The sequence below is a fragment of the Myxocyprinus asiaticus genome, chromosome 25, assembly GCF_019703515.2.
Source record: "Myxocyprinus asiaticus isolate MX2 ecotype Aquarium Trade chromosome 25, UBuf_Myxa_2, whole genome shotgun sequence".
NCBI classification, from domain to species: domain Eukaryota; kingdom Metazoa; phylum Chordata; class Actinopteri; order Cypriniformes; family Catostomidae; genus Myxocyprinus; species Myxocyprinus asiaticus.
Window position 1 is genome coordinate 44074264 of NC_059368.1, and position 144179 is coordinate 44218442.

The 144179-nt window shown below is 39.4% G+C and overlaps 4 protein-coding genes across 4 annotated transcripts; 1 reads left to right on the top strand and 3 right to left on the bottom strand.

Moving 5' to 3' along the window:
• Nucleotides 1-2668: 2668 nt before the first annotated feature.
• On the bottom strand, nucleotides 2669-5224 carry smim8 (small integral membrane protein 8). The gene is made up of 2 exons (XM_051654897.1): nucleotides 4874-5224; nucleotides 2669-3759 (listed from the first exon to the last, which is right to left on the bottom strand). The coding sequence occupies exons 1-2, from the start codon at nucleotides 5021-5023 to the stop codon at nucleotides 3601-3603; spliced, it is 309 nt and encodes a 102-aa protein (XP_051510857.1). The 5' UTR covers nucleotides 5024-5224; the 3' UTR covers nucleotides 2669-3600.
• Nucleotides 5225-14935: 9711 nt separating this feature from the next.
• Nucleotides 14936-18753, top strand: gjb7 (gap junction protein beta 7). The gene is made up of 2 exons (XM_051654876.1): nucleotides 14936-15078; nucleotides 17371-18753. Exon 2 carries the CDS (start codon nucleotides 17392-17394, stop codon nucleotides 18184-18186), a length of 795 nt encoding a protein of 264 aa, XP_051510836.1. The 5' UTR covers nucleotides 14936-15078; nucleotides 17371-17391; the 3' UTR covers nucleotides 18187-18753.
• Nucleotides 18754-20636: 1883 nt separating this feature from the next.
• Nucleotides 20637-64306, bottom strand: znf292b (zinc finger protein 292b). Its single transcript, XM_051654658.1, has 8 exons — nucleotides 64145-64306; nucleotides 36594-36748; nucleotides 34954-35032; nucleotides 32161-32296; nucleotides 31788-31990; nucleotides 30913-31049; nucleotides 29097-29238; nucleotides 20637-28975 (listed from the first exon to the last, which is right to left on the bottom strand). Exons 1-8 carry the CDS (start codon nucleotides 64304-64306, stop codon nucleotides 21467-21469), a joined length of 8523 nt encoding a protein of 2840 aa, XP_051510618.1. The 3' UTR covers nucleotides 20637-21466.
• A 6670-nt stretch (nucleotides 64307-70976) lies between these two features.
• LOC127415852 (5-hydroxytryptamine receptor 1E-like) lies at nucleotides 70977-72107 on the bottom strand. The gene has a single exon (XM_051654850.1). It carries the CDS (start codon nucleotides 72105-72107, stop codon nucleotides 70977-70979), a length of 1131 nt encoding a protein of 376 aa, XP_051510810.1.
• Nucleotides 72108-144179: the final 72072 nt, after the last annotated feature.

Consider the following 144179-nt stretch of genomic DNA (forward strand, 5'->3'; position numbering starts at 1 on the left):
TTCCATACCACCTCAGCAGTGCCACAAACTGATCACCTCCATGCTACGCCGAATTGAGGCAGTAATTAAAGCAAAAGGAGCCCCTACCAAGTATTGAGTACATATACAGTAAATGAACAGCCATACTTTCCAGAAGGCCAACAATTCACTAAAAATGTTTTTTTTTATTGGTCTTATGATGTATTCTAATTTTTTGAGAGAGTGAATTGGTGGGTTTTTGTTAAATGTGAGCCAAAATCATCACAATTAAAAGAACCAAAGACTTAAACTACTTCAGTCTGTGTGCATTGAATTTATTTAATACACGAGTTTCACAATTTGAGTTGAATTGCTGAAATAAATGAACTTTTCCACTACATTCTAATTTATTGAGATGCACCTGTAAGGTCCCACAGTTAACAGTGCATGTCAGAGCACAAACCAAGCCATGAAGCCCAAGGAATTGTCTGTAGACCTCCAAGACAGGATTGTATCGAGGCACAGATCTGGGGAAGGGTACAGAAAAATTTCTGCAGTATTGTGCTCATTGGGACCTTCAGTGGCCTCCATCATCCATAAATGGAAGAAGTTTGGAACCACCAGGACTCATCTTAGAGCTGGCCGCCTGGCCAAACTGAGCGATCGGGGGAGAAGGGCCTCTCTGACAGAGCTCTAGCATTTCTCTGTGGAGAGAGGAGAACCTTCCAGAAGAACAACCATCTCTGCAGCACTCCACCAATCAGGCCTGTATGGTAGAGTGGCCAGACGGAAGCCACTCCTCCATAAAAGGCACATGACAGCCCGCCTGGAGTTTGCCAAAAGGCACCTGAAGGACTCTCAGACCATGAGAAACAAAGATTGAACTCTTTAGCCTGAATGGCAAGCGTCATGTCTGGAGGAAACCAGGCACCACTCATCACCTGGCCAATACCATCCCTACAGTGAAGGTTTGAGCTGGTGGTGGCAGCATCATGCTGTGGGGATGTTTTTCAGCGGCAGGAACTGGGAGACTAGTCAGGATCGAGGGAAAGATGAATGCAGCAATGTACAGCGACATCCTTGATGAAAACCTGCTCCAGAGCGCTCTGGACCTCAGATTGGGGCGAAGGGTCGTTGTCCTGTTGGAAGATGAACCCAAGCACACAGCCAAGATAACAAAGGAGTGGCTCCGGGACAACTCTGTGAATGTCCTTGAGTGGCCCAGCCAGAGCCCAGACTTGAACCCGATTGAACATCTCTGGAGAGATCTGAAAATAGCTGTGCACCGACGCTCCCCATCCAATCTGATGGAGCTTGAGAGGTCCTGCAAAGAAGAATGGGAGAAACTGCCCAAAAATAGGTGTGCCAAGCTTGTAGCATCATACTCAAAAAGACTTGAGGCTGTAATTGGTGCTAAAGGTGCTTCAACAAAGTATTGAGCAAAGGCTGTGAATACTTATGTACATGTGTTTTTTTTTTGTTTTTTTTTTATAAAGTTGCAAAGATTTCAAACAAACTTCTTTCATGTTGTCATTATGGGGTACTGTTTGTAAAATTTTGAGGAAAATAATGAATTTAATCCATTTTGGAATAAGGCTGTAACATAACAAAATGTGGTACAAGTGAAGCGCTGTGAATACTTTCCGGATGCACTGTACATATTCATACATCATTAATCATAAATAAAACAATCAATCTATATAAATAATCAATCCACAATCAATGTCTTTGTTGATCCATTGTTTAATTCAAAATATTTAATTATAATTTCATGCAAATAACCTGAAACCATTTTCTTAAAAATGTGCATGAACATTGTATCATTAAAAAATAAATTGTAACTGTAAAAACTGCTCAATTTTTGGTCAACTTCTCCACCTGAAAAACCACCAGTGTCGTCTACAAATTTAACAAAGAAATGAAAAAGGCAACATGGACATTAGATTAAACAATTAAATAAATAATCTTCTACTACTGTATGGTCCTTTAATATCATAAAGTGTTCAACCGAAAAAAGAATTCAGTACAACTAAATCTTCTTAAAAATATATAAATTACCATGAGAAGTAAACATGCATTACATTTTAAGACTTGTTTTGTGTCATAAATCTTATCAATGGAAGATAAAATAGCCTACACTTAATCCTCAGCAGTTTGGTCCTCAGATTAATGTATTTATTTTTAAGGATGTTTATATGCAACGTAAGTAACAAAATAAGTTAAACATCATCACACATGATATGGAGTGATGGATAAATTCATTTCCATCTATTCATTTTTTACCCACCATGTAAGGTCGTGGGGATACCTCGGGCCGGAAACACCGACAGGTGGATTTAATTAACATGTAAGATGTACTTTCTCCATTAATATGTAAGATTTGCTGAAAATGTTATTTTTTATTTAACATTGTACCATACTAAAAACTGAGCTTTGATTTTTGCATTTCTTCATCTACCTCAGCACAGGACATTATGCAGATATTAAAGTAAATTATTCCAAATAATCAATGATTTCAATATATTCGAGGGTTTTTGAAATCAGAAATGTATTGACAGATTAAAAATTGAATAAACATTAAAATAATCTTACAGGCTAATATTAGATTAATTTCTTACCTCTGATGTGTACAGTTTAGCGGAGACATCTGAGCTTCTCCTCATTAGTGGCCGATAAACAACAAAAAAACATTTCAATATGACTCAAATCGTTTTCAAATCAATACCATATTTATTTAATGTCACATCTAGCAGCAATTATTTATTGAGGAAATCTACAAATGAATGTCAGTATGTCAGTCAGTGAGTTCCTCCACAGAAATGACCGTTCATTTTTTAATTCAGCAGCGCCCAGGTGTATATAGAGCGAGGGCGATTTCAAATCGAAAGTGATCATCCCTATGCCCGATTCACTCAGCTCTTGATCTGGACACTCTGATGGGAGCATGGCATTACTGTATGAATGTCCTCTTCGATAGCAGTCTTGTGGAAAAAAATATTTTCTTACTTTGATTGGGGATGACCTTTCAAGTTGTATCCTTTTCTCGCAGTGCCCTTCAAGGGTGCAAAAAAGCTATGTGGAAGACGGCCGAATAAAGTACGTGTGGACCTAAGCGCGTGCATGGATTAGATGCAGAATATAACCTAAAATATATAGTATAGTATATAATCAATAAAAAACCTAAAAAATAAGCACTAGAGAATGTTCTGCATAAGTTATTTTTAGGTTATCCCACTAAAACAACCCTGCAACGTTCTCGAAACATTAGTTTATGGCTATAAAATAAAGAACCTAAAGAGAACGTTCTTAGAACGTTAGGAATTGGAACCAAACGGGAACTATAAGCTAAGGTTAGGGGAACATTGTGTGTTTGCTGGGATTCTTCTAAAAATCATAATTTGTGTTCTGCTGAAGAAAGAATGTCATACACATTTGGGATGGCATGAGGGTAAGTAAATGATGAGAGAATTTTCATTTTTGGGTGAACTGTCCTTTTAATTCAGAGTACAGGCAGCGTTTCCCAAAAGCATCGTAAGCTAAGCAGATCGTAGAACCCATTGGCGCCAATGGTCTCTACAATCAACTTAAGCTTGCGATGCTTTTGGGAAACGCAGCACAGGTTGAGATTTTTGGCTCCATCATTCAGTCCCATCTGGAGGTTTTCCTCCGCATGTATCTCTCTCCCTCGCTGTCTACAGCCTCGTACAGCTGCTGGTCGTTCTCTCTGATGGCGTGCAGATAGCCCAGGTACCCCACACACAGACTGATCGTCACTAGTCCAAAAACCATCACTGGCTTATTCTGCAGGGGAAATGACAGGGGAAATAAATATGACATTCGTATACACCGATCAGCCACAACATTAAAACCACCTGTCTAATATTGTGTAGGTCCCCCTCGCTTCGCCAAAACACAGCCAACCCGCATCTCAGAATAGCATTCAGAGATTATATTCTTCTCACCACAATTGTACAGAGTGGTTATCTGAGTTACCGTAGACTTTGTCAGTTCAAACCAGTCTGGCCATTCTCTGTTGACCTCTCTCATCAACAAGTCGTTTCCATCCACAGAACTGCCGCTCACTGTATGTTTTTTGTTTTTGGCACCATTCAGAGTAAATTCTAGAGACTGTTGTGTGTGAAAATTCCAGGAGATCAGCAGTTACAGAAATACTCAAACCAGCCCATCTGGCACTAACATTCATGCCACGGTCCAAATCACTGAGATCACATTTTTTACCCATTCTGATGGTTGATGTGAACATTAACTGAAGCTCCTGACCCGTATCTGCATGACTTTATGCACTGCAGCCACACGATTGGGTGATTAGATAATCGGATGATAACAATGGATGATTGTTGGTGCCAGATGGGCTGGTTTGAGTATTTCTGTAACTGCTGATCTCCTGGGATTTTCACACACAACAGTCTCTAGAATTTACTCAGAATGGTGCCAAAAACAAAAAACACCCAGTGAGCAGCAGTTCTGTGGATGGAAATGCCTTGTTGATGAGACAGGTCAACAGAGAATCACCAGACTCTACGGTAACTCAGATAACCGCTCTGTACAATTGTGGTGAGAAGAATATCATCTCTGAATGTTATTCTGAGATGTGGGTTGGTGCTGTTTTGGTGGCACGAGGAGACCTACACAATATTAGGCAGGTGGTTTTAATGTTGTGGCTGATCGGTGTATGTCTCATAATCTAGTGAGCTGCCTACCCACATACAATGACAGGGCATCAAAGCATTCCGAGCAAGTCGAGCTGAGTGTTCACTTGCGATGACGCTCAAAAGTGTTGTTTAGGTAGTCAGCACACAAGGTATTGATACACAAGGACATATAATAGGCCAGTTATATCTTACTAGGGAGTGCTAAGCATTTGACAACTTTGAAATATGAGAAAGTGACTTGCAGGTTTGATGAAGAGCTCCGGGTTGACAGCGCGGAACAGTGATGTGGTCCTGACTCCCCGGAGCCCGGGACTCCTGTAGCCCGACTCCCCTCGACCGCTGCCCGGCTGACGCGCGCTTGCTTTCCCGCTACCGTCCTCTGCGGAAGACATCCTCACTGCTGTCGTACAGAGCGCATTAAAACACACGCTGCTGTTCTGTAATATTGAGCACCCTAGACGGACACTTCGAACCAAAGACACGCTGAATTATTTAAGTTTAGCCTGTCACTCATGTGTTATTTTGATCCACAGGACGAGGTCATACTAGAAAGATAGACGATCGAGCAGAAAGAGAGCACAGACGGGTTTAAACTATTCAGAGAGATTGTACAGCGCCCTTTAGTGTTCAGGGTAGGGTTGCACAAGCTGTGCGTAAATTCTCACGTAAGTTAGGACGTAAAGTTCACACTAAGGGTTTAGTAACTACTTGTTAGTTTGTAACTAAGTCAGTGCTTCATTTGGTTGCACCGCCTGTTCTTAAGGCAAGACTTAAAGTAATGCATAGTCGCATACTATGACGTAATTACTTGTATTGATCCAATAAGCAGCCTTCAAATTTGTTCACAGAAGTGTTAAAAAACCGTACATTTCAGTTTGATCTTGATACGGTTGATGTTCAAACCTTGTTTGCTCAAGTTACTGTCAGCTGTAATAAATGATATCCCCATTAAAATACGATACGTAATAAAACAAGAGTTCATTAATGGTATATATTTAATAAATATCTAAAATGAATAAGGGACAATAAATAAATAAGTACATATACAACAGGCTGTAAAAATAGGCATTTATTCATTTTAAAATCTTATATATATTGTATATGTTGAAACTTTACACCGTACACAGGAAAGTGCACCGTTAGATCAGTTTCATGCTGAAGAAGTTTTTTTACATAATATTTTCTCTCGTAAATGTAAACGAGTATAGACGCCAACCTCATCATATACATGTGGAAAGGACTGAAGCCTGTCAACCAAAACATGAGCTCACTGATGTCATTAAATGAGTCTGCTTTTTTTATTCCATCATTATGCGACATACCTGGGTAAGTTTACGGATAAATTAACGGATAACCTCAGCTTTCAGTTCCAAAAACGGAGGTAACTTTCAGGGTATGTTAGTAGCCATAGCAGCTTACTCTCTGAACATAACCTGCTCCGGAGTAGGTTGTGTTCCACAGTTAGTTTATTTCAGGTAGATGTTAGTATGTTTCAGTGGCTGTCAGCGCATGCGCGCCCTGTTAATTGCGGCACAGTGGGCGAGAAAGTTCAGATTACCACAATATTATACTTTTAAAGCAATATTACGGTAAACTGCAATCTTTACCTCACAAATCTTCTTTGGCATTTCAAGTCTCACACAGCAGATTTGTATTCAAAAGTGAACAAACTGTGTACATTGTGCTTTAACTTTTAATGGGAAGGTTTTAATACTGTAATATTTTTTTGTTTTATCGCAGAACACATTAGAAAGTCCCCCACACTCTTCACTGAAAAGACAGGGCTTTATTTATTTATATTTAGCCCTTCCAATAAATAATTTCTATTCTATAAATTTCATAGAATAAAATTATTATAGCACCCACATTCTAGTTCCTTCAGTCAATGAATATTAATGTTATTTATAAAATGACATTCCATAGTATCAATATGCAGGTAATGTCTGCCAATTAAAAGCTTAAGCAATTAATCACTCATTATTCTTCTTCACTAAGTAGATAATATGCCATCATTTCACAGACCACAGATTAGAGATTTTATTTCTTATCACTCAATGCTGGAATTCATGTAGGCTACGGTACATATAAATGCACACATTTCCAGACTTGTACATTACTCTATTATCTGAAAATATAAATGAGACATGCTGTCATATAGAGTCACCCACAGTGCCCTCATTTAGCTGGTGGTCAGGTGATTCAGTGAAAAGATGTATCTTTCTGATGCTCAGCCTCCTCTACTCCATCAGAAGCTGTACATGGTCCATCTCTAAATTACATTTTTGTTCTGCATTTCAATAGGGACCTTTTACAGCTTCCTATTAACAAGGAAGAGGTGAGTTACTTTTCCCGAATGCTGAGATCATGAACATCTATAATGTATAGTCAGACACATGATCTTCGATTAAAACAACATAATTTCATTCCATACCAAGTTGGTGGAGGCAGATGGACCCTACTGTACATGACAACACAACATGACAAGTTTTAATGCCACATCAAATGAAAAAAGAACACAATGGACATGTAACTCCTATCACTGTCCACCTCTGTTACAGCAGATCTTCGTCTTATAATGCACATGAATAATCATGTGTGGCCTACTAAAAACATTACATTAAATCAATGGAAAATGATGACAACTGTGGGAGATCCTACAATTGAAAGAGGGTCTATTAATACAATGAGACCATCAGCAACTGTGGGAAATCAAAGGTGCAAAGATTCTACGTTTTTAGAAACCCCAACTGGGTACATCAAATGGTATTAAAAATAAAGGAAATACATTCAGTTCACATGACAGTAAAATAAAATTAGCATGCACAGATCATGGTAAATACCATTCAAATTCATCTTAAAATAAAAAAATATATAAAACCTATAGCCTATTATCATAATATTAATAGAATATGAATGTTAATACTTATAATGAAGTTCAGTGCAAACAAATAACTTAACGGTCGACCTATTAAACGTTAATGTAGGTAAGAGAAGTCTAATATTAATGTTGAATTAAGCTTTTATATGTACGGTAAAACTTTGTAGTTTTATTAATTTAAAAACGCAATGATTCAGTATAATTTCTGTCAAGCAAACTCTCAGTCCTAAACCAATGTAGCTCCTATCGCTATTACGAGTGAAAATGAAGTAATGCTCATTTGCAGTCATTAAAACTTCATGTTCTGCTTCACTGAAATATGGCGCTCCTTTCTTCTTAGCGTCTGTTTCCATGGTGACTCGTGGATTCGGTGATCTGCTGAGAATGCCTTTCTGAGGTCACCGTGAACGCGCGCAAACTCTGTGTTTCAAAGTCTTGGTTGAGTGAACTTGGTTGAGTGAACTAAGGTGTTCTGGATCCAACGTACCACTAGTAAGCAAGGAATGGGTTAATCAACCGAGAGTTCAGGTTATATGTGACGGTAAATTAACCCTGCTTTCTGGAATACACCCATGGTCGGAGGCTTCCGTAAATATTTAGTTAATATGTAGGGTTACGTCCTACCTAAGTCTAAAGGTGCAGTATGTAAGATTCAGAAACCCTTGTTATTAATGACACCTGTGGCCGTTAAGTGAACTGCAGACAGCTACCTGTTGCTCATGCTTGCGCTGGTGCACACACTCCATAGGGACATGAGCGGCAAGCACTGGCCAAAACAATGACGTAACGTACAAAGAGACTGAACGTGATTCACCTGCATCATGATAAAAGATGAGGCAGCATAATTAAAATTACACAGTTATGATTGTTTTACTACAAATTTTGAGACTGTATATTATATTTGACTCTCCAGTGCTGGAACAGGGCTAAAACAAAGTGTGGATATAGATCTGACTATGCGAGACTGTAGTTTGAAGTAATCACTTTTCTTTGAATGATACATTGACTGCATTTATACGATAGCCTATGTCGGCATTAGCTAGCTAGCCAGCTTTATCAATAGCTGTTAGCTAAATTCGGTGGATGATGACAGTAACTGTTTATAAAATAGACTGTACATTATAAATATGTTGACACAATTCAGTATTGATGTGATTCCATCACAACTGTCATTTTAATATATCGATGCGCTATTGTTGTATAATAATAGATTGTATATATTTTCTGTGTGACCAAGTTATGTTGCACTAATGAATGGGTCATTTTGCATTATCTTGAACAGTGTCTAGCATTCATTTCATGTGTTATTGTAGTTTACCTTGCTGAATAATTACAGATTAACATTGTTTATGACAGTTACTGTGCAGGCAAGATCAATTTAGCTAAAATGACACAGATCAATCCTTATGGCACTATATTTCACATGCTTTGCAGTTATGTAAGCTTACCTGTCCAATAAGAAGAACGCCAATTCTGGGTCGGTTTTGATCCCCAACACCGAACGAAGGTCCCTCCAGGAATCAAATGTCCTGCCGATGTTCACTCTAGTTTTCCCTTGACCACGATCACGTTCCCGCTTAGCCAGACAGAATTCAGTAGATAAATGTTTTTTTGTTTTTATTTTTTTGGCTTACTCTGAGTTTGTGTAGGAGTCGGTGTTGTGCTGGGAGCCGGACGTTTGCTGTATTCCATCTCTAAGATAACGTTACCTAGTGTTGCAGTTTGTTGTCACTGTTGAATAGCGGAAGAGAAGCTATTACTGTTTGAGGCAAGGCTCTCAGGAGCACGCATAAACATCACATCCTTTGGAATTTCCTGGCAAAAGCGACCCGCTCCCTTCGCATGAAAATTAGTCTACAGGCTTTAATAGGCAACCTAGAAAGTCTGGGAAGGGCTCATTTTTTAAGTTGCGTTACAAGCAGTTCACACATTGGCAAAAAAAAGGCGAATATTACATGAAAATTGTTACATATTGCACCTTTAATTGTGTAACGCTCAAATATTTAGTAGTGTGTAAATTGTGACATAGTGACCATTTACGCCACAACTAGGCTAAGTTGTAACGTACGGTATAGCTGGTGCAACCGGCCCCTGAACGCATCCTCCAGGCTAGAGAAGTATGGCATTCTATTTATGCCACAATTTTGTGCGCGCAAGATGATATTTTGAGTGCTGAAAAAGTTATTTTGTTATTTTGCACACACTTGAACTCAAACTAAAATCAAATTTGAGCTCGAATAAAGTTTGAATGTGTGCTGATTTGAGAACAGTGAATAACAAATTTAACATCCAGTGATTAACTTACTCAACAAAGTGGGTACACTTATCACCCGATGCCAATAAACTCAAAATGACCAAATTTCACCCTGGGCGATATATTGGTCTATCACTAGAAATAAATAAACATATAAAATGTTTTGTTGATGTATTACTTTTAATCACCTATGTAACTTAATGCCTCTAACAAACACATTCAATGCAGTCAAGTGGACAGTTTTCACTTTTTTTGCTGAGTCGCTCTGCTGGTAACACGATCAGTGCTGCCGAGCTCATCAGTAATTTATGCACATGTAAAACAGCCTGCATTTGTCATTAAAACTGCATGCACACCTGTGGTGTTACCCTCTCTGTGTAGAATAAAACAGCTTTTATAAGGTTACTGATATGACTGGAGTCTTCATTTTAATGTGAGTGCTCATGATTTCCTACATATACTGTACTGTGCAAAAATGTTAGGCACTTAAGATGTTTCACAAAAGCATTGGTCTTAAGATGGTTATTTATATCTTCAGCTTTCGTGTGTCAATAGGAAAAATAAATGTTAGACTCCCAAACATTATTTTGCAAATAGAAAAGATTAGAATAGAAGAACAGGGAGCCCTGCAACAGATGTCATGGCCCCCACAGAGTCCCCAACTGAACATCATGTCAGTCTGAGATTACATGAAGAGACAGAAGCAGTTGAGACAGTCTAAATAGATAGAAGAACTGTGGTGAATTCTCCAAGAAGATTGGAACATCCTATCTGCCAACAACCAAGAAAAACTGTGTCCAGGTGTACATAGGAGAATTGGTGCTGTTTTGAAGGCAAAGATGGCCACACCAAATATTGATTTAGCTTTTTTATGTTTACTGGACTTTGTATGACATTAAGTGATAAATGAAAACTATTTATGGCATTATTTTAGAAGACATCCTCACTATGCAACATTTTTCACATGTGCCTAAAACATTTTTGCACAGTACTGTATTGAAAAATTACAATTCATGTCTTAAGGAGTTCAACTTTTTTAATGAGGAAAAAGTTACTGAGTGCACCTTTAAGATACATGATGATGAAAGCCAAAATATTAAATGCCATGGATCAATATCTACTGTGTAATCCATTATTTTGCAGAGGGGGTCAAAATGACCATTTTGCCTATGATTTTGGAGCAAAACTACAGGTGAAAAAATAACCTTAGAAAGGTATGTGCATCATTATTTTATTTTTACACAGATAAAATTACTAAAGTAGCTCTATTACTAAAATCAGATGACTTCAGCACCCCTTGTTACATTACATGCCAGTGGTGCTAGTCTAAAAATGGGGAGACAAAAAAACAAACTTTTTTGTGCTGTTTTTCCAAAGTTGAAGTGTCTATAACTCTAGACGTATTAAAGATGTCATTGTCATGTCGTTTTAGATTCTGGTTCAGAACAAACTTTCCTTCTTGTATCTTCATTTTTAAAGCCATATACTTAATGATTAAATCCCAGAAATAGGGGCCTGTGTAGCTCAGCAAGTAAAGACGCTGACTACCACACCTGGAGTCGCAAGTTCGAATCCAGGGTGTGCTGAGTGACTCCAGCCAGGTCTCCTAAGCAACCAAATTGACCCGGTTGCTAGGGAGGGTAGAGTCACATGGGGTAACCTCTTCGTGATCGCTATAATGTGGTTCACTCTCAGTGGGGCGCGTGGTGAGTTGTGCATGGATGCCACAGAGAATATCGTGAAGCCTCCACATGCGCTATGTCTCTGTGGTAATGCACTCAACAAGCCACATGATGAGATGCACAAGTTGACAGTCTCAGACACAGAGGCAACTGAGATTCATCTTCCACCACCCAGTTTGAGGCGAGTCACTACATCACCACAAGGACTTAGAGCGCATTGGGAATTGGGCTTTCCAAATTGGGGAGAAAAAGGGAGAAAATCCACACAATAATAAAAGTGGCGGAGGTCGAGAAACGGATTGATTATCTGGAATCATCGGAGAGGGAATTAGCTGCTAAATCTAGATTTGGAACGTCTCTGCGTTTGGGGGAGAAGTTTGGGGTTTGATTGTTGCACTAATGTTGGAATGTGGTCTTTATAATTTTATTTTTGACACAATCTATTTTTTTCATGTCAAAATGTCAAATGTTAATGAGTGGATTGTCTCTCTCCACGTGGAATGTGAATGGGTTGAGGCACCCCATAAAAAGAAGAAAGGTTATTTCTCTTCTTAAATGTAAAAAATATGATATATTGTTTCTTCAAGAAATGCATCTTCCCCTGCAGTAAGCTGAAAAATTTGGGAAGATATGGGGTGGACATGTTTTCTTTTGAGTCTTATTTTGGCTAATATTTATGCACCTAACGTTGGAGATTAGGGCTTTTTTATAGATTTTGAAGGGATATTGCAAGTCGTGGGCACCCCTCATGATATAATATTGGGAGGAGACTTTAATCTTTTGATGGATTCAGTCTTTGATCATAGTGAAGTAAAAGTGTGTAAGCCACCTAGAGCAACTATGATGCTTCACAGGATGTGTAAAAATCTTGGTCTTACAGATATTTGGAGACTTTTGAACCATCTGGTAGGGACTCTAAATTTCTTTCATCAGCGCATAAGATTTATTCTAGAGTAGATTTTTTTTTAAATATCTAAGTCCCTCATTTCATGTGTTGTTGATTGCTCAATTGGAAACATCTTAGTCTCAGATCACACCCTGGTGAGTTTAGAGGTGTTGCCACATACAGTGCATCCGGAAAGTATTCTCAGCGCTTCACTTTTTCCACATTTTGTTATGTTACAGCCTTATTCCAAAATTGATTAAATTCATTATTTTCCTCAATTCTACAAACAATACCCCATAATGACAACGTGAAAGAAGTTTAAAATCTTTGCAAATGTATTAAAAATAAAAAATGAAAAAAATCACATGTACATAAGTATTCACAGCCTTTGCCATGACACTCAAAATTGAGCTCAGGTGGATCCTGTTTCCACTGATCATCCTTGAGATGTTTCTACAACTTGATTGGAGTCCACCTGTGGTAAATTCAGTTGATTGGACATGATTTGGAAAGGCACACACCTGTCTATATAAGGTCCCACAGTTAACAGTGCATGTCAGAGCACAAACCAAGCCATGAAGTCCAAGGAATTGTCTGTAGACCTCTGAGACAGGATTGTATCAAGGCACAGATCTGGGGAAGGGTACAGAAAAATGTCTGCAGCATTGAAGGTCCCAACGAGCACAGTATCCTCCATCATCTGTAAATGAAAGAAGTTTGGAACCACCAGGACTCCAGTTACTACTGGTAATGACTTTTCAGCCAAACAGGGCATTAATTATTTGGGTATATGATTTTATTTTTTTATTTGTCACACATACGTGTGCACATATACAGTGAAGTTCTTTTTTTCACATATCCCAGCTAAGCTGGGGTCAGAGTGCAGGGTCAGCCATGATGCAGTGCCCCTGGAGCAGTTAGGGTTAAGAGCCTTGCTCAAGGGCCCAACAGTGGCATCTTGGCGGTGCTGGGGCTTGAACCCCTGACCTTCTGATCAGTAACTCAGAGCCTTAACCGCTGAGCCACCACTGCCCATTAATAAACCCTTTAATAAAAAGGTTTGAGCGACGTGGACAGGTGGGCTTCATTACACTTATCGATAATCTTATTATTTAATTGTATTCCAAAATTCAACTACCTGCTACAGTCTCTCCCTATAGATGTCCCCCTCTCTTATTTCAAGCAATTTGATAGCATGGCAAAGTCCCTTATTTGGAATGGTAAACGTCCAAGATTACATTTCAGTGAGCTGCATAGCCAATTAGCAAAGGTGGGCTAGGCCTACCTAGTGGAGTGAGGTGTGTGTGTGGGTTTTTTTTTTTTTTAATTTTGTTTTGTCTATAATCATGTGTGACCACTGGGATGTTGTTGAGGGCCAGGGTGGGGTTGGGGATTGGGAGGGGTAATAGTGAGGGTTAAATACTGATTCTGTGTAAGTTTTGTTTTTCTTTTTTATTGATTCATATTAAAAACAAAAAATCACATGAACATACTGAAGTTTTTGGCTACTTTTTTTTAGAAGTTATAGTATTTTGAATTCATGCTTAAAATAATTATAATATTCTGTGTTGTAGTCAGTTTAGGATATTGCATTGCATAGTTAGCATTTATGGAAACGGTGTTCAAAATGCAAGTTACGGTGCACATTCTGACTAGCATGTAAATTAAGTTCATCTGCTACACTGTCTGCTCATGTAAGATTACATATGTTGTGAATATAGTAATAAATCTCATGTATATTAAAAAAAAGTTTGCATCTATTCTGACTACAAACTCATCGGATATTTAGTAAGTTTAGTTCATTGGTTTGTGTGCAGCCGTGTTCTGTTTCTATCGCTGTGGTGGACCTGTCTTTATATAAACAAAATGTGTTTTCTCTTTAACACCCCATGTCGCGAAGAGACTGTTGGTCTCGTGCAGTCTCATCATAAACGCGCAAAAGACCGTAACGGTTGGTCAACAGTTTCACTAAATAATACACTGTATGCTTTCATAACAATCATGAGTCTCATGGAATAATTTATTAGACTTCTGAATTATACTTTTGTGTCCTTTTGGAGCTTGAGGTGGTCACCATAAACTGCCACTGTATGACATCACCGAGCACTTTTTTTTTTTCACAATTTCTCCCTTTGTGTTAAGAAGTTATATGGGGTTATAACACAGGGGTGAGTAAACAATGACAATTTTTCATTTTGGGGTGAACTACCCCTTTAACATTGTGCAGAGCAGCAGGTGCTACAAACAGCCAGGAATAATATCTATCTACATCACTTATTACCTTTGAAGATTTCTAGCAAATGTAGAATGCCACTCTGCTTTAAAGCTCAAGTTAATGTTTAAGGCCATATGAAGTATTATCTGTGCCTTAGACTGTGGAGAGCCCTGCAGTGACCATGGAGACTCCTGCCTATTGCAACGACTCGAGGACACGTGTTGGAGCATCTGCCTCAACCCACAGGACCTATTTACACTAATAACACTGCAGCAGACATACCAGCTTTGCTATTTACCAAAAATAATGTACACAACAAAGCCTTGTGATTCATCAGTTATCACTTCCTTCATGGGCAGAGCATTTCTATTGACATAAGAGTTCCACCATGGTAACCAAACAGGTGGGGCACCTACGCCAGGTGTATTTGACTATCAAATAGCACATAGAAGCTGCTCTCAGCAAATTTAAAGATCCAGACTCCGAACAGCTAGAGAAGACACACAGAAAGAGGAAATAGACAAATTAAAAGGTAAATATCTTCTAATTAATCAATGCACACTAATCTGGTGTATTTCTCTTTAATAAACCTTAAAGTAACATCTGTTTTGTTTTAAAATGGTCTGATAATCTGAAAACATCTTGTCCTTTAAAAAAAAAAAAAGGATCGAGAATTAAGAGGTGTGTGTAATAAGTATGTGACTCTATGTGTCTAAAAAAAAAAAAAAAAACTTTAAACAAAACAAATGGATTATATTCAGGAGTATATTTGTTTAATATCTAAACACTCTTAAAACAAGATAAATGACCTGTTAGGCAGCACTGCTTAAGATATTTTGACTTGTTCTCAGAGAATTCTCAGATTTTACATTTCAAACATGTAGAAAAACATTGCCTATGCAACAAAATACAACAAACTTAGTCAATATATATTCAATAAAAAAACAAGCCTAAATATAGCATGTTGTGCTGCTTGTCAGGTAACTGTGTGTGATATATATACACAGACACACACAGTTGAAGTCAGAAGTTTACATGCACTTAGGCTGAAGTCATTAAAACTAATTTTTTTTTACCACATTTCATACTAGCAAACTATAGTTTTGGAAAGTCAGTTAGGACATTTACTTTGTGCATGACAAGTAATTTTTTCCAACAATTGTTTACAGACAGATTGTTTCACATTTAATTGACAATATCACAATTCCAGTAGGTCAGAAGTTTACATTAAGTTAACTGTGCCTTTAAGCAGCTTGGAAAATTCCAAAAAATGTCAAGCCTTTTAGGCAATTAGCTGCTAATTGGCTAACTGGAGGTGTACTTGTGGATGTATTTTAAGGGCTACCTTCAAACTCACTGCCTATTTGATTGACATCATGGGGAAATCAAAAGAAATCAGCCAAGACCTCTGAAACAAAAACTGTGTTCTCCATAAGTCTGGTTAATCCTTGGGAGCAATTTCCAAATGCCTGAAGATACCACATTCATCTGTACAAACATTAGTACGCAAGCATAAACACCATGGGACCACACAGCCATCATACCACTCAGGAAGAACTGAATGTAGTTTGGTGCAAAAAGTGCAAATCAATCCCAGAACAACAGCAAAGAACCTTGTGAAGATGCTGGAAGAAACAGGTAGACAAGTATCTATAGCCACAGTAAAACGAGTCCTATATCGACATAACCTGAAAGGCTGCTCAGCAAGGAAGAAGCCACTGCTCCAAAACCGCCATAAAAATCCAGACTACAGTTTGTTTGTGCACATGGGGACAATGATCTTACTTTTTGGAGAAATTTCTCTGGTCTGATGAAACAAAAATGTAATTTTTTGGCCATAATGACCATCGTTATGTTTGGAGGAAAAAAGGTGAGGCTTGCAAGCCAAAGAACACCATCCCAACCGTGAAGCATGGGGGTGGCAGCATCATGTTGTAGGGGTGCTTTGCTGCAGGAGGCACTGGTGCACTTCACAAAATAGATGGCATCATGAGGAAGGACAATTATGTGGATATATTGAAGCAACATCTCAAGACATCAGCCAGGAAGTTAAAGCTCAGTCGCAAATGGGTCTTCCAAATGGACAATGACCCCAAGCATACCTCCACAGTTGTGGCAAAATGGCTTAAGGACAACAAAGGTATTGGAGTGGCCATCACAAAGCTCTGACCTCAATCTGAAAAAGAACTGAAAAAGCATGTGCGCGCAAGGAGGCCTAAAAACCTGACTCAGTTACACCAGTTCTGTCTGGAGAATGGGCAAGAAATTCCAGCAACTTATTGTGAGAAGCTTGTGGAAGGCTACCCAAAACATTTGACCCAAGTTAAACAATTTAAAGGCAATGCTACTAAAGACTAACAAAATGTATGTAAACTTCTTACCCACTGGGAACGTGATGAAAGAAATAAAAATAATTCTCTCTACTATTATTCTGACATTTCACATTCTTAAAATAAAGTAGTGATCCTAATGGACCTAAGATGTTTTCTACAATTAAATGTCTGGACTTGTGCAAAACTCAATTTAAATGGATTTGGCTAAGGTGTATGTAAACTTCTGACTTCAACTGTGTGTGTGTGTATATATTTTTACTAAAAAAAAATCAAGTAAAAAACTCATTTAAGAACATGATTTTTGCAGTGTAACTGTATTATATACTGTATATGTTTACTGTATATTGTGAGAGTTGCTGCCACAAAGTGTAGACTACATGAAGTTAACAAGAAAATGAGAGCACATCTTGGAGTGATATGCATATTTTACATTAAATCTACTGTATGTTGATATTTTAAGACATTTAACCTGGACTTGTACTCTACAACAGCCTGATGAGATCCATTTGAACATGAACTGGGGATTTCTGGAGAACGTGTTAAGCGGAGTAAACAAGTATTCAACAGTCGTGGGCCGGGTTTGGCTCTCCATCCTTTTCGTTTTCCGGATCCTTGTGTTCGTTGCCGCTGCCGAACAGGTGTGGAAGGATGAGTTCAAAGACTTTGTGTGCAACACGCAGCAGCCGGGCTGCGAGCACGTATGCTTTGACCACTTCTTCCCGATCTCTCAAGTGCGATTATGGGCCATGCAGCTCATCATGGTGTCCACACCTTCACTGCTTGTAGCTCTGCATGTGGCCTACAGAGAGCACAGAGAGAGCAAACACAAAAGGAAGCTGTACCAGGACAAAGGCAGCATAGATGGAGGACTGCTGTTCACCTACATCATGAGTCTGATCCTCAAAACAGCCTTCGAGGTGGCCACTCTCCTCGCTTTCTATTACCTGTACAGTGGTTTCAACGTCCCTCGGTTACTGCAGTGTGATGAGAGCCCCTGCCCCAACACTGTGGACTGCTACATCTCCAAAGCCACGGAGAAAAAGATCTTTCTTTATATCATGGGATGTACGTCTATGCTGTGCATTGCACTGAACGTGGTGGAGATGGTGTATATTGTATCTAAACAGTGCTGGAAATGCTTCAGTAAGAGGTATGTTCCTGTGAATGAAAGAGGCATCTGCCACGGTCGACCTCCCTCTACGTTCACTCTCAGTTCACCCACGCCACCGTCGTTGGCCTCATCTAAGCAGGGTGGGCTTCATTCTGCTCCAGCTGGAAAGGATAGCCCCATACTTACCGCTGCATGAAATGCCGACAGATTGACTTTTTTCAACCCGCTGAGAAAAATAAACAAACCAACGAAGGATGTCATTACAATTTTTCAGAAGTTTAACCCCACACCCAAACCTAACAATGATTTTAATAGGAAAATCACTGTTGTGTAACAAGAAAGCAAAACATCAGGTTTTGGAATGAGATGAGGAAAGCATGTTACAGGTTATTGGAACTCATAAGTGAAACCAAATTTTTTCACATGAGTTTCCTTTCATAAATAGTGCTGGATAGGAGGTGAGCTAAAATTTGATGCCTGTATTCTGTTTGTTGATTGGTTGGTCTCAATGGGAATAAAAGACTTACTTTTCTTACTAGCCAAGTTGTATAATATCTTACGATTTTGCCATCTCAAACAAAGATTACAAGTTGTCTTGAGACTGTTGGATTTTTTTCTTTTTATTATTTAAAATCTGTTTATAAAAAGAAACACTTATAACTGTGTGCCCACAGTGTGTAGATGTGTTTGTATTTCCCCACAAAAAAGGAAAAATCAGATATAAATAAATTACCTTAGATAACCCATCTGAGTAGGTGTTATTTTGAAAAAAGTGAGTGCCTGGAGGAGAAAACTTTCAAAGCAATATTTACTAGTGACTTGTATTGGCCAGGCACAATTAATTAGACAATATTGGTTATATTTATATTATTGACATCAGCAGATGAAAGGTGCTTTCACTTGACTCGCATCAGCGTTGCCGAATACACTTAACTCTAGCCCAAAGTAGTCAAGTCATTTTTATTTGTATAGCGCCTTTCACAACACACATCGTTTTAAAGCAGCTTTACAGAAAATCATGCATTAACAGAAAATGAAACTATAATATCTAAACTGTCTTAGCGTCATCATTGTGTAGTTTGATGAAATACGATTGTGAATTGTGTTTAAAAATAAGTAATTACATAGTAATTGTATTTAGAAAGCCAGTATACTGTGGTTTGGGCAAATAACGAAAATTTCGTCATTACTGTCCACGTATGTATAGTCTGCGCATGCAACTGAAATTGTTTGTAATAATTAGTGGGTCCACAAAGTGGCAGCACTCACAGTTGGGCATTGCTGTCACAAAGTATTGCAATAAGACGACGTCAACACCGGTGAACAGGAGACAATGTTGGAATAACAACTGTGGATATGCACGTAAAGCACACAAATACTTGTATTTGTATAACTCCACTCTGAAAGACTATAAAGACAACAAAATTGATCTAAACTCCTGAAGAGGAATAGTCTAATATCACATAGCAGTCGTAGCGCCTATGTGTCAATAACTTGTGCATGTGCACCCATCAAATAGAGTAAGGTTTGAAAGGCCAGAGCATTCAACTCTATGTATATGCCAAAGGATACTTTAGGCTTAAGGAGTGAAGCATCAGCGTTACCTCTGGTACCATGTTGCAATTCCGTCAAGCGTTGTATCGCAGTGCTCAAAGTTCAAACATTCCAAATTTGACCCCGATGCCACTGACCTTCTGAAGCGTCAATTAATGGTTATCGGTCAATGTGCACATATGCAAAGTCTGTCTTTACAATGACAGGTACAACTTTATACCAAAGTGATTTTAACATGTTTTTGACATGAGTTGCTCCAAAGCAACAAGAAATATTTAAACATTTTAAAATGTATTTAAATATAAAAATGTATGAAGAGATATTGAATGTCTCAATTATTGCATTCATATTTACCTTTTTTTATTTTATTTATAAATATCTTTACATATTTTATGTATATTTATTGTCTCCGAGCACCCAGAGACCGCAGTTACAGAATTAATTTAAATTCACAAAGAACACCCCAAGACCATAATGTTAACAAGTCGTCTTATCATTTTCTGCAATATATCAAAGCAATTGCCAGGACATTTTTCTCTTACAAATCCAAATTGATGTTTTCAATGTTTACGGTGCTCCCCTCCCGCTTTCTTGCCTGGCAAACTCGTAAAATAGTGCCTCCATGATGCTATCTGCAATGCTTTTCATGTGTCATTCAAAGCGGTGCGTTTACACAGCCGTGTCTAGAAGGGAACCATCTGGTTGGGAAAGTCTCATGAGATTTGCATTTGCTGTTAGTAAGGTTAGGTGTAGGGTTTCTGTGAGACTCCCCAAAAAACGCTGTGAATTAATGTAACATGCGACTCACGCAAGACTCCAGCGAGACCGTTGTTTTCTAGACACAACCTGTTGACGCCCCTACACGGATCATGTGAAAGCCCCTTGGCTAATAAACAGATGCATTAGCTCATCCTTGTGCAAGTTCCAAAATCTACAGCCACTTCTATTTTCACATTCATTTAGTGTATTTTGAATAAGTACTGTTTAAAATAATGTTTCTCTCAGCAATTTTGTGTACATCTCATTTGCTGTCATCAAGTTGTAATTATATATATGTGTGTGTGTGTGTGTGTATATATATATATATATATATATATATATATATATATATATATACACACACACATACACATACATAAGCATTTTATCTGCCCATCGGCTACCCTGCACTCAAGATATCAGTTCTGCCATTGAAAAAAAAAAGATTTTTGTTGACCACTAATAACTATTGTGTTGGGGTGAAGGAAATGGAACTTGTAAAGATCATGGCTTGGGTGCTTGGTGACGGTATATTAAAGAATCAAACCAAAAAAAAAAAAGAAAAAAAAAAAAAAAGAGTAACAAAATGCAAGCTGTATTAAATTGGTTTCTATTGATTAACATACAGACTGCTGGTGGCAGTAGTTGATCAAAGAACCAGTTACAACAATTTTGACAAATTTCAGATTTACAAGGTAAACGGGACCAAAACAGTTACAAATTATACACAGCACTACATAACATCATAACTGATCATGAGTCACTTTCAGGTGGGATACAAAAAGTCCAATGGAATATTAAAAAGTATTACTATCAATACTCAAAAAGTTAACTTCAAAGGCAACAGAAATGTGCTGAACAGCTTTATAGAAGGACATACATGCTTTAGAGGTATATCATCTACTGCAACTATAAAGTGAGCTTAACATACACAGTCCTGTAACGTTATAAACATCGTACTGGGGACCTTTAAGGTAGTGGTGATTTAGTGTCTACCAAATCATAAAACATCCCTACAGCTTCTTGATCAAGCAACAACCATTCTGCATTCATGTCTCAATAGAGATAAATGTCCAGTTAAAATGTACTAGATTTGCAGCAATTTAGTTATCAACCTCATCCTGAGTTCTGACAACATGATATTGGGGAATAAGCTCAATAAATTACTCGTCTTTTTGCAGGATCACCGTGGGTCGCATTTCATGAAGCTGCTTGAGAAGAACTTCGTAGACATCAGAAAAAACTTTTTGCACCTCAAATGTGACATTGCTAAGCGTGGACAACTTTTGGGGATTTTTAAATTCAACAAGTTGCAGGACCTCTCTCGAATGCATTTTTACATCAGATCTTTTGCACACTACTGTCGCAGTCTTTAAGTGGAAAGCAGTTGTTCGTTTGCGTGAACTTCCACTCAACTGTACTTTTGCTTTTCTTTTCTGGGATGTCCTTGATTCCTGAAGAAACTGAAGAAAGGACACCTCAAATCCCATGGGCTTGAACGAATTCAATGGTGTATTTTGATCAGAGATATCCTCCTGGTTCATGGTAGTGCTAGAGGAAGTGGATTCTGAGTTTAAATCCATATAGTTGACTGTGCAGCTCCTTGCAGTCCTCACTCTTGTTGTTCTTTTATTTCCAAATGATTTGGCCCTTTTACCTTCACCCTTGCGTGGACGTCCTCTTTTCCGTTTAACCACTACCGATATCTCTGAACATGTGTCTGTTGAGGGTTTACAATCTGACAGATCTGGATCTTCTGTGCTTTCTTTCTCAGATGTGGGCTTCGAGAACTCTGATTCGCTCTGCCCGGGTTCAGCGAATTCCTCATTGTCAGATGTCTCCGAAATGGAACTTTCCTCCGATTTATCAGTGTCATCACTTCTGGAAGCAATACGTTTATATCTGGATCGGGGTATCTTTTTACAGTATATAAAATTACTTCTCTGTTCCTCCAGGTACTGTTTTGGGAGGCCATGTTGGAGATAATGTTTCATTATATTTCGTTCAGAACTGGTCACTGTTTCGCAACCTTTTATCATACAAGCATACTGCAGTTGTAATCGCTTGGTGCACATCGCAGATGCTTCTTCCTTGGTTTTCAAAATGGGCTTTCCATATTTTGTCCAGTTGTTTTTCTTTTCTCTTCTTTTTTTAAGACCTCCCTTCTGAACTAGTTTCTTGTTTGTCTCTCTATTTTCTTTCTCACTCTTTTGAACTGGTTTTTTGTTAGTTTCTCTGTTTTCTTTCTCACCCTTTTGAACCGTTTTTTTGTTAGTCTCTTCATTTTCTTTCTCACCCTTTTGAACCGTTTTCTTGTTAGTCTCTTCATTTTCTTTCTCACCCTTTTGAACCGTTTTCTTGTTAGTCTCTTTATTTTCTTTCTCACCCTTTTGAACCGTTTTCTTGTTAGTCTCTTTATTTTCTTTCTCACCCTTTTGAACTGGTTTCTTGTTAGTCTCTTTATTTTCTTTCTCACCCTTTTGAACTGGTTTCTTGTTAGTCTCTCTATTGTCTTTCTCTGTCTTTTGAACTGGTTTCTTGTTATTCTCTTGATTTTCTTTCTCTGTCTTTTGAACTGATTTCTTGCTGCTCTTTTCATTTTCAACAGGTTTCTTACTGCTCTTTTCATTTTCAACTGGTTTCTTGCTGCTCTTTTCATTTTCAACTGGTTTCTTGCTGCTCTTTTCATTTTCAACTGGTTTCTTGCTGCTCTTTTCATTTTCAACTGGTTTCTTGTTAGTCTCTCTGTTTTCTTTCTCAATGACGTCAAGATGACGCTTCTTGGGCCTACCAAGTTTAACCCCCCTCTTGCTTTCTCGTGGGTTCATGAGCATACGTTTGTAAATGTCTTGGTGTTTCTTCATGGTGTGCCGCAGTAAATTTGACCGTGTGCTGTAAGCACATTCGCATCCCTCCACCTGACATCTGAACATCCCCTCCACAGGCTCAACTTGAGAGATTGCTGTACCTGTATGCTCTTGATCAACATGGCTGATATACTTCCAGAAAGCTGTGAAAGTTTCAGAGCACTCTGGCTGGTCACACTGAAACCTGCCCAAGTTGATGCTGCACATCATTGAACCTGCTTTCTCAAGGGTTAATTTGTGTAGCTGAAGATAGTGCTGGAGCAAGTCTGGAACAGACTGGAAAATACAAGAGCAGTTTTTGACTTGACACCTGAACTCATCCACCTCCTTGACGTCACCCTCCAGCTTGTCTTCACTCTCCTCATTTCTATGCTGTTCCTCTGCTTCCTCTTCAATCTGTTCATCTTGATTGCCGTCCTCAAATTTAGGCAAAGCAGACTGATGCACAGCTTTGTAATGTAGGATCAAATTGTGTTGAATTGTGAAAGCTGCAACACAGCCCTGGTGAACACAACGATAAGGTCTGTAAGGACTAAAAGTATCATCTGTCTCTGCTTTTCTATCTTTAGTTTTTTTGGGAGACTCTCTTGGCCTTGCCACTCTGGGCTTGGCAGGTTTAGGATTTTTATCCAATGACTCATTTGCTACCTGTACTGGTGTTGATGGATTTGGGGTGAAAGGAGGCATGGGCAGAAGCTCTTTTAGTGGGAACCCATGGATCTGACTAGAAACAGAGGACTTTGTGGAAAACCATCCATTTGGCTGCTGATCCATTCTTGGAGATACTGAAGTATAGCCAGATACAATGACAGAAGACTGAACAGGTGTATGATTTTGCAAAGTTCCTGTCTGTATTCCCACTGCAAGACCTCTAACTTCAGGCATATTAGCAGATTGCTGGACAAATGCTGGAGTAATGCAATGTGATAGTTTTACTTTATCCTCTTTCATGGACACTGATACACCAGGCACATCTATCTGCTGTTGACGTACATCCGAAAACAATGCGTTTTTGACTGGACTGGGTAATTCTGGCATTGGACGAGTACTTCCTCTGTCACTCTCTAGGACCCTGTTATTGGAATGACGTTTAATTTTCATCATCTTTATTTCTTCCTTTGAAAAATTATGCACTGTTTGATAATGGGCTTTGAGGTTGGAGTTGCGAGTGAACGCCTTGGAACATTTGTGACAGCTGAAAGGGGCAACATTAAACTGATCTTTCAATTGAGTAAGCATGTCATCTGTGTAATTGTGCAGTTTGAAAAGGTGTTTAAAGATAGCATCTTTTGTCATTGCCCTGTAAGTACAACCATTTGCATCACATGCAAATGGTTTCACAAAGCTTGGTATCTCAACGGATGAATCACTGGACTCTGGCTTATTAGGTTGTCTATCGTTCCTTGCAGGATCATCTACAGTTCTGGTCTCTTCATTGATTTCTCTGTCTAGGTCAAGCTTCTCAAGAGCTTTTTGGATTTCCAACACTTCATCCAGTGTTATAATGGTCGCATTGCTCACGGTAGAAGACACAGATGATTGTGTGTGAAGTAAGCCCTCATTTGGACTGACGTTACCCAATTGCAAAACAATTTCTGTTGAAGTACCAGCAGTGTTCCCAACAGGTCCCTGCTCACTTGGAGGTGGACTCTGTATCACGTTTGAAGGATGCTGTGGATCAACAGTCACAGGACTTGCAACAGACATTTGTGAGCAGGAACTGTCAACACTCGATCCACGAGGCAAGTTGCTTTTTTTGTGAAGGTCTCCAGCCAATATCTGTTCACGCAATCTTTCTTTGACACTCTTTTCAGATACTAGATTTTGAGCAAGGCTTTCCATGGCTGCCAGAAGTCCATCATTCGATAATCCACTTGCATTGATGATGGCTGTCTTTTCCTTTATCTCTTTTATTTTATTTAAAGTCTCAGCTTGAAGAATTTGACTGACATGATCTAAGGAACAACTATACAGGGTGGATGTAGAGTGGTCTTCTGCCAACAACTGAGAGAGAAGAGGATCATTAAAAAGTGGGTTGGACATCTCAGAGTAACTTGCTTGTGGCGTTTTTTTGACATTACCAGTGTGCTGTATAACACTAGTTTCTGAAAGACGGCTTTGAGCATATGGACCTTGACAAGTGTTTGGAACAGTCTGCTGTTCTTGTCCAGAGCTCACGGACAGATTTGATGGGTTTGGCTTGAACACTCCCCCTGTCAGTTTATCATTGCTAGTGTAGGTGGAGCTATTGGCCTGGGGAAAAGTGACATTAGGGTACAGTTTTGGATCAAGAGGGCCTTTATTAGGCAGGTGCACTGAAGTTTCCAGGTCTACATATGAGGAAGGTGTTGGATGGGGCGAGTTAAGCAGATCAAGAAACGAGCTTGGGAGGTCTGCTGTAAGGTCAGCTTCATCAAATGGCTTGCAAGAAGCACGCTTTGACAAGTGTCCTCCAAGAGATTTGGAACTTGGGAATTCTCTGTAACACCTACAGCAAATAAACTTGCCATCTTTAATAATGGCAGGCCATTTTGTTCTTCTGCTTCTTTTAACCTTTTTCTTGTCCCCATCACTGGATGCATTTCCAGTGTTATTCTGAGAAGCTGGAGAACTCATGTTTGATGGGGAAGTACCACTGTTTGGAAGTGGTGGACCTACACTTGGATTTGGCTCCAACTTCACCACACACGGAGTATGGGTTATTGCAGAGAAAGAACTGTTGTTTGCTTGGTGAGGGTAAGATGATGCAGATGCATCTTTGGGAACTGAACTTTTTAAACTGCTTGTTTGTTGAGAGTAAGGAGATACAGAAGATTCTTTGGGATCTGAACTATCAGTGTATGAGGGCAACACAGACATTTGAGTAGATCCCAAATTTGGCTCTGCTACAGAGTTAACTGCTCCCATCATATTCGGACCTATGACTTGTTGGGGTGGGTTTAAGTTGGTAACTGAATGCAAACTGTCACTTGTGGAATCATTAAGTTTGCAAATACTGTCCACTTGGGCTGGTGCAGGGTGCCTGTTTGGATTATTCTGTGGTTGTAGAGTAGTATAGCTCATTCCATGCGGTGCACCTTCACTAGAAGCTATGTTTAGGTGAGTGTAATGACTGCTAGAAATGCCGTCAATATTTTGGGCACTTCCTGGAGAATTACATGTCTGTTGTTGGAGTACTGAATTGTTCCTGGGGTCCCACAAGTGGTCTACTCCCATTTGAGTTTGATTTGTGTTTCCAAGCTGAGAGAGCACAATGGGATCCAATATATTGGCCATTTCATTGGTATGGGCATGTCCTGTGGGAGCAGTTATGTGAGAGGGGACAGAGGGAAAGCTGGGGTTTGCACAACTTGTTGGGTAGGAAGAAGGCTGGCCAAGGGGATTCTGTGTTTGAACACCAGGGCCCAGTTGGTCTTGTGGATGTACAACTGATTTGAGGCTTCCGTTCATAGAAACAGATCTGAGTGTGGGTTGGACTGCCACCTTGTTCTTCTTTGCTAGCTTCCACAATGTGTAAAATTCAGGATGAACTGCCTTCATGTGCTTTGTAACACTTCTGTAAGAGCTATAGTCTCGAGTACATGATTCAAATTGACATTTGTGTCTCTCCTTCACCACTTGAACAGCGCTGTTCCCATCTACTGGTTGCACAGATTTATTATCCGATATTTGTCCATTAGTTGGCAAGGGAGTCATTTGTAATGGAAGGGTCTGGGAAATCGGTGGAAGCACCTGACCCAAAGACACAAGTGGTGTTGCACTGTGGGAAGCCTGTGTTGAAGGCGTCATGGTGTTACTACACAGGCTTGGATATTGTGTTTGACTCTGCCCTAAAGGATTAGGATTGTATTGCCCAAATAAGTCATTGTTATTGTTGAATGATGGAGTTTTACCTGAATCAGCGGTCTCTAGCTGACCATGCAAAACATCTGTTGTTGGGACAGGCAGAAAGTCCTCCAATACGCTCTGGTATGAAGATGTAGAGGGCATGGGATCTGAATCATTCATCAAGGCGTCTAGTAGAGATTCCTCTGGTCTAAGTTGATTTAAGTGAGACAGGTGAGGGCCCATGGCTGACTGAATCAGATGGTCATTTGTTTGAGGGATGTGCTGATGGATGGGACTTTGAGCTTGTTGATCAGGTTTACATGTTCCGGGATGCACACAACCTTGAGCAGACATTGCAAAAGCGCTATTTAGCATATTTTCAACAGAATGCTTTACTATCACCATCCCACGATCCATTTGAGACCCTGTGCTGTTGGTATTCATCTGGGTGACTGAGAGAGGGCCAGGCTGAACAGAACCCTGATGCACTTGATTGGTGTGATCTGGTTGAAGATCTGTTTGTTGAATACTTTGGCCGTCAGTGCTCTGACCTTCCACTTTTGCAACATGACCCTCTGCATGGAGATCTAACTCAGAATAAGAATGAAACACTTTACCACAGTCTGGTGCTTTGCAGGTAAATGTTTGGTAATGCTGTGCCTCATGGTCATACAGTTTATAGGCTTCATGAAAAATCTTACCACAACCAGGAAACATACACTTAGCCTTGAAGACTGGGTGGTCTTTCTTATGTACAATAAGTTCAGCATTGGAGTCAAAACTGGCTTTGCAGTTAAGCTGTATGCAAATATAAGGTTTGATGCCACAGTGTACCTGAAGGTGATCATTTAGGTGATCAACGCTGACAAACTGGCGACGACAATACTGGCACACTACTTTTGTGCTCTGCATTTCAAGGAAGCGTTTTGCTTCTTCGTTGTCCCCATGATCCTTCACATGGGCAATAAGATTACGGAAATATTTAAATCCTTTTCTGCAGCCATGAACTGGGCAAATATTCCCTTCATTACCATCGTTGACGTCAAGACACTCAGAGTCATTGGCATTTCCATTAAAAATGGAGCCCCTATTGCAGTTATTTTTTGTCTTGGTCTTACGCACTTGATTTTCACCGCTTTTAGCTTTCAGGGCAGCTATGACAGGAGCAGCAGTTTTTGGGTTGGCTAATTTCTTAGTTGTCTTCATTGCAGCGAGACGTTCTTTGCAAGACAGCTTCACATGTGATGCAACGTGTGGATCAAGAGTCTCTCTTGCATCAAAGGTCTCCACACATATTGGACACGTATAGTATCCATCTTTGAGGTGAGTCTGTGCATGACGCACTATCCGGTGACCAAGAAACTCTTTATCACATAAAACACAGTATTGCATGTAAGCCTGCCAATTTCTAAACCTAGCTGAAACGAACCCTTTTTCTCTCAACTTCTTTACCTCTCTGTTTTTCTGCTTCTGGTCTGCTATTTCATTTAGTTCATTAGTTGCATCCAGAAACCGTTGTGTGACATCCTTAAACTCCTCACAAAATAAGCCTTCCTCTGATCCCTCAGGGTCACCATCATTCAGTTCATCAATGGAACACACAATTGAAGCTTCCTCCCCCATAAGACCCAAACAGTGGCGCTTTAATGTCTTCCAGTCCCAGAACTCAGGATCAAAAGGCCACTGGGTTTTGAGGACTAAAAGCAGCTCACAGCGCAGGGAGTTCGGTACAGGTAGATCTTCCTCTTCTAGCTTCTGGTCCGGTTCATTGTAAAGAGTTTCCACCGCATAATACGAGTCTACCGTTGGTTCCAGAAGAAACTCTGTCAGCTGGCAAGCTCTTTTGACCTCCAAGTCAGTGGGTAAGAGGCAAGAGATGGTTTTGCAGACAGTGGCCTTAGTGCTTCCTTCACACGATTCCATTCTGAGAGCTCGGATACATAGGTCAATGCAAGCAGAAAGTCCAACTTTATCCATCTATAGATTGGGAAAAAGAATATTCGGTATTTACAAGACATTTCGTGATAGATATTTTGAAAATTAATTTTAAGCCAGAAAAGGACATAAGAGATATAAAAACAACTGTAGGAAGGCTCACCTCTGACTGGACGACTTTAACGAAAAAGAGTAGGTGGAACACGGTTTTAGACAGAAGCGACATCTGACGGCATCTGTCCAAAAATCCTTGCTCTGAAGATTCTAATCGCTTGAGCAGTTTACCCCAGAACAGAGTCAGTTCCCTGCCAAAGGACACAAGAAATCTCATTAGGGCTGAAACGATTAGTCGACGTTATCGACAATAAAAAAACCTGTTGACAACATTTTCATTGTCGAATAGTCGTTTGATCTCATTTAACGTAACATGAGATCACATTAAACTCTGATGACGTATGAGAGCAGCACTGCAGTTTGCACCTGACTGAGGGGGAGGGGAAGAATTACACAGCTCACAGTCCAGATGCACTCTTAACTTTCACAGTTTCAGGTGATGTAGATTGCAAAGTATGAGGGAATTATAATGCAAAAATACAAAATAAGTAAATACAGAAGCACTCTCGTTGTGGAGTAAGTGGAGCTGGAGCAAAACTTGCGTGTTGAGCATCTTTAAAGGAAACATCCCGGCATGACATCTTAAATGCAGTTATATTTAATGCGTTATAGCTTTATTAAAGTTCAAATAATACGGAATCAGATCATGTAAATAACTACAAACTCCGAAACTGGCATTTCTCTTTGAGGTCAGTGCCTCTTCTATGAGTTGCGCAAAGTGTCCTGATCTAAGGGGAAGTGATTGAAACTGCACCCAGCTGAGGCACACTCTCAGGGGATGCTCATTCCTCGAGCGCGCACACTTGCTGCAGCTAGATTATAACGTGATGGCTCATGACTTATTGAATCATAATACATGTCTGTGCATTTCTTATTGAAGAAAATTGGCAATTCACAGCTTTATTAATAAGAGAGGGTTTGTTTTTTTGTGAGTTAAAGATGGACTGAATTGAATAGAAAGGTGTGAGAGGTAGTCTTTGCCACATTATACACAGAATATGTTTTTGATTTTTGTTTTGTTTTCCAATACAAATATCTAAAACTCCTTTAAAACAAAGTACATTTTCTTTAGCAGCTATACTGCAGAAGAAAAAATTGTTATCTGAGAAGGTTGAATATATCAAAAATACAAATAATTTAAAATATCTAAAAATCCTTTAAAAAAAAAATAAAATAAAAATAAAAAATAAAAAAGATGCATTCACCTGAGCAGCAGCAGCATATAAGATATTTAGACTTGCTTTTAGAGAATAGATCTTGAATACAAGTATATTTTGTCTTTACTGCACTCGCAGAAGTGTAACCAAGTGAAAATACACTTATATACAAAATACACTTGTATTTAAGATACATTCTCTTAAAGCAAGTCTAAATATCTTATGTTGCTTCTCAAGAAAATATATCTTGTTTTAAGGATTCTAAGAAAATTTTAAATGGAAAACAAGACAAAAACACTTGATAACAGTAGGATTTTTTTGCAGTGAATTTCTTACTGAATTAAACTTAATTCAGTGAATGTCATTTAGAGGTATTTTTAAAAGATGATTTTGTCATCTTTATTGTTAGCAAGCATGTTTAATGCAACCTTTTAAGTCGGTACACAAGCTGAATAATCAGATAAGAGCTAATGATTAATCGGTACAATAATCACAGAATAGTCGAATAATTGTTCTAAATAATCATTAAATTAATTGATTATCACAATAATCGTTAGTTGCAGCCCTAAATCTCATTCAAATGACTTAGAAAAGAAAGATGACATTTTATTGTCTCTCCCATGAGGTCCTTCAAAGTTTTTACAAAGAGCTACCAATTTTGAGATTTGTATCTTACTTAAGGTAAAACTTTTAACGTCTGTGACTTACCAAGCACAGTAAGAATCCTCCTGCAGAATCTGACGGGTCAAAAAACCAGAGCACAACGTAAAGGCTGCTTTCTCATCACCGTCAGCCTCAAGGTTACAAATCATCTCTAAAGCATCTTGACAGTCCACTCTTGAAAGCTGAAAAGTATGAAAAAATGTTAATCAATGTAAAACAAGTTGTGGGATATCTTTTGAAATATGAAAATCTACCGACAAGGACTTTGTGATAATCATCAAATTAAAATTCACACTTTTTTAGTTGAATGTTTTATAGGAGGTCTGAATTGGCTGAGCCATTGTTTATGGAACTTTAATATTTTTATAACTACAAGACAAAATATTGAATATGAACTAAATACTGAGTGAGGAGATGAAAATCTGGGATTTAAAAAACAAAAATTAACCTGGAAATAAAGTTTTAAGATTTGTATATATTTAAAACAAAGAAAGGCCATGACATAAAATTATTCTGCAATATTTCTAAGACAATTATCAAAGCAAACATGCAACATTGGCCATGTTAACTCCTTTGTACACAAGGTTAGGTTTGCTTGCTTAAATTGAAACACACATGCTTTATGGAACATTCTCAATTATGTTGGATAAAATCATTGTCAGGTTTTGCATAAACTTGTAGAGTCCATGCCAGCTCGAGTGCATGCTGTCATTCAAGCAACAGGAGTATATGCAAAATACCAAGACATTCTGAACGTTTTTTTGAACGTTTGAATGTTTCATTAATTGTGATACTGTTTCGTTATTGTGATCTAATTTGTAATGAAACACAAAAAACAAAATAGAAGTAATTTAACATGTGGACTCAGACTTCTGAACAGCACAATAGATATTCTCAAACAGTTCACTGTCTTTACTTACCTCTTCCATTACAAGTTCCTGTGGAGCAACAGTGCACAAACACACCAGGTACATCTGCTTAAAGTGTCCCTGGTCTTCAAACTCAGAGAATTCAGCACAGGCCTTGGCAAGTAAAGCAGCCTGCTCAATACAACTCTCTTTGATCAGGTGTTTCACTCGCATCTTCAGTAGTGCTGGTCCTTCCAGAATGAGAAACTCATGAACTACACAGAGAAAACAACATTATTAGATAATTAGAGTAACATGGCTGACACAAGAGTTGGGGAAGCTCTTTAGAAACTGTATCTTAGCTTAAAGCTCCTCTTTATTGAAAAAGTAGTTAGCTCACTAAATGCTACTAATAAGAAGTTAAACAAACGAAAAAAGACTGCACCTTTCTCTTGGGGTGGCGTGTCATTCTTGAGGATGCACTGCAATGTTGAATTAGTCCACACGCCTTGCTCTTGTGCAATGGTGTTGAGTATTACCAGTTGGGAGATCCCCTTCTCCTGAACCAGAGAATGAGCAATCTACACAGACAGGACAGTCCACAAAATATACATTATTTACAGTACTGGAAACCAGTGAAAAATAAGTAGTGTAAAGAAGCCTATGATCTATGGCAGCGGTTCTCAACCTTTTTTGTCTCCGAGGCATCCCTATTGCCCAAGACACTATTCAGAGCCCCAGAAACTTGGACTGTCAAAAGAATAAAATTCTTAAGAGAATCATTTTGAGATTCCACACGTTTCAGGAACTGTCAGTTTATATGTTGTAGGCCTGCATCATGGCATACAACGTTATAACATTAAACAACCTATTACATTAAAAGTTATTATATTTTGGGGGCCTGGGTAGCTCAGCGAGTATTGACGCTGACTACCACCCCTGGAGTCGCTAGTTCGAATCCAGGGTGTGCTGAGTGACTCCAGCCAGGTCTCTTAAGGAACCAAATTGGCCCGGTTGCTAGGGAGGGTAGAATTGGGTAGAAAAACGGGATAAAAATATATATATATAAAAGTTATTATATTTTAATAATTAATTTTAAATAATTTTGTCAACTTGAGGTCCCCCTGAAAGTTTGCTGAGGCCCCCTTTTGTGTACCAGCCCCCTGGTTTAGAACCACTGATCAATGGCACCTTCTGACAAAACAAACAGCATCTGGTAGTTGACAAGTAATATGCCAACTGACTTTTTCAATCAACATCAAGCTTTTTGGTAAAAATATATTTGAATGTGAAAGGGAAAGTATCTTAGGTCCTGCATCACCAAATGGATTTTTAAAATTAAAATGTTTCCATGCAGTCTCTCAATTAATAATATCAGGTCAACAATTAAAGTATCCTAACAAAAATAAGCTACATGCATATTAACTATAAAAGAGTGATCTTTTATAACAGTATTAGGTGAAGTATAGGGCATTTCAACTACAGTGCATCCGGAAAGTATTCACAGCGCTTCACTTTTTCCACATTTTGTTATGTTACAGCCTTATTCCAAAATGGATTAAATTCATTATTTTCCTCAATTCTACAAACAATACCCCATGATGACAACGTGAAAGAAGTTTGTTTGAAATCTTTGCAAATTTATAAAAATAAAAAAAACGAAAAAAAAAAAAAAAAGAAACATCACATGTACATAAGTATTCACAGCCTTTGCCATGACACTCAAAATTGAGCTCAGGTGCATCCTGTTTCCACTGATCATCCTTGAGATGTTTCTACAACTTGATTGGAGTCCACCTGTGGTAAATTCAGTTGATTGGACATGATTTGGAAAGGCACACACCTGTCTATATAAGGTCCCACAGTTAACAGTGCATGTCAGAGCACAAACCAAGCCATGAAGTCCAAGGAATTGTCTGTAGACCTCCGAGACAGGACTGTATCGAGGCACAGATCTGGGGAAGGGTACAGAAAAATGTCTGCAGCATTGAAGGTCCCAATGAGCACAGTGGCCTCCATCATCCGTAAATGGAAGAAGTTTGGAACCACCAGGACTCTTCAGAGCTGGCCGCCCGGCCAAACTGAGCAATCGGGGGAGAAGGGCCTTAGTCAGGGAGGTGACCAAGAACCCGATGGTCACTCTGACAGAGCTCCAGCATTTCTCTGTGGAGAGAGGAGAACCTTCCAGAAGAACAACCATCTCTGCAGCACTCCACCAATCAGGCCTGTATGGTAGAGTGGCCAGACGGAAGCCACTCCTCAGTAAAAGGCACATGACAGCCCGCCTGGAGTTTGCCAAAAGGCACCTGAAGGACTCTCAGACCATGAGAAACAAAGATTGAACTCTTTGGCCTGAATGGCAAGCGTCATGTCTGGAGGAAACCAGACGATGTAGAGCTCATCACCTGGCCAATACCATCCCTACAGTGAAGCATGGTGGTGGCAGCATCATGCTGTGGGGATGTTTTTCAGCAGCAGGAACTGGGAGACTAGTCAGGATTGAGGGAAAGATGAATGCAGCAATGTACAGAGACATCCTTGATGAAAACCTGCTCCAGAGCGCTCTGGTCCTCAGACTGGGGCAAAGGTTCATCTTCCAACAGGACAACGACCCTAAGCACACAGCCAAGATAAAAAAGGAGTGGCTCCGGGACAACTCTGTGAATGGCTGGGCCACTCAAGGACAGAGCCCAGACTTGAACCCGATTGAACATCTCTGGAGAGATCTGAAAATGGCTGTGCACCGACGCTCCCCATCCAATCTGATGGAGCTTGAGAGGTCCTGCAAAGAAGAATGGGAGAAACTGCCCAAAAATAGGTGTGCCAAGCTTGTAGCATCATACTCAAAAAGACTTGAGGCTGTAATTGGTGCCAAAGGTGCTTCAAAGTATTGAGCAAAGGCTGTGAATACTTATGTACATGTGATTTTTTTCGTTTTTCATTTTTAATAAATTTGCAAAGATTTCAAACAAACTTTTTTCACGTTGTCATTATGGGGTATTGTTTGTAGAATTTTGAGGAAAATAATGAATTTAATCCATTTTGGAATAAGGCTGTAACATAACAAAATGTGGAAAAAGTGAAGCGCTGTGAATACTTTCCGGATGCACTGTATGTGCACTAAATATTTCAACTACACACATTTGTAGTTGACTGTCAAGTTGTTTACTTAGACCACATTTGATCACGATGAAGCTGACAAATACAATTAATGAGAACTTCAGCCTGTTAAATTTACCTGCACAGATGACTTAAACCTGTCCCACAATGCATCTGGGACATTCTGGGGCAGAGAAATCAGCAACTCTGCACAGCTCCTATAGAAGAAAGGTAACCGATACTAATATCACAGGGCATAAAAAAAAAATAATTAAAAGACTTAACAGAAAGAAATGTGATCAGCCCTATTTGGACAATAAATGTTTCTCAGTGTGACGTCTGTAAAGGAAAGTTTGCACTGCGACTCTGATCAAATTCATGCATTTGGATGACAAGTAATTCACGGGGGACGAGAGAATTATGACATCCTACAAATTGGGGAACTTGCTTCTCACGTGGTCAGACACATGTAATATTTGAATTAGGGGTTGCTCTGTCTAGTCAACTAGTTCTGCCACTACCTGATGCGTAAGGTCCATACCACAACTAGTGATCATTCAGTCATGAATGATTCCTCAGTCCACAAATTGCATCCTCTGTATTTGCGTGCAAATATATTCTTAAATATAGGCTGTGCAAATGTATTTGGAATTGCACTGAAGTGTAAATAGTGTGAACACAGAGTGCTTTGTCTTCAAAAAGGGAACATGTATGAGGGAACTGCACTGCAAAGCCAACATCTACAGTGTCTTTTTTGACCAATTGACCAAATAAAAACATGAAAATGCAGAAAACTGATTGGTTTATTTAAAATGATCAAAACAATTTGTTAAAACTTTTTGAACTCAAATGCACAATCCAGAAATAAGAATAGCCAAAAATGTACAAGGGTTGGCACTCCTTAAAACATGTAATATTTCATTTTTATTCTTTTTTGTTTTAACAATGAGGACAAAATGGTTACAGACGTGACAGTTGTAAAAGTTGCACTTACCAATACATGAGGGAAACCATCCAAAACGCTTTGACTTTGAGACATCGCTATAACATACATTAATGCTGGATGATTGATGAAGATTAAAATTGCAATATGGTCTTGCATGACTACTAAACCTTGATCTGAAAATCTGCATTTGTGCGTTTGCATTCAGCACTGTGAGCAAGTGGCACCCTCTACCGGTCTGGATGGCAATATTAAATATCCTTTACATGATAGAATTTAAAAGGGGGTTTTTCTTATTTGGTTAAAACTTTATTTTTCTATGATGTGGTTGACATTTCAGTGCAATTGCCCAACATGTGTCATTATGTTTTATCATATACATTAGAAACATGTAAAATGTGAGTTCTGTTGTTTTAAAATGCAAAAACAGAAGTGCAAAGATGTTTTAGAAGCAAAAATCTTTTTTTTTACTTATCAATTATCAAGCAATGATATTTAGTTACTTTTTAGTCTTTATATCTATTTATCTTCTATATATCTGTCATTAGAATCTGTTGAACACAAGTTTTGGTCTGTCATGTGTTCAACAGATTCAATCCATGTTCAATGGAAATTATAGTTAGAACAATAAAAAAGCTTTTGTACGTCTTTTTACATTTTTTTAAGCATAATTCCTGAGCAAAAAAGTGATCTGATGACAAAATATCAGTATTTAGTTTTTGGTTAAAATCGTTATCACTACTATCCCTACTGACAACCCCTTATACATGCTGCAGTTACCTCACATCCCCATGTAAAACAATTAACATCCGAATAAGGCTTCAGTGTATACTTACAGTGAGAGCCTTTCAAGCACAACTGGCACCTTTTCACACTGGGCAGAAAGGTACGGGCACGCCTGTGAAAAGCTCAGCAGGGCGATGATATAAACCTCCAGTACTGATAACGGCCCCTCCTCAATACTCCACAGATTGACATACTCCACCAAAGTCTGAAATCACAACAAACACACATGTGAATCCTTAACATCATTAAAGGGCTAAATGATTTTGTTCAATATTTACTCAACAGACAGTTCTGCTGTGTTACTGTGACAGATGGCAACACCACAGACATCTGCATACAAAAAATAACACTTTCTTCAAAAAGACAACACAGACATCATAACTCATTTGCTAGATAATGAGTAACGCCACAAACAACAAATGTGGCATATGTTTTTGAAGCTTCTTAGATTTAAGAAATTATGTGAGCACGCACACAGAGATCAAGAGAGAGTGAAGCTGCATAGGTTGGTTTACCATGTCAAGATGGTTTAAGCAGAGTTTCTTGCTAGTTTTTTTTTTTTTTTTTTAAATGTCAGACAGTATTTTGAATTATGATGGATGTCTTAAAAACATGACGTTTGCATGCAAGATTCTGAGAAAACCAGATGCAACGCAATGGTCAAAAATCTCCGACTGGTGCAGGCTTTCATAGAAAAACAATAAAGACCAGCACATACTGATGCAGAAATGCATCTTCAATAAAATTGTCAGGTAGTTCATGTGCACATCATTGAAAATAAATTGATATTAAATATTACTGCATTATATGACGCTTAACAGATCATATAGTTATGAATGTCATGAAAATATGATTTAATATATTTGAGTGTTGATGAACTACTCATCTGTTAACAATTACCAATATAATATTTTTGTAACTGTCAAATGGAATAGTGTCATCAATATACAGTATACTTAGTTTATTAGATGCTCATAAAGGTGACCAGCCAAGACAGATGTTGTTTGGTGCTGCTTGTAAGGTTAAGTAGAAAAAAAAAAAAAAAACTTGGAAAAAGGTTTAAAACTGTGTCTTTTGTTTCTGAATTCCATAGTGAATCTTTAACAGTTACATGCCAGAGTCTTTAAAAAAACTGATCTCTGACTGTGCCCCTAACAAAAAGGTTAGTGTAGACCCTGTACACCAGGGGTGTCAAACTCAGTTCCTGGAGGGCCACAGCCCTGCAGAGTTTAGTTCCAGCCCTGCTCCAAAATGCCTCCTTGTAATCTTCAAGCACTCCTGAAGACCTTGATTAGCTGCTTCAGGTGTGTTTAATTAGGGTTGGAGCTAAATTCTGCTGGACTGTGGCCCTTTGACACCCCTGCTGTACACTCTTCTATATCTCATTACAAACTGATTTGACATTTCAAGACAACAAAGGCTAAAATATACATCACTTTAGTACATTATTACAACCATGCTTGTCAGAGTTTCTATGTATAGAAACAACAATGGCACACTGAGTGAAACTGATACAATTTCTGCATACCTAAAAATGCATCCTAATAGCACAAATCAAATTAAAATAGTGCAATCACAGTGCACATGCTCAGAGTCATGTTCCTAACATTCAGCAGTAAAAGTCTGTCAACACAAGGGTCATTCTGAGTTTAAAGCACAGCTTCCTCCTGTGGCCATCTGACAACTAACCCTGCGTGACCTCAGATGAACTTCTAGTGAAAAATACAGCACACTAGATCAACGTTTCTCAAACTGGGGTCCTTTTCAAATAGCCAGGGGGCCGTGGGAAATTCCTGAATTGTGAACACTGTGTTGCAATGTTGTAAGCAAATGGGCCATAAAAAGCAATAAAAAAAACAAACTTTGATATAAAGCGATTGACTACTATAAAAATACGACATAAGATGTTTTGAACAATGTAATCAAACAGCCTATAGACTATGTGTTGTAGATTCTGGACCGCAATTTTATGTGTGGGGAAATCCGCCTATTTCCATGATGACAGCAACTTCTCTTATTGGTGAATGAATATCGCTTTACACGCATTATTTACAGAAGTTTCTGTGGATGACATTGGACAATATCCATCTGCCATTGAGAGACAGAGCTGTTGCTCCATCCAGTAAAAAGAAAGGGTTTAACAACATGTATTTTAAGTTATCGACCACAATGAGGGTGAATATTCTCAAGACATAGACCAGCACTGGGTTATTATTCTCCCTTCCTTTTATTTGCAGAAAAGCAAAAAGTGACAGTTAAGAATGACGTAATTTTAACCATTAAATAATGATAAAATTGTGTTATTGTATTATTACTGTTGTTTAATTATCAACAATAATATGATATTATGGTAACAAGCAAAAACAAATTAATCAATCCTCAACTGTTTATTTCTCTTCATAAGAATATGGTGCTTTACTCATGTTTAAATTCATGCTTTGACTATAGGGGGAAATGATAATAATTTATGCAAAAAATCAGTAGATGACTTTTTAAGCTTTGTAGTGTAACTTTGTAAAGTTAAAAGGACAGCAGTGCCTTGAACTCACGGAGATCATTTTTATACTTCTAGTAATATAATATAATATTTGTTGTGATGGTGGTCCGCAAAGTATTTGGAGTTATGAAAGGGGTACTTGGTTCAAAAAGGTTTGAGAAACCCTGCACTAGATAATCAGCCTGTAATCTGATGGTGAGACATCTTTCATGCAGGGATTAGTTACTACAAGATGCTATATAGTGTATATATTAATGCATAAAATCAGTACAATCTTTTAATTGTTGGTATGTTGCATCATGTCCTGCTGCATGAGCGTTGCATTTAAGACAGCAGTAGGTAAAAATAGTTCAACTATGTTTTGTGCTATTCAGTAGCTCACTATTTAACAGCCTTATTAATTGCAGAAAAGCATCCTGTGTGTACACTCTTTAATCCAATACATGGTGTTAAACATACAGTGCACACTAGACTGAAAAATCACAGAAATCAAGTTAATACAATTCATATGTTTTCATGATTGATCACTGCTGTGATTACCAGGTACTCATGCCAATCTTTACAAAACAGTGAGATCTTGAGTGCTTCATAGCATTCTTTAAAAGGGTCAAACAATCTAAAAAATATTTTTCATTAAACCATTATATTAAGCTAATTAACCTTCTGCTAGAACATATAGTCCCTGACATGTTAACAACAGTTAAAGGTTAGCTTTAACTAGTGATGCAGCATTATTTCAAACAACATCTACAGATACCAATAGTTTGGTGGTCGTTCTGACCTTGTTTCAACTTATTGATAATTACACAACTATGAAATAAACTTTTATCTTTATCTATTATTATCTCACTTTGGCCAATATTGATGATCAGCCGACATAACGGTGCAAACAGTCAACAGTGGTTAGTGCATGCGTGTGAATGGAAGTGCATGAAACGCAAAGTCTACACTGTGACCGCAGCTTCAGTTGACAGCTCAGCAAACCATCTTTTATCTGCATCTAGAGAACCTTTGGCAATAGCATGTTAACCTTCCAGATGCTCTTCATAGACAATCACTTCAAATGTTATCAGCATAAGTTGGTAAGAAAATGTTGGTTAATGTTAAACCATCTGCAGGTCAACTACATTTATCTAAAGTTCACCTTTTTGAATTTGACACCATACTAAAAACTCGTCAAAAATATTTGACAACAGGAATTACCCTGCTATGCTTTAATGCTGCTACTACAAAGAGCACATCCTAAAACACACATCACTGTCTCTCCCTTTTCTCTCTCTCTCACACAGGATCATGACCATGCAAACAACTGTGAATCTCAACATGAGAGTTATTACGGTGAATCTTTCCCCGAGTGCTTTTACTTCCAAAAATAGAACATCAAACTTGCCTGTTCTAACATGAAAGTTGTAACACTTTGATGATGCCATTTAAAAATGCAGTGAGGGTGTAAATTTTAGTTTGAACTGACTCAAGGCTAGGGTATACTTAATTTTTCCATGCACAGTTGGGCGCTCAGCCTTTCAAAAGTACAGCCTACACACGATGTGTCATGAACATTGGATTAGGACATGCCTTGGTCCCTTCCAACCTCTGTATACAGCCTCCAGAGGTAGCATTTTCCTGGTTTCAGATGCAGCCCGTGCCTCAATCAGCTCCCTAGCTCCCTATGTCATGAATCAGTATATCATGAACACGAATTCGGGCACTGGCAAGGGTGTTCATCCACTGAACTTTGGGCCACTTATGACTCAATCACCTGCAACAAGTTTCCTAGGTCGCGTTTTTAAATGCAGCTGGTATTAATCAGCAACACTGCATTATAAATGACACTACCGTGTGTTTTCGTTGTATATTTTAATATGTACAACACATAGCTCCAATACCATCATTAAGTTTGCTGATGACACGACGGTGGTAGGTCTGATCACTGACAATGATGAAACAGCCTACAGAGAGGAGGTGCACACTCTGACACACTGGTGTCAGGAGCACAACCTCTCCCTCAACGTCAGTAAGACAAAGGAGCTTGTGGTGGACTTCAGAAGAAAAGACAGAGAACACAGTCCCATCACCATCAATGGAGCACCAGTGGAGAGAGTCAGCAGCTTCAAGTTCCTGGGTGTCCACATCACTGAGGAACTCACATGGTCCATCCACACTGAAGTCGTTGTGAAGAAGGTTCATCAGCACCTCTTCTTCCTGAGATGGCTGAGGAAGTTTGGAATGAACCGCCACATCCTCACACGGTTCTACACCTGCACTGTGGAGAGCATCCTGACTGGCTGTATCTCCGCCTGGTACGGCAATAGCACCGCCCACAACCGCAAAGCACTACAAAGGGTGGTGCGAACTGCCAGACACATCATCGGAGGTGAGCTTCCCTCCCTCCAGGAAATATATACAAGGCAGTGTGTGAAAAAAGCTCGGAGGATCATCAGAGACTCCAGCCACCCGAGCCATGGGCTGTTCTCACTGCTACCATCAGGTAGGTGGTATAGCAGCATCAGGACCTGCACCAGCCGACTCCATGATAGCTTCTTCCCCCAAGCAATCAGACTTCTGAACTCTTGATCTCCCACGATCAAAATACATCAGCACTGCACTTTATTACCCTTACTCTTATATCTCACACCGGACTGTCATAAATTATATTATTATTATATTATATTCTCTCTTAACAACTGACTATCAACCGACAGCCTGAATGTCAATACAGTACAATACTGTACATTCTATATATATATATATATATACTTTTTTATTTTTATTGAATAAAGTGTATCTATATTGTGTGTATTGTATACTGTACAGTGTATGTTATTATTTGTATATTGTTGAGTGTAATTATGTGTATAACAGATGTTTAAATTGTGTTGTGTTAATTTGATGTTATTGTAAATTGGTATATGTCTCATCACTGTCACGACTGCTATGTTGATTGGAACTGCACCCGAGAATTTCACACACCATTGCACTTGTGTATATGGCTGTGTGACAATAAAGTGATTTGATTTGATATGTACAGCTTTATTATTAAAGATGAATGAAAAAAATAAACATACAAAGTGTATTTTTAACAACTCTAACATTTAAAAGATTGTTTTTCTTTTATAAACACTATGAATGAAAGATACAGTTGAAGTCAGAAGTTTACATATTAGCCAAATATATTTAAACTCAGTTTTTCACAATTCCTGACATTTAATCGTAGAAAACATTCCCTGTCTTAGGTCAGTTAGGATCACTACTTTATTTTAAGAATGTGAAATGTCAGAATAATAGTAGAGAGGATTATTTATTTCAGCTTTTATTTCTTTCATCACATTCCCAGTGGGTCAGAAGTTTACATACACTTTGATAGTATTTGGTAGCATTGCCATTAAATTATTTAACTTGGGTCAAATGTTTTGGGTAGCCTTCCACAAGCTTCTCACAATAAGTTGTAGGGGTGTTAATTGGACGTTTCACCATGATACGATCTTGAATCGATTATCTTGGCCTGCGATCTGATATTTGTCAATGCTTCAGTCTGCCGCGATACGATTCGTTTCAGGGGCCTGCGATCGATATTCTGATATTATGTGCCTATTTTACACAATCAATAAAAAAAAAATTTGCCCTCAAATGCAACCAAAATATTATTTGATTATTTTATTCAGCTCTCTGTTTACACATTGGGACATCCACAACAAAATAAGGTACTTCTGATGTTGAAAACAATTATACAGATAAATAATATAAAAAATAGTCACAGACAAGTGATCACTCGAATAATTTTCTCACAAATTCTGTCAGTTTTTTTCCCGATTAACACTTTTTATTGATTCCAACAAATGAAACAGAAAAGCAAAACATATGCACAGAATCAACTTAACCCCCATTATTCCCCTTTCAATCCCCAACCCCCGACAAACATCCCTGTGGTCAAAGCCAAACACACACACAAAATAAAATAATAATTTATATATATATATATATATATATATATATATATATATATATATATATATATATATATATATATAAATTTGGTTACAGTTAACTGGGATAAATGTAAGTAAGGGTGTTATAACTGATGCTGGACCTGAGCAGGTGTTTCTCTTACCCTCGTTAGTGCTGTTCAGAATGTTGGCATTGTCAAGATGTTTCACGTGGTTGAACTTCTCCATAGTACTTTAAAATAGCAAATTCTCATGTAAAATTCAAATGGGTCACATGCGCAAGGATATCGATGGAAGCCAGAATTAATCGTACATGTGAGCCGCTCTCCGTTTGTCACGAGAGCTCACATTTTAAGGAGTACCCTGTTGATGCGCTCCTGTCAATGGAGCTAGCATTTCGCGGGAAGCCTGGTTGACGTGTGCGCATGCCGCACGGAAAGCGGAGCACAATTTGGCTTCAAAGACCCCGCACACATTTGTGTCCCACATGAAAAGCATATTTAGTGCTCAAAGTCAAATGAATGCAATAAGGTTGCTTCATCGCTTGATGGAAATGCGTACGAACGTGGCTGACGAGTAGGGTTGCGCGGTTTACCGGTACTAACGAAGTATCGCGATACCAGAAAAATTTAAATGCTAAGATATCATTTTGTTGCTAATTTCAGTACCATATTACAGTATGCTGTCATTAGCCAAATGATACGAGATGTGACAGTTTTGAGATGAAATCAATGATGATTTGAAAATAAAATAAAAAACCTCTGGATATGGCCTGTAGTGACTAGCCACTAGAAGTGTGACTGTAACAAGGTAAAAGGGAAAGCAGGCGGCGAGAACCGGCTTAACAATATAAATAATATTTAATGGTTAACTTAAAAAGACAAACACAAACACATGCCGGGCAGCTGCCCGTAACACACTCTCTCTGGAATTGCCACCTCTGGTCACCTTTATCCCTCTCGAGGGCTTGATTAGCCTGATTAGGGGCTGGGTGTGCAGCATCACGACCCAGCCCCGCCCTCCTCCCTGCCACAGTGATCTTTAAACAGCAGAAGGATGTAATTTAATTAAATATTATACAGTCACATGCGCTGCACACTACTGAATGTACAAGAGGTGCTGCTCTGCTCCATCATCTGCTTCACACACACAAGCGCACGCATGCTCACACACTCACACAAACACAACACGCACTACTGGTGCTTAATTTATGCAGTTTGTTTAGAGTATAAACGGCTGTTAACACTTAAATGAACTCCTCTGGTGCAGCTCGGAGTTTTCAGCTCGAGTCACTACGGGATTATCCCAGCATTAATGGGAAGCTTGATATAACTAACCCATCACAAACAGAAAGAACTCAAAGGTCTGTCAAAATAAAAGTCTCTATTCAGCTGGATGCATGAAATTGAAGACAGAAAAATATAACTACTGTATAAAAATGTAACATTCAAAAAGTAGCAATAATACTCATAATAACAATTAGATAATTAAATGGTTGTTTATTATTATATTATTCATATTATTTGTAAGCAATATCACAAATGAAAGTTTTATCAGCGTGTTGTGATTTAGCCATAGCAGCCTTGTGCCACAGGTAATCAGATTTTTTTTCATTAATGTTTTCATTAATACTGTGCAGCTCTGTTGTGCATTTTATTTTACCAAAAATAAAATTTCACTTTTTCGTAAAAAAATAAAAATAAAATATTATATTTTTATTTGATTAAAGCTATGTGTCAGTTTGAACACCATTTGATCATAACATTTAATTACAACATTTAACATGGAATCCTGAAAAACTTACAGAAAACGCATAATTTGTATCTGTGAGACTTTATGCCATTCTTTTATTCAAGTTGTTTTCTGTGTAATTTCATCAAAAATCTAAGGCTTTTTATTTGTTGATTATAGTATCGATACCGAGGTACCAGGGCTGGTATCCTACCGAAGCCAAAATGTTGGTATCAGAGCAACCCTACATGAGTATTAAAACAATTGTACATCTTTAAAAAAAAAAAAAAAAGAAAAAAACTATATCGATATTTACATGTTGTATCGATAATATTGGATCGCTGGTCATCGGATTGATACATCGATGGATCGTTACATTCCTAATAAGTTGCTGGAATTTTGGCCCATTCCTCCAGTCAGAACTGGTGTAACTGAGACAGGTTTGTAGGCCTCCTTGCTCACATGCTTTTTCAGTTCTGCCCACAAATATTCTATCTGATTGAGGTCAGGGCTTTGTGATGGCCACTCCAATACCTTAACTTTGTTGTCCTTAAGCCATTTTGCCACAACTTTGGAGGTATGCTTGGGGTCACTGTCCATTTGGAAGACCCTTTTGCGACTGAGCTTTAACTTCCTGGCTGATGTCTTGAGATGTTACTTCAATATATCCACAATTTTCCTTCATGATGCCATCTATTTTGTGAAGTGCACCAGTCCCTCCTGCAGCAAAGCACCCCCACAACATGATGCTGCCACTCCCATGCTTCACGGTTGGGATGGTGTTCTTTGACTTGCAACAGTTCACAGTTCAACAGTTCAATTTTTGTTTCATTAGACCAGAGGACATTTCTCCACAAAGTAAGATCTTTGTCTCCATGTGCACTTGCAAACTGTAGTCTGGCTTTTTTATGGCGGTTTTGGAGCAGTGGCTTCTTCCTTGCTGAGCAGCCTTTCAGGTTATGTCAATATAGGACTCGTTTTACTGTGGATATAGATACTTCTCTACCTGTTTCCTCCAGCATCTTCACAAGGTCCTTTGCTGTTGTTCTGGGATTGATTTGCACGTTCATCTCTAGGAGACAGAATGCATCTCCTTCCTGAGCAATATGATGGCTGCGTGGTCCCATGGTGTTTATACTTGCGTACTACTATTTGTACAGATGAACGCGGTACCTTCAGTTGTTTGGAAATTGCTCCCAAAGATGAACCAGGGGTCTTGGCTGATTTATTTTGATCTTCCCATGATGTCAAGCAAAGAGGTACCAAGTTTGATGGTAAGCCTTAAAATACATCCACAGGTACACCTCTAGTTCAGTACATCTCCTATCAGAAGCTAATTGGCTAATTGTCTAAAGGCTTGACATAATTTTCTGGAATTTATCAAGCTGCTTAAAGGCACAGTTAACTTAATTTGTCTGTAAACAATTGTTAGAAAAATTACTCGTGTCACGCACAAAGTAGATGTCCTAAACAACTTGCCAAATCTATAGTTTGCTAATATTAAATCTGTGGAGAAGTTAAAAAATTTGTTTTAATGACTTCAACCTTAGTGTATGTAAACTTCTGACTTCAACTGTAATTTGCTTTTTAAAGAGAAAATAAGGCTTTGACATTTACACTTACGCTCATCCTCTAACAACTTGAGAAACTTCAGAAGACATGACAACATTTCCGGTAAATGAACACAGTGAGTAACGATGCTCCCTGGTTTTTACGGTGCATTCTGGGAATTTTTAGGGAGATTTTGCGATTGAGACCTAGAAATAGCCAACTCCCTGATCAGTGTCCTGACTACTAAACAAGGGAGACACACACTATTTACTAATAAGCTTAAGGGGCTGTCAAAGATTTTTTTGTTTTTTTTTTGTTTGCTAATTTCTTTTAGGAGAAAGAGGCTTGCTCCTCAGTACACCTTCTCATTGATAGATATAAAATGTATATGTATTATTCTTGTTGCACTCTAACCTCTGTCTTGGAAAGTATTTTTCTGATGCAATTGCAACTTTGTAATGCAGCACTTTTCATACTACTGTCTCCTTTAGATGATCACTTATGTTGTATTCTTCCTGTTTATGTAAGTCACTTTGGGGGAAAAAAGCATCTGCCAAATGAATAAAAGTAATTCTCCCCCTGCCCACTAGGTGGCGATATACACATTGCAAATGGCCAAAAAACATAAGAAGAATGTAAAAGTTGAGTTTTATAGGAAAAAAGACTTGAATATTGATCTGTTTCTCATAATATCACTGCAGAACACATGGATTAAACCACTGGAGTCGTATGAATTACTTTAATGCTGCCTTTGTGATTTTTGCTGATGGCGGTATTGCAAGGGCTGGAAGCGCGAAGTTACGGTGCTTGAAGCATGTGCCATGGCGGAGTTACAGTAAACAGGAGCGGATCTGCTCAGATCCGCAACAGCTAAGACTCCAATCAGGTTATTCGCAAAATAGCTTTCCGATTCGCACCTTGACATCTGGGATGGCATAAGGAGTAAATGATGAGAGAATTTTCATTTTTGGTGAACTATCACTTTAAGGCCTAATATACTTTGGATGTCTGCGTTTCTGATTGGAATGCACACAGTATGCGTAACGCATATTTTGTCATCAGTGCAATCTGCATAGACAGTCCCCGACTGAGTGCATTGTCAGTGCCTGCTGTTAACTGTACTAAAAGAGTATCACAAAACAGTCTTAGTGTGCATGTGCTGAACATGTTTGTATTCGTTCACGGTCAGAAAAATAAACTTTGAAAGGCAATGTGGTTGACTGGTTGCGATCTGATTCGCAACGTGGAAAAACAAAGTATATCCCAGCAGGGGTGGCTCTAGGGTCAGTGAATATTCGGGGCTTAGCCCAGACCTCTGTGGATACGTACGGGGCCGTCCTTTGATGAAATATCAACACACTTTACAACAAAATTTAAATGTTACATCTGTGAGGTGTCATTTATAGTAGATTTGTAAATATTATTGAAAGTAAAAGGTCCAACTAATTTTTGTCTCAGCCTCAGATATGCTTTTAATACTATGTACTTTAAACATGATTTAAAAAACACTGTTTTGTCCCTTTCGCCTTTCCATAGTTCAGGGGTTTTCAAAGTCTTGGGCAGTAAGCCCCCCCCAAGAAAATTTACAAGACCGCGCCCCCCTTAGACCCATTTCAATCATTTTATTTCAACATTATCATATAAAAACAGTATTTTTTGTTTACTCAGACTGGCTTTATGTTAGATTTTGTTTGAAAATTTAGTATGAGATATACACAAAAAAAGAAATCAGGATGGTGCAAATACTTCACAGCACTGTAAAAGACTTTCCACATCTACACCACCCTTACTAACATCCATCACAGTAAACTTTAAAAGATTTTTTCATTACAACTATGGTAGTGGTAGTTGTTTTAAAGGTGAGTTTTTTTTTTTTTTTTTTTATGTGTTTAGGCTTATATTTTTTCATAACAAATAGTGTATTCTTTTAAGAAAGACTACCAAACTAACGACTGAGGAGCAATCCATGCTCTTAATTATGGTAAACACAAGGGCAAGTAGGCTAAAATGTCAAATAGAAATTATGAAGTCATGATGTAACATATTTCCTGTTTCAATGATGTTTGATATTAGGAAACAAACTGGCCTGGTTTGGATTCCTAAATTATTAAGAGTCTGATAAAAGAAAAACAATCTGTTATGAAGTAGAAAACACACATATTTACTACAGAAGCACAGTCCCAAATCAGTAAAGTGGTTTACTCATGAATATTATAACTAGCCCTATAGAAATAAGGTGTTAAGTTAGTCTGATTTCCCAATGCACCTTGAAGTACAAAGTTTCTAAATGCTCAGATGATCAAAGATAAATAATATTCACTTGCTTTACATATTAATTGCAATTATGAAAAAAAAACTGCATCGCGATGAACGTTAAGACTGCTCGATTATGGCAAAAATCATAATCGCAATTATTTTGGTCAATATTGAGATCACAATTATTTAACAATTACTTGTTGACTTTGGAAACATCATGCATTTATTGACCTTTAAAAACAAAAACTTGTCTTTTTAAGTGGATTTCCTTGAACTTGAAATGTGAACTGCACTGGGTAGGGGAGAAGGATAATTATGACAATTGTTTTATGTTACGTATGGTAGTCAAATAAAGAAAAGCCTCCATCATCATCATTTACAGCAGGGATGCTAACACTTCTATGGAATGAGATCTACTTTTTCATGTTATTGCAGCAAGATCTACCATGTACAATAAAGGCTATACATCATCACAATACCACAATCTCAGTAGTCTGTAGTGAAATGTGACAATTCTCAATACCAACTTTAATTATTCAAGACTAGTAAACAGTCAGTAATAAAATAACAATAAAAAACAGCAATGAATAGAAATAATAGAACAAAAAATACAAATTAAGAAAATTCAGTGCTTTTTTAACAGCTTTAAAAGTTTTTAACAGCAGTAGGCCATCAAGTACTCAAGTAAACTTTCATTCTGAATTGCAACATAAAACTACTACTGGTCTTCACTGTATGATTATAATACATTAATACTTTTTAAAGCTACTAAAGTTACTCAGTCAAGTGTTCTCATTTTCTTGTTATGGTTGTTTGATTATTATAAATGACATACTAGACAGCAGCAGGTCTGTTAGCTTACATTTATATTTACAATTCTGACATTTTACTACAAGTCCACTTTTTTTCTCCGCTGTTTACGTTCACTTTAGACATCACTCTCTGTGTTTACATGAATACTTCAAGAAAGGCATTTTGGCGGAATTTTAAAACGTATTTGACCGTTCAGGTGCGCATTAGCTTGAGCATTTTTGGAACACAACCGCATGTTCAGCACACATACGCTGCCTGTCAATCAAACAGGGCACAGCTGTTACTAGATCGCTAGCGAATTATACAATTGCGGGCTCTGGATTACTTTCCACAGCAGAATAAGAATATGAACTTTCTAATAAAGTGACACAGGCCTAGGCTATCACAAATATAGATGGTTATTTTTCACTTATTGACATTTTAATCAGTCTGCTTGTCCAGTCGGGCAAATCAAATTCTCTTTCATTTGCCTCTTCAAAATTCCACTTGTCCCGGACAAGCGTTAATGTCAAGCCCTGACCCCCCCAAAATTCTCTGATAAAAAAAAAAAAAATTCCACAGTATAGCTCCTAAAGTAAATTTACGTTGTTTTAAAGGAGTTTTAGATATTATTTAGGAAAACAAGCCAAAAAAGACTAATCAAAAATGTATGTTCTGTACGTTTTGTTCCAGTGTATAATGGGCTAAGACTACACTCTCTCACCTTGATGTTCACTTCGATCTATCTTTAACTCACAAAAAACTAAGTTTCTCTTCTTAATAGAGCTGCGTATTGCCGATTTTCTTCATGATAAGATACACATAGTGAACGTGTCGCATATATTATGATTCACTACGTCGTGAGCCATCAAGTTATAATCTAGCTGCAGCAAACGTGTATGAGCAACGAGCGTCCCCGCTACAGAGTGTGCATCAGCCGGGAGAAGATTCAATCTCTTCTCTAGCCACTTCACGCAACTCATAGACACAGCGCTGACCGCACAGAGAAATGCTAGTTTGAGTTTATTTTCATAACCGGCTTCCTTATTATTTGAACTTTAATAAAGGATGCTTTAAATATATAACGCCGGGGTGTATCATTGCGAAACGGAATATGGAAAATAATAATTTTATCTCGATTACCTTGAAAATCGTATTTGAAAAAATAAATAATCAATTAATCACCCAGCCCTAATGAACGTGTAAGTTGGCCACCACCGAAGACCATTTCTGACCCAGGAAAACCCTGGTTTTTAAGCACTTTTTTTGACAAAATATAACTCTAATGTTGTATTTTGGATTGTGCTGTGAGGTTCAATCCAAATGCTGTGAGCACTTCATTTGATAAAAAAATACAATATGTTCAGGGCTTGACAATAAGGACTGCCCGATGGCCCGGGACCACTGTGAGAGAGATTCGGGCCAGTCCTGCATTTATAACCTTAGTGCAAACAGACAAGCAAGAGAGCACAAAAATTACATGAAGCAAACACAGTCTTCTACCTGAGGGCTGAGAGATGAGCTAGTGCTGATATATATTTAGCTTGCAAACATGCGTGAGAGCATAATAAACTGGGCATGACAAGGCACAGTCGCATGAGCATTCAAAAGCGTGCAGACACAGAGCAAGTTCTCCTAGAACTGTCCTCACTCTTTTCCAAGTGTCCTAGCAGCATCAATTACCAATGTGTAGAAAACTGCAGGAATTTCGAAGCGGGACAGCACGTCTTACACAACTTTTGAAGTATCCTACACATTTCATGTTTACAGGTTGGTGACAATTAGTTATACATACATTGGAACATAAATCCACAGTGTCTTTTTACTGAACTGCAATTTCATCTCATCTCTCTCTGTGCAGCTGAGATGCTGTTTAACGCGCACTAGTATGGAAAGAGCGCAAGTGTTGTTCCCACAGTAAAAAAAAAAAAAAAAAAAAAGCTAAATTTCTCTCATTAATTTGGCTGAGATGAGGCACTAAATGAAACCTAATAAACTTCAGACCCCAGTTATACATGTGGCGGGAAATCTAAGCTGCTCAGTATCCAAAATGCAAGTATACAGTTCAAGTCAGAAGTTTACATACACTTAGGCTGAAGTCATTAAAACTCATTTTTTTAACCACTCCACAAATTTCATATTAGCAAACTATAGTTTTGGCAAGTCGTTTAGGACATCTACTTTGTGTTCATACACTTTGTGTATGACAAGTAATTTTTCCAACAAGTGTTTACAGACAAACTGTTTCACTATTAATTAACTATATCACAATTCCAGTGGGTCAGAAGTTTACATACACTAAGTTAACTGTGCCTTTAAGCAGCTTGGGAAATTCCAGAAAATTATGTCAAGCCTTTAGGCAATTAGCTTCAGATAGGCTAATAGGTATCAACTGGAGGTGTACCTGTGGATGTATTTTAAGGCCTACCTTCAAACTCAGTGCCTCTTTGCTTGACATCATGGGAAAATCCAAAGAAATCAGCCAAGACCTCATAAAAAAAATTTGTGGATCTCCACAAGTCTGGTTCATCCTTGGGAGCAGTTTCCAAACGCCTGAAGATACAACGTTCATCTGAACAAACAATAGTACGCAAGTATAAACACCATGGGACCACACAGCCATCATACCGCTCAGGAATGAGACGCAGCCTGTCTCCTATAGATGAACGTAGTTTGGTGCAAAAAGTGCAAATCAATCCCACAAAAACAGTAAAGGACCTTGTGAAGATGCTGGAGGAAACAGGTAGACAAGCATCTATATCTACAGTAAACGAGTCCTATATTGACATAACCTGAAAGGCTGCACAGCAAGGAAGAAGCCACTGCTATACAACCACCATAAAAAAGCCAGACTACAGTTTGCAAGTCCACATAGGGACAAAGATCTTACTTTTTGGATAAATGCCCTCTGGTCTCATGAAACCAAAATTGAACTGTTTGGCCATAATGATCATCGTAACATTTGGGGGAAAAAGGGTAAGGCTTGCAAGCCGAAGAACACTATCCCAACCGTGAAGCATGGGGTGGCAGCATCATGTTGTGAGGGTGCTTTGCTGCAGGAGGGACTGGTGCACTTCACAAAATAGATGACACCGTGAGGAAGGAAAATTATGTGGATATATTGAAGCAACATCAAGACATCAGCCAGGAAGTTAAAGCTTGGTCGCAAATGGGTCTTCCAAATCAGAATCAGCTTTACTGCCAAGTATGCTTACACATACAAGGAATTTGTCTTGGTGACAGGAGCTTCCAGTGTACAACACTACAAAAACAGCAGCAAGACATAGATAATAATAAAAAATAATTATACACATACGAACAGACACACACATAGGTAGTGCAAATCTAATACAATCTGTTATGTACAGTGCATACAGTTATGTAAATTTTGTTTTTTCTTCCAGAGGAATGAAATGGCAGAAGAGGTTGGATGTGTTGGATAAATTTAAGAAAGACTAAACTGTGTATTGCACATAGTTATTGCTCAATGGGGCAATTTAACTGTTCATGAGATGGATAGCCTGAGGGAAAGAAACTATTCCTGTGCCTGACGGTTCTGGTGCTCAGAGCTCTGAAGCGTCGGCCAGAAGGCAACAGTTCAAAAAGGTAGTGGGCAGGGTGAGTGGGGCCAGAGTGTTTTTTCCAGCCTTTTTCCTCACTATGGAAGTGTATAGTTCTGGAAGGGGGGGCAGGGGGCAACCAATAATCCTCTCAGCAGTCCGAACTGTCCTTTGTAGTCTTCTGATGTCCGATTTCGTAGCTGAACCAAACCAGACAGTTATTGAAGTGCAGAGGACAGACTCAATGACTGCCGAGTAAAACTATATCAGCAGCACCTGTGGCAGGTTGAATTTCTTCAGCTGGCAAAGGAAGTACAACCTCTGTTGGGCCTTTCCACAATGGAGTCAATGTGGGTCTCCCACTTCAGGTCCTGTGAGATAGTAGTGTCCAGGAACCTGAATGACTTCACTGCTGCCACAGTGCTGTTTAGAATGGGGGGGGGGGGTGTTTCTCCTAAAGTCCACAATGATCTCCACCGTTTTGAGCGTGTTCAGCTCAAGGTTGTTTTGACTGCACCAGACAGCCAGCCGTTCAATCTCCCTTCTGTATGCAGACTCATCGTCATCTCGGATGAGGCCGATGACAGTGGTGTCATCTGCAAACTTTAGGAGCTTGACAGAGAGGTCCTTGGCAATGCAGTCATTGGTGTAGAGGCAGAAGAGTAGTGGGGAGAGCACACATCCCTGGAGGGCACCAGTGCTGATTGTACAGGTGCTAGAAGTGAGTTTCCCCTGTCTCACAAGCTGCTGCCTGTCCGTCAGAAAGCTGGTAATCCACAGAGATAGACATGGGAACAGAGAGTTGGTGTAAATTATTCTGGAGTACAGCTGGGATGATGGTGTTGAAAGCCGAACTGAAGTCCACAAAAAGGATCCCTGCATTTGTCCCTGGTCTGTCCAGATGTTGCAGGATACGATGCAATCCTATGTTGACTGCATCATCCACAGACCTGTTTGCTCAATAAGCAAACTGAAGGGGATCTAGAAAGGGTCCAGTGATGTGCTTCAGATGGGCCAAAACCAGTCTCTCAAATGATTTCATGACCACAGACATCAGGGCAACAGGTCATTAAGTCCTGTGATTTTTGGTTTCTTTAAGACAGGAATAATGATTGAGCGTTTGAAGCAGCATAGGACTTCACACTGATCCAGTGATCTATTGAAGATCTGTGTGAAGATGGGGGCCAGCTGGTTAGCACAGGATCGAAGAGACACTGGTGAGACGCCATCTGGGCCTGAAGCCTTCCTCGTCTTTTGTTCCAAAAGATGCGGCTCACATCATCTTCACAGATCTTAAGTGCAGGTTGAGTAGCAGGAGTGGGGTTGCAGGTGGTGTTGGTGTTTGTGTGGAGTGAAGGTCAGAGTGGGTGTGGGGTGTGAGATTGGGCCTTTCTAATCTGCAGTAGAACACATTCAGGTTGTCAGCCAGTTGTTGGCTCCCTACAGGGTTGGTGGTAGGAGTCCTGTAATTTGTGAGTTGTTTCATGCCACTCCACACTGATGCAGGGTCGTTAGCTGATAAAAACAATGACCCCAAGCATACCTCCAAAGCTGTGGCAAAATGGCTTAAGGACAACAAAGTCAAGGTACTGGAGTGGCCATCACAAAGTGCTGACCTCAATCAGATAGAAAATTTGTGGGCAGAACAGAAAAAGCGTGTGCGAGTAAGGAGGCCTACAAACCTGAATCAGTTACACCAGTTCTGTCTGGAGGAATGGGCCAAAATTCCAGCAACTTATTGTGAGAAGCTTGTGGAAGGCTACCCAAAACATTTGACCCAAGTTATACAATTTAAAGGCAATGTTATCAAATACTAACAAAGTGTATGTAAACTTCTGACCCACTCGGAATGTATTGAAAGAATTAAAGCTGAAATAAATAACAGTAGAGAGAATTATTTTTGATATTTCACATTCTTAAAATAGTGATCCTAACTGACCTAAGACAGGGAATGTTTTCTACGATTAAATGTCAGGAATTGTGAAAAACTGAGTTTAAATGTATTTGGCTAATATGTAAACTTCTGACTTCAACTGTACATTTAATTAGGTAATGTTTTTCAGAACGTAAACATTAATTCTACATGCTAATGGCGTTTGATATGAATAGAAGCAAAATCACTATGGCTAATATTAGGGATGCACTGATACCGATACTGGTATCGGAATTGGGTCCGATACTGCGCTCATGTACTTGTACTCGTAAAAATGCTCCGATACCATATGACGTCTGAATGTATTTACGTAAACAGCACACAGATTAAAATCAAGTCATGTCCTAGTGAGATTATTTAACAGCAAAAGCTGCAATTTATTGAGTTTTAAATGTGAGTGCTTGTGAATGTGTGGGGCCGGTGTTGTGCAGGCATAGAGACAAACTGCTCATAACTTTAGAGATCCTTGGCTCATACATGGAAAACACTTGAGCACTGCATGCTCTGTTTGTAGCAGATGACAGCAGGCAGAGCGCCAATTCACTTTTTAGCACGAGTCATATACTAGGGCTGCCCCCTGATTGTCGACCAAACATTAGTCGATGAGAAAAGTCTTGGTCGACCAAGTTTTGATTGGTCGGTTGGTCGCAGAAAAAACTCCACAGGAAACTGACGAACACCAGTTTTACCGCTGGTTGGACGCTAGGTGGTACTATGGGGTAATTTTCATTAAGGGTTAAGCTTACACAATACTCCTGTTTCCCACAGGATTTTGTGAGACTATAGGGGGTGTTGTGCTCTTATAAACAATTTTGTGCTCTTAAAGCTGCAGTAGGCAACTTTGAAATAAATTGGGGTGGGGTGGAATAATAGGGTTCAAAACAGTGTTACTATGAATGCAAACTTGAATACAGTGAGAAAGACACTATTAGCATAACAAATATAAATAAAAATGTTCAACATTCTTTTGAATATCCATGTACTAAAATAAAATATTTGATGCCATGAGAGTACCTTCATTTACTATTACTATTATTTTGAATGGCCATGGAAAATGAAGCAATGTGATAATTTTACCTGGTCGCAAAAAGTAGTCCATTAATTTACCTGATGAACTTTCACCTTTTGCTGACCCTTTATGCTTCACAGAGCTAATGTGTGCTTCTAAATCACTTGCAACTTTATTAGCAACTGACACATAAGTGCCAGCTTTACATGTCATACATTCTGCTTCCCACGGATCTCGACCTGGACGAAAGCATGGGAATTTTTTGTGCAAATCTTCTGTAAATTTGCACTTGCATTTGGGCACTGTTTCCACTCAGCTGTCATTTGCTCCTACTGTCAAGCAACTGTTTGGTGCCTAACACAACAGTGCTTCGCGCGTTCGCGGAGAGATTGACAGGCAGGAATTTGGCCAATAGTTGCTGCAAGTGTCTTATAACTGACCAATTGGTGTGCGAGAAGGCGGGACTTACAAAGAGGGGTTAAAGCAATGCAAATAAGCGCACACACACAATGAAGTATTAGACCAGATGCACATCATAATGCAACTAAAGCCGAATCCCGGACATTTTCGCAAATATAGAAATCCCGGCCGGATGCTTTTTTTAAGGTCTGAAAAAAAATACATGTCCGGGAAAAAGAGGACGTATGGTCACCCTAATCATGATTCTAACTTCGGCAGTAATATTATCTGTTTGCTCTTGTACACTGATGATGATAAATTGTGTGTGGAGTAGTGTATAAATGCAGTGGATACATTTAATGTTAGTTAATGTTACTTACCTCAAAGATTTGTCGTCCTCCTCAACCAAATAACATTAGACGGATCCAGGAATACTCCAGTGCATATATCTGCGAGAGTGTGTGAGCGTGTGAGTTTACAGCAGCGGGTGAGGAGCTGATTGAACTGACTGGATCTGATTGGCGCGTGAGAGAGAGCGCAAAACACAACCTTTTATTTTATGCTATTGAGACTGAGAAGTGAAAAAATATTTTAGATGAGAAGTGTAAAAATTTTGTCAGTTCATTATGAGACCGTGGCGGGCCGCCAGAGTCTAGTCAATTAATGGGAAACACTGAAGACAACTTGATTTCAAACTCTGAAGTTTATTTATTTATTTTAACTAAAATACAAATGAAACTGGAAAAAAATGAAGTGCAATTAAAATGTGTGTTGTTCAACTTTTTGAAAGATGGATTTACAGCATTTGTCAACATCTCTCTGGCAAAGAACCTGCTTCATCTGTGCATCCTCTACCGGATGGGTTTTCGTTGTCTGGGAAAATACATCATGTTTGTGAATAAATTTGTTTTGTTCCCTCCTTCACGATATCTATCTATATACATCTCGCAATATCCAATTACATCGGCAACCCCTGGGCTGAGGGATCAGTGAATATTCTTGCTTTAGTGATTTTGTATTCAATTAAATGCAAAACTTTAATCAAATACATTTCTAAATTCAAATTGCACTCCAAATGAAACGAAAAAGCAAATAAAAATAATGAAGTGATAAAAGAATAATATATTACACACACACCTTTCCATTTACCGTCAAGGCAAGTATCCGTCTAAACTAGAGCCCGACCAATATGGGAATTTTGAGACAGATACCGATTTTAGAGAGGGAAATCACCGATTTCCGATATGGTGGCCGATATAGTTAATGTTTGAGCTGGAATGAAAACAGACCTTTTCAATGAGGATTGTTCACCGATTTTGCACCGATATGACTATGCAAAGGTACTCAGAAGGCTGCTTTCTTAAATATTTTTTATCAAAGAATATTTGCCATTATTATTATACATTGTCAACAAATTCTAGAAACGAACACAACAAAAATAAAATAAATAGCTTAATAAACAGTATTAATGTTTAGTATCAGTCAAATGCTGACTATATTAATACTGCCGAGACAAGATAAACAGCGGCAGCCGTATTACCGTATTCTGCTATACAAGTTCAGGGGAAACTTTCAACAGTGGAAAACCAGACTTTTAAATATTACATTTTATAAATGCAATGACTGGAATTGTTCGGTTGAAGGGGGTACCAAACTGTGAATCCTAAACAAAACAGTTTGGTGAATACATGTTTACACATTAGCTTCCACTCAGCTGACAAAAATGAATGTAGCTCCACGATTAGCTAGTTAGCTATGAGCTCGTTGTCATGGAGAGTAAAAGACGGATGTTGTTTATTTTACTTTCCAGCAATACGTCTCACCATCTAGGTAACATAGCATAAAATCAACACTCATCAGACACAATCCTCCGCCGCACTGTTGTCTGCTGTGCTGCAAAAAGACGCTCTGATGTTTACCTTTCAATCTGCTACATTACTTACTGCACTGACAAACTATAGCTGGCTAACAGCAAACAGACATGAGTGGCATGGTTGTCAGGGACAAGGTTAATGTTATATTGAAAAGGGAAAATGATGGGGTCATTGTTTAAGTTTCCAGTATATATTTCACATTCTAGCTAACTTACCGAGACACCGCTGAACTCCGCCCTGTCTGCAGAGCCACTGTCAGTTCAGCTCTGTAAACAATGGAGTCAGAGTGCACTCTCCTGGACAAACTACACTATGACACCAATTCTAAAGAATTGTTTTCTGCATTATATGTTCTGAAAAAAAGTTTTCATATCGGTAAAATATACGCCAATACCGATATATCGGTGAAAGGCTAATATCAGCCGACCGATATACGGTCGGGCACTAGTCTAAACATGCAGGTGGAAAATTACTTACACAAATGAAGACAAAAACAATTATAAATGTAAAAATAATAATTATAATGATGATAATAATCACTGAAATATAAATCCTGATTGTTTTATGTTTTAATCACAGATGTATAGGCTGCAGAGTTGGTCACAATGAACTGCTCTGTGGAAAGTGAACTGAACTCAAAGCACCTCCTGAGCCGAGATGTCTTAGGTCATTAGGTCAGCAGCACTCATATACGATACTGTTCTTGCAAAAAATACAAAAATTCAGAAGACAGAAACAAAGAAAGTGTGAGAACATTTTAGATGCGCGTGTTCCACGAGACTGCACGCCTCCGTACAAACATACATAAGTATAGATGGCTTTTCTGTCATCTGTTTTTAATAATATAATAAAGTGTGTTTCTTCATGCACGTGTCTGTGTGTCTATGGGCAAATTCTTTGTAATATTAATTTGATAATAATAATAGCCTAATAATAATAATAATAATAATAATAATTTAATATAAGGGAAAATGAGCCAAATATCGTCTCGACATGGTCAAAGGCATAAGCTATTGGTGATCAGCCAAGACCTCAGAAAAAAACCTCCACAAGTCTGGTTCATCCTTGGGAGCAATTTCCAAATGCCTGAAGGTTCCACGTTCATCTGAACAAACAATGGTACACAAGTATAAACACCATGGGACCATGCAGCCATCATACCACTCAGGAAGGAAACGCAGTCTGTCTCCTAGAGATGAACGTAGTTTGGTGCGAAAAGTGCAAATCAATCCCAGAAAAACAGTAAAGGACCTTGTGAAGATGGAGGAAACAGGTAGACAAGTATCTATATCCACAGTAAAAACGAGTCCTATCTCAACATAACCTGAAAGGCTGCACAGCAAGGAAGAAGCCACTGCTCCAAAACCACCATAAAAAAGCCAAACTACAGTTTGCAAGTGCACATGGGGACAAAGATCTTACTTTTTGGAGAAATGTCCTCTGGTCTCATGAAACCAAAATTGAACTGTTTAGCCATAATGACACCATTGTTATGTTTGGAGGAAAAAGGGTAAGGCTTGCAAGCCGAAGAACACCATCCCAACCGTGAAGCATGGGGGTGGCAGCATCATGTTGTGGGGGTGCTTTGCTGCAGGAGGGACTGGTGCACTTCACAAAATAGATGGCATCATGAGGAAGGAAAATCATGTGTAAAATAAATGCCTATAGTCGACTAGGAAAATCTTTGGTCGGGGGCAGCCCGACCAAAGATTCATATACATATACAGACTACATATTTATTTATATAGTAGCCTTTTGCGGTTTAATAATTACTGTGATTCATGTAGCGACCTGCTTCTCCGGATTACGTCAGAGTTCCTTGGTCTAACAACACAAACACTTCAAAATAAAAGCTCCGCCACAATAAAAGCTTAATTTAAATGAAAAACGTATGACAGAAATAGATGTAAATGTAATATTCACTGTTATACTACTACTACTACTACTAATAAATCAATAGTAACTATTATATTTAAGCAATATCTCACATCTGTGATGTTCTATTATGTAGCACTTTATTTGACAAAAATAATGTTGTATTTTGGATTGTGTTGTGAGGTTCTGTATATAAGCACTTCCATTTGATAAAAAAAAAAAAATACAATATTATGTTGAAAATTAATTGTTATACTTTAGTTTTAATTAATTTAAACAATTTTGATGATAAAATTGAAATCAACTGCTGATATTGAGTTAAAAAAAAAACAAACAAAAAAAAAAAACAGGTATCTGACTCGGTATCGGCGAGTACCAAAAAAAAAAAAAAGAAAAAAAATAAATAAAAAAAGTATAGGTACTCGTACTCATTCTCAAAAAAACGGTATCGTAACATTCCTAGCTATTATTATTATCAGAGCTGTTCAGCTGCAGGGTGAAGATGACTATATAAAACAGTCTACTTCATATCATCCATAACACACCCGTTACATTTCTCATTTCTGGACTGTACAGGTATTTTCTTTCTGTGCTTTGTGTATCAGTCAGTGTTGGTCTTGTTTGGGTTGTCTAATTTCATGTTTATATCCACACTCTTAATTCACAGATTTGGCCAAATATCTACTTACTGTATATTACACGTCACAACCGATTTAGTAGCAGGGTCTCCTCTCTCAGGGATTCATGTTTATTAAATTTACGTAGCCAATAATCAAATCTTTATCTCAGTGACTACTGACTAAATCAGGGGTACCCAGTTAAAGTTCCAAGAGGTCCTGTCGCTACATTTCCTTTCTAGCAAAAGTCCAGATAATAATATGTAGCTTAAATGGTGCCAGTAATTGTATTGCTAGGAAATTATGTATCTTTTTTTAATAGTTTTTATAACTTGCTACATTGGCAGCAATAGAACTCTGTTATATATATATATATATAAAAAATCCTAAACAGTAAAAATAGTCTCTTCAAAATATTTCATCAAGACTTCATCAGTCGAGGGCACTTGGATATGAATATTAAAAGATCAACAGTTTTTTTTTTAAGCTGAATGACAGCAGTCCAGTTTTTGTTTAGATATTTTTACATTCAGAATCTATACCCATGTATGGGTATGTTTTTAACCATGGTATATGTTTTTATATTTTCCTTAAAGTTTGAATCTATTAACAACAAACAATTTACATACCAACAGTGAAGCATTAAAATACTGTTTGCTTCAAGTATAAATAGGCTTTCCTTGCCATGATGACATCACTCATTAATTTTCACAAAATTAGAACAAAAATCAGCTTGTTTATTATGAACATATCATGCTGATTAATAAAGCTAATTTAGACAGAAAAACATTATAGTCTAAAGGGGCCACGTTAACTTGTCCTGACACAAACCTAGTTTAACTGAACCATCTGAATCACACATCAGACAGATGAAGATAGTTTCACTTTGCTTCATTTTTGTTTTCTGTAGTGTGTTTAAACGAAAGATGCCAGTATCTGTAGCGGTGTCTCCGCTACTATTGTTAAAAAATAACCGCACCTGCAACTCGTACGTACAGTAAATCAGACTTTATGCTGTGCCTCATGTCTATAATGGGGAGAGAGGCAACGTGCGCAGAGCAGGAATAAAGTGCATTCAATGCAAGTGAATAAAGCGTGTAGCGCATATACACGTATGCTTACACGATCACTTAGCCAGGTGTCAGATAACTAGCACAAAGATTCAGAGTCCGGATTGAATTGTCCTTCGGTCTGGATCCGGATGAATTTATATCTGTAAAACGCTTGTATGGGGTTACATAAGGCATAAATCATATCTTGCAAATTATAAATGTGATACAATTTTGGGGAAAATTGTCTTAAATGTAATATATATAAAAAATATTTTGCTTCGAACACTTTAAAGCTATTTTTCATTTTTGTGATGGGGCAAGTAAAAATCTGAACCACTGGCCCAACCTGGCCAGTAGAAAACCCTTAGCGTTGATTAAAGTTGTAATTAATTAATTTACTTAAACACCATTTTGATGATAAAATTGAAATAAACTGTTAAATAAACTAGGGTATCGGACTCTGTATCGACGAGTACCAAAAATGATATATCGGTACTTGTACTCGTTCTTTAAAAAAGAGAAAAAAGAATTATCGGGACATGCCTAATTTTTATTAAAAATACGGTTTGTCCTCACGACAATGGGATTACTTAACTGTTTTATCCTATATCTGTGATAAACTCGCATCACATTAGCCAATCTCCATCCAAATACGAAACTGCACTTGTCTCAAACACATGGAGACACGTCGACCCGATATCATGCTGAACTCGTTATAATGGACACGTCGTGATTTTGCTTCAGATTTTCTGCATCCTAGATGCTTACATCGTCCACTTATATTGCCAGCGAGCATCAGAATAGCCCATCAGTCTTACAATATGAATTTAACTGTGTATTATGTTGCGTTTCCCACAAAAAAATGTTACCTCAAATGGTGAGTTGATTACTCAAACTCCGGTTTCTTTTCTCCCTTGATATACACGTCTACAAAGGCAGAATACTTGTATGAAAGAACAAAGACAGAGCTGTGTGGCTTTAAAATAGATTTGTGAGTGCATATGACACGTTTTGAGCTCGCACTGTCGCACACGCACTCTCTGAGCGAGAGCAGGTAGATTTCATAGAGCAGTGTATATTTGAGAGCGCACGTCCAGTTTTTAGTGAGCCAAGGACGTCGGCATGCGAGTTGAGAGATTTGCGCTGGCACAACAGGTAAATTAATGCACTCTCGCATGATATGCATGTGTTCACGATATTAACAGTGTCTCAATGCCCAAAACTGTCTGGATCACTACAGAAGGCATTGATTTAACCACTCCAGTTGTATGGATTAATTTTATGATGCCTTTATGTGCTTTTTGGAGCTTCAAAGTTCTGGTCACCATTCACTTGCATTGTATGGACCTACAGAGCTGAAATATTCTTCTAAAAATCTTCATTTGTGTTCTGCAGAAGAAAGAAAGTCATACACATCTGGGATATCATGAGTGAGTAAATGATTTTTATTAAACAATTTCATTTTTGAGTGAACTATTCTTTTAAAATAAAAATAAAAAACACTTATTTTACTTGTCAAGGTTTTATCACAAAGGGTTTTACTTAAAGGTATAGTTCTGGTGACAGAGGCGAACATATTTTTCTTTTGTGCTCAATGTAAGAAAGAAAGTCATAGGGGTTTGGATTGGAACAACATGAGGGAGAGTAAATGAGGGCATTTTATTTATTCTGTGAATTTCTCAATTGTTTATAATTTAGCAAATGCTCTTCAAGAAAAACATTTATCTATTATCCAGAAATAAAGGTACATGAAAAGATTAAGCATTAGTGTCTTGTTATACTGATGGGAGGACTTATTCATAAGGAGGAAAAAATACAACCATAAATATAGGTCAGTATACCATCACGCCAAAAACATGACCACTGCAGAGGCTGAGACACAACACAGTAACCCTCCCCCAAAAAATCTAAACAACATACATAGCAAATATGCTTAAATCACAGACACAGTCAATGAAAATAACACAATGATCATAATGCGTCATTTCTGGCAATATAATTCAGCTATTCAGTTACTACTACTGACTGTACACATTTTCACGTTATTTTGTGAAAACAAAAGCCTGGATTAAGCAGTATTATGTCCAGACGGGTGTGTTTGTTTCAGGATTAAGACAATTTATGCACATTTTACATATGTTGATAGATGATGTGCAGTGATTATAGTATAATGATGATGATATCCATTGTGATGATGATGATGATGATGATGATGTGCGGTTTTCTCTGTGGCGTGGCTTTGATTCTGCAGTTGTGCGTGCTTGTTTACAGTTGTGCGCGTGATGCACACAGTAACCAATAAAGCCCACATAAGACGCAAAATAACTGACAGAACCGCTGGACACGTGTTTAGAAATAAAACATTGGTTGCATATTACAGTTCAGCCGTTCCTATAAGCGAGATTGTTGCATTACAGTCGGTGTGTGTGTGTGTGTGTGTGTGTGTGTGTGTGTGTGCGCCGCTGAACCGTGTTGTGTCACAGGCAGCGTTAGCAGACAATCTGCGCTCACCTGGCAGAACTCAAAGCAGTATTGTGACGCACTCTCGTCAGGAGACTCCTGGCTGTTTTTCAGAGCCGCTAAGGTGTCCTCCAGTCGCGTCGAGAGCGCGTTTAAAGCGCTGGAAGTGTCGCTCCGCTCGCCGCGGTCCTGCTCGGCCTCCTCGTCCGCCATCTTCACTTACAATTCCGCCGCGTACGCACCGCGCGTTACGTGACGCCAAATCACTGTGCGTCGTGACGCAATGGCGAGTCACGTGTCCTCCCCACCGCATTGAATCAATGAGCTTATGCTAACGCTGTACGTCTATGTGATTCTACTTTTTGTAATGTCTTTGAATTTATATGCAATGACCGCCTAAAAGTCTTTGGACACTTAAGTCACATTTCAAAATGCGTTAATGCCTTTACATTAGACGGCAAAATATCAAAACAAGCGGCGTTTATTTCAAAGAAAGAGCACACCATTGCACAAACTGTGATATGATGAAAATACTTTTTTGGTTGACAGACGTTAGTGGATTTAAAACACACACACACAAAACCATCAATATAAGATAAAACACCTACACATAAAATGTATATACTAAATAAATCGCTGTCAGCCCTAGACTTGTAAACAGTTTCGCGCAGTAGTGCTTTTCTTAATATCTTTTTTTTTTTTTTTTTTTTTTTACAGTATGAAAATAACCTACTTATTAAAAGGCCTACTATGTCAGCAAATTTGAACACAAGCAGAGATGCTAAAAAGCATAATCTTTCGCAGGTACAGCTCTCATCCTGGAACAGCTAAATAACGTTTGACATAACTATTAACTAATTGTTAAAAGATTAATTGTGCTCTATAATTATTGTTAATAAATGGAAAACAAAAACAGGAGTCTGATAATTTGCAGTTTTGGGCCTGTTCAATGTTATAGTGGATTGTAAATGTTTTCACTTGTTCACTATGATAAGGAATGTTTCTTTGATACATCCATTAAATTACAAAACAAGCATGTTGATTTTTCACGTTATAGAGTTCAAAAGGTACTGCAGAGCAGGACTGACTCAGATGTACTAATAAGTTTAAAGTAAGTTCCTCTAAGGAAGTAGTTCTATAAAAGGGGGTATCTCTAGACTCTCAGAGATATGCCTGTAAGGCTGTGTCTCGTTTGGAAGGCTGCGTGCTAGGTAGAACGCGTCCTTTGAAGGCTGCAGTATACCGAGCGTTCTCCTTTAAACAAGCCTCATTTAAACGAGACGGCCTTCTTAGGACAAACGGAAACGGAACGGAACATGGTTGCTATGACAGCACGCCACTCTTTAACAAGCGGGAGCGCTTTGAGTGAGAAGGGAACAAAGTCCCTTTAGAAGGGAATGTATGAGGTACATTTTAGGAGAGTTATAATGATGTAAAGAGAAAAGAAAATAGATTTTACAGGTGTACTTTTAGTCTAATACTTTATTTTAATTATATATTCATATAATTATACATATTATATACTCTGCACCCATCTACTGCGGTACTTCAACTTGGGAATTAACATTCCTTGCGTCTGAACATCATATTTACGGGCAAATTGGTGTCATTTTTTTTTTTAGACATTTCCGTTGAAGCAAAGAATTGTGGGTTGTGAGTGCCCACGAAGGATACACCTCATGCATCCTCTGAATTCACGTGAAAGAAGGTTGCATTCGAAGGCTGCATTCGAAGTGTCCTACTCGCTTTTCTGAAACGAGACAGCTTTGATGATGTATGCGCCGACAAATGCGACCTCCGGAGGACGCATCCTTCCAAATGAGACACAGCCTAAATGTTCATAAAGGCCTAGCGTATCATATTTGATACATGATTTTCTAAAGCGTCTACACCATCAACATAATCAATACTTTGCTGAAAAACCTGTTGTATACAATAAACTGCATGTCTAGGATAGTTCACCCAAAAATGAAAATTCTCTCATCATTTACTCACCCTCATGCCATCCCAGATGTGTATGACTTACTTTCTTCTGCAGAACACAAATTAAGATTATTAGAAGAATATTTCAGCTCTGTAGGTCCATACAATGTGAATGAAGCTCCAAAATACACATAAAGGCAGCATTAAAGTAATCCAGATGACTCCAGTGGTTAAATCCATATCTCCAGACATGATATGGTAGGTATGGGTGAGAAACAGATCACATTTTTTTTTTTTGGAATGCCCAATTCCCAATGCGCTCTAAGTCCTCATGGTGGCGTAGGACAAATCTCAGTTGCCTCTGCATCTGAGACCGTCAATCTGCGCATCTTAACACGTGGCTTGTAGAGCGTGTTATCGCAGAGACGTTGTGCATGTGGTGGTCCACGCTATTCTTCTCGGCACCCACGCACAACTCACCACAAGCTCCACCAAGAGCAAGAACCACATTATAGCGACCACAAGGAGGTTAACCCAATGTGACTCTACCCACCCTAGCAACCGGGCCAACTGGTTGCTTAGGAAGCCTGACTGGAGTCACTCAGCATGCCCTGAACTCACACTTGCTGAGCTACTCAGGCCCCCCACAGTTACATTTTCAAGTAATTTTTTTGTCATAAATTCTTCTCCCTACCCAGGAGGGGGTGATATGCAAGAAGGATGTGAATCACCAAAAACAGAAAAAGGAGAAAGTGAAGGAAAAATGACTTAAATATTGATCTGTTTCTCACCCACACCCATCATGTTGCTTCAGATGACATGATAAGATGCGCGGATCGACTGTCTCAGAAGCAGAGGCAACTGAGACTTGTCCTCTGCCACCTAGATTGAGGTGAGTAACCGCACCACCACGAGGACCTACTAAGTAGTGGGAATTGCGCATTCCAAATTGGGAGAAAAGGGGATAAAATAATAATAATAATAAAATAAATAAATAAATAAATAAAACAGGATGGAATGTTTTTGAGTGAAATAAACCAATTAAAACCACACCGCTGACAAAACTTACTGACGTTTGTGCTGTTGTTTTCCCACCAAAAATAATGTCACTTCCTGGAGGATGTTGGAAGAGAAATTACAAAACTATCAAGACTGACATGATGGAAAGTGATATTGAGGACAGAAGAAAAAAACTATAAATTGATTGACAATTAAAACAACATTCCGAAGAAAACCTGTTTTGCTGAAACATTTCAATATGAGGAATGAGAAAAGGAAAAAACACCTGAAATGTTTCTTAATAAATTGCCAGTTTTTATTTTAGATTAATTTTGGCAGTAAAATGTTTCAACGTAATTACTTAATTGTGATATTGTGGTAAAAAAAAAAAAAAAAAAAAAAAAAAAAAAAAATAATATCAGTTTTATAACTGATGCAGTATTTGATGGGGACATGAAAATGTAGACCTACTGTACAACATTGCAAAACAACCTTATAAAATTTGCTTTTCAAATAGTATGTACTGGTTTAGATTTTATTGACTAAATAATGTCTTGGAGGAAACTTGGTCAATGTTTACATTTTATACTTTTGTACAGCCTTAAAGATGTCAGTGTAACATAATTTACCAACATTATTAATTTATTTACAGGCCTATAAATATATTAGTTTGTAATTAGCTAAAAATGCAAAATGCTTTCACTGGCTCCTAAAAATGCTACATTTATTGGGTTGCAAAAAAGAAGACAGTACATTTTAATTACTTTTTATTTAAACATAAAGACATTAAATGAATGTAACTGCTTTTTCCAAATGGTAATGCTTCATTTGAGTATTCCATATATGCCGCCCCAACAAACACCAAATGGCCACGCTTTTTGGAACAGTGTGTTAACCCTGGTGTTTGTTAGGAGTAAAAAACTGAAACTTGTCACCACTTGATGCTTTAACGATGTGACTCATCTGCACAAACACACACACACACACACACACACACACACACACACAAAACCATCCCCAGATCGTAGCGAATTCACAACCCGTGCAATTCACCAATGCACTACAAGTGTGAGCATTACTGAGACAGACTGAAACTAGTTGCAGATGCTGCAACAGATTTTAAACTGGTTATCAGGTGTGCGCACTGTCCTGACTAGCAAGAGAGCAGCTAACCCAATCTCATGACAAGTCATAAGAACCAGATAGCGAAATAATAAGAAATCGTACAAGTTGGCTAGTGCACAGATGTATGACTTCTACTTTTGAGTACCACAGAAGAAAGAGAAACAGAGTTTTGAAGTAGTGAGCTGATGATTTGTCGTAAGTTCAACCCCAAACCCAAACCCCAAACCCATAAACATAACCATAACCATAAAGTGTAATACTATGCTCAAACCCTAATCAAATCAAATCAAATAACAGTTGTGTTGTCACTTTTGTACACAGGAAAGAAAACACGGTGGCTTGGAAGGACACAAGGGAGGTGTATTAGGTTATTCACACACATAAGCCTTTTTTTAATTGCACAATGACTAACAAAATTTGTTCACAGGCATTTCCTTAGGAGGTTAGCAAAAATGTTATGCGTGTATTGTATCAAGCATACAATTACCCATGTGTACGAATTATCACAAATTGTCATGAGATGTGTTGGAGCAGCAATGACCAACTGTCAATGTTTGTGATGAGTTGTCAAGAATCAACTCTTGCGTTGCTAAATGCATTAGTTTGTGTGAGAACAGAATTTCGGGATCGTACTACATTTGGGGAGGAGAATGACCTTGTAATTGATGCAGCTAATCTGCCATTTGTTGTGTCAACGTTGCACCAAATCGAGTGGGAACAAGAGACTGTAAGTCTTTTAATATGTGCAGGGTGATGAGCTTCAGTCTTGTAATGTGCAACACTCTAAATCCAATAGAGCGCAACAGTCTGGTTCTGTAAAAATCCCATTCATTTTCTTCATAGGCAAATACATTTTTTATGATAACTTTTATAGACAGACCTGCCGTGAGCTCTTGAGGTTGTTAATCGATGGTAAATGCTTCTGTTGAAGCCATCAGTCCGTATTATTTTTAACGAAATATTTTTAGAAATCATGTTTATAGGGGCCTGGGTAGCTTAGCGAGTAAAGATGCTGAATATCACCCCTGGAGTCGTGAGTTCGAATCCAGAGCATACTGAGCGACTCCAGCCAGGTCTCCTCAGCAACCAAATTGGCCCGGTTGCTAGGGAGGGTAGAGTCACATGGGGTAACCTCCTCCTGGTCGCTATAATGTGGTTCTCGCTCTTGGGGGGGCGGCGCGTGGTGAGTTGTGCATGGATGCCGTGGAGAATAGCGTGAAGCCTCCACATGCGCTTTTTCTCCGCGGTAACGCGCTCAACATGCCACGTGATAAGATGCACAGATTGATGGTCGTAGGCGCGGAGGCAACTGAGATTCATCCTCCGCCACCTGGATTGCGAGTCACAATGCCACCACGAGGACTTAGAGCGCATTGGGAATTAGGCATTACAAATTGGGGAGAAAAGGGGGTAAAATCAAAAGAAAATAAAAGAAATCATGTTTAATAGAAGAATGCCTACTGAAGAACTAAACTACCCATGATCCTGAAGGTAAATTATCCACAAATTATCCATAGCCTTTTTTATCTAAAGTTCTAGAGAAGGTTGTCTTCTATCAAATTTCTTCTTTTTTAAATGAATATTTTAAATCTTCCTTTCAAATAAAATAACAATTCCGCCATACAATCTCTGTTTGACTGCCTTAAGGACATTAAAGTTGGATGGCTGAATGAATCTAAGACAGAAGTATTTAGTCCTTTTAGAAATATCCATGATAACCTGGGTTCGTTATCCTCTAATATACACACACAAGCAAGCAATTTTGGAGTTATTTTTGATTCAGGACTAAAATTTGATAAATTAATTCTGCTTTCAAAAGTGGCTTCTTCCAGCTCAGGGTCATTGACAAATTGAAGCCAGTTCTGTCATTCAAGGATCTGGAAACTGTTGTACACACTTTTATTTCTCCCAGACTTGATTACTGCAATGCACTATATAGGAATCCCTCAGTCTTCTTTGTCTCGCCTTCAGTTGGTACAAAATGCTGATGCTAGGCTCTTGACTGGAACCAGAAAAAGAGACTATATTTCTCCTGTGTTGGTCTCTATTCACTGGCTTTCAATTAAGTATAGAATCCAGTTTAAAGCATTATTATTTGTTTACAAGGAACTACATGGTTTTGCTCCTCATTATATCTCTGATCTCCTCTCTCTGCATCAAGACTCCAGGCCTTTAAGGTCATCACACAATCATCCAAATTATGTTGTCTTTTGTGTATCTTGTTATGCTTGTAATGCTTTATTTTAATTTTTGACTTATTATACAGTGCTTTGGTCAACAATTGTTGTTTTTAAATGTGCTTTACAAATAAATGACTGACTGACTGACTATATACTGTATATATATATAAATGACTTTAAATCAATAGTTTTATATTTTTCCATCTCATTACGTCTTTCGCAATACTTCATGGGATTGTAGTTCATTCCCTCATTAAAGTAAACATTCTTGTACCTTTGTCCTTTTGTCTGGTTTTCTAATACTTTTTTGCTACAAATCAAAGTTTGTAATGGTGAGATTCACTTCGGAGCTGGTTTAGTTCATGGCTTACAACTCTTATTTAAAGGATTTTATGAAATACCTATGGAAAAAATGAATAGGAAAAATACTTCCAGAACCAAGACGGCTAAAAAAGAGGGTGGACACTTTTACAATCTATAGGCAACTTTAGAATGTTTGAAAATTCGCCTTTTGTTGCTGTTTGTTGTAGCAGTGTGAGCCAGCATTAAGACCAACAAAATCCAGAATATCTTGAATATTCTGCTGATAATGAAAGAATTCCACATTAATTGATTCTGATGCAATAGTCTCATTAAGGTACTTGTCTCTAGTCCATCTATGTGTGCGCTTTGCGCCTGATCAGTCTCTTAAAAGCCAGTTTAAAGTCCTCGTTGAAGCTGGTGTACAGTAGCGGGTTAATGAGGGAGTTTACGTAGCCCAGCCAGGTGAGGATGTCCGACACATGAGGGGAAGGGTTTACCATCTTTAGCCCCACCAGCAGCTCTTTGAGAAAGAAAGGCAGCCAGCACAGGATGAAGGCGCCCAGGATAAGCCCCAAAATGCGTGCCGCCTTCCTCTCCCGAGATGTGCAGATTTGACTCCTCTCATCGTTCTCTGGCAATTCCATATCGAATGGTGGGATGCGAATGGAGGCATTGTTTCGGTCGAATTCCATGGTAGGGTCAGAGGTGGAAACATCTGACACACAGAAAGCATGCGTGACCCGACAGTGGTTGAGCGAGTTTTGGCTGTCGGTGCTGCGGCTGCTGAGGTGGCGGGACGATCCGCGCTTCTGGTACAGCGTCTTGGCAGCACTATAGATGCGGTAGTAGAGGATAAGAATCAAGGTCATGGGGATGTAGAAAGCGCCAAACGTGGAAAATATAGTGTAGCCCATGTGATCGTGTTCTATGATGCACTGTGGTGGACCGCCACTATCCTCACGATGCCTCCAGAAAAGAGGTGGCATGGAGATAAAAATGGAAATCACCCACACAGTTGCCACCATGATGGCTGCATGGCGAGCGGTCCTCTTGCGTGCATATTCAATGGCTTTTGTGATGGCCCAGTAGCGATCCAGCGCTATCACACACAGGTGCAGTATAGAACAGGTACAGCAGGTCACGTCGACGCTCAGCCATGCCTCACACACTATCTGCCCTAGTGACCACGTCTCCATGGTGATGTAGATGATGCTAATGGGCATTACTAGCACTGCCACCAGGAAGTCGGTGACAGCCAATGAGCAGATGAGGTAATTTGCTGGAAGGTGGAGCTTCTTGGTGGTACAGATGGCAGCAATAACAGCAGCATTCATGATAGCCGTCAGTAGTGTTAGCAACGCCAGTAGAGCCATGACGGCTAATCGTTCTGTCACCACCTTAACATGCAATGCCGCTCCTGGTGTCGCAGTGGCATTGGTGGTGTTGGTCGGAGCACCAGCGCATTCACCCAGGTAACGCTCCATCTTTATCCCACGGCTGGATCTTCAGCCTCAGTGCCACCGTTCCAAGACTAAAGCCCCAAAGACTTCTCCACAGGATGACTGAAACCCTGAAGAAGACACAGTTAAGCAGAGTCAAATTATTTACATCATTTTACTTGAAATTAGTTACTTAAAATTAGGGCTGCCGATTTAACATGTCAATTTAGTGCGATTAATTATGTTAAATAATGCATTAAAAAATGTATGCAATTAATCATACCCACTGATGCATACTTAAATTCCGTAATAACAGTACAAATTTTCCTATCATATGAGCAATTCAAACTTGAAGTACACGTGTTTTTACGAGCCATGTCAATAGATGTCTGCACACCTCAACAAACCTCAGAAGTAGAGAAGCCACAGAATGAGAACCACTCACTGAGGAGGAAGCGCATCAGATTATAGGAATCTTGAGATGCGATTTTCAAAGTTTCCACTTCTTTTTACTTGAAACATCATCCTAAAATGTGGCGTTTATGATACTGAATACCAGTGAGATGCTCCAAAAGTGTCTGTCTGAGGCACCGATTATACATAGTGCGACAATTAAAAAATAGCGCAGACGGAACACAAAAACGTATCCTGTGAGAACCGGACACATTGACGAACTCAGTGCAAAACAGATTGCTGTCAACTGCAGGCTTGTTCAATGATATGAGAATAAAACAAACAATATACTGAGTTCTTAATAGAACAGTTCATCCAAAAATGAAAATTTGCTGATAATTTACTCACCCACGACTGTTCATTCACCTCTGCTGGATCTGATTGCGCATTTCAGCAGCTTCTCCCTCCTCTGCACTGGTGCACTGCAGAGAATGCCCCTGGGCACTTTGGCAGAAATAAGAGTACATTTCACTAAAAGAGTATATTTCTCTAAAAGAGCGGCACACACGGAACGTCTTTTTAAAGACGCATCTTTTTAAAGATGCCTTTCCGATTGTGTGTTATTCCTGGTTGCGCTCGTTATCTCACGCCTTCTGACAGTCACGATCACTGTCTTTCGTGTCTGGGCACTGCTCACGTGGCGACAGCGTTCGTGGATGGTCATGTTCTCATTGCGAGGACATGTCCATGGCAACGATGCGGTCGCAGCTCGCCTTCGTAAGAAAGCAAGCCACCCCAGAGGCTCCCCGCCTCGGTCCTTCTACCCACAGGTATGAGGCCAGCGCGGCTAGCACTGGGGGCGATTTGGGGACCCCAATGGGACCGCCTCCGCCGGGTATCCCCCCGCGGACCTCCCATTCCCCAGCACGCTCGTCTGCCCCAATCGGGCTTCCGGATGAGTCCGCCAGCTTGTCTCACGAAGAGTTCGACCTCTTATTCGGAGCCTGCAAAAGCGATGAGCTCTCGAGCGCAGCATCGGAGAGCAGGCTCGTCCAGTCGGATGCGGAAGCCTCAGCTGGGCTCCTCCCTTCGGGGACAATTGCCCAGTCACAGGCTGATGTGGAGATGATGACATGCTTTCCTGGGCAGCCGCGAGCATCAGCTAGAGTGGAACCCTCTGCTCTTCCCTGAACCCTAGCGGCTCGATGATTGGTTCCAAAGCCACGCCCCGCCCCCGTTCCTTTTTTCCCGGAAGTGCATGAAGAGCTGACAAGGTCATGGGAGGCACTTTTTACTGCCCGGTCCCGATCTTTTCAGCTTCCCCACCCTCACTACCCTCGATGGTGGGGCGGCCAAGGGCTATTCGGCAATCCCCCGGTGGATAAAGGCGCTTGCGGTGCACCTATGCCCGCAGAGCACCGCCACCTGGCGTGGGTGCCCAAAGCCCCCGTCCAAGGCCTGTAGGTTTACGTCGTCTCTGACAGCCAAGGCCTACGGTGCTGCTGGACAAGCCGCCTCCACCCTGCACGCCATGGCTCTCCTGCAAGTCCGCCAAGGCGCTAAAGGAAATGCACGAGGGAAGTTCCACCCTGGGATTGATGCAGGAACTGCGGTCGGTGACCGACCTCGCTCTCCGAGCGACGGAGGTCACGGCGCAGTCTCTTGGGCGGACGATGGATGTCCACATTAGTGGTCCAGGAGCGTCACGTTTGGCTCAACCTGGTCGAGATGGGTGAGGCCGACAGGACACGATTCCTTGCTGCCCCCATCTCCCAGGCTGGCCTATTCGATGACACCATCAAGGACTTTGCCCAGCAGTTCTCGATGGTGGAGCAGTAGATGGAGGCTATCTGGCATATCCTGCGGTGGTAGACACGATCACTCAGGCTAGGGCCCCCTCTACGAGGCACCTGTATGCCTTTAAGTGCTGTCTGTTCGCTAAGTGGTGTTCTTCCTGACGGGAAGACCACCAGAGATGTGCAGTCGGATCAGTGCTTTCCTTCCTGCAGGAGAGGTTGGAAGGGAGGCTGTCCCCTTCCACCTTGAAGGTGTACATTGCTGCATAGCAGCACACCACGATGCAGTCGACGGTAAGTCCTTAGGGAAGCACGACCTGATCATCAGGTTCCTAAGAGGCACCAGGAGACCACGCCTCGTTCCCTCATCGGACCTCTCTGTAGTTCTTCAGGGTCTACAGAGAGCCCCCTTTAAGCCCTTGCAGTCAGCCGAGCTTAAGGCACTCTCCTTGAAGACTGCCCTCCTGACTGTGCTCACTTCCATCAAGAGAGTAGGAGACCTGCAAGCGTTCTCTGTCAGCGAAACGTGCCTGGAGTTCGGTCTGGGCTACTCTCACGTGATCCTGAGACCCCGACCGGGCTATGTGCCCAAGGTTCCCACGACCCCTTTTAGGGACCAGGTGGTGAACCTGCAAGTGCTGCCCCAGGAGGAGGCAGACCCAGCCCTGTTGTTGCTGTGTTGCAGCTCTTTGTCTGCTTTGGTGCACAGCGGAAAGGAAGCGCTGTCTCCTAGCAGAGGATTGCCCACTGGCTCACTGACGCCATAACTATGGCATATCATGCCCAGGACATGCCGCCCCTGGTAGTGCTACGAGCCCATTCTACCAGGGGTGTAGCGGCCTCCTGGGCCCTGGCCAGGGGTGCCTCTCTAACAGACATTTGCAGAGCAGCAAGCTGGGCAACACCCAACACATTTGTAAGGTTCTACAACCGGGTGGAACCGGTTTCGTCTCAGGTAATGGCATGCAATACAAGCTGATAAGCCCGGGATATCCGGCTGGGTGTATCGCTTGCACATAGCGCCTTCCACCTCCTTTTGAGCTGAATTAGCACACATTCGTTGGTGTGCTGCTATGAGGCACAGTAGTCTGCCCACCACACACTGCCAGTTCACGTAACACAGTTCAGCCAATTGTGGCGTTTCATATATGGACACCTAGTGTCACTACATCGACACAACGTCGAGTGAGTGACAGATAGGGAACATCATGGTTACTTGTGTAACCTCCATTCCCTGATGGAGGGAACGAGACATTGTTTCCCTCCTGCCACAACGTTGAACTACCCGCTGAAATGGCTGGACCTTATTTCAGCATAAAACCTGAATGAGTGGTTGCATACCAGCTCCTTTTATACTCGTATGTCTGGGGGAGTGGCATGCAAATACCACTCGTCAATTTTCATTGGCCTTTTATCAAAGACCAGAGGTATCTCAGACTCCCAAGCGTGACCCCTAGTGTCACTACATCGACACAACGTCTCGTTCCCTCCATCAGGGAACGGAGTTTACACAAGTAACCGTGACGTTATTCTTCTGCCACAATAATGCAATTTATTTCAAACTGAATTTCAGGAGGAGTCACGTGACACTATGCGAGCGATGGCTGTTTAGTGGCAAGCTCTGCTTCACTTTGCTACAATTATCATTTTAATCAATATTAACCAGTAAGAACTGAAATAGTTTTGATTGTTAAACTGTGCTGGGAGTGTAGGATGTTGATAAATTTTAAATCGTCGGCCTGTGGGGACATTAAAAGGCACTTATGTTTGCAGACACCTAACGCCTAGCAGGAACAAGATGGCAGGCGTCTAGTTGATAATGACACGAGCTTCACGATGTAGGTGAAGATATTGTGAACATTTATGCAGCACTAACGAAAATTTCAACCAAAATGGAGGGCCTTGCAGAAATACGCAGAGCGACCACATCTGTGGAGGTGAAACTTTCCACCTTGATCACAAGAATAGACAAATTTGAAAAGCAAGTCGAGTTTCTGGAGTCGGCCAAGAAAGAGCTACAGGCTAACCCACCTGCCACCAAAGCTGATTTGAACCAGGTGTGGAAAAAAATAGGAAGGTCAAGATATGGTCAAGTTTTTGGAGGGACTCATTCCGAATTTGATCGACACAGCAGGCCGCTGGCTTGAGATAGAGGGTGTGCACAGAGCTCTCGTCAGCTTCCCAAAACAGGTGACAGACCCCGATCCATCCTGGCAAGATTCTTGCAGTCGGCAGACAGAGACTTTGTTCTATGAGCGGCGAGGAATAAAGGCAAGTTGTGCTGGGAGGACTACAACATTATGGTTTTTCGAGACTTGCCAGACCTACACAAGCAAAACGGAATGTATTTAAAGAGTGTAAGAAATTTCTGCATGAACAGAAGGTGAGCTTCACATTGCTTTACTCTGCTAAGCTGAGAATTGACACCAAGGATGGACGCAAGACATTTACATGCCCACGACAAGCTATGGCCTTCATTAAATCAATGAAGTGAGTGGGTAAATTTGCCTGCACTTAATCAACAATATAGACTACAAATTGTGCATTTTGCTTATGCAGTCACGATCACTCAAAACATGTATAATTTTGCCTTAGGTACACAATTTGTCTTTGCATGTCAATATGTCACACTTTAATATAGGTCTCCATGTGGAATGTTAATGGGCTGGGGCACCCTTTAAAAAGAAGGAAGGTTGTATCTTTCCTTAAGGTTAAAAAAGATGATATAGTGATCCATCAAGAAATGCACCTTTCTTCACAGGAAGCTGAAAAACTTGGTAGAGCATAGGATGGTTATGTGTTTTGCAGTGCTGGTTCAAGTAAGAACAGGGGAGTCATCACATTGATAAGTAAGCATTACAATTTAAATATCTCAAACAGATTTAAGATAATTTAGGAATAGTCATTATTGTTTTGGCTGAAATACAGGGGCAAAATCTTATATTGGCTAATATTTATGCACTCAACGCTGATGATCAGAACTTTTTTATAGATCTTGAGGGAAAGTTACAAGCAGCTAGGATCTAAGTCACTTATTCCATTTGCCACTGATTGCACAATTGGGAACATTTTAATTTCAGATCATGCTTTGGTGTGTTTTAGAGATGTTGCAGCATGTAGAGAAAATAAAATCATATAGATGGCACTTTAATACATCCCTTCTACAAGACCCAAAATTTCAACAAATCTTTAAGGTGTTATATGTAAGATTGACAACAAGCATTTGAAATGGGTACTGCAGCCCAAATTCAAAATATTGGAGAGTTGTCTGCCCCGCCCCAGACTCGAATCTCATGTGGGTTGCCAGAATGTTGACACGCAAATTAGCCAACTCGGCATCCGTTTTAAAGGATTTCTGGGCTTTAAACTGTCTCCATCTTCCAAAGGTATCTCCAATATTTATCCTTGTTTTTACTACGTCTCTGGTCATGGTGGTTTTTAGACAGATGGCGAGGCTTTTTAGGTCAGGTGGAATCTGTTATCTCTGATCCAGTTCATTTGCTGGCTTCCATGGCTGCAGCACACAGTGTTGTTTGCCTGCAAACTTGTTCAAATCTGGCAACCCGGCGGTGTCAAATATTATTGGTGAGTGGGCAGTGGGCAATGGGCAGGATCACACAGGCCAAAACATAAACAGAAATTCTGGCCTGGAATGGAAACTTCAAAGTAGAATATACTGGCTGTAGCATTGTTATCGGAGAAGCCAGTATTTCAATTTAGCATGTTTCCTAATTCTCTAATGACATATTATGGTCATTTTATGATTTAGTACAGTAAAAATATTACATATAGCACCTTTAAAGACAGAAGTTAATGTGTATGAAGAAACCAATTGGTCTTCAGTGTTCTCTGTGGGCATGGTATGGGAAGCGCTGAAGGCAGCTCTTCTTGAGCAAAAAGACTCTCTTGACTCAGATATTACTTTGGAGGAACCTCTTGAGGTAATTAAAGCCTTGCCAACAGGTAAGGAACTGGGGCCAGATGGTTTTGCCGCAAATCTTTTTTCGATCTTATATCACAGATTTGGCTCCATTTATGTTAGAAGTTTACAGAGTAAACTAGTTAGAGTCTTTTAAGAAAGGTGAACTACCGCCAACCATGATGCAAGCCCTGATCAGTCTCATTCTTAAAAAAGATAAAGACACAAATGAATGTAAAAGTTATCATCCAATTTCACTGATCCAGTTAGATGTAAAAATATTGTCTAAAATTCTAGCTAATCGATTAAACAGAGTAATTACATCGCTTATACATAAAGATCAAGTGGGGTTTATTTGTGGCCGTAGCTCTTCTGATAATATTAGACATTTTATAAATATTATGTGGTCAGTAGCGAATGATGTGGTCAGTCATATCATGACCGCGATCGCCATCTCACTTGATGACGAGAAGGTGTTTGATAGGGTGGAATGGGGCTATCTTTTTAAGATTTTGGAAATTTATGGGTTTGGGTACACTTTTATTGGGTGGATTAAGTTACTTTACAAACAACCGCTAGCGGCAGTGCAAACTAATGCATTAATTTCAGATAATAGAAATTATCTTGGTAGGGGAACCCGGCAAGACTGTCCTCTCTCCCATTTGCTGTTCTGTCTTCCCTGGAACCATTAGCAGCCACAATAAAAAAAGATGATGATTTTCCTAGTATTGTAGTGTGAGGTGTGGTGCATAAACTTTTACTCTACACAGATGATATATTATTATTTGTCTCCGACCCTAAAAGATCTATGCCTAGCCTCCATAGAATTATTAATTCTTTCTCCAAAGTTTCAGGATACAGGGTGAATTAGTCTAAATCGGAAGCTCTTGCTCTGACAGCATATTGCCCTACCACAGCTTTCCAACCTGGAAACTTTCAATGGCCCAAGCAAGGCATTAGGTATTTAGGCATTTCATTTCCAGCAAATTTGAGAGATTTAGTTAGAGCTAATATTGACCCTTTAATGAAAAAGTTCTTGTGGGATGTTGATAGGTAGGCTTCACTACATGTGTCTATGGCTGGGAAGGTCAATGTTATAAAAATTAATTGTATCCCCAAATTCAATTATTTACTGCAGTCTCTCCCTCTAGAAGTTCCTCTTTCTTATTTTAAATAATTTGATAGAATATCTAAGTTTTTTATTTGGAATGATAAATGACCTCGGTTACATTTTAGTAAGTTGCATAGACCAATTGACAAAATTTAGTTTTATTACTATGGTTTTAATCTTAGACACCTGGCCCATTGGTCTCTTCCACCAGAGCCCCTCCCTGGTACAACATTGAACAAGTGGTCCTTGCCCCAGTTTCACCATTGTAAAGTCTTTCTATTAAACTGCCTAGAGAAGTAAAAACGCATCCCATTTGTGGAGGTGAGGGCACGGTCGAGCGCCCATCTGGGGAGAGAGAAAGTGGTAAGGACATCCACCTGAGATGAATTGTGACTAATTAGCATCTCTATGTTCACAGTGAGAGTCGGGGGAGATAAAAAGACGGCCAGTTCACAGAGAGAGTCAGACAGACCACAGTCTTCGTGTCTGTCCCCTGAGAGAGAGAAAAAGAGAGAGAGAGAGAGAGAGAGAGAGAGAGAGACTTGTGTTATATGAAGCTGAAAAGCGGACTGTTTATTTGAGTGACACTGAAAAGCCGTCTTGTGTTTTGAGTGAAGCTGTACAGCGATTGCTGGTTATTTGTGAATAAAACGGACTCAAGTGAACTGTGGAAACCGCTTCCTCCTTTATCTGCCCAACCCGAACCTTTGTTACACCATTATTTCACACTTACATTTAGTACGGTTTCCCGTTTGTTCAATTTTGATACTTACCTAAATGTTTCCTCAAGTATATGGCTGAACCCCAAATTATGTATCAACAACATTTGGTGACCTTTATGAAAACGGAGCTTTGAGGTCATCTGAATATATAACACAGCAATTTGGGATTTCTAGGTCTCAATTTTTCAGGTATTTACAGTTGTGGCATTTATTTTGTACTATTTTTGGTGGTAGTACATAGCCACCTAAAGCTGCAGACACTCTTTGAATGGTGCTCACAGCCTTTGGAAAAGGGCATGAAGCGTCAGTGTATTATTTCTCATTAATTCAGAGTCTTGGTGATGGGGCCTTAACAGCTCTTAAGAAGTTATGGGAAAGAGATTTGAACTTGGTATTGGAGGATGCAGAGTGGGAAAGAATATATATATATATTTTTAAACTATGTCTAGGGATGCAAGGGTATGCCTTAATCAGTTTAAGATTTTGCATAGTTTCTACTGGTTCCCTCTAGATTGTTTAGGCTTGGTTTAAAAGACCCACCTACCTGCTAGCGATGTCAGTTTGTAGATGGAGACATAGCACATGCTCTGTGGTTCTATGTTAAGATTCAAGAATTCTGAGTATGTCATGGTCTTCTGTCAGTCTGGGTTTTTGTGTGACTAGGCCGTGACATTATCGTCCTATGCCTGTCTTGTGTTTCGTTTTCTGTCTCTGTGTGAGCGAATGGTTTCGGTTGTTATTTCCCTGTCGCTCCTCTGTTGGTCTCGTGTTTCATGTTCGGAGCATGGTGTCTGGATCCTGACTTCCCTGTCTGGTTCGATTTCTGTTGGTGTCGGTGTTCGGACACTCATGCTCCTTGTTCTGTCTGTTTGTCTGGATCCTGACATCCCTGTCTGGTTCAGTTTCCGTTTGTGTCAGGATCCGGACACTCATGCGCCACGTTCTATCTGTTATTGACGTGAGTGCATTGCGCTTATGTCATCTTGGTGGCGTGCGCTCACGTCGATAGTTTATGTCTGACTCTCGTGAACACAGGTGTTCCTCACGTTGCGCTGCAGGCCTGGGTCGCGAGCTGTCATCACGTTGTGCTGAGGTTCAGTCACTTCGGTCTAAGGTGTTTGGTTTGTGGGTGGCCGAACTCTCGCACAGGTGTCCTGTCTTGTTTTGTCACCTGCTGCGTGCAACATGTGGCATTTTCCCCACGATGCACTCTCAGGCTTTGTCTAGTGTGGGAATGTGTGGCATTGCTTTGTTTTGGCATTGCTACGCATTCTCTCGTCTTGTCTGTCTGTTGGCATGAGCGTATAGTGTCTTGGCGTGTGTGCTTATGCCATTCGGGTGTTTTGTGTCTTATGAGAGCATGTGGCTTTGTTTTGTTTCTGTATTGCCACGTGTCTCTAAATCTTGCGTCATACCCCGCCTCCTTGTTTGCCTGTTATTAGTTTATAAGTCACTCCTGCCCTGTCTGTTAACCTGTTTGATTTCTCTCCCTATTTTAGTCTCCTCGTGTGTGCTGTCCAGTGCCAGTTCGTCTTGTTTTGCATCTCATGTTGGTCCTGTTTCCCATTATATTATCTAGTCTGTCGCTTCCAGTCGGTCCTGGTCCCTATTCGTCCACCCCAGACCTACTCCATTCTGCTCTACGTTGGACTTTGTGTTTTCCCCCTACGGGGTAGTTTATGTTGGTTTTTGTTATTTTTATATTAATAAATCCCCTTATTTTTCACTCTGCGTTTGGGTCCTGAGCCTCTATTGATTCTCTGTTGAATTATATCTGTGAGGTTTTAGATACTTAAATTTCATTCTGCCTTAGACTGAGGCAGTTATTAAAGTAGGTGACAATATACAAAAAGCTGGCTCCAAACTAGTGAAATGATTGGCAGATAGATAATTCTTAGAGGATGGAAGTCAATTGGTGGCGCTACCTCATTTCAAGAATGGTTCACCAAATTGGGCAGGGTGGCAGCATTTTAAAAGATGTCATATAAACAGTTTGGCAGATTAGATGCATATGGTAAGAAATGGGACAAATACATGACATTTCTGGAAGGCTCTTAGGAAGGACCATGTGGAGAGAAACTTCTTTTTTTTTCTTCTTGTTTATATGTGTATACTCAGGCTTGGAACACAGGGATGTTTGTTGGGGGTTGGGGACTGTGAGGGGGATAGGGAACTAATGGGGGTTAAAGGGGTATAATGGTTGACCCTGTTTATTTATACTTTGCTTTATTCTGTACTGTGTTGGAGTATCAACCAATAAAAATTAGGGGGACAAAAGGCATACGGAGGAAGTCAAGTCAAACCTCTCATACAGTAGGCAACCCCGACATGCCAAACAGCACTGAGGAGGAAAAGAGCAACACTGTGCTATGTGCTAAAAAAATGTTTTTCATTACACATTATCACCTTTACAAAATTGTTACACGATTTTACATAAGTAAAAGTAACTGTTATATTTTAACAAGATTTTATAATTTCATATGAAATAATCTATAGATAGAATCTATTTGACCTAATTTTTATATCATTAGTGGCAGTTGTAAAGTTTCAAAATGTGTTTCGGCTAGTATTTTTTTTTTTACAAATACTATAATTTATTAGCATTATATTATATTATTATATATTATTATAGACTAGCTACATTGATCTGACCATGGTAATGAGGAGCCTTTCCTCCAGTGTAATATGTATTTTCTGTTTGAATGATGTTTAAAGTTAAGAAACAAACAGAATATTTATGGGCTTATATAAATAAATATGCTCTTCAATTTTTAAAAGGAGGGAGAGAAAACGTCATGTAGCTTTTGTTGTTGACATCAACCTAGTGAATTTTTTGTAAAAAGAGTTTTAAATATTGATCTATTTCTTACACACACCCAGCGTTTCACTTCAGAAGACATTAATTAATCCACTGCAGTCGAACAGATTATTTTTATGATGGCTATATGTGCATTTTGAAGCTTCAAAAATTTGGCACCCATTAATTTGCATTGTATGGAACTACAGAGCTGTTCTGCAGAAGAAAGATAGTCATACACATCTGGGATGGCATGAGGGTGAAAAATCATCTTGAGTTAATTCACAACACTAAATAAATGTGACATTCATTGTACTAATAGGTTTTTGTGGTGTTAGTTTTAAACTTCTTCAGGACTCGTACCCCGCTCCTTTACATCTATCCTCTATCATTTGAGCTACAGCACAGTTTGATCACACTTGAACAAGATGGTAAATGTAGTTGATTATGTAATGCAAACGTTGCGCTTTAGTAAAAGTGTTTAGATGTCATAAGATAGCATTGTGTGAGGAACAGAGCGAAAAATAAGTGTTTATGAACTGATAATCTGATGTTTGACCTGTGATTTGTGAGAAAGTGAATACAATGCACAATTGTTGTAGTGCCTCTAGTGTTCATTTCAACAGGAAATAAAAACATGTAGGTATAGTAAAGTAATTCTATGAGACCAGGTTGGTATTGTTATATTGGTGCATATAAATTAAAACGATTAAATATCATTTAGTAACAAGTTGTGGAAAACCAGTACTTTATTATTTTTTTACTGTATTTTACTTCTTGTATGAGACATTTAGAATCTTCTTGACAACAATGGCTGTTTGGTCAAAATGACTCTCTGATTAAAAAAAAGAAAAAAATCTGCCTTTTAAACAGTTTCATGGCAAATACATAAATATTGAGCTTTATATCGAATATTGAATATAAAATCTGAAAAATATTTAGATATAATTTTTGTACCAATACAGGCCAGCCTTAATATTTATTTATATAGCACAAAGTGCTTCACAAAATATAAAATCAAAAACATACTCAGTAAAACACAAGGTAAAAACAAAAATGTACAAAGCACTAAAAGTGGAGCCAATTCTGTAGCATAAGATCTAAAAAATTCAGTGGCAAAACCATCTGACCCCGGAGCCTGGCCTGTAGGTAAGGCATTAATTACCTCTTCAAGTTCCTCCAAGGTTATCTCAGAATCAAGGTAATGTTTTTGCTAAGTCGTCAGTTTAGGAAGTTCTAATGGTTCCACAAATTTTCTAATATCTTCATCAGTAGACGTAGACGAAGACGTGGAACTGTAGAGAACTATAAAGATCAAGATAGAATTCTTTAAAGGCATTATTAATATTAATGGCTGAGGTAAAAATTTCACCAACAGCAGATTTCACTGAGGAAATGGTAGAAAAAGACTCTCTCTGTTTTATATATGTTGCCCTGAATAACCAAAACTCCACTTTCCGCGACAAAATAGCATTATATCTGTATTTCAATCAAGTCAATTCTCTGAGGCCATCAGATGACATTCTGTGCTTCAGCTCTGCCTCTGCACTTTTAATATTCCCTTCCAACTCCACGTTGTTCTCAGGCTTTGGATTTTTTGATGAGTGAAGCTGTATGATCCGACCCCTAAGAACTGCCTTAAGTGCCTCCAAAGCCACGCCCACAGAGGATACTGAGGACCAGTTGGTCTCCATATAAACATTGATTTCGGTCTTTAACATTTGTTGGAAATCAGGATTTTGCAAAAGGGATACATTAAAGCACCAACTACTTCCTTACAAGATAAATGAACTCATAGCACTCCTCACACCTAACATGTACATCCACTAACTCACATTAAAAACCACAGACTCAATGTGCACATTTGCCTTTGCCCACAGAAGGACCTGTTTCAAAACTTGCTGTTTACTGACAACTGAAATGGATCATAAGTGGCTGATTTGGAACATAAGTAGTAACCAGCCTGAGCTGGGTTTCCCAATAATGTTGCAACTTAGCTTTTATGATCACCTTAACAAACGTTGCTCATTGCTCGATTGAGTAACGCTTGTTTCCCAAACCAGCACGTAGATCGTTCTTTATAAAGTAGAATTTGAGTGCTTTGTTATAGGAGCTGCCACTCCAAAGGAGCTGAAACTTTGGGCAATATACAGGTGCATCTCAATAAATTAGAATGTCGTGGAAAAGTTCATTTATTTCAGTAATTCAACTCAAATTGTGAAACTCGTGTATTAAATAAATTCAATGCACACAGACTGAAGTAGTTTAAGTCTTTGGTTCTTTTAATTGTGATGATTTTGGCTCACATTTAACAAAAACCCACCAATTCACTATCTCAAAAAATTAGAATATGGTGACATGCCAATCAGCTAATCAACTCAAAACACCTGCAAAGGTTTCCTGAGCCTTCAAAATGGTCTCTCAGTTTGGTTTACTAGGCTACACAATCATGGGGAAGACTGCTGATCTGACAGTTGTCCAGAAGACAATCATTGACACCCTTCACAAGGAGGGTAAGCCACAAACATTCATTGCCAAAGAAGCTGGCTGTTCACAGAGTGCTGTATCCAAACATGTTAACAGAAAGTTGAGTGGAAGGAAAAAGTGTGGAAGAAAAAGATGCACAACCAACCGAGAGAACTGCAGCCTTATGAGGATTGTCAAGCAAAATCGATTCAAGAATTTGGGTGAACTTCACAAGGAATGGACTGAGGCTGGGGTCAAGGCATCAAGAGCCACCACACAGAGACGTGTCAAGGAATTTGGCTACAGTTGTCGTATTCCTCTTGTTAAGCCACTCCTGAACCACAGACAACGTCAGAGGCGTCTTACCTGGGCTAAGGAGAAGAACTGGACGGTTGCCCAGTGGTCCAAAGTCCTCTTTTCAGATGAGAGCAAGTTTTGTATTTCATTTGGAAACCAAGGTCCTAGAGTCTGGAGGAAGGGTGGAGAAGCTCATAGCCCAAGTTGCTTGAAGTCCAGTGTTAAGTTTCCACAGTCTGTGATGATTTGGGGTGCAATATCATCTGCTGGTGTTGGTCCATTGTGGTTTTTGAAAACCAAAGTCACTGCACCCGTTTACCAAGACATTTTGGAGCACTTCATGCTTCCTTCTGCTGACCAGCTTTTTAAAGATGCTGATTTCATTTTCCAGCAGGATTTGGCACCTGCCCACACTGCCAAAAGCACCAAAAGTTGGTTAAATGACCATGGTGTTGGTGTGCTTGACTGGCCAGCAAACTCACCAGACCTGAACCCCATAGAGAATCTATGGGGTATTGTCAAGAGGAAAATGAGAAACAAGAGACCAAAAAATGCAGATGAGCTGAAGGCCACTGTCAAAGAAACCTGGGCTTCCATACCACCTCAGCAGTGCCACAAACTGATCACCTCCATGCCACGCCAAATTGAGGCAGTAATTAAACAAAAGGAGCCCCTACCAAGTATTGAGTACATATACAGTAAATGAACATACTTTCCAGAAGGCCAACAATTCACTAAAAATGTTTTTTTTATTGGTCTTATGATGTATTCTAATTTTTTGAGATAGTGAATTGGTGGGTTTTTGTTAAATGTGAGCCAAAATCATCACAATTAAAAGAACCAAAGACTTGAACTACTTCAGTCTGTGTGCATTGAATTTATTTAATACACGAGTTTCACAATTTGAGTTGAATTACTGAAATAAATGAACTTTTCCTAGACATTCTAATTTATTGAGATGCACCTGTATGTCCAGCAGTTTGTCTTCTCAAATTGAAAATATTGTTGAAAATTGAGGCTTCGAAAGTTATTAAATATTACTGAATTTATTTAAAGAAATAACGATGGCTTTTGGAAGACAGGGTTTCAGATGTATCGACTTCATAGAGATTAATGAATGTGATGCAAGAAATGCATGTAATGTGAATGAATGCGATGTGAATTGTAAGGGGCTCTTGCATAGCCTAAAGTTTTTCTTCTTTGGCTGGAAACTGAACAGATGCACACAAAACATGATTAAAATGACGGGCATCAGTATTAAACTACTCATAAACCTATCCTAGTTAGAGTTCTAGGCACAGTGTACTTGTAGCCTTACTGCCATTATCCAACATGTAGTTTGTGACTGTCATGTAAACAGACTACAGGATTATTTGAACCAGCCATTGGAGGGAGGGAGAAGAGGAAGAGGATGAAGAGAGAGAGAGAGAGAGAGACTGTCATTACACACTCTAATCTCCTTTGTTAACCATATTTTAACTATTTATTTAGGTTTATTTATTTAAGGTTTAAACTGAAGCATCACTTTACTGCCATTTGTCTTGTTAAGAAATCTGTTTAATAAGAACATATCATCTTTCTATTGCTGGTGTATTTATGCTTATAAAAGATATAATATATAACATTATACTGTATTATGTGTCATGTAAATTTCGACCTATCATTCACATCGTATGCACAGACTGAGGAGACTGTCAACTGATTTCGATGCGATTATTTCCAGTTTTTTATCCTCTGAAATAGTGTACAATGGCTTTCCAGTGATCAAAATACATTAATACAATTTATTAAATGTTCCTCTGTCTCTGATAAACTGAAGGAAGCGTGAAAGATACATTAAAGTTGCACTTAATGGACTTAAGAGCGGTTCAAAGTTCTTGTGATTTTATAGATGCTTTTATGTACTAGGCTACTTGGACAATGTAAAGATTACTTAGCCTACTAGCCCCAGTGTCACAGAATCATGTTACTATACCTACATTTTTGCTAAATGATAGATTATTAAATACATTTTTCTGTGGCTCGTTGTATGTATCGCGTCAGTTTCCTGGTGAAATGAACACTAGAGGCGCTACAACAACAATCACTTTTATTCACTTTCACACAAATCACAAGTAAAACGGCAGATTATCAGTTCATAAACACTTACTTTTTGTCCTGTTCCTCACACAATGATATCTTATGACATCTTAACACTTTTACTCCAGCACATGACTCATTTTAACATTTGCATTACATACTCAACTACATTTTCAAGCTTGTTCAAGTGTGATCGAATTGTGCGATAACTCAACTGATAGAGCATTGCACTTGTGATGTAAAGGAGTGGGGTACGAGTCCTGAAGAGCACGCGAGTCCACACGTGAACCCAAAGTGTCATAGAAGCACCACAAAATGACGTGGTTGTGTTTTTCATCTCACATTTGCTTTTTCTGACACTAATAGTTAGGTTTAGGTTTAAGATTTAGGGTCGGGAGGTTGGTTTTGTTGATTTAAAATTCAATAGAGCATTAATCTTAAAAACCTCATCTGTTTGGGAGAACATTTAAAGGGATAGTTCACCCAAAAATTGAAATTCAGTCATTGTTTACTTACCCTTGTGTTGTTATAACACTGTATGACTTTCTTTCTTTTTCTTAACATAAAGGGAGAAATTGTGAAAAAATGTTGTGCTCAGTGATGTCACACAATGGCAGTTTATGGTGACCACCTCTTCAAGCTTCAAAAGGACACAAAAGTATAATTCATAAACTATTCCATGAGACTCATGATTGTTATGAAAACATACGATAAGGTTTGGTGAGAAACAAACCAAAATCAAATGTTTTATTTAGTGAAACCGTTGACGGACCATTGATCTCCTGTGCACATTCACTAGACTGTCCGAGAGCTGCAGTTCACGCAGCCCCGCTGGCAAAATGGGGTGTTCAAGCAAAAATTCATTTTGTTTATCTAATAACAGGTCCACCACAGCAGTAGAAACAACAGTACACATCACAGCTGCACACTGCTCCACACTGAATCCAGGAAGTAATCGCATTTGCCTAATCATTGATGAGCGTGATTTGGAAGTTGCCCTTTTCCCCCTAATATTTCATTTTTACTCCACTAATGGTTAGGTTTAGGTTTGGGTTGGGTGGTAAAGTCTATAAAATTTGCATTTCTCTTCACTGTGTTACATCCTGTACAGCATGAAAGAACTCGCTTCGGCTGCTTCAGTTTTCACAACTAGCTTTTGGCGACCTCTCCTGGCGAGCTCACACGTGCCTATATGCCCTACAACACTTAACACTTTGGCCACTGGGGCAGTTTTTTAAATTTCAGTCAGCATATATAGATTTTTTCTAAAGAAAAGTCGACCTTCTCTTTCTGATTTCACTGTGAGATCAGGCTGCTGAGATTCCCTCTGATAATCATGACATTGTGGTGGCGTTCATGTGTGCTTGTCTTGTAAATATGATCAGTCCAACATAACTCAAAGGTGCGCTGGAGCAAAGTTCTGCTGTTGGACATCACCTTCTAATAATCATAATTCAAAGACAAAGGTCCTTCAAAGATTCATTTTAGTAGCATGATTAAATTAGCACAAAGACGACAGTCGCGGACAGGCAAAATGACCTGATATTTACACATCTATTGTGGCTGCATTTAATATTCAAAGCTCTGCTTAGGTGAAAATGATCAAAGCATTAACTCTGATCAGCACACAGCCAACAGAACTCCAGAAATCATAAATTAGGGCCAAGTGCTCCAAGCCCGAGAGAAGCATGAATTATGCAGCAAGCTGCTATATTGGATTACACACGGCAGCATATATGCTGGACGCAGTACTTTATAATGCCAAGCAAACCCCGGTCATCTTCACGGATGGCCAAGCACTAAATCTCCTGTCACTGAGGAACCTGGCCTGATGGATGTACAGTAGTCTGTTGGAGGGCTGCTTCAGGCCCAGTGTTGAATTAAAGCTCTCAGATTAATAAGGAGAAAAATGTTCCTGTACCATGAGAATCTGGAGAGGTATTAGAAATCAGTAGTACCTTTTCTTTGGTCACCTATATATATATTTAAAATTCATGTGTGATATTTTATTATAGAGCTGAATTGATGAATTGAGAATCACAATTTTTTTTTTTGCTTAGAATAAAGATCACGATTGTTTTACGATTTTGAAGAATTTTTTATTTTTTTTATTTCAGTGATTTACAAAACCTGAACATTAGGCTACTAAACAAAGTAACGTAATTTAATTTTCTGAAATTAAAGAATTTAAGATTCTGAAAAAATTTTCTTTGCTTCAGTCTATTTGAAAAAAGCAATAAACAAAAAGTAGGAAGTGTAAGTTGTAAATCAAATATATATATATATATATAAAAGTCCTAAATCCACAAGAGTGCGCAACTAATACATTATAAACCAAACAGCAGTGTTATTATAAAAAATGTAAAAAACAAATCCTGCTAAAAAAGTGCAAAATGTGTTAAAGTGCATAGAAAAAAGGATTTAGCTTGTTCATATTTTAACTTGCTAAAGTGAAGTAAATAGCAAAATGAGAGGAACAAAAGCTTCATAAACAGTTCTATGTTAACTTGGTGTTGCACTGTTAAGTAAATAAGCAAATATGCTTTTAAAAAACACTCATTAAATTAAAACAATGGAGCCTTTAATGTTTCTTTTGTAAACATTGCTTCAAGCTCCCCACTCGCGGTCGGTGTCTCAGACCCCGGCGCGTTTCAGCGGCTGGTAGGGGTCTCCTCCACCCCGCTCCAGGTGGTCGGTCAGGAGCCCCTCCTCCCTTGCGGTTGGCGGCCGTTCCTCCGCTCTCAGGTGGCCAGGCTCCTCCGTCCCCTGGTGGATGGCTGCGGCTGCTTCGTTGGGGTGGATGGTAGTGGCGAGGACTGTACTACAGTGCATCCCACTTCCTTCCGGCACCAGTGTAACACATTCAATGGAAAGGAGGAGGCGAGAACTGGCTTGATAATATAAATAATAGTTTAATAATAAACTTAAACCAAAAGACACAAACAAACACAGGTGTCGGACAGCTGTCTGTAACTCTCTCTCTCGCACTGCCGTCTCCGGTTGGCCTTATCCCTCTCAGGCTTAATCAGCCTAATTAGGGGCCGGGTGTGCAGAATCACAACCCGGCCCTGCCCTCCGCCCTGCCACACATAGCAAATTTGGAATCTTTATCTCAAACTCAGTCTTTATCTTCAACAGTCCAAAGTTTCACTCATGTTTATGCTAATAACTTTTGAATCGTAAGTCCTAGAAACAAAATGTGCCCCCTGATTCCTGAGCTCATGCTGAGTCAAAAGCAAACCATGGTTTCAATTTCCACCTGACTAGATTTTCTGAAAAACCTACTTTTTCGAACTCGTCCTAGGCTGTATGTCCAATTTGCACAAAAATTGACGTGCGTCATCTGGAGACACTCAGGACAAAAGGTTTTTAAAATAATTTTGATAGACCAAACCATTTTTGAATGGCGCTTCAACAAATTCAACGAAGAACACGCAAAATTTAATTTGAGGCTGTATCTCCACAACACTTTGATGGATTGTGACGAAACTTGGTATGTCATAGCCAAAATGCCCTGAGGTGACCTGCAGTGTTCTGGCGCAGTGCCCCCTACGGGTCAGGAGATATAAAAAACGGCTCTTTTTGCTTATACATTCTGAACGGTATGTCCTAAAATCAGGAAAATAGACTCTTTAGATTCTGTGGGGCATACCGTGTCGAATGATACCAATTTTTGCCTATGTCGGCCATTTTGGGCACCGGCCATTTTGAGTTTTGTTGTAAAATACTGTATTTTACAAACGCATTGCCATATTGTTACGAAACCCTGAAGGTGCTCAACAAGTTTCAGGACAGCACCATCTTGTGGTCCAAAAAAATAATGAAATATATATAAATGCTAATAACCTTTGATAATTTTAGCCTATTGTTATCACACTGGTCTTGTTCGATTCTTTGGGACAAGCCGAGTTCAGTGATACCACATTTGACATGGTCGGCCAATCTTCCTGTCGTCCATTATTAATTTAATTGAAAACCTACTTTTTCGAACTCTACCTAGACGGTTGGTCCGATTTTCACCTAATTTGGCTCAGATCATCTTTAGACCATGCCAACAAGAAGTTGTTCAAAGCTTTTTGACAGACCACACCGTTCTCAAATAACTCGCGAGCACTCCAAATCAATTGTTAGCCTATATCTCCACAACGCTTTAGTGTATTCAGACCAAACTTGGTGTGTGTTATGACAACCATGACCTGAGGGTACCGGAGCAGATTTGGTACAGCGCCACCTACTGCTTGCAAGATACAAAAAAAAAATGACTATTTTTACTTATAACTTCTGAACGGTTTGTCCTAAAATCACGAATCTGGATTCTTTAGATTCTGTGGGGCATACCGTGTCGAATGATACCAATTTTGCCTATGTCGGCCATTTTGGGTGTTGGCCAATTGGAATTTTGTTGTAAAATGCTGTATTTTACAAACGCATTGGCGTATTGTTACGAAACTCTGTATGTGTCATCGGCACAATGCCCTGAAGGTGCTCAACAAGTTTCAGGACAGCGCAAGCTTGAGGTCAAAAAATATAATGAAACATATAAAAATTCTAATAACTTTTGATAATTTTAGCCTATTGTTATGACCCGAATTCAACAATACCACATTTGTCATGGTCAGCCAAACTTCCTGTCTGCCATTATTAATTTAATTTAAAAACCTACTTTTTTTTAAACTCCCACAGCGATAATTGAATTTTCGCCAAATTTTGCTCAGATCATCTTCAGACCATGCTAATCAAAAGTCTTTGTGATCTTGCAGTCTAAACTGAATGTAACAACATCAACAAAAACAAAAATACATGTACCACCAAATAATACCAAAAAAAAAAAAAAACAAACAAACAAAAAAAAAAACACTTCTTTCTTGTCATTTTCACTCATTCCACTAAATTTACTCAAATTAAAAAAATGACTCTATAGAATCGCCATAATTCACTCTTACTCACAAACATGCATGTTGATTCAGTCTGATAAATCGTTCATCTGAATGAATGGAATCACTCAGGGCTGTGTTAACCAAAAGCACTGTTAGCCAATCATTGGTGCCTATGGTACCTACGATCAATTTACAGTTGATACAGAACAGTTAATAAATGAACAACTGACTCACTGCACTGCATTTCTTCACTCTCAGTCATCTCTGACTTCAAAATAACAAATGTTTGGTATAGTATCACCTTAACTGGCACTGCCTTTTTTTAGCATTTACCAGAAAATTGCATTTTCAACTTTACTATTAAATGCTTGGGACTAGAGACCTAATTTTGGTAAAGTAAAATTACTTATAAAACACCAAATTTCTAGACGCAATTATTTTAGACGCAGTACCAAATGTGGCCACAAGATGACATCAAAGCTCCAGTGTGACATACTCAGATTTCAATGCCTGGGTCTACAGACCTATTTATGGACTCTTTTTAAAGAAGACACTTGGGAGATTATTGTGCAAGTGAAATCAGTTATTTAAGTTAATTAAAAAAGTTATAGAAGTTTAAGTTTATTGAAATGAAAATGCAATGCACTTTAACTTTTATTTGATTAAAGTGGCCACAGGATGAAATCAGAACTCCATTGGTGCAAGAGTGAAAAGTAATTTCAGATTTTTTGGAATAAAATAATTTCAGAAACACCACTCAAACCACATATGAGGACACACTATTATATTGCAAAACATTATATAAAATTCATTACAGATTGTAATTATATTTATAATGCATGGTTACAGTGTAAGTATTGTTAGCAGTGGTAGCCAGTAATTATTCACATTTCTAACAAACATATCATATTTTTCTGTCATAGATTATATAATAGTGTGTTTACACCACTACATAAAATAATAAATGATCCAAAGAGCCCATTCATTCACACTGATAAGTGCCTGTGCATTTAGCTTTAGCCCTATAGCTGCTAGGGATGGACATTGTTGGTCATTTTGTCTACTCGAGTACTCGAGGGGCAATGACATGTACATAACTGTATATATAATAACATGTCTGACAAATGTCTTTGGCTGCTGAATTGCGTCTTGGTGTTCCAGTGTATCGTCTATTCATTTTTATAGGCTGTTATAAAATAATATGTTACAAAATGTACAAAAGATTGCATAATCAAAATATAATGCATCATATTTTGTCATTATGTGAAGGTTCGCTGCCCAACTCTATGAAAGAATATGCACAACGTGCCTCTGTCTGTGCTTCCTTCAGGTTACCATAGTAATCTTAGTAAGAGCACACCAGTTTTTTTAGTGACTGTCTGAACCATCTATTTTCAAATCGCTTTCAGTTTTGAAGATGCTGCATTCTGTTCCATTTAGCTTGCTCTGTCTAGCTGTTTGAAACACTCGCCTGCTTTATATGCATTGAGTCCACTGCCACCATTGTTGAGAGGGTTACTTTTGTATTCCACTACAGATTACAGAATACATGCTGTAAAATGTCATTTGTAACGTATTCCATTAGATTCAAGGTCAGTAATGTATTCTAAATACTTTGGATTACTTCTTCAGCACTGATAGATTTTTTTCACTTGTTTTGACTATAAAAACTCTGCCAGTACAGTAAGACAAAATACACGTTAAAAATACATTCTCTGAAAAACCGAAATATCTTATGCAGTGTTGTTTCTAAAACAAGATATATCTAATTGATCTTGTTTTAAGGATTTTTAGATATTTTTACAGGAAAACAATACAAAAATTATTATCAAGAATAAGATTTTTGCCCTAATATCAAAGGTCTTACTTGAAAAAAAGAAATTATGATCTAACGTGAATTTTCTTGATAAATAAATATGATTGTGCCTGGTAACATGTGCATGTAATATGGCTAGAAATAGCATTTTATCTTAGCGTAAAGCTGACAATTTACACAAGGTTTATTTCTATTTCTTCTGCTCCAAACTTACTTCAAACGTTCTTCTCTGTCTGCTCGTATGAATGTAACACATCATAAGAAAGTGTTTCACCGCTGTTCAAATACACTTTGGATCACATCATTTATATGTATAAATGTTTTCCATCTGAAAGGACTAAATATTAAATTAAACAAATGACAATAAAATGCAAAGTAATCTCTTCAGTAATCAAAATACTTTTTGAATGTAACTGTACTCTAATTACCAATGTATTGTATGTGTTACAAATTGTAACTGTAGTGGAATACAGTTACTAATATTTTGTATTTTAAATACGTAATCCCATTACATGTATTCCGTTACTCCCCAACCCTGACTGCCACACACACCTGGTGTGTGTGTTTGTGTACGCTTCTGTGGGAAAGCCGCATTGATCCGTATTGTTGTTGCTCTAATGATTCATGAAGCGTTGCATTCAACTCGGAGAGTCTGAATTTCCACCTTTCAACTGGGGAAAGTGCAACGGAATGACACTTTATGTCGGACTTCTGACTTGGAAACTGATAAGGAAATCTTCAACTCCCATTTTGTCCAGATGCAGATGCATGTTACTTCACGCAGGGCAGGGAGGTTTAAAGTCAGTGACAAACATTTACTTTTATTGAATAATATCCATTAACGAGTCAAAGTTCTTACTTTAAATGATGATAAAATGTGTTTAGCAAATGTTTTGTAGAGACAGGTGTTCAAAACACAGTTAATTACACTCTCTTTGTTTTGATTATCGTAATGATAGCATTGCAGCATCGTATATCAGTTTGGTTGCTTTGAGACATCTCTGACAATCAATGTACTCCTCAAAACCACAACGTAATCAATCTTAAAATTAAAAATAAGCTCCCTCTTTGACACATTTGTGTTTAGTTGTCAGGTAATTGTCATTGAATTTCGAATTCAGTGAAAAGTCACATCATGTGTGATTATCATCGATCATCATTTTCATGATCAATCATTGCTGCCACATACGAGTACCCGAGTACTCATGCCCATCCCAAATTGCTGCTATGAGTCCAAACACAGAATATGCACTCCTGCCGGTTTGGCATTTATTACTCCTCAAGACTTTGTGGAACTTATTCCAAAGTACTCAAATCTAGCTATATTGTTCTGTTTTTGCATAGATCCATTGAAGGAAACAGCTAAAATGTTAGATTTTGTCTCCGATCGGTCATCAGAAATGGAAGAAAGCTCAGAGAGTAATGGTCAGAGGTGGGTAGTAACGCTCTACATTTATTCCGTTACATTCACTTGAGTAACTTTTTGGGGGAAAAAATGTACTTTTAGAGTAGGTTTAACAGTGGGTACTTTTTACTCTCACTCAAGTAAATTTCAAATGAAATTTCTGTACTTTTACTTCGTTACAATGGGCAGCGTTCTTGCTGTTACATTACTGGGTTTAATTTTAATTAATGTGTAATTTATTGAGAGATTATTGAATGGGACTTTTACAACAGCTGAAGTTCATACAGCTGCATGCGCTGTCACAGATTGTCACTCAAGCTGAGTCCATCACTGCTGCAGCATCATGCTCTTCTATCTAAGTGAAACACTTTCTTCGCTCTGCACAGTAAAAAAAAAAAAAAGAATAGTTTCGTCATGCAATGCCTTCATTTAACACCAATTCAAGTGGAAATTTCAAGATTAAAATTGCAGCTCCAAATTAAGGCAGCACGTTGAGGTAAATTTTGGCTCTAATGATAACGCAGGCTTTTCTGTGACATGGTGATGGTCATTTTCAGGGTGATTCTGTGAATATGGGCTCTTGTGACATCAGTTTTTAAGTGTACATTTTTAAATCTGCGGCAATATATCAGTGGGCTTTGTCCTGCATCCCAAAATATCATAAGCAGTATTTACACATTTACCCCCCGACCTCGCGGGGATACTGGAAACTATTACAGCTACTTCGGTCGGATTAACTGTATAAATCCATGTAAAACTCTACGTTAAGTGTAAATGCCTTTTGCTCTGCCGATCGCGCTATTGACAGCATTTCACAGGCTTTCAAAAAAAGTTTAGGTAGCAGCAGTACTGCTGTACAGAACTAATGATCTAAATTCTTTCAACACTGAAAACTGTAACTACACTGAACTAACAACTATAAGCTATGAAATAGCGAAATTAGGCATTAATAAAACATGATCTTGCTTTGGTTTATGCAAACCCTGTGGGACATTGTTCACATTTCACTGTAATAATTACTAGAAAGGTTTCCAAACCTCTCTTCTTATTGACAAATTCATCCAGATCTGACAAGAGCCCTTAATAAAGGGATAGTTCACCCAAAAATTAAAATTCTCTCATTATTTACGCACACTTATGCCATCACAGATGTGTATGGCTTCCTTTCTTCTGCAGAACACTGTCACGGATTCCCCGTGTTTGCATTGACTTTTATGTTGAAGTTCTTGTTTAGTTCCCATGTTCCTGTTTTCTGTTAATTTTTGTAGTCCTTTGTAGTTTCATTTTATGATTGGTTTTCCCCTGATTGTTTCCACAGGTGTTCCTTGTTCCCTTGTTTGCCCCTGTGTATTAAGCCCTTGTTTTTCCTTGTTTCCTCTGTCAGTCTTTGCATGTATTATGCCTTACTCTGTACTTTTGTTTCTTTATGTTCTGAGTTATCTGGTTTTCTTTTGTTTATTAAAGACACTGCATTTAGATCCTCCATTCTCTTCTGACTCGTTACAAACACAAATGAAGGTTTTTAGAAGAATTTCTCAGCTCTTTTAGTCCATAAAGTGTAAGTGAATGGGTGCCAACATTTTAAAGCTAAAAAACAAGTCAACATAAAAGTAATCCATAAAACTCCAGTGGTTAAATCCATATCTTCAGAAGCTATGAGGTATGAGAATGTATGGATGAGAAACAGATCGCTTTCACATTCTTCTTCTTGTGTTTTTGGTGATTCACATTCTTCTCTGCATATCGTCCCCTGCTGGGCTGGGAGAAGAACTTCTAGCAAAAAATACCTTTACATATTGATCTGTTTCTCACCCACACCTATCATATCACTTCTGAAGATATGGATTTAACCACTGGAGTCATATGGATTACTTTTATAGTGCCTGAATTTACTTTTGGAGCATAAAAATGTTGGCACCCATTCACTTGCATTGTACTGACCTACAGAGCTGGAATAGTGGAGACCTCAAGACATCGGTGCTGATTGATGAAATAAGTTTTATAATAAATATTTTATTGATAATAGACATTTTAATTTACGTGATGACGCAAGCAAAGGATGATCAGTCGTTTTTTCCCTACATTTTCGCTGTTTTGTATAAAATGGTCAAGTCTACTTTCAGTCGTGGACATTTACCATGGATTGGAAGCTTGAATTTGCTGCCATCATCCGATCGAATCAAAATCAGAAGATATAAAAGATAAGTAATACCGCTCACGTTGCATGTTTTAAAATCCATTCTTTCAGTATTTTAACGCATTTATCGATGTCATTCAGATCGCAAAACAGTGGGCATATTTCGAAGCTAGAGACTTGTAGCTTTCAAACAATATAAGGTTTTTCATGATTAAAGTCAGATATGAAGGTAATATAGTCAAATAAACATACAGTTGAAGTCAAAAGTTTACATACACCTTAGCCAAATACATTTAAACAGAGTTTTTCACAATTCCTGACATTTAATCGTAGAAAACATTCCCTGTCTTAGGTCAGTTAGGATCACTATTTTAAGAATGTGAAATGTCAGAATAATAGTAGAGAGAATGATTTATTTCAGCTTTTATTTCTTTCATCACATTCCCAGTGGGTCAGAAGTTTACATACACTTTGTTAGTATTTGGTAGCATTGCCTTTAAATTGTTTAACTTCAGTCAAACATTTTGGGTAGCCTTCCACAAGCTTCTCACAATAAGTTGCTGGAATTTTGGCCCATTCCTCCAGACAGAACTGGTGTAACTGGTGTTCTTCGGCTTGCAAGCCTCACCCTTTTTCTTCCAAACATAACGATTGTCATTATGACCAAACAGTTAAATTTTTGTTTCATCAGACCAGAGGACATTTCTCCAAAAAAATAAGATCTTTGTCCCCATGTGCACTTGCAAACTGTAGTCTGGCTTTTTTTGTGGCGGTTTTGGAGCAGTGGCTTCTTCCTTGCTGAGTAGCCTTTTAGGTTATCTTGATATACGACTCGTTTTACTGTGGATATAGATACTTGTCTACCTGTTTCCTCCAGTATCTTCACAAGGTCCTTTGCTGTTGTTCTGGGATTGATTTGCACTTTTCGCACCAAACTACGTTCATCTCTAGGAGACAGAATGTGTCTCCTTCCTGAGCAGTATGATGGCTGCGTGGTCCCATTGTGTTTATACTTGGGTACTATTGTTTGTACAGATGAATGTGGTACCTTCAGGTGTTTGGAACTTTTTCCCAAGGATGAACCAGGCTTGTGGGGGTCCACAATTATTTTCTGAGGTCTTGGTTGATTTCTTTCAATTTTCCCATGATGTCAAGCAAAGAGGCACTAAGTTCGAAGGTAGGTCTTAAAATACATCCACAGGTATACTTCCAATTGACTCCAATTAGCCTATCAGAAGCTAATTGGCTAATTGACTGAAGGCTTGACATCATTTTCTGGAATTTTCCAAGCTGCTTAAAGGCACAGTTAACTTAGTGTATTTAAACTTCTGACCCACTGTCTGTAAATAATTGTTGGAAAAATGACTCATGTCATGCACAAAGTAGATGTCCTTAACGACTTGCCAAAACTATAGTTTGCCAATATGAAATCTGTGGAGTGGTTAAAAAATTAGTTTTAATAATTTCAGCCTAAACGTATGTAAACTCTGACTTCAACTCTAAAAAACGCCAAAAAAGCATATATGGGACGATGCCAGTTAACGGGCTAAACTAGCTCTTCAGTATACTTACTGTCTGATTGTTCATATGACAACTAAAGAAGAAAACGTTTGCAACATTTTGTAAGGAATTGATTTAATTTTAATTTATTGTATTTAAATGTTTTATCAATTTTATTATGAAATGAAATTTTTTTTTCACATCTATCTGATTGTGTATTTTGATTAAATAATTGAAATATAATAAGATGTATCATGCTGTATCAAGGCTTATTTTGTAATCAAATCATAATGATGTTTCTAAAAATGCTAATAACTTTTGATAATTTTAATCTATTGTCATTGATAGACTCTTTGGCTGATGCCAAGAACAATGTATATTACATTACAAGTGATTCTATTCATTGCTTTTCGAGCAGTTTGCCTAAAATCTTCACAAAAATGCAATTTTCACAAATTTTGCCATTCCTGTGCTTGGCCCCGATAATTGCTGCTTGCAGCTATATTTTGTAATGTATTTGGTTTGTTTACTCAAAGCAGTGTGATGGAATTACTTTGGATTATATATTTAACATTGTTTTTAAATTGAATTACTGCAGAAACTCTCCTCAGATTGCAATTCATATTGCTATTGTTTAGTTTTTAATTCTATTTCTAATTCATAGTAAACTCTTTAATTATTAGCATTTTTTATAACCAACGATTTATATTGGATTATAGCCTAACTGTAACAGTACAGTTCCTATTCATATTTCATATTTGAATTTAAGGCCTATTCTGTTACTCCCCAACCCTGCTAATTTTTGTCAGGTATCAAGGTTACGTTCACTGATTTAACTATTCGTTTTTATTAATTAATTATTAGTATTTTTTTTATATCTTTCCAAATGTAGTCATGTCAGTTCATGCCTTACAACACAAAATATGTGAATGTCTTGCACACGATTTATACTTAGTCAGGAGCAGGTACAAATACTGCCCAGACTAAACACAGCATTTTTTTTCCACATGAGATGCCTTTATCTGTCTACCAACAAAATGCATGTCAAAAACCTGCATACTTTGTTCCTATCAAATATTTATTATGCTTGCATCAGTTCTAACACATTAGCTGGAACTCCTCTCTTTCTTTTCCTAACCCTGATACAAGGCATCGTGTGAAATGAGCACATGCGCTTACAATCATACTTTTAAACTTAGTCTTAACTAAAAAAATTATTTAAAGACATCTGTCTGCCATTACTCATCTATCTATCTATCTATCTATCTATCTATATCTTCTTCACAATTATTTATTCAAAATTATATATAAAATTATATTTCACATGTAATATTAAATTTATTAGAATCCACATTGGCTGAGACGACTATGTCGGCAGCACACTTTCTGGGCAATCTTCGGTTTGCAAAAATAATGCTGCACTTGTATCCAATTATAGAGAGTGCACAGCAGCATCTGCCCAATGGTGTGTGACACACACACACACACACACACACACACACACACACACACACCTAGTGAGCTCACTAAACATTCACTCAAGACAAATGGGAAATGTTACAGACATGTTAACATGGTAATGTTTATTAGATTTTTATGTCCACACAACTTGTTGCTCTTACAGTAGGCTAATACCCAAACATTATTTAGTTTACACTTTTATCCAAAGTGACTGAACTATCTTCATTGCATTTATCTATGTGACATGGAATCACAGGTAGGGCCTACTACAAAATCATACAATGGCTGTGTCTCGTTTGGAAGGCTGCATCCTCCGGAGGACGCATTTGTCGGCCGCATACGTCATCGAGGCTGTCTCATTTCAGAAAAGCATGTAGGACACTTCAAATACAACTTTCTTTCACAGGAATTCGGAGGATGCAAGAGATGTATCCTTCGTGGGCACTCACAACCCACAATTCTTTGCTTCAACGGAAATGTCTAAAAAACAAATGACACCAATTTGCCTGTAAATATGATGTTCAAACGCAAGGAATGTTAATTCCCAAGTTGAAGTACCTCAGTAGATGGGTGCAGAGTATATAATATGTATAATTATATGAATATATAATTAAAATAAAGTATTAGACTAAAAGTACACCTGTAAAATCTATTTTCTTTTCTCTTTACATCATTATAACTCTCCTAAAATGTACCTCATACATTCCCTTCTAAAGGGACTTTGTTCCCTTCTCACTCAAAGCGCTCCCGCTTGTTAAAGAGTGGCGTGCTGTCATTGCAACCATGTTCCGTTCCGTTTCCGTTTGTCCTAAGAAGGCCGTCTCGTTTAAATGAGGCTTGTTTAAAGGAGGACGCTCGGTATACTGCAGCCTTCAAAGGACGCGTCCTACCTAGCACACAGCCTTTGAAACGAGACACAGCTAAAGTTATTAATACAAAAATGATAAATAATGCCAAACTCCGTGTCAGCATATAGTCTGGGCTTGCGATCTCTCATGCATCATACATTAGAGGCAATGCTTCGCAAGTCGCAACAGCACTTATTATGTGCCCAGTGACACATTTCGGCTTCAAATGGCATGCGTAGTTAACAGTGAGTGGTGGTTCGCGACATTAATTTATTAAAGCTGTACCGACTCTTATTCTGCCTGACAGAATTAAGGCCATAAAGAAGATGGGGCGGTTTGAACAATCAGATGAAAGGGGCGTTTCAGTGCCTCCCACATGTGCGAATGAAATATTCAAGCCATAAACCAATTTTTAAACAATAAACAAAAAAGGAGAAATCGAGCCGAATTCTCATTTTCCGTTTGTTAAACTAAACAAAAAAACGAGATGTCATTTCCTTTCTCGTTATTCCTTTCCAAACAGGAAATGAAATGGACAAAACATACATGGACCCATTTGGCTGTTCATGCACACCACTGCATTCATCACAGGACACAAGCGCACAGGCAGACATAAGCATGTGAGTGTTTGAAAGTAGCCAGCTGAAATCAAACAGCGTGTGGCTACCGAACTGAGTCAGAGCTTGATACTGCTGGTATTTTTTAGCATCGGCAGCTATTAAAATATTGAACTGAGCAGAGATTTCGTGGCACCCTTTGCTAGACATTGCTGCACCCACGTCTTTGGCCATTGCGTTTCCTAGTTTATTCAGCATCTCGTGCAGGAGCGCTGTTTTTTAGATGTATTATCAAGATAAGAAGAACTTCACCCTTTAAAAACGTGTCTCGAAACGTGACTGCCTTACAAAGGCATGTCACAGGAACGCTAACATACATAGCTGAATTGATATAATTTAGGAATAAGATTGAGTGGGTGTCCGAATCGATATCGAGATCTTTTAATGATTAATCGTGCAGCTCTATTTTATTCTAAATAGGACTGTTTATTTAATATGTTAATTCAGTATGACTGATGATATAAAAATTACCACAATTAATCATGCCCCTGGACTTAAATAAGGAATGTTCACTTTGATGTTTTAGTGAGTCTCAGTCAGCAGGGGACAGTAAGCGCGACTCCAGCTGTACAGCCAACAAACACACTTACTGACAGCAGACACACAAGATGAGGACGTGTTCTTGCATTCAAACACAGCTGGACGGAGTGCAACTCCCAATACAGGTGTCTCGACACGTGTTTTTATAAGATTTATATTAATATTTAACTTTTTAAATAAAGGAGTGTGTTCAATAGCATAACAGCAGATTATAAATTTTTACTATGGTTTACATTTCAAATATCAAGAATTGTGAAATTTCACTGGTACTGGTACCAACTAAAATTTATATATATATATATATATATATTAAAATTTTAATATATATATATATATATATATATATATATATATATATATATATATATATATATATATATGTTTATTTGTATGTATTCTGCTCAGGTGGTTGAAGGTTCTGCCAAATATAAATAGGATTTGCTCAGCAAGAACAAAAGTTAGAGGGAACATTGCTTAAGGTGCGGTCACATTTACCTTCGCATGGCAAAATTCCACGGACGAAATACAGTCATCTCAATTGGAATCTGCTCGAGTGTGAATTTCATGCGATGGACTTCCAGTGGCAAGAATTTCGAGTTTTGTGAACTTTGAGAAGCAAATTTGCTTTTTGACCGTGGCAGGCATGGGCGCTGACCGCAGCAGGATGCTGGCATTGACAGGGGAACGACCTCCATGGGCGTGAGAAATGGCAGGGAAGGGGGAACGGCCTCTGTGGCCGTGGGTGCTGGCAGCAGCAGGGGAATGACCTCCGTGGCCATTAGCGCTGACATGAACTGGGGAATGGCCTCCGTGGATGCTGGCAGGAGAATGGCCTCCATGGCCATGGACACTGGCAGCAGCAGGGGAACGGCCTCCATGGCCTTCTGCAATAAGCTCGGCTGATGGGCTGGGCTTCTTTCTCCTCCTTCTCCTCTTTAGATTCCACTTCCGTGTGGGGGGGGTGCCCTCGTCCTCGGGTTGGGATGAGAAATGGAAGTCCTCCGAGGCACAGGCTGAGATGAACTGATCCAACTTAGTGGCTAGCCTGATGGCCTCGAGAAGACTCCCACCCTCATTGCTGTCTAGGACAAAAGATTTAATAGGTTCGGTCAGACCTGCCTTAAAGAGCCCAATAAGGCAGGCCTGATTGTGTCCAAGGCCCGAGGATAAGGCCAAAAACTCAGAGGCATACCCCCACACAGACTTGTCCTCCTGCCATAGCACGTAAAGCCGCTTTACACACTCAGCACGCTGGCAAGCAGGAGAACCAAAAAAAATAAATCTCTGCTGGGTCCATCCTGGTCAGTTTGTAATGTCAGGGTTTTGCAGAGAATCCGAAACTGAACCAGACAGGGAAGTCAAGATCCAGACACCATGCTCTGGACATGAAACAAGACAGACCAAAGACAAAGACAGACAATGAAACACAAGACAGACATAGGACGATGATGTCACAGTCCTGTTACACAAAAACCCAGACTGACAGAGTGACAGGACCGTGACACTTGGCTTTGTTCAAACATAGCGTGTCACAATTGAAATCTGATTTGTCAGCATTTTGACAACACATCCTGTTCACTCATGCTCTCTAAACAGAAAAAAATGTAATTCAATTTTACAGAAAAGGCTGAATGTGTTAAAGTGCCTAGTGACTGTGGATTTGTTCACGCTGAGCATAAATCAGAATTGTTTTTCAAATCTGATTTTTGGGACTGACTGTTCAATATCCAGTGTATCTACATCTGTTGCTATAGTAATGATGCAAGTGTTAAGGCTTATTTCAAAGTCTCAGAGAATGAACGTTACTGTAACTATATTTTTGCAAACTGACATTTACGTGCTGCATTCTATGTTTCGTCACAGTTTCCTGGTGAAATTAACACTAAAGACGCTATAATAATTGTGCGTTTTATTCACTTTCACACAAATCACGAGTACAACAGCTGATTATGTCTTCGTAAACACGTATTTTTCACTCTATTACTCACACACTGCTATGTTATGATATTGAAACACTTTTACTCTAACGCATCATTTGAGAAAGACACAGTTTAATGCTTGTATAACAGTCTCACATTTTGACACTTATTTTAATGTGATTAGCTTGCGCTGTAGCTCACCTGATAGACCGTTAGACTTTGGATGCTGAATACCACGGTTCAAGCCCAGCCAAATGCACAAGTTAACACATGAGATGAGAGTGCCACAGAAGTGACTTGAGGTGACTTTGTTGCTTCAGAAAATTTGCTTTTCATGTCACATTTGCATTTTACAACACTATCGATTAGGTCCAACCCATCGCCAAAATCACATGCTAGATCTAATTTTGTCATATGGTATTGATGTTGATAATATAGAGATTCTGCCGCAGAGTGATGATATCTCAGATCATTACCTTGTCTCTTGTATGCTGTGCTTAGCAAAGGTCAGTCAATCTACGCAATGTTATCGTTCAGGCAGAACTATTCTTTCAACTACTAAAGACAGCTTCACTAAATAGTCAGTATGGCAAAAAGTTCAGAAGAACTTGATGTTGTCACAGAAAATAAGGATACAGTCTTCTCTAGCACTCTAGATAGTGTCGCCCCCCTTCAATCAAAGAAAGTAAAAGAGGGGGAGTCACGTGGCACCATGCAAGGTTCGGACATGTGAACGGCGAGCTCTGCGCACTTTGCTAGTTTTAACACTATTAATGACATAAATCTGTGATATTCGATACACTCTGTTCCATAACTGTTCTAGGAGGACAATATGTCAAAGAATTCAAAAACCTCGGGCTCTAGAGACATTAAAAGACACTTACGTGCTCAAGCTGATACCTCTGAGAAGGCCCTGAGCCTGGGAGTCAATTTGGTCGGAGAAATGAAGGAAATTCGGCGAGAAATGTTGAACATGTCGGCAATGCTGAGGAAGGTCATTGCTGACTTGGAAGATCTTGCTGTAATACGTCAATCGGTCACTGCCATGGAGATGAATTTCTCTTAGGTGATTACAAGAGTGGGGGATGTCGAGAAAAGGATCGATTATCTGGAGTCACCAGAGAGGGAATTAGCTGCTAAACTGCTAGCGACCAAGGTGGATTTGGAGTGTGTCTGGGAGAAATTGGAGGACATGGAGAACTGTAGCTGGCGGAATAATGTCCGAATCCTTGGAATTCCTGAAGCCGAAGAGGGTCAGGATATGGCAAAATTCCTGGACAGACTCTTTCCGAATCTGCTTGACATAACAGGCCATAAGCTGGAAATCGAGCAAGCTCACAGGGTTCCGGCTTGGCGATCTGCTGAGGGAGACAGACCCTGATCAATTCTGGCCAAATTTTCTGAGATCATCCGATAAAGATCTTGTGTTATGCGAGGCGAGGAGTAAAAGAAGGCTTTTTTTGGAAGAACCACAGCATTTTCTTGTTATCAGACTTTGCAAATTCGACAAGAGAGAAACGTGATCAATTCAAGGAATGCAAGAAACTCCTACATCAACGGAAGTTCGCTTTTGCACTGATGTTCCCGGTCAAATTGAGAATAGATGCTAAGGATGGCCGTAAAACATTTACATGTCCCCAGCAAGCAATGTCCTTCATAAAATCAATGGAGTAAGTTATTTTGTGGTACTCACGTTGTAGCTGAATGGACCGACTCACTGAACATTCACTTGACTGTTCGAGGAAACTGAGCCCCTTTTTTGTTTCTTTTTGTGCTGGTTCTGCCTAGCGGCTGGAGTTTGTTTTGTGGAGTAACACTCCTTCAGGACTGTTTTGTGGACGAATCTGCACGTTCTTTGTGCGTATGCCTCCTATTGGCTGGAGTTTGTTTTGTGGAGTATTTCTTGCAAGACATTGGAGTGAGTAGGTCATTTGTTGCACTCATGTAGCGGCCGAATGGGCCGGCTCACTGAACATTCACTTGACTGTCCAAGGACCCTGAGTGCTTTTTTTTTTCTTTTTGTGCTGGTTCCGCCTAGCGGCTGGAGTTTGTTTTGTGGAATAACACACCTTCGGGACAGTTATATGGATGAATCTACACGTTGTTTGTGTTTATTCCGCCTATTGGCTGGAGTTTGTTTTATAGATTATCTTGTGTTGTGTAACTCTGTCTCACAAAATGTGTATAGAAACACCAGACTTAAGCAATCCGATGGCAAAGTTGTCGTGGGGTCTCTCGTAGGCGTGCATGGACTGTTTGAGTTTAGAGGGATGGACGCCAGTTGGCATTGTCGCGCGTGGGGTTAATGTGCATGTTTTCTTTTTTCTGTTTGTTTGGTTCTGGGGGAAGTTCAGGGTTTGATTGCACTAATGTTGGAATGTAGTCTTTATAATTATTTTTTTTACACACAATCTATTTTTTTCTCATATGTCAAAATGTAAAATGTTAATATGAGTGGATTGTCTCTCTCCATGTGGAATGTGAATGGGTTGGGGCACCCCATATAAAGAAGGAAGGTTATTTCTCTTCATAAGCGTAAGAAATATGATATAGTGCTTCTTCAAGAAACGCATCTTTCCTTGCAGGAAGCTGAAAAATTTGGGAAGATATGGGGTGGACATGTTTTAGTGCTGGCTCAAGTAAGAACAGGGGAGTCATTACACTGATAAGTAAGCATCTACAATTCAAATGTCTCAAACAGATTAAAGATAAATTAGGAAGAGTCATTATTGTTTAGCAGAAATTCAGGGGCAAAGTCTTATTTTGGCTAATATTTATGCAACGTTGATGATAAGGGCTTTTTATAGATCTTAAGGGATGCTGCAAGCCGCTGACACCCCTCATAATATAATATTGGGAGGAGACTTTAATCTTTTGATGGACTCAGTCCTTGATCAGAGTGAAGCAAAAGTGTGCAAGCCCCCTAGAGCAACACTGATGCTTCACAGGATGTGTAAAAATCTTGGTCTTACAGATATTTGGAGACTTTTGAACCATCTGGTAGGGACTATAAATTTTTTTCTAGAAAATATATATTTTTTTATATCTAAGTCCCTCATTTCATCTGTTGTTGATTGCTCAGTTGGAAACATTTTAAGTCTCAGATCACACCCTGGTGAGTTTAGAGGTGTTGCCACAAATGGAGAAAAGGAAATCATATAGTTGGCACTTTAATGTATCCCTTTTGCAAAATCCTGAATTCCAGCAAATGTTAAAGGCTGAAATCAATGTTTATATGGAGAACAACTGGTCCTCAGTATCCTCTGTGGGTGTGGCGTGGGAGGCACTTAAGGTGGTTCTTAAGGGCCGGCTCATACAGTAGGCCTCATTCACCAAAAAATCCAAAGCACGAGAACTCGTGGAGTTGGAAGGGAATATTAAAAGTGCCGAGGCGGAGCTGAAATGCCGAATGTCGTCTGATGGCCTCAGAGAATTGACCCGATTGAAATACAGATATAATACTATTTTGTCACAGAAGGTGGAGTTTTGGCTATTCAGGGAAAGACAGTTATATTTTGAGTCAGGGGACAAGGCAGGAAAACTTCTGGCTAGAAATATAAAACTGAGAGTCTTTTTCTACCATTCCCTCAGTGAAATCTGCTGGTGGTGAAATATTTACCTCAGCCATTGATATTAATAATGCTTTTAAATAATTGAATCTTGATCTCTATAGTTCCATGTCTTCCTCTACTGATGAGGATATTAGAAACTTTGTGGAACCATTAGAACTTCCTAAACTGACGACTGAGCAAAAACATTCTCTTGATTCTGAGATAACCTTGGAGGAGCTTGGCGAGGTAATTAAGGCCTTGCCTACAGGCAAGGCTCTGGGGTCAGTTGGCTTTGCCGCTGAGTTTTTTAGATCTTATGCTACAGAATTGGCTCCACTTTTGCTAGAAGTTTATATGGAATCATTAAAGAATGGAAAACTTCCGCCAACAATGACACAAGCCCGGATCAGTCTGATTCTAAAAAAAGGACAAATTTCCAAGCAAGTGTAAGAGTTAACGTCCAAATTCCATGATCCACCTAGACATTAAAATATTGTTAGAAAATTTGGCTAACTGATTAAGTTATGACATCTCTTATACATATAGATCAGGTGGGGTTTATTCGGGGCCGTAGCTCTTCTGATAACATTAGGCGTTTCATCAATATCATGTGGTCAGTGGTGAATGATCAGACTCCAGTCGCTGCTATCTCACTTGACGCCAAAAAGGCATTTGATATGGTAGAATGGGATTATCTTTTTAAGATTTTGGAAATGTATGGGTTCGGGAATACTTTTATTGGTTGGATAAAGTTACTTTATAGACATCCTGTAGTGGCGGTACAAAAGAATGGATTAATTTCAGATTATTTTACTCTGGATAGGGGCACCCGGCAGGGTTGCCCTCTCTCCCCATTATTGTTCTGTCTTGCCCTGGAACCATTAGCAGCCGCGATAAGAAAGGATAAGCTTTTGCTTTACGCAGATTATATTTTATTATTCGTCTCCAACCCTACTAGATCTATACCTTGCCTCCCCAGAATTATTAATTCCGTTTCTAAGTTCTCGGGATACAGAGTTAATTGGTCTAAATCCGAAGCTTTGACTCTGACAGCATACTGCCCAGTAACGGCTTTTCAGCCGGGTGCCTTCCAGTGGCCCAAACAGGGCATTAAGTATTTGGGTATTTTATTCCCAGGAAATTTGTGTGATTTAGTTAGAGTCAGTTTTGACCCTTTAATAAAAAGGTTTTCGAGTGATGTGTACAGGTGGGCTTCATTACATTTATCTATGATTGGGAAGGTTAATGTTATTAAAATAAATTGTATTCCAAAATTCAACTACCTGCTACAGTCTCACCCTATAGATGTCCCCCTCTCTTATTTCAAGCAATTTGATAGCATAGCGAAGTCCTTCTTTTGGAATGGTAAACGTCCCAGATCACATTTCAGTAAATTGCATAGGCCAATTGACAAAGGTGGGCTAGGCCTACCCATATTGGATTGTGGATTGTGAGGGAGGTTAATACACTTGGTGACCTACAGTATATGAGAATGGAGTGTTGAGATCCTTTGAAAATTTGGTTCAACATTTTGGGATTCCCAGATCTCAATCCTTCAGGTATTTACAGCGGTGCCACCTGCTCTGTACTATTTTTGGGAGTAGCATACATCCCCCTACATTTTACATAGATTCTATTGGACCCCCTCTGGCGATGCCAATCGGAAGATGGAGACACAACCCATGTTTTTGGTTGTGTGCTAAGATCCAAGAATTTTGGTTGAAGGTTCAGAATTTTATGTGTGATGAATTGGGCACTCAAATTTCATTTAGCCCCAGACTCTGTATTTTAGGCAATGGGGCGGTCATCAATATAGGGGATAAACACATAAAAAATTGTGTCCTAACCAGTGTTATGTTCAGCAGACAAATTGTTTTAAGGGGATGGAAGTCGGCTGGGGTGCCCTCATTTCAAGAGTCGTGCATGGAGATGGGGAGGGTGGTGGCTTTCGAGGAAGTGTCATGTAGAAGGCTGGGGATCTGGGATTTGTTTGATGGGAAATGGGGCAGCTATTTGTCATTTTGGAGGGCTCCCGTGGAGGGGCAGTGGAGAGAGAAGCATAGTTTTAAATGTGTGTGATTATTATATACAGTATATATATATATATATATATATATATATATATATATATATATATATATATTTGTGTGTGTATACTTATATGTGACCACAGGGATGCTTGTTGAGGGTGGGGTTGGGGATTGGGGAGGGGGAGTGGTAATAGTGGAGGTTAAATGTTGATTCTGTGTATATATATTTAGCTTTTCTTTGTTATCTGTATGAATCAATAAAAAATGTTAATAAAAAAAAAAAAAGAATGTAAAAGAGAAAAGTCACACTCATGCTCTCAAGAGAGCAGCTCGGAAAATGGAGCGTAAGTGGAAGAATAAAAACTTAGAGGTATTTCGCAGTGCATGGAAGGATAGTGTCTCTAACTATAGACAGGCTCTAAAAACTACCAGGTATGCATATTTGAGCAAACTCATAGAAAATAAACACAACAATACTAGGCGTTTATTCAGTTCTGTGGCTAAATTGTTTAGGAATAAACTTTGATTTAACTAAATATTCAATCACAGAAAATTAGTAATGATTATGAATTTACGTATTTACTGATAAAACCGAAATCATCAGAACAAAATAGGAATTATGCATCCGTCTGCCACAGCACCTCAGAAGACTCAGATTATTCCCTATGAGCAACTTCAATCCTTCGCTGTTATAGGTCAGGAAGAGAAAATTGATCAAAACATCAAAATCAACAACATTATCTTAGATCCAATACCGACTAAACTCCTTAAAGAGGTGTTTCCTGTAATCTCAAAACCTCTTCATAATATTATTAACTCCTTATTATCCTTAAGGCATGTCCCAAGAAACTTTAAACTGGCAGTTATCAAACTGCTTATCAAGAAACCACAGCTTGATCCAGGATAATTGGCTAATTATAGGCTGCTCTCAAATCTCCCATTTATGTCGAAAATACTAGAAAAGGTAGTATCCTCCCAACTATGTTCATTCTTACAGAGAAATTATATACAGTATATGAAGAATTTCAGTCAGGATTTAGGCCCCATCCTATTACAGAGACTGCACTTATATAGAGTTAAAAATGACTTGCTCTTATCATCTGATGGTGGCTATATTTCTCTTCTAATACTCTTAGATCTTAGTGCTGCCTTCGACACCATAGATCATGACATTCTTTTGGATAGGCTTGAGAAATATGTTGGCATTTGTGGACAGGCATTAGGTTGGTTTAGGTCCTATTCCTCTGACCGCTACCACTTTGTTCGTGTAAATGAGAAACTGTCAGATCAAATTAAAGTTAAGTATGGAGTGACACAGGGATCAGTTTTAGGGCCATTTTTCTCCTTATATATGCTTCCTCTGGGAGACATTATCAGGAACCATGAAATTAGTTTTCACTATTATGCAGATGATAACCAACTTTATATTTCTTCGAAACCTGAAATTTCAGTTTTCCAAATTAAAAGTGTATAAATGATATCAAAGAGTGGATGGCTAGAAATTTCCTTTTACTCAATTCAGATAAAACAGAGGTACTAATTATTGGAACAAAAACCTAAAAAATAAGATACTAAAATATAATCTGAATCTTGATGGATGTACTGTAACATCAACTTCTATATTTGATAGAAATCTAACATTTGAAAAACAAATTTCCATTATTTGTAGAACTGCATTCTTCCACCTCAGAAATATTGCTAAGTTATGACACATGCTATCTGTTTCTGATGCCAAAAAACTAATTAATGGGTTCATGACCTTAAGACTAGATTATTGTAAATCATTACTAGGTGGATATCCTGAGTGTTTAATAAATAAACTTCAATTGGTTCAAAATGCAGCAGATGGAGTGCTAACTAGAACCAAGAAATATGATCATATCAGCCCCATTTTATCAGCATAACATTGGGTACTTGATAAGTTTTGTATTAATTTAAAAATTCTGTTAATTACTTACAAAGATTTGAATGGTCTAGCTCCAAAGTACTTAAGTGACCTACCATGCTATAATCAGTGTTGGGTGTAATGGATTACTAAGTAATTAATTACTGTAATTAAATTATTATATTATATTATATCACAAGGTTACCAGAGCCGGCCAGATCCATCTCTGGTTCTGCCTGATGTTCGACTCCCACTCTGTTGCTGAGTGATGATGACCAACTGTATGTGCCAGCCAGACTTCTCTTCAGTCTACTAAGACGAACTTCACAGAGAACGAATTGATGCAAACTCAAAGACATGGGATTCTTTATGAGGCACTGTCTGAAGCATGGGCTCAGGATGGAGTTCACAAAAATTACCTGCCATAAGCTTCTAGGCGGACTGCGATGCTCCTCACTGAATGATACCTGTATCAACTTGGTCAAAGAGGGACAACACTCTTAAAAATTGAACTACATAGAAAATGAATTAACCGCTAACAAAAGCCTTCACTGGCCAATGCATCTACGTGTATTTCCTCAATTAATTCGGGATGACTTCAAGGACTTTAACGCTAAAACTTATAGTTCATACAAAATATATTTTTTTAACCATTGATCCACAGCACTTAGTTTACTAATTGTAACCACTAATAGTTCTAAACATAAATAACTAATATTGGCATTATATTCATTCATTTACTGTTATAGCATAATTTCCTGTACAGCTGCTTTGAAACAACAACTGTTGTGAAAAGTGCTATACAAATAATTTTACTTGACTTAAAGTGTTGGTTTAGGGTCAGGATGTCTGTTTTGTTCACCTCTCATTTATCTTTTTGATCATTATTGGTTAGGTTCAGGATAAAGTTTTAGGTTAGGGAGGTATGTTTTACTCAACAAAACCTCCATCTAATATTCACTTTCAAACCTTGTCTGATTACGACACCATTTCATTCGCTTTTGGCACCCCCCGCTGGACATTTCACTGGGAAACTACATCAAAGAGTTAATAAAGTATGTAATTTTGTTTTGCAAAAGGTTTGCCATGGTCACATAATGTTCATGAGATCAGGGGCTTATTTCCATTGTGGTCCTCTATGCGATTAAAAAGATAGGAGTACAGGTGAAAGAGGCTAACAATAACATTCTATGCTAAAATGCAAATAATAAAAAAAATATCATATGGTGTTTGTGAGAATGCTCGTTCACTTACTCCATATTCACTATGTAGTAAATGCCACATTGTTAGCAATATGAGCAAAGTGAGCAAAAATAAGTGTATTCGTACACAGCTCCTGACAATATTGCACACTTTGTATTTTTGATGTTACATATGCGTTGCCCTCTGATGCTCTTAAGGGTGAACTTGACCCTCAGTCTCCACGTCCTGGTCCAGACTGGTCTCAGTCTGAATTCGGCGATAGTAGGTTTAAAGTTCTTCAGCTGATATCGGTCTGTATTTACTGATATTTGAATCACTGCCCCCAGTGGCTGAAGCTAGAAGTGCTGTTGAACGTATGTCCACATGTGAGCTCCAGTTTCAGCATAAAATGTCCACAGAGTGGCACCAGAAGTGAGTTGTATTTTAGCTGTAAAAGATGTAATACAGTCAACAGGAATGCATATTTAATTGACTCCACACCCAAACCCAACCATCAGTGGAGGAACATTTTAATTTTTGAGCGAAAATGCAACCTCTGAATCACGCTCACTCTTTGAAGTGTTAAACTGCTTTAAAACAGTTTTGTTGGAATTACCAAGTCTGTTAGTAAATGAGTCACTTGAACAGTCACAGTACAATTGCATTTGTGCAACAGACACGACTTAATGCCTGAAGGTATCTGTTCTTCATATTATACGAATAGATCACACAAAAATTTCTGTCATTATTTACTCAACCTCATATTTTTACAAACCCCTTTGGTGTTTTTTTTTCACTAAGAACACAAAGGGATAATTGAAGACTTTTCACACATATCTTTTCCATTCAGTGACAGTTCATAGTGACCATGGGAAGTCAAGCTCCAAAAAGCTCCATAAAAGTATCTCAAAAGTAGCTTATATGATTCCTGTGCTCTATTATATATATATTTAATAAGTCTTCAGAACAGATTGAAATGCAAGCCATTATACACTATTAATTTCCTGCTCTTTCTATGGTGCAAATTTGACGTAATGACGTTTGAGTTATGATATACGTGAGAACAGATGATGTTTGATGTTACTGACATCCAACCTACAATACTCGGTGCCATATTTCATTTGTGAGCAGCATATCACCTTATATTTAAGTCTGTTTGTCACATAAATTTTCTTATGACTTCAGAAGACTTGGACAATAAAGTGCACAAGAAATGACTAGAATTAATCCAGTGGTGATTGCTTAAAGACTACACAGGAAGTACAGCTTCCTCTAAAATTTGTCAGATATGAGGCAATGATATATTTTTATGAACAGATAATCTAATATATTTATTTTGCATAATTAAAATATATTAAATTGGCAATCAACTGAAATGTCAACCATACCATGGAAAAATAACTTTTTAAGCAAAGGAAAAAATAGTTCAATTTAGGTCTATATTTTACTGTATAGTGCTATAATGGATTTTATTATAATGGAATTGTATTGTTTAACCACCTCACATGAAGGGTTCACCATTTCTAAAACAACAATTTCATATATTTCAACATATTAATTTTCTAGGAAGACAATAATATGTCTGAGAAATATTTAAACTTACTTTGTCACAACAGCACTTCTTTTTGAAATATAAGAGCCACATTATTGATGCCGTTGCGTTTCAGTGCTGTGTCATGTCCATAACATTTTAGAGGTTAAATTTATATAACTCAAAAAATATTCATCCAAATCAGTTGATGCTTTCTGTACAAAGCTAACTTATGTTGATATTAAGTATGATGAACAAATGGTCTCCCTTTTTGACTTCAAATACCCATAATAACGCATTACAGATGTAAGTCACGGGTGCTTCAATCATAACCCACATCATAGTTTGGGTTGATAAAATCTGCATTCCTGTTGACTGTATGACATCCTTTACAACTAAAAATACAACTCACTTTTGGCGCCCCTCTGTGGACATTCCCCTGGAAACTGGAGCTCACACGTGCACATGCGCACAACAACACTTCCAGTTCCAGCCACTGGGTTCAGGGATTCAAATTTCAGAAAGCATGACCGATTTCAGCAGCAAAACGTTCGACCTACTGTCAACGAATTCACAGTGAAATCAGTCTGGATAAATATTCAAGTTTATATACATTTTGGGTTTGCCAGCGGTTTTTAAAAGCAATAAGCCACAAAAGGCAATGCGTTACAGTGATTTTAACACAGCCTCTTGTGGCTTATTGCTTTAGTATTAACTAGTCCAGAGGTGTCAAACTTTTTGATGCCAAGGACCCCCAAATTTGATGATCCCCTTGCGAGGGGCCCACTTCGTGAGTAAAGTCGTAAACGTGATATTATAAAACTTATTACACTTCTTGTTTGCAAAATTAAATAATTGGCTTTTATATTAGGCCTATTCTTAAGCCAAAATAAATAATAAAAATATGATCTGAAAAATATTTACTTCTGATTAAGTTAACAGTATATTTTTCTTATGCTGAAGTTGTCTTAGATGTCAAAACCTGAAGCAAAAACACATTAAATTAAATGATTAATTATTTAATAAATATTTTATTTAAAATATTTATATTTATCTTAAAGTGCTATATAATTAAATGTGTAAATGTATACAATAAACCAATTCATATTCTTTCAAAGCAGCTTCACAGAGAATAGTGACTTATGAATGACCTTATTTCTTACAAATCATTTTTTTATAATATATTAAATTACACCAATCAGCCACAACATTAAAACCACCTGCCTAATATTGTGTAGGTCCCCCTTGTGTCACCAAAACAGCACCAACCGCATCTCAGAATAGCATTCTGAGATGATATTCTTCTCACCATAATTGTACAGAAGAGTTACAGAAATACTCAAACCAGCCCATCTGGCACCAACAAACATCCATGCGATTATCTAATCAGCCAATCGTGTGGCAGCAGTGCAGTGCATAAAATCACTCAGATACGGGTCAGGAGCTTCAGTTAATGTTCACATCAACCATCAGAATGGGGACAAAAATTTGATCTCAGTGATTTGGAGCATGGCACGATTGTTGGTGCCAGATAGGCTGGTTTGAGTATTTCTGTAACTGCTGATCTCCTGGGATTTTCACGTACAACAGTTTCTAGAATTTACTCAGAATGTTGCCAAAAAAAAAAAAAAAAACCATCCATTGAGCGGCAGTTCTGTGGACGGAAATGCCTTGTTGATGAGAGAGGTCAACAGAGAATCACCAGACTGGTTTGAACGAACAAAGTTTACGGTAACTCAGATAACTGCTCTGTACAATTGTGGCGAAAATAATATCATCTCATCAATGCTATGAGTTGGCGCTGTTTTGGCGGCACAAGGGGGACCAACACAATATTAGGCAGGTGGTTTTAATTTTGTGGCTGTTCGGTGTATGTGGCAAGTTTTGGATTTCTTACTATGGCTGTCAATACAATAAAATAATCATGATTAATCTAAAGATTTCAGAATAAAATGGCAATAATGTCCACAATGTCCCACATTTTTACACTTTTACTCTCTGAATTTGTTTGCGGATCCTTGCAGCCCACTTTGTGTACCCGGACCCCAGTATGAAAACTCCTGGACTAGTCAATGTTTTTAGTGCTTTTTTAGTCCTTTTTGGAGCTTGTCACTATGAATATAGAACAGATCTATGCTAAAAGATCTAAGATTTTTAAAACTTCTCCTTTTGTGTTCTACTGAGAAAACAACAGCAAGTTTGGAACAACATGAGGGTGAATAAATACTGACGATTCCTTTAACATCCTTCATAAAGGCTCCCAACCTTTTAATGACTGTGGGAAGGGAATTTTTATGACTTCTTGCTCTCCTTTTCACACCTCTCTGTATCTCTCTCTCCATTTCTATTTCTCAGTCTTCAAAGCCATCTGGACTCTAAAGATTACTGGCTCATGCTACAGAAGTACAGAAATACAATGAGATTTATCAAAATAGGAAACCAATGGCATCCTGAACTCCACTTTAAGCCAAGCTGATATAACTTCAGTTTGTCCTTGAGCTCATCTTCACACACACACACACACACACACACACACACACACACCCACCCCACACACACAGCTTGGTCTTGGACAGAGCAAAGGTCACAGCCCACCTGGGGGGCCTGAAGAGTGATCTGCAAAAACAGATTCCCAAAAGCCCAGAAGTGCTGCAAGAAACATTTGTCTTATTGGCGGCTCCTTGCCAGAATGTTCCTCAGTGACAGGTGAATAACCTCAAATGCTCACTGCAGAAATGACCTGATAAAAACCTGCTGTATTAAAGTGGAAAACATCAGAGAACTTTTCAGCCTGTAAATGAAGAATGTTATAGGTGCTGAACATCATGACCAGATTAGACATATGCAGATGCACTGAGACAATAAAGCACCTCCTTGTAACATACTTTCTAATCCAGTGGTATGCTGTGGACTTGAAGTAAAAAGGAAAAGGAAAAGTGCGCTTTCTTTTTTTGTTGTTTTTTGTTTTTGCCCTAAACCCATAAGGTTTATAAAAAAAAAAATGTGGCAAGAAAAAATGTGGCAAGAAAAAGTAAGTGATCCCTTGGATTTAATAACTTGTCATTCCTCTTTTGGCAGCAATAACCTCAACCAAATCTTTCCAGTAGCTGCGGATTAGACCTACACAACGTTCAGAAGGAATTTCATACCATTCTTTCTTACAGAACTGCTTCAGCTCAGCCATATTCTTAGGATGTCTGGTGTGAACTGCTGTCTTGAGGTCATTCCACAGCATCTCTATTTGGTTAAGGTCTGGGCTCTGACTGGGCCACTCCAAAAGGTGGATTTTCTTTTTTTGAAGCCATACTGTAGTGGATTTACTTCCATGTTCAGGGTCATTGTCCTGCTGCATAACCCAACTTCTACTGAGCTTCAGCTGGCACACAGCCACCCTGACATTTTCCTGAAGGATAACCAGTTCCAATGATTCCTTCAAGTCTTTAGCTGCCACTCCAGGTTTCTTTTCTACCTATTTGAGCATTCTGCGGTGTGCCCTATGAGTCATCTTGGTTGGACTTCTAGGTAGTGTATCCACAGTACTAAATCGTCTCCATTTATAGACAATTTGTTTAATTGTGGACAGGTAAGCTCTTCAAGATAACTTTATAACCCTTTCCATCTTTATTCAAAGCACCAATTCTTGATCGTAGGTCTTCTGAGATCTCATGGTCCACGTCAGCAGATGCTTCTTGTGAATAGCAAACTCAAAATGTTTGAGTACTTTTTATAATTTAAAGTAGCTCTAACCTACACCTCCAATCTCGTTTCATTAAATGGATGCCAGGTTTGCCAACTCCTGACTCTTAATTAGCTTTTGTTGATGTCATTAGCCTAGGGCAAGGGTCCCCATACTACAGCCCACAGGCCGAATACGGAAGAGCGAGACTGCTTTGGTGGCTTTTCATGCCTGTAAGACTGACTATAGCATGAGCCAATAGCATTCGAGTGCAGGCTGTTAAGGAGCATATCATTGGTTTCACCCGCTGAACGAATACACCCCTTCACTGCTTTCGAGTTGGTCGTTTGAGTCTGAACAAGATAAGACATCTCATTCATAAAGGAACTGAATGTGAACATGAATCTGTCATCATTAATGAGGATCTGCTGAACGACTAAATGAGAGGAGGTAAGTCATTTGTTCAATTCGGAGTGATAAACAACTTATTACAAATGACATATGGACTTTATTGAAACTCTAATTGTTTAGGCTAGTATTGTCTTTTTTGTATAGCTGGATAAAAATCATGCTCAGTAGTTCACAATAGGATAGATATACTTTGTTGTCATTTGTAGGGAAATGATTATGATGCTTAAACACTCTGCAGTGCTGAACTCTCTTAGTAGAATTGTTGGGATGCACATTTTAATAAATAATTAAACTTTTCCGATTGTGAATAACTCTGCTTTTTCCTCGTTCAAAGCGTAAAAGACGGTCATTTGGCGCCACCTACTGGAGCAAAAGCTTAATTTGCAAAAATGTGCAATGAATATATCAATGAACTAATCCGAACTAATCTTTCTGGTGAACAGATTAAAAAGATGAATCATTAAGATTAATCAAAATAATCACCACTACTGGATAGAGTACTTATTACAAGTTCTTTGAGACAGTGGATGGATCCACTGATGTAATCTGTCACACAGATTTTAAGTCACACAGTTTTATCTATCCTACAATAGAAAAACATATAACGAAAGGTCTGTTGAAATGACTGGACCTTCCCCCCCACCCCTCTTCATGTCTTAACATGCACACGTCAGTGAACAGAGATAATGTATGACAAAGTAGGCCTAACTTTAAGCAAATTGCTAAGAAATGTATACGTACATTAAAGTTACCAATATCAAAATCATGTTAATGTTAATGGATTTTAATTGTAAAATGAATCCATGTAATAAAAGCAGAAGAATAATCTCTATTACAAAAAAATACCAAAAGGTTTGGGGACCCCAGCCTAGGGGTTCACATACTTTTTCCAACCTACACTGTGAATGGTTGAATGATACATTCAATATGTACAAGAACAATACAATATTTTTTGTGTTATTAGTTAAAAAAGATTGTATCTGTTCATTATTGTAACAGATGAAGATCAAACCAGATTTTAAGACAAATTTATACATAAATGCAGGTAATTCCAAAGGGCTCACATAGTGTTTCTTGCCACTGTATATATATATATATAAAATTAAAAATTATATATCATTTTTAAAGTAATTTTTGGGGAACATCTGCTGACGTTTGTCTCGTGAACCCACAAGTGTTTTTTCCCAGTGTCATTAATTTCCAGAAAAATATTATCATTTTAACAGATTAATATTCAGGGGTTACAACTCCATCATTCAAGATGGTGTCATAAATGGATGCTTCGGTGTGGAGCTCTCTAGTGTTTTTGTTACTTTTGCTTATTTGTCATGTTTTTTGTCACTCTTTCCCAATCTGTTTCACCAGGGATGAACTGCTGAATATTTGGCAGAGCATTCCTGATCATTTTTTGCCAGTGTTTGATTATTCTGATGTTTTATTAGACATCTTAGTTGGAGGTGCAGCGGTGTTGTGACGAGACAGGAGAGGAATGAGGATCTAAATGCAGCCTTTTTAATAAAATAAAGGTAAACCAGTTAACTCAGAACATAATGAAACAAAACACAGCATAATACAGATGAAGACTGACAAAGAAACTAGGGGAAAACAAGGGCTTAAATACACAAGGGAAAACAAGGGAACGATGAACACCTGGGGAAACAATCAGGGGAAAACCAATCATGAAAAGAAACTACAAAGGACTATAAAACTAACAGGAAACAGGAACAGGAACAGGGAACTAAACCAGAATTTCAACATAAAAGTCAAGACAAAAAACAGGGAATATGAGACAGGTGTTCTACAAGTGCTCCAAGAGATGCAAGCGAGGGAAGGGTGCCGGCGTGCTTGTGAAGCTTCGTCAACACGGCTTTAGGATTCCGCTGCTGAGTATTCATCTGGAGAATGTCCGCTCCCTTGTCAACAAAACGGACGAACTGCTTCTGCTCACTCAAACAAATAAGGACTTTTCTAACTTCACTGCCCTGTTTTTCACAGAAACCTGGCTGAATGAAACCATCCCGGAAAGCGCGCTACATCTGCAGAGCTTCCGGCTGTTCAGGGCGGATCGCATTGTGGAATCGTCGTGGAAAACGAGAGGTGGTGGAACATGCTTTAACATCATCGAAGGTTGGTGTACAGATGTAACAGCATTGAAGGAGATGTGCTGTCCTAATTTAGAAGCGCTCTTTATCAACTGTAAGCCTCTCTACTCTCTGCACACTACTGTGCAGCTTCAGGATTCTCTGATCACTCTCTGGTTCATCTTCTGCTGACCTACAAGCAGAAACTAAATCAGCTAAGCCTGTAGTAAGGACTGTAATGAGATGGACTAATAAAGCGGATCTGGAGCTACAAACATGCTTTGAATGCACTGATTGGAATGTTTTTGAAGCTGCAGCCACAGACCTGGACGAGCTCACAGATACTGTGACATCATATATCAGTTTTTGTGAGAATATGTGCATCCCTACTAGGACATTTTTGTCATTCAATAACGATAAACCATGGTTGACAGAAAAACTCAGACAACTTCATCATGCCAAAGGTAAAATATTGTAGAACCTGGCCAGAAACACACTGACCAAGGAAATCAGAGTTGCTAAAAGAAGCTAACCTGAAAAGCTGAAAACAGTTTTAGCCAACAATCCTGCATCTATGTGGAAAGGCCTGAAAAGCATTACTAAGTAAAAGACACCTCCCCCTTGCTCTGCAGAGAATCAACAAATGGCTGATGAACTCAATGTGTTTTACTGCAGGTTTGAAAAGCCCAGTCTCACACCCCTCCCCTCTCTGATCTTCACGTCACATACACAGCAACACCTCCTGGAACCCCCCTCCTGCTACTCAACCTGCACTTATGGTCTGTAAGGAGGATGTGTGTCAGGTCTTCCAGAAACAAAAGACTAGGAAAGCTTCAGGCCCAGACATTTACATTTACATTTACATTTATGCATTTGGCAGACGCTTTTATCCAAAGCGACTTACAGTGCCCTGATTACAGTGTTTCACCTGCCTGTCTGAAGGTCTGCACTGACCAAATGGCCCCCATATTCACACAGATCTTCAATAGATCACTGGAGCAGTGTGAAGTTCCCTGCTGCTTCAAACACTCCACCATCATTCCGCTCCCCAAAAACCCCCAAATCACAGTACTTAATGACTACAGACCTGTCGCTCTCATGTCTGTGGTCGTGAAGTCATTTGAGAGACTGGTTTTGGCCTACCTGAAGGACATCACTGGACCCCTGCTGGACCCCCTTCAGTTTGCTTACCAAGCAAACAGGTCTGTGGATGATGAAGTCAACATGGGACTGCATTATATACTGCAACACCTCGACAGACCTGGGACTTATGCAAGGAACCTATTTGTGGACTTCAGTTCAGTCTTCAATATCATCATACCTCATCTTCTCTCAACCAAACTGACCCAGCTCTCCGTGCCAACCACATTCTGTCGGTGAATCAACAGCTTTCTGACAGATAGGCAGCAGCTAGTGAGACTGAGGAAAATCACATCCGGGACCCTCATTATTAGCATTGGAGCTCCTCAGGGATGCATTCTCTCTCCACTGCTCTTCTCCCTGTACACGAATGAATGCACTGCAAAGGACTCCTCTGTCAAGCTCCTGAAGTTTGCAGACGACACCACGGTTATTGGCCTCATCCACAACGGTGACGAGTCTACAGACAGGAGGTTGAACAGCTGGCTGTCTGGTGCAGTCACAACAACTTTGAGCTGAACATGCTCAAAACAGTGGAGATGATAGTGGACTTCAGGAGAAATCCCTCCGCACTCAAGACAAATTCCTTGTATGTGTAAGCATACTTGGCAATAAAGCTTATTCTGACTCTGATTCTGAATCAAATGTTCCAAATTAAAGGTGCATTTTTTCCCCATTAAAAAAAGTTTCACACCATAACAAATGAATCGTAATTTTGAAACATACAGTATGTATAAAATCATGAGCACTCACATGAGATGAGGACTCTAGTCACATCAGTAACCTTATAAAAGCAATTTTTTCTACATGGGGCAGAGGCGCCCTCATGGGGGCTGCCATGTTTGAATAACATGTCCAGCTGAATACTACTTGCTTAATCTCAGTAACACTCTTGTTATTGGATACTTTCACTCTTGGATTAAATGAATCATTGCTGATTGTGAATAGTAAATTTTTACAATGGCATCTGTAACTGAAAACTATTGATTTTGAATGATGCAGCATCCATACCACTAGGTCTGAAGATGACACAAACCAAAAGTTACTGAGTGCACCTTTAAGCTCAGTCGACAGCATTTATGGCATAATATTGATTACCACACAAATTAATTTTCACTCGTCCCTCCTTTTCTTTAAAAAAGGCAAAAATCTGTGTGACAGTGAGATACTTACAATCCATAAACGTTAAAATACTCACTGTTTCAAAAGTATAGACACAAGACGTAAACAATATGTTAAGACTAACATGATTTTAGTGTGGTAAAATCACTTATCTACCTTTTCTGTGTAAAGTTACAGCCAATTTTACAACTTTTTTGCCATGACGACATCACACTGTAAACCCTGTAATTCTGCAAAACGACAATTTAAACAACTTTACAGCTCAAATAATACATGAGTTTAAACAGCAGATTAATGTAAGTGCTTTATAAAATTATAAGCTTCAAATTTCTGCCTTTAAACCCTCCAAAAATTGACCCCATTGACTTCCATTGTAAGTGACTCACTGTTTTTTTCCCCAAGAATTCTGCCAATTGAATTTAACTTGTATTGAACCCGGAATATTCCTTTAATTGCATAATCAAATTATAATACAGCTTTCTTTAAAAATAAACATTAACAATTATAAGCATGGACACATTTTGGCCGGCAAAAATATCAAGATTTTTCGAGAAACTAGCTTTATGATTATAAAAATATTGATACCATTCATATGTCAGGGTTTCGGCAGCAAAGGTTTCTCGTTGAAAGCAATGAGCTTAAATGCCATGTTGCTAAACAGACACTGAGGGGCGCTTTTGGCATCTACAGTATAGTGATGTGCAGGGCCCTAGCACAGGCTACAATATTTGATGCCATGGGATTGATAACAGGGATGGGCATTTTGGTCATTTTGTCTACTCGAGTACTCGGACTAATTACTCGAGTACTTGTCGAGTACTCGAGGGGCGATTACATGTTCATGACTGTATATATAATAACATGTCTGACGAACATCTATGGCTGCTGCATTGTGCCTTGGAGTTCCGGTGTATCGTCTATTCATTATTATAGGCTGTTATAAAATAATATGTTACAAAATGTACAAAAGATTCAAAATATAATGCATCATATTTTATCATTATGTGAAGTTTCGCTGTCCAAATCTGAAAGAATGTGCCCAATGCACATCTGTCTGTTCTTCCTTCAGGTTACCGTAGTAATCTTAGTAAGCATGCACCAGTTTTTTTAGTGACTGTCTGAACCGTCTATTTTCAAATAACAGGAGACGCCATAACCATTGCATTTTTAATATGCGTGTTAAATTGAAGTTCAGTTTGAAGACGCTGCATTGTGTTCCATTTAGCTGTGCTCTGTCTAGCTGTTTGAAACACTCGCCTGCTGTATATGCGTTGCTTCAGCACGTTGAGTCCACTGCCACACGGGCCTGGTGTGTGTATGTGTGTGTGTGTGTGTCCCCAAATGTTTGCTCTTGTGAGGTAAGCCGCGATGCTCTGTATTGTTGTTGCTGTGATTCATGAAGTGTTCCATTCAACTCGGTGAGTCTAAATTTCCACCTTTCAGCTGGGGAAAGTGCAACGGAATGACACATTATATTGGACATCTAACTTGGAAACTTGTGCAGAAATCTTCAACTCCCATTTTGTCGAGATGCAGGTGCATGTTACTTCACGCAGGGCAGGGAGGTTTATAGTCAGTGACAAACATTTACTTTTATTAAATAACATTCATTAACGAGTCAAAATTCTTACATGAAATGATAATAAAACGTCTTTAGCAAACATTTTGCAGAGACAAGCGATCAAAACACGATTAATTACACTCTTTTTTAAGTGAAAAGTCACATCATGCGTGATCACTATCGATCATCGTTTTCATGATTGATCATTGCTGCCATGTCCGAGTACCCGAGTACTCGAATACTCGTGCCCATCCCTAATTGATAAGGGTATGCAGTCTTGTATAGCCAGACTTTTGACTTGTGGTATAAAGTCTGGTCTAGTGGTGGTGATTTTGATTCATTTTAGTGACTCAAGTCTTTTGATTCCATTCACCAAAAAGATCTGTTCAGATTCCTTCATTGATTCATTCATCTGCAAGTTACTCCTTTGCGCCAATAGATGGTGCCAAATGACCATGTTTTAATTAATTGCATGGAACCAATGGCAGTTATTCATGACCAGAACAAGTCCAATAATCCTTTAATCAAATTTCTGTGTCTACAGTTCTACTCTCTTAAGGCCTTTTGACATGAAGTGAATGACCGCCATTAGGACATTCATGCCTTTACAATAGGTGGCGGCAGTGCTGGTCCTCCCTATAGGCAAACTAAGCAAGTTGCTTATGGCCCCCGGGGAACCCAGACTGTCAAAGACTTTTTAATGGGAATGACGAGGCTGTGAGTGATAGACTTACCATCTATTCAATGGGCTGTACAGCAGTTTAAAGTGTTTTTGGATCATTCCGTGGACAAAACATTGATACAATATCTGCCCAAGAACATTCAGTATACAAAGAAATCCAGACAACATGAGTTGTGGAAAATTAGATGTGATCTAGGAGCTTTATACAGTTTTATACCATTCGTGCTATTGAAGAGACTGTAAGTCTGTCCCTCACAGCCTCGTTGTCATTCCCATTAAAAATCAAAGATGGCACTAGCGTGAATAAGGTCTATAAGTAGTGTTATGAACATACTGATGGGGTCCCCCACACAAGTGTTTGCTTAGGGCCCCCAAAAAACTAGGACCGGCTCTGGGTGGCGCTAATCGACAAGCAATTGTACCCTGGTACGATAGGTGGATCAATGTACCATTCAACTGGTCTGCCCTCTGCCTATGACTTTATAAGCAGATCGAAAAATAAAACAGAATTTTCTAAAGCGGCAGCAGTGATGAAAAGTTTGTTGTTGATTTGCTCATGAGAAAGAAAACATTTGAGACACTTCAAAAACTATTTCAATTCACCTGATGGACAAGTTGGCTGGCAGTATTATCATGTGTACACAGTCTGAGAGGTGATTACATAAAATTGAGTGTAAAATTATTAACAGTTAATACTTGTTTTCATTTGGAACAATGCTGATTACATGCCACTGCCAGGCATTCTCTATATACCTGTGTTAATGTAAAGCTTACACTACCGTTCAAAAGTTTGGGGTCACTTGACTGAAATGTTTCTCATGATCTTAAAAATCTTTTGATCTGAAGGCGTATGCTTAAATGTTTGACATTAGTTTTGTAGACAAAAATATGATTGCGCCAACATATTAATTTATTAAATAACAAAACTAAACTTTTATTTAAAAAAAAAAAAAAAAAGTTTTTGAAATGGATGACTTGGACTGAATAATTAAGAAAAGCATCCCAGGGTGATACCTCAAGAAGTTGGTTGAGAAAATGTCAAGAGTACATGTCTGCAAATTCTAGACAAAGGGTGAGTACTTTGAAGATGCTAAAATATAACATAGTTTTAATTTTTGGGGGATTTTTTTAGTCACAACATAATTCCCATTTCTATTATTCCATAGTTGTGATGACTTTATGGGAAAAAAAAATTTGTTTGATGTTTTTTCCCTCAGGCTATCCATCTCATGAACAGTTAAATTGCCCCATTGAGCAATAACTATGTGCAACACACAGTTTAGACTTTTTTATATTTATCCAACACATCCAACCTCTTCTGCCATTTCATTTCTCTGAAAAAAACAAAAAAACGAAAAAAAATTGCACAGTACATAACAGATTTGTATTTGCACTGTACATACCAGATAACAGATTTGTATTAGATTTGCACTATGTATGCAATGTGTGTATGTGTGTATGTATGTATGTATGTATGTATGTGTCTGTGTGTGTATGTACGTATGTGTATAATTATTTTTTATTATTATCTATGTCTTGCTGCTGTTTTTATATTGTTTTTGTATGGTTGTACACTGGAAGCTCCTGTCACCAAGACAAATTCCTTGTATGTGTAAGCATACTTGGCAATAAAGCTCATTCTGATTCTGATTTACTATTATTCTAAAATGTGAAAAAAAAAATTAAAAAATAAAGAATGAGTAAGTGACCATAAACTTTTGAACGGTAGTGTGTGTGTGGGTTTTAGGGGCTTCAATCCTGTTATAACTGTATGGAGTAATTAAAAACTCTCTAACTGGAATTTTCTCTTTCTCTTTTTCCCAATGGATTTACTCAAATTAAAATTCCTTTTTCCCAAACACCATGAAATCCACTATTTCAATACAAACATAAAAATGTACTCATAGATTTCACAGATTTGACTCTTACAAATTTTCAATTGCAATTTAAAATTTAAAATTTTCAATTGCAAGTGCAATTGAAACCAATAACATGCAGTTTTAAGAACAAAGACATCAGAATTTCCAACTGCTAGAGAATACAAAACAAGAAACTTTTTCTTCCAAGTTTTTCTCTTTTGTCAATCACAAAATCGCTTTACTGTTAAGTGTACATTTCCTACATATCATCCTGGCATACGGGGGTGAACTGCCCCAATTGCACACCTGGCTGCAGTACAAAAGGGCTGTTTGTTAGATTCATTACACACACTACTGCTTGACCATTATCAGCAACAGTGAGGGTGCGAGCAACAGCAATACCATCCAACTTAAATGGGCACTGCTCAAGCAAACCACTTTAACTATCTGCCAAACCTGAATTAACAGCACAGGGTATGAGTTTGGCTGTACGGTGCATCTCACATTGAGGAGGAATGGTAGTTGTTGCTGTAATTTGGGCGGTACAATGCACAGGGGCCAGCTGGGCTGTGCTCAGCAGTGGTCATAAAGACAACACAGTTCTTTGCCTTCATCCAAAACTGCCTGATGCTGTTGTAGGAAATCCGAACCAAGTATGATGCCCTGATTGACGTTTTTGATGACCTGCATGTCATGCTGCAGTGTTAGATTACCCTGTCTCAAAGTGACAGTAACAGTTCCTTAAGTGTCTAAACTCTGGCCAGTCAATGACTTTGACAAAATGAGATAACCTTTCAGTGGTCTTTATCACAGTGATGGAATCGCCATTCGTGTGGTTTCATTAATGAATGAAATGCTGGAACAAGTGTCTATCATTATGTGCGTGTCAGTGCCTTTAACAATGCCACTGACGTGTGCGGTGGCTAATGTAGTTGTTACCCGTGTGGTGTCATTTGGGGCTGGTGGTAAAGTAGCTGATGAGTGCCCCGCAGCATCAGCTAATGGAAGTTTCCCTTGTCTGTAGCGGTCTCTGCCATGGCTGGGTGAGTGGCTTGTGTAACGTTCAGATGAGGAATGATGAGAACTTGAATGTCTGGTTGGGGAATGTTCATAAACTGGGTTCCATGCAGTGGTGCATTTATGTGGGCTGTGCCAATGTGGCGATGGAGCTTGATGGAAGTGAGCACGACTGTCATGAAGCTGTAATTTCAGCACTGATAAGTCTTTACTGAGGTCTTTAAAGGGATAGTTTACCCAAAAATTAAAATTCTCTCATGATTTACTCACCCTCCTGGTATCCCAGATGTATATGACCGTCTGGCACCAACAATCATGCCAAAGTCAAAATTTCCACATTCTGAATGTTAATGTGAACATTAACTGAAGCTCCTGACCCATATCTGAGTTATTTTATGCACTGCACTGCTGCCATAGGATTGGCTGATTAGGAAATCGCATGGATGATTGTTGGTGCCAGACGGGCTGGTTTGAGTATTTCTGTAACTGCTGATCTCCTGGGATTTTCACACACAACAGTCTCTAGAATTTACTCAGAATGGCGCCAAAAACAAAAAACATCCAGTGAGCGGCAGTTCTGTGGATGGAAATGCCTTGTTGATGAGAGAGAGAGAATGAGAATGGCCAGACTGGTTCATACTGACAAAGTCTACGGTAACTCAGATAACCACTCTGTACAATTGTGGTGAGAAGAATATCATCTCAGAATGCAATTCTGAGATGCGGGTTGGCACTGTTTTGGTGGCACGTGGGGGACTTACACAATATTAGGCAGGTGGTTTTAATGTTGTGGCTGACCAGTATATATATATATATATATATATATATATATATATATATATATATATATACACACACACACACACACACACACACACACACTGGTGGCCAAAAGTTTGGAATAATGTACAGATTTTGCTGTTTCGGAAGGAAATTGGTATTTTAATTCACCAAAGTGGCATTCAACTGATCACAAAGTATGGTCAGGACATTACTGATGTAAAAAACAGCACCATCACTATTTGAAAAAAGTAATTTTTGATCAAATCTAGACAGGCCCCATTTCCAGCAGCCATCACTCCAACACCTTATCCTTGAGTAATCATGATAAATTGCTAATTTGGTACTAGAAAATCACTTGCCATTATATCAAACACAGTTAAAAGCTATCTGGTTCGTTAAATGAAGCTTAACATTGTCTTTGAGTTTGTTTTTGAGTTGCCACAGTGTGCGATAGATTGGCATGTCTTCAGGTCAATATTAGGTCAAAAATGGCAAAAAAGAAACAGCTTTCTCAAGAAACTCATCAGTCAGTCATTGTTTTGAGGAATGAAGGCTATACAATGCTTGAAATTGCCAAAAAACGGAAGATTTCATACAAAGGTGTACACTACAGTCTTCAAAGACAAAGGACAACTGGCTCAAACAAGGACAGAAAGAGATGTGGAAGGCCAGATGTGCAACTAAACAAGAGGATAAGTACATCAGAGTCTCTAGTTTGAGAAATAGATGGCTCACGTCCTCAGCTGACAGCTTCATTGAATTCTACCCGCTCAACACCAGTTTCATGTACAACAGTAAAGAGAAGACTCAGGGGTGCAGGCCTTATGGGAAGAATTGCAAAGAAAAAGCCACTTTTGAAACAGAAAAACAAAAAGAGATGGTTAGAGTGGACAAAGAAACACAGACATTGGACAACAGATAATTGGAAAAGAGTGTTATGGATCTTAACCCCATTGAGCTTTTGTGGGATCAGCTAGAATGTAAGGTGCGTGAGAAGTGCCCGACAAGACAGCCACATCTATGGCAAGTGCTACAGGAAGCGTGGGGTGAAATGTCACCTGAGCATCTGGACAAACTGACAGCTAGAATGCCAAGGATCTGCAAAGCTGTCATTGCTGCATGTGGAGGATTTTTTGATGAGAACTCTTTGAAGTAGTGAATTTTTTTCAAATTGTAATAGTCATTTTAAATGTCCTGACTATACATTGTGATCAGTTGAATGCCACTTTGGTGAATAAAAGTACCAATTTCTTTCCATAAGAGCAAAATCTGTACATTATTCCAAACTTTTGGCCACCAGAATATTGATCTGTTTCTCACCTACACCTATCATATTGCTTCAGAAGACATTGATTAAACCACTGTAGTCATCTGGAGTACTTTTTATGTTGTCCATATGTGGATTTTGGATTTTACAATCTGGGATGGCATGAGGGTGAGTAAATGAGGGAATTTTCATTTTAGATTGAACTATTCCTTTAACTGCGTTGGTTAGGTCAACAACAGCTTGCTTCAGAAAAAGACTGTCAGTGTCAGAATTAACAGCATTTACTGTTTGGGATGCAGCATTATGACAGAATTAGCAGAAGAAATTGGCTGTACCAGTCTGGCTGCTTGACGGGCACGTTTTGCTTGAGTGGCAACTTGAAATACATCTTTAAAAGTTACTCCTCTCTCATGGCACTTAATCTGGAGTTCTTGGTCTAGTTCAGCCAGAATTCGTGACAGTTTCATGTATTCAGAGGCATTTTGTTGGTCTAGTTCAGCCAGAATTCGTGACAGTTTCATGTATTCAGAGGCATTTTGTTCAAAATAAGTGAAAGTCTCTTTGACCAGTTTACATATGTCTGCAGCATACGCTTCCATTGGTTCGTTGGGCAACTTATTACGTGAATTTGGGAATGTTTGAAAAGAAGCAATGACACTTTTGTCTTTGCTGCCGTAAAAGAGTGCTGAATGTCAGAAGGAAAATGATCGCAAACAATGAGCAGTTAAGTGGCAATCTGGTCGGTAATTCAGCCACCATTACTACACCCAGATCAATGTCGATATCTTTATAATGAGCCTCTAGAATGACCTCATAATGACAAGCCCACAGCTGGAGGGACTCACTGCCGTAGTCGCGAAATGGCAGAGGTAAAGGAATGTTTTTTTGCGCTGCTTGTGCTCGGCGTGACACAAGCTGTGTTCTCCCTCGGCGCGTGTGCTTCCTCGTCCGACTTGACTGAAGTTTAATTGCAATAAAACAATGCTAAATCTTCCCGTTGATGCTAAAACTTCACGTTGATATACACGAACTGTTCTTGTCAGCTAAGCAACAACAACAACAAAAAACGGCTATGGTTCTTGTAGTACAACGAACAAACTTATTAACTCACAATGCGCTGGTTCTAACAACAGAGAAGGTTCTAACAGTCACCGCAGGGGAACGCCCTTGGCGACGAGCAGATGGGGTGCGGGATCTTGAGCCGCGCCAGGGCAGGATATGCCGGATAGCCTCCATCTGCTGCTTCACCGTCGAGAACTGCTGGGCAAAGTCCTCGACGGTGTCGCTGAATAAGCCAGCCTGGGAGATGGAGGCAGCAAGGAACCGTGTCTTGTCGGCCTCACCCATCTTGACCAGGTTGAGCCAAAGGTGGCGCTCCTGGACCACTAATGTGGATATCGTCCTCCCGAGAGACCGTGCCACGATCTTCGTCGCTCGGAGAGTGAGGGTCGCCACGCGCAGTTCCTGCATCAGATCTGGGGCGGAACTACCCTCGTGCAGTTCTTTTAGCGCCTTGGCTTGGTGGACCTACAGGAGAGCCATGGCGTGCAGGGCAGAGGCGGCTTGTCCAGCAGCATTGTAGGCTTTGGCCGTCAGGGACGACGTGAACCTACAGGGCTTGGACGGGAGCTTTGGGCATCCGCACCAGGTGGTGGTGCTCTGCGGGCATAGGTGCACCGCAAGCGCCTTATCCACTGGGGGAATCGCCGTATAGTCCCTGGCCACCCCGCCATCGAGGGTAGTGAGGGCGGGGGAACTGAGAAATCGGGACCAGGCAGTAAAAGGTGCCTCCCACGATTTTGTCAGCTCCTCATGCACTTCCGGGAAGAAAGGCACTGGAGCGTGGCGTGGCTGCTTTGAGCGGCGCCGCGAGCCCAGGAACCAATCATCGAGCAGCGAGGGTTCAGGGGAGAGTGGAGGGTTCCACTCTAGCCTGACGCTCACGACCGCCCGGGAAAGCATGTCCATCATCTCTGCATCAGCCCGTGACTGGGCAATCGACCCCGAAGGGGGGAGCCCAGCTGAGGCTTCTACGTCCGACTGGACAAGCCCGCTCTCCGATGCTGCGCTCGAGAGCTCATCAGCTTCACGGGCTCCGAACAAGAGGTCGAACTCGCCATGAGACGAGCCGGCGGACTTATCCGGAAGCCCGATCGGGGCAGATGAGCGTGCTGGGGAATGGGAGGTCCCATTGGGGTCCCCAAATTGCCCCCAGTGCTATTTCTTACGAAAGCAAGCCGCGACCACAACGTTGCCATGGTCATGTTCTCACAGTGAGAACATGAACCATCCACGAACGCTGCCTCCATGTGGGTCACGCCCAGACACGAAAGACAGCGATCGTGACCGTCTGAAGTTGAGAGGTAACGTCCGCAACCAGGAATAACACACAATCGGAAAGGCATCTTTAAAAAGACGCGTCTTTAAAAAGACGTTCCGTGTGTGCCGCTCTTTTAGAGAAATATACTCTTTCAGGAAAATATACTCTCTTTTTTCTGCTGAAGCACCCAGGGGCGTTCTCTGCAGTACACCAGTGCAGAGGAGGGAGAAGCCGCTGAAATGCGCCGTCAGATCCAGCAGAGGTGAATGAACAGTTGTGAGAATTCAGCTCAGTGAGCATGACCGTTTGGCTCCGAAGAGAAAATCTGAATGAGTGGTTGCATACCAGCTCCTTTTATACCCGTATGTCCGGGGGAGTGGCATGCAAATACCACTCGCCAATTTTCATTTGTCTTTTATCAAAGACCAGAGGTGTTTCAGGCTCCCAAGAGTGACCCCTAGTGTCACTACATCGACACAACGTCGAGTGAGTGACAGATAGGGAACCTGTGATAACTATGGAGTTATACTGTAAATAAAACCCATGGACATGGACGAGTTCTTCTTCCATCTTTTTACGTCTTTATTCTCAACTCTTTTTCAACTGCCCCCCAACTCTCTAACCGGAATTTTCTCTCTCTTTCTTTCACAATGGACTTACTCATCAAAATAAAAGTCCTTTTTCCCAAACACCATGAAATATTTCAATACAAACATAAAAATGTACTCATAGATTTCACAGATTTGACTATTACATTACATACATTTGTTTAAAATCAATGCGTAATGCACACATATAATGACTGTTGTAACAGATGTTGTCAATTTGAGCTATATTGATTGTATCTTATTGCATGAGTATCTAAATTTGCTCAAAACATGCAGTATGTTACTAATTATACATGACAGCATTTAAACTCAGAGAGTCTATTTAATGCAAGAAATACAACACCTCGCCCAACGAACCATCTTCAGTCTGACCCATTATTAGATTCTTTAACACTTGCCAACAACAGCTGTTAACGACTATTACACCACGGGTCTGCTGAATGCTCGATTCTGATCGGCTGACGGATATTCTAAGGTGTGCAATTATTTTTCAAGTAAACGCATGGCTATAAAGTAGTTACAGGTCTTGACTGCATAACGGTTCCATACCACTTTGGCAAATTATTTCAGTTATTTCAAAGAGCCGTACAGGCTACCACAACAAAATAACCATATAAACAAAGACACTGGTTAAGTACATCGGATAAGAATGACAAACAATGTCTGTAATATCCTAAATTTATTTCAATTTCAATTGAAAAAGCGTCCTTGGGCTCCCTCTCTTTCTCTCTCTCTCTTTTGCTCTCATCTCACCCACCCCCCCACCTCCCCCCCACACACACACACCGTACATGCTACCATAGCAAAATAACCATGTAAGACATTTCTTAAAGTAAATTGGTTAAGAACATCAAACAATGTCTAAAATATCCTACATTTATTTCAATTTTGATTGAAAAGTGTCCTTGGGCTCCCTCTTTTTCTCTCTTTCGCTCTCGTCACACACACACACACACACACACACACCGTACATGCTACCACAGCAAAATAACCATATAAACAAAGACATTAACGTAAATTGGTTAAGAATGTCAAACAATGTCTAAAATATCCTACATTTATTTAAATTTTGATTGAAAAGAGTTCTTGGGCTCCCTCTCATTCGCTCTCGTCTCTCTCTCTCTCTCTCACACACACACACACACACACACACACACACACACACACACACACACACACATACACACAAACACTCATGTTGGTTTAGCTATCATTATGAGGACTCTCCATTGACATAATGATTTTTATACTGTATGAGCTATAGATTCAATCCCCTAACCCTACTCCTTAACCTAACCCTCACAAAAAACTTTCTGCATTTTTAAATTTTCAATAAAACATCCTTTAGTATGTTTTTTAAGCGATTTGAATTATGGGGACACTAGAAATGTCCTCATAAACCACATTTATAGCATAATACCCTTGTAATTACCAGTTTGTAACCTAAAAAAAGCCCTCATAAACCACTTAAACCTGCCCACATACATACACACACACACACACACACACAAACACTCATGTTGGTTTAGCTATCATCCATTGACATAATGATTTTTATACTGTACGAACTATAGTTTCTATCCCCTAACCCTAACCCTACCCCTAAACCTAACCCTCACAAAAAACTTTCTGCATTTTTACATTTTCAATAAAACATAGTTTAGTATGTTTTTTAAGCAATTTGAATTATGGAGACATTAGGAATGTCCTCATAAACCACATTTATAGCATAATACCCTTGTAATTACCAGTTTGTAACCTAAAAAAAATGTCCCCGTAAATTCATTTTATTAATATCTGGCAAATAAAATCACTTAAGATCCGTACAGTTGTTTATTAAAAAAGGTGACACAAAGGAAAATATGCCGTGATACATGTTATATTAGAGATATAAGAGAACTCACGTAAGATTAAATCCAAAGGGAAAAAATACAGCAAAATGGAATACATTATGAAGACAATTCACGTAAGATCAGATTTGTTTTTTAAAGGGGATGCAAGGCAGTGGATGCAGCAATATCATTTACATGTTAAGACAACCCATAGGAAAAGTTTCAGTTTTTAAGGAATTTGATGCAAATAATGCCTTGTCCACACTGATATGTTTTCGTTTGAAAACGCATCTTTTTCTCTCCGTTTTGGCCTTCAGTCCACACTGAGATGGCGCTTTTGTCCGCGAAAACTGAGCTTTTTGAAAACACACTCCAAAGTGGATAAATTTGAAAACGCCGTTTTCGCGTTGTAGTGTGGATTGTGAAAACGGAGGCTTTTGAAAACAATGCCACATTTTTAGTCATGTGACGCAGTCATGTGACCCATTCAGTCCAAAATAAGATGGTGGACGACGCTGTGCTACTCTCTAGTTTGATTGCGTTGTTAAAGCTTAATGTCAGTTTGTACATACTTCAGCTTACATTTCTTCAAAGGAGACGGGATGTTTACTCGCAGTTGTTGTTCAGCGGCGGAATGCGAGGACAGTTGCGTTTTCAGACCGTACATGGAGCGGAGATTTTGGGTGAGATCTGAACGCACCCATGTGTGGTGGGATAATTTTGTACATTAAATTATCGTGCCTGAGGAGTTGTGTGAGAACTTTAGGATGTCTAGGGACTCTATATATCATCTGAGTGAACTTCTACGACCTCACATTCAAGGCCAGACAACATGACTCAGTTCACCGGTGGATGTTGTTACAAAGGTTGCATGTACTCTATACTACTTAAGCGACGAAGGTAGACTCCGAAAAACGGCAAATGAGTTTGGATTAGCCTGACAAACTGTGTCTAAAATAATCAGAGAAGTGTGCAGAGCTATTACATGACACCTGGGTCCCGAGTATGATTGTCTGTCCATTTAAAAAACTCGGTGCCTTTCCTCGACATTGCCGTGACATTTCAAAGAGGCGGAAAGTAAATAAACGCCTGATGGAAATGACGCATGTCGAAGCGTCTTACATTTTACTCATGCACAGTACAGGGATGTAAGCATTTTCAGACGTTTCAGTGTGGATGAACAACTTTTGGAAAATGCTTGAAAACGCTAGTATGGACGGAGAGCGTTTTGAAATGAAAACGCCGTTTTCAAATGTATCCGGATTAATGTAGACGTAGCCTAAGGGTACGACGATGTACTAAAAATGGAAAAGTTTTGCCTTTGCAAGTTTCGCGTACAGACAACAACGTTGTCAAAACGATCCCCGTTCACACGGATCCGCAAAAACGACTAAAACCGCTGTATTATGCATGCCAGGCCAGTAGTTGCCGATGTCACTTTGTAAAGAAACACTACGTGCCTGCGCACATAAGCATTCTTCCACAGAGCGGTGAATACAAACAATGTAGATGGCGAAAGCATCGAGCAATTTTGTCTGGATGGACGATGAGGTTGCTTTATTACTACAATTACTTTGCTGGAGAAGCGTCGATAAACTAAAAATCTTGAGCAGCACAAACACAGTCCTGTAGTCCGCCATTGTTGTTTTGAATGTCTCGCGTGTTATTTTGAAGTACTTGCGCGCATGCCTATAGACTGAACTCTCGAGATTATTCAATAAACTCTGCTCATTTTTACCATCACTTCATCTGCTGCCTTCTTCTGTATTCCCCCTGCTGACTCTTGGGCTGGTAGGAGAGTAAGTTAACATAACAAGCTGTTGATGTTGACTGGTTTTGGATATCAGACAGAACTCTGATATATGGATATCTTCTGACTGAGAGAGAGGTCTTGTGTACACTGGATCTAACATGCATTTTCACTGCCTCATGTTTTCATATTCTAAGCATATCATTGAATACTGTACATGGCATTACATCTCTGTCTATAGGCTATATACATAAGCGGTGGGTGAATGAATTGCAGGGTAAAGGTACATCAAATAAAATTAAGTAAATAAACAAATAACATTTAAAATACAAATACATTTTTCCCATCTGAATCCACATATTAATTTCAAGATTTTCAAATTGCAGGTTCTGCCTACTGTACAATGTTCACACTCCATACAAAACACTCCAAATGAATAAATTGTTGATTATTGTTATTTGCACAGACACCAGTATTCATATTGATAATTATACATCTCAAATTGATGCCTATCAATCCATCATTCTTTATATAACACGTAATACGCGTGCACATGATGTCATCATTTTTACAAATTCGCATTTTTGTATGTTTACACAGAGACGATAACAGCGTCTTTTTCAAAAACTTGCACTTTGAAACCCCTTTTCAAAGGTTTGTGTTTTCAGGCCCAAAAATGCCATAGTCGTGTAAACGAACAGCCAAAACGCATAAAAAAAATTTCCGTTTTAGTTGAAAACGTTGTCGTGTAAACGGCCCCTAAAACACACATCAATGGTTAGGATTTCCTTCAGCATTTAATATCAGTGGTCAAAACAGCTTTCTGTGCTTTAGCGCCAACTGTTCCGCTGGCTTTGGGAACTGCAGCAGCTCTTGAGACGTGATTCACAGCTCAGATTTTATAGGTCGGAGCGTTTCTTCGGCAGGCAAATAAAACATTTTTTTTACACACTTTTGTGTAACGTTGGGTACTGGGAGAGGAAGACAGGAGTCACAGGAGTAACTTGAGATATTTAATAATTGACGCTGTTGTGGAAGATACCAAACAAGGAATCGATACAACAAAACAACACAACATTGCAATACAAGAACTGACAGGGAATGAACAAAACAGGAGGGTATTTATACAAACAAAGGCAGATGATGAAATGCAATGATGAAAAGCCGTGGAGGGCTCGAGGGGCAGAGCCATGGAAGGTGGAGCCGTGAGAGTCTCGAGGGGTGGAACTGGGGGATCTTAGTGCCTGGAGAGTAGCCGAAGGCTCTAAGTACCATGGTGGAGCCGGAGGTTCAGAGGACCGAGGCGGAGCTGGGGGATCGGAGGACTGAGGCGGAGTCGGTGGGACTGAGGACCAAGGCGGAGCTGGAGGGAAGGAGGTCCCTGGTGGAGCTGAAGGCAGAGCCAGGTGACCGATGGACCAAGGCGGAGCTAGAGGGACGAGGGACCCCGGTGATGCCGATAGGCTGACGGCCCACGGTGGAGACGAGGGGATGTAGAGCTGAGGTGTTGATGAGGGATCGGAGGGCCAAGGCGGAGTCCAGGGCTCAGAGAGCCAAGGTGAAGTCAGAAGGTTCGTTAACCATGGCAGGCGTCGAGGGAGGAGCCGTGGCAGGTGTCGAGGGAGGAGCCGTGGAAGGCTTCGAGGGAGGAGCCCTGGAAGGCTTCGAGGAAGGAGCCGTGGAAGGCTTCGGAGCGTCCACTGTGGGGGGAGATTCAAGGTCCTCATCCACCACACCCACAGTGAAAGGTGAGCCACTAATCTGTAGAGCCACCTCCACGAACTCGAGTAGTATCCAGTGAGGATCCGCCGGAGGCATTAGCTCCTTTAGTGCACCATTAAGACCAGTCCTGAAGAAAACCACCAGAGAGTGATCATTAAAGTGCACTAAATTTGTCAGTTGTAAAAACTCATTGACGTGATCCTCAACTGGAAGGTCCCCTTCCTCGAGGAGGAGGAGCCAGACACCAGCAGGCATAACCATGTTGTTTGGTAAGTTCTTCTGTAACCATGGGTACTGGGAGAGGAAGAAAGGAGTCGCAGGAGTAACTTGAGATTTAATAATTGACGCTGGAGTGGAAGATATCAAACAAGGAATCGATACAACAAAACAACACAACATTGCAATACATGCACAGACAGGGAATGAACAAAACAGGAGGGTATTTATAGAAACAAAGGCAGATGATGAAATGGAGGACAGGTGAGGATGATTGGAAACAGATGGAAGTGATGAGGGCAATGTACTATGGGAAATGTAGTCCGGGGGAAAACTTCAAAATAAAAGTCCTTGTGAAACATGAGGGAGACAGATGTGACATTTTGATTCGGCGCGAATGTTCGTTCCAGATGTGAAGGTCTCGTTAGTAATCTAATGTTTCTATAAAAAAATGTAATCGTGATGAGAAATCACATCGAAGGTTTGCATTTTGTGTTAAAAGACTTCAGCACTGCAGAGTGTTTAAGCATCATAAGTGTTTCCCCACAAATGCTGAGCTCAAATTTTTTTTTTATCAAACTATACAAAAAAGACAACAATACTAGCCTTAAAAAAATATTATCAGTTTCAATAACATTCATATATCATTGTAATGTGTGGTCATCACTCTTTGAATGTTTCTGGATTGTAGCCTTGCTCATTCATTTGCTTTAGAAGCTTAGCTTGAAAACTTGGAGCACCTCCATCGCGTGGAGTGCTGCACTAGCTTGGCCTGCCGCTGAGTATGCTTTTCCAGCCAGTGCGGACGTTAGTCAACATGGCTCGGAAGGATGAACGGGGGCATGATTTCCATGCCCTGCTACTTGTCGGGCAGAGATGTGCCGCTACCGCCTCTTCCACAGGGGGAAGTTGGGCATGACATTTGTCTTCCCTGTAGTCCACTTTAGTGAGGAGAGTGGAATCACTGGGTGAGCGAGCTGAATAGGGCATGAGCCAGGATTTTGTCAGTTCGTTACCAACTTCCAGGAAGAACGGGGCAGACCTGCAGAATACAGTCGCTTGACAGCGTCCGAACTGCAAGAACCATTCATAAAGGTGAGATTTTTCAGGTTCCTCTTGAGGAGACCACTCGAGGCCGAGCTCTTCGACCGCCCTTGAAAGGCCTCGAAGCATCTCCTTGTCAGTGGTGCGTGCACGCTCCTCGCCCTCGCTGGGGAAAGGGGTGGCAATGTCCTTCATTGACCACTCGCCAGATGCAGCGAGAGACATAACATCATCCCCAGCATCAGAACCGCCGAACGTGATGAGGTTGTGCACTCCTGCAGAGGGCCGAAGCTCATCACGCACATACTGTATCGGCATAGATGCAGTATATGGAGATTGAGGGGCTCACAGGGTGTGTGCTGGCACGATGTCCACCCTAAATTCATCCTGCTCGAACTTTCAGGCCTGCCGTGCCTCCTCGTGTGATCCCTCAGGAGTCACAGAATAGGCGGGTGGGAGGGCGCGGGAGGCTGAATCATCCCTCAGAACAAGGGCGATTTGTGAGCGAATCGTTTTGAGACTCATGTCCTCCCAGTGAGGGCAGTCTGTCTCTATGAGAGCAGTCTCTACATGGGTGAATGCAAACTACTGCATTCACCAGACAGTGAATGCAATAGTTTACCAGTACATTCAGTTCATTTATGAACAATATCTCATCTCATTCAGTCTCAAACTTGACTGGTCAGCGGGTGAAACCAAAAATATGCTGCCTTACAGCCTGCACTCAAATGCTATTGGCTTGAGCTATAGTCACCCAGATAGCACACGTACATCTCAGAGATGTTTTAGAAGAGAAGTCTCTGAAATTGTTTTCATATCTGTGGCTGTACTTATCAGAAATCGAAAGACTAGCTAACTTGATGTAAATTATGAACACTGCACTGTCATTATTAATATTTGTGTAGTGCAAGCTCATTGTTCAAGTTTGATATGCATTTTTTTCGGTTCAAGTGCTAACATATCCTTAAAATATTAATTCGATAAATCTACAAAAATGGCCACCAGCAGCCAGTGAAATTTCAGCAGCTAATACCTTGTAAATGGCAGATTGTTATGTTATGACCATTGGTATCCACTTACAGGTTGCAAAAATTAGGCTTTATACCAAATTGTGTGTGAATCGGCCACAAGGTAGTGCTATAATAAGTGAATTCATGTTTTTGCTCAAAAATACGGAATGGTACCGGCTAGAATGAACATATATATTTCCTCTGAATTCTTCAGTGCCTCCAAATCATATGGTCATGTGGATTTCCATTTCCACAAGAAAACTTTTCGACAGTTTAGTATTTTTCGAACATCATATGCCGTTTTTCTGATTCGCATACAATTTGCTATTTATCATTTAGGGCCCTCCTGACAAAAATTTGTTCAAAGACTTTTGATTCGTTAAGTCGTTCGGAAAATATAAGATAATTATTTTTCTTGGGTGTGGCCCATAATCACTAATTGGCCTGTATATTGTTAGTGCCAGAGGTCAAAGAGCGGCAATGTTTTAAGCAAACACACACTCCGCTGCCCATTTCAAGCAGTTAGCAGTGGGTAGAAATGTGTAACACCCTGCCCTGCTCCCTGCTCCTAGGGTTCCGCCACCTCAAAATTCCAATTTGACCCCTGGTTAATGCAATATCCAAACTTAACAAAACTCAGTACACATGGCCAACTGAACATTCTGAGGTCACAAGCAAAATTTCCCACATTTGCAATGCTAGGGGGCACTATGACTTAAGCAAATTCTAATTGTGCAACTGTGATCAAAGCAGTTGAAATACAACACCAAAAACAACTGTCCACAGCATCAACAGGATCAACTCTGTTAAACTTGGCTTTTTTTGGTGTCTTGAGGCATGGGACCAGGGCAGAGTCAATGGAAGGTGGGGCCCTGAGAGGCTCGAGGGGTGGAGCCATGGAAGGTGGGGTTGTGAGAGACTTGAGGGGTGGAGCCATGGAAAGCGGAGCTGTGAGAGACACGAAGGGCAACACCATGGAACTTGGTACCCAGAGAGTAGCCGAAGACTTGAAGGGCCAGGGTGGAGCCGATGGCAAGGAGGACCAAGGCGGCACTGGGGGATCGGAAGACTGAGGCGAAGCCGGTGGGACTGAGGACCAAGGTGGAGCCGTAGGGATGGAGGTCCCCGGTGGAGCTGACGGATTGGAGGGATGAGGCGCATCCAGAGGATCGGAGAGCCAAGGCGGAGCCAGGTGACCGACAGACCAAGGAGGAGCTGGAGGCACAATGGACCCTGGCAAAGCCGACAGGCTGAAGGACCGCAGTGGAGCCGAGGGAATGCAGAGCCGAGGCGATGTCGAGGGACCGACGGGCCAAGGCAGAGTCCAGGGCTCGGAGGGTCCAGGCGGGGTCGGAGGGTTGAAAGTTCCTCTTGCCTGCTCAGGAGAACTAAGAGTGGGTAAAAGGGCGGGAACCATCTCCAGGTCTAATAGCTCAGATGTGGCTATGGCAAGGCTTGGAGCAGACTTAGGCGTGGCTGTGACATGGCATGGAGCAGGCTAAGGTGTTGCTGTGACATGGCATGGAGCAAGCTGAGGCGTTGCTGTGACATGGCATGGAGCAGGCTGAGGCATTGCTGTGACATGGCATGGAGCAGACTCAGGATCCGGAGCAAAAGATGGCGCTAGCTCAGCGACCATAATGAGGAACACTGGCTTGGCAGCCATGATGTGAAACTCTGGCTTGGCGGCCATGACGTGGGATGCTGGCTCGTTGACCATGTCATGGGACACTGGCTCGTCGTCCGTCTCCCCCACAGTGAATGGTGAACACTCATTTGAAGGGCAGGTCGATATTCCAAGTCAGGCTGTAGGTACTCCGACCGTCAGGCATCAGGAAGGAAACTGGCTCACTCACACCTGCCCGGAAAATGTCCTTGAGGGCTACCTCATTAAAGTCCACCCGGCAGGCCAGAGCGCAGAAGTCCTCCACACAGTCCTCCAGGGGATGATTCCCCTGAAGTAGACGTAGCAGTTTGATTGCTGGGTTCATTTGTGTCGGTCAGGTATTCTGTAACGTTTGGCTGCTGGCAATGACGAAGACGATGACGTGAAGACCCCAAGTGCAATTTTATTGACAAACGTGAAACATAAACATGAACTTGACTTTACTTAAAACTTGACTTGACATAAACATGGTTTGACATAAACTGACAACGTTACATTCACAATACCTGACAAAGCGCAATGGGAAAACATGAGGGCTTAAATACATGGACATGACAAATGACAAAGATAACCAATGAACAAACAGAACTGATAACAGGATAACAAGACAATAAACCAATGGAAACAAGACACATGAACATAGAGGGAAAACAGGACATCACCTGACTAGGGACACATGACATGAGACAGGAAATAAACTTTTCAAAATAAAAGACATGAAAAACATAAATCAACAAAATACACATGACAATATTATATATTATTATATTTATTATTAAATTAGTTTAGTTTAATAGTCCAGGTTGTGGTTTATATGGGTATAACTTAATATGTGAATGATTGCTGCTATATGATTTAGTAACAGTGAATAATGAATTTTTTACAATGGCATCTGTAACTGAAAATGATTGATTTTGAATGATGCTGCATCCACACCACTAGGTGTCACTGTAAGTCCAAGATGACATGAACAAAAAGTGACTGAGTGCACCTTTAAACTTCTACACTTCTGCCCAAATCCCTTAATGTACAGACTCCATTCAAACTTTGTTTTCTAGATAATTTCAGCCTGAGGTTGTCCAGTCACTTTGTTAGGTTGAGGTTCTGCCTGACGGGACCATGGCCGTATCGGCCTGCCTCTGTGTTTTGTGTTCCCCCTTTTGTGTGAGCGTACGGGTCCAGTTGATTGGGACCACCATGTGTGTGTGTTACTACCGTGCACCCTCCGGTGATGTCACGATCCTGGCACCTTGGCAGGTTGTGTGTTTCGCCTTTTGAGGACCGTGGCATCATCGTTCCCTGTCTGTTTTTGTCAAAGCGTGTTTACGTTTTGCCCTTATGTGTTTCAGGTGCTGCTGGCATGCTGGATCAGCGTTTCCATGGGAACCCTGATTGTTTCCATGGGAATGCTAATCATTACAACCTTCAGCTGTGAGCGACACTTGCCCCTTGTTTGTTCTTCCTATTTAAT

Bases quoted from the DNA above. Each gene is read 5' to 3' on its own strand.
- LOC127415852 (XM_051654850.1), bottom strand. From the start codon at position 72,107: ATGGAGCGTTACCTGGGTGAATGCGCTGGTGCTCCGACCAACACCACC.
- gjb7 (XM_051654876.1), top strand. From the start codon at position 17,392: ATGAACTGGGGATTTCTGGAGAACGTGTTAAGCGGAGTAAACAAGTAT.
- smim8 (XM_051654897.1), bottom strand. From the start codon at position 5,023: ATGTCTTCCGCAGAGGACGGTAGCGGGAAAGCAAGCGCGCGTCAGCCG. The intron at 3,760-4,873 runs GCAAGTCACTTT...TTTCCCCTGCAG, and splicing joins CGGAGCTCTTCATCAAACCT to AATAAGCCAGTGATGGTTTT.
- znf292b (XM_051654658.1), bottom strand. From the start codon at position 64,306: ATGGCGGACGAGGAGGCCGAGCAGGACCGCGGCGAGCGGAGCGACACT. The intron at 36,749-64,144 runs GTGAGCGCAGAT...TTGTGATTTCAG, and splicing joins ACTGCTTTGAGTTCTGCCAG to ACTTTGGTGGAGTATGTCAA. The intron at 31,991-32,160 runs GTGCAGTCTTTT...TTCTCTGTGTAG, and splicing joins CACGCCACCCCAAGAGAAAG to TTCATGAGTTTCTCATTCTG.